The sequence below is a fragment of the Lissotriton vulgaris genome, unplaced genomic scaffold (assembly GCF_964263255.1).
Source record: "Lissotriton vulgaris unplaced genomic scaffold, aLisVul1.2 SCAFFOLD_324, whole genome shotgun sequence".
NCBI classification, from domain to species: Eukaryota; Metazoa; Chordata; class Amphibia; order Caudata; family Salamandridae; genus Lissotriton; species Lissotriton vulgaris.
The window spans coordinates 201,511-345,689 of NW_028246214.1; positions in this window are offsets into that span (position 1 = coordinate 201,511).

Consider the following 144,179-nt stretch of genomic DNA (forward strand, 5'->3'; position numbering starts at 1 on the left):
ACATTTGGAGACAGAAGGGGAGGGAAGTGATATATGAAAGAGGGAAGGGGTATAAAAGGAGACAGGGAAGGGGTATAGGAGGAGAAGACAGTGAAGGGAAGGGGTATAGAAGGAGACAGGGAAGTGAAGGGGTAATAAAGGAGACAGGGAAGAGGTATAGGAGGAAACAGGGAAGGGAATTGGTATAGGAGGCGACAGGGAAGGGAAGGGGTATAGAAGGAGACAGGGAGGGAAGGGGTATAGGAAGAGGCAGGGAAGGGGTATAGGAGCAGACACGGTGTAGGAGAAAACAGGGAAGGGTATAGGAGGAGATTGGGAAAGGAAGGAGATAGGTAAGAGAGGGGAGGTGTATTGGAGGAGGCAGGGAAGAGGTATAGGAGATAGGTAAGGGATGGGGTATAGTAGAAAAAGATAAGGGGTATGGGGAAAGAGAGGGGTATAGGAGGAAACAGGGACAGGAAGAAGGAAAGAGGAGGAAAGTGGGGGGTTGGAAGAGTATAGGCGGAGACAAGGAAAGGCAGGGAAGGGAAATGGAGGGAAGGGAAGGGAAGTGGAAAATGAAAAGAGGAAAAGGGCAAAGGAAAGGGGAAAAGGCAAAGAGAGAAGGAGAAAAAAGAGGGATGGGAAAGGGAAGAGGGAAGGGAGTGGAGGGTGGGATAAAGGAAAGGTAAAGGAAGTGAGAAGAGAAGGGAAGGGAAAAAGCAAGGGGGAAGGGATATAGGAGACAGGGAAGGAGTAATGGGTAGACAGGGAAAGGGTATGGCTAGGGAAGGGGTATAGATAAGGAAGGGAATGGAAGAGAAAAGTATAGGAGGTGACAGGGAAGGGAAGGGGTTTAGGAGGAGAAGGGGAAGGGAGGAAGGCAAGGAGTATAGGAGGAAAAAGTGAAGGGTATAGGTGGAGACAGGGGAGTGGTATGGGAGGAGACAGGGAAGGGATAGAGGAGACAGGGAAGGCAGGGGAATAGGAGGAGTCATGGAAGGGAAGGGGTATAGGAGAAGACAGGCAACGGGTATAGTTTTAGACAGGGAAGGGGTATAGGAGGAGACAGGGAAGGGAAGGGGTATAGGAGGGAACATAAGGGGTTTAGGAGTAGACAGGAAAGCAGTTTGGAGGATAGAGGGAATGAAAGGGAAGGGGTATGGGACACAGAGAAGGAAAGGGCAGGGGTACAGGAGGAGACAGGGAAGGGAAGAGAAGGGTATAGGAGTAGGCAGGGAAAAGAAGAGGAAGAATCAGAAAGGGGAAAGGGCAAAGCCGCAAAGGAAAGCGGAAAGGGCAAAGGAAAGGGGGAAGGGGGAAGGGGGAAGGGGAAAGGAAATGGGGAAGGAGAGGGGAAGGGAAAGGGAACGTGAGGGGATGGGAAGAGAAGGGAGAAGGGAAGAAGGGAAAGGGAGGGAAAGGGAGGGAAGGGGAGGGGTAAAGTCAGAGATAGGAAAGGGGTACAGTTGGAGACAGAAGGGGAGGGAAGAGATATATGAAAGAGGGAAGGGGTATAAAAGGAGACAGGGATGGGGTATAGAAGGAGAAGACAGTGAAGAGAAGGGGTATAGAAGGAGACAGGGAGGGAAGGGGTATAGGAAGAGGCAGGGAAGGGGTATAGGAGCAGACACGGTATAGGAGAAAACAGGGAAGGGTATAGGAGGAGATTGGGAAAGGAAGGAGATAGGTAAGAGAGGGGAGGTGTATTGGAGGAGGCAGGGAAGAGGTATAGGAGACAGGTAAGGGATGGGGTATAGTAGAAAAAGATAAGGGGTATGGGGAAAGAGAGGGGTATAGGAGGAAACAGGGACAGGAAGAAGGAAAGAGGAGGAAAGTGGGGGTTGGAAGGGTATAGGCGGAGACAAAGAAAGTTAGGGAAAGGAAATGGTCTCCTCCTATACACCTGCCTTCCCTGTCTCCTCCTCTACCCCTTTCCTTCACTGTCTCCTCCTATACCACTTCCCTGTCCCCTCCTATACCACTTCACTGTCTCTTATACCCCTTCCCTGTCTCACAGGCCTTCCCTCCCCTTCCTTGTCTCCTCCTATACCCCTCTCCTCTTCTCTTCTCTTCTCTTTTGTCTTCTCTTCCCGCCCCCTTTCCATTTACCTTTCCTTTCCTTCCCTTCACAAACACTCAACTTCCCTTCCCTTTACCCTCCGCTCCCATCCCCTTCCCATCTCCCTTTCCTTTCTCTTCCCTTTCCTTTGCCCTTCCCTCCTTTCCTTTGCCCTTTCCCCTTTTTCATATCGCCCTTCCCTTCATTTGCCTTCCCAGCCCTTCCTTTCCCTTTCCTTTTGTCCGCCTATACCCTTCCAACCAACTTTACCTCCTGTTCCTTCTTCCCTTCTCTTCCTTTCCCAGTCTCCTCCTATTACCCTTCAATTCCCTGTCTCCTCCTATACACCTTCCTTATCTCTGTCTATACCCTTTCCCTTCCCTGTCTCATCCTATACCCCACTCTTCCCTTCCCTGTTTCCTCATTCCCCTTCCTTTTTTTCTCCTATACTCCGTCCCTTCCCTGTCTCCTATTCCCCTGCCTTCCCTGTCTCTTCCTCTATCCCTTCCCTCTATCTCTTCCCACACCACTTCCCTGTCTCTACCTATACCCGTCCCTTTCTCCTCTTATACCCCTTCCCTTTCCCCTCCTATACCCCTTCACTTCCCTGTTTCCTCCTATACCCTTTTCTTCCATTCCCTTCCTTCCCTTCCCTGTCTATACCCCTTCCCTTCCCCTTCTCCTCCTATACCCCTTCCCTGTCTCCTCTTATACCCCTTCCCTCCCATGCTTCCTCCTATACCTATTTCCTTCCCTGTCTCCTATGCCTTTCCCACCCCTTACCTGTTTTGCCTTTCCCCTTCCCTTCTCTTCTCCCTTTACCTTTCCTTCAATGTATCCCTCCACCCCTTCCCTCTCCTCTTCCCTTTCCCCACCCCTTTTCCTTTCTCCTTCTCCCTTTGCTTTGCCCTTCCCCCATTTCCCCTTTTCATTTTCCCCTTCCCTGCCCTTCCCTATCCCCGCCTGCACCCTTGCAACCTCCACTTTCCCTCTCTTTCCTTCTTCCTTTCTCTTCCATGTCTCCTCATATTACCCTTCCTTTCCCTGTCTCCTCTCTTTTTCCCCATACTCATAATCTTTTTCCTCCGATACCCCATCCTTTCCCGGTCTCCTTTACCCCTTCCCTGCCTCCTACTATACCCCTTCCCTCTCTTACCTTACCACTATACCCCTTCCCTGCCTCCTCCAATACACCTCCCCTCTCTTACCTGTCTCCTCCTTTATCCCTACCCTTCCCAGTCTCCTCCTATACCCCTTCCCTTCCTTTCCCTGTCTACTCATATACCCCTTCCCTTCCCTGCGCCTTCCTATACCCCTTCCCTGTCTCCTCCTATACCCTTTCCCATCACTGTCTTCTTCTATACCCCTGTACTTCCCATCTCCTATACCCCTTCGCTTCACTGTCTCCTCCTATACCCCTTCCTTTCCCTGTCTCCTTTTATACCCCTTCCCTTCCCTTCTTTCCTTCTCCCTTCTTTTCTCTTCCCCTTCCTTTCCCTTTCCCCTCCCCTCTCCTTCCCCTTGCCCCTTCCCCCTTTCCTTTGACCTTTTGCTCTTTTCCTTTCCTTTTCTGCTACTCCTTCCTCTTCCCTTTCCTGCCTCCTCTTATACCCCTTCTCTTCCCTTCCCTGTCTCCTCCCATACCCATACCCTTTCCTTCCCTATCTCCTATACCACTTCCATTTCATATCCTATCTCCTCCTATTCCCCTGCCTTCCCTGTCTCCTCTATTCCTTTCCTTCCCTTCCCTGTCTCCTCCTATACCACTCCCCTGTCTCCACATACACCCTTCCCTTTCTCCTACTATACCCCTTCCCTTCCTCCCTTCCTCCCTTCCCTTTCTCCTCCTATACCCCTTTCCTTCCCTGTTTCCTCCTATACCTTCCCTTCCATTCCCTTCCCTTCCCTGTCTATACCCATTCCCTTCGCTGTCTCCCCATTACCCCTTCCCTGTATCCTCCTATATCCCTTCCCCCGTGCGTATCCCTTCCCTTCCTTTCCCTTCTCTTCTCACTTCCTTTACCTTTCCTTTCCTTTATCCAACCCTCCACTCCACTCCCCCCTTCCCCCTACCCTTTCCCCTCCCTCTTTTCTTTCTCCTTCTCTCTTTGCTCTTTCCCCTTTCCTTTGCCCTTTTCCTCTTTTCATTTTCCACTTCCCTTCCCTTTCCTCCATTTCCCTTCCCTGCCTTTCATTGTCTCTGCCTATACCCTTCCAACCCCCACTTTCCTCCTCTTTCCTTCTTCCATTCTCTTCCCTTCCCTGTTTCCTTCTATACAAATCTCTTTTTCCCCATACCCCTTATCTTTTTACTACTATACCCCATCCCTTTCCTGTCTCCTATACCCCTTCCCTGCCTCCTCCAATGCACCTCCCCTCTCTTACCTATCTCCCCCTGTATCCCTTCCTTTCCCAGTCCCCTCCTATACCCCTTCCCTGTTTTCTCCTATACCCTGTCTGCTCCTATATCCCTTCCCTGCCTCTTCCTATACCCCTTCCCTTCCTGTCTCCTTCTATACCCCTTCCCTTCCCTGTCTCCTCCTATACCAATTCCATTCCCTGTCTCCTATACCTCTTCCCTGTCTCCTTTATTACCCCTTCACTTCTCTGTCTCCTTATATCCCCTTTCCCTTCACTGTCTTCTCCTTCTATACCCCTTCCCTGTCTCCTTTTATACCCCTTCCCTCTTTCATATATCTCTTCCCTCCCCTTCTGTCTCCAACTGTAACCCTTTCCTATCTCTGACTTTACCCCTCCCCTTCCCTCCCTTTCCCTTCTTCCCCTCTCCCTTCTCTTCCCGTCCCCTCACGTTCCCTTTCCCTTCCCCTCTCCTTCCCCATTTCCTTTCCCCTTCCCCCTTTCCTTTGCCCTTTCCCCTTTCCTTTGCGCTTTTGCCCTTCTCCCTTTCTGATTCTTCCTCTTCCCTTCCCTGCCTACTCCTTTACCCTTCTCTTCCCTTCACTGTCTCCTCCTGTACCCCTGCCCTTTCCTTCTCTGTGTCCCATACCCCTTCCCTTTCATTCCCTGTATCCTCCAAACTGCTTTCCTGTCTACTCCTAAACCCCTTATGTTCCCTCCTATACCCCTTCCATTCCCTGTCTTCTCCTATACCCCTTCCCTGTCTACAACTATACCCGTTGCCTGTCTTCTCCTATACCCCTTCCCTTCCATGACTCCTCCTATTCCCCTGCCTTCCCTGTCTCCTCTATCCCTTCCCTGTCTCCTCCCATACCACTCCCCTGTCTCCACCTATACCCTTCACTTTCTCCTCCTATACTCCTTGCCTTCCTCCCTTTCCCTTCTCCTCCTAAACCCCTTCCCTTCCCTGTTTCCTCCTATACTTTTCCCTTCCATTCCCTTCCTTATCTATACCCCTTCCCTATCCATACCCTTTCCCTGTCTACCCATTACTCCTTCCCTGTCTCCTATATCCCTTCCCCCTTGCTTTTTCCCTTCCCTTCCCTTCTCTTCTCACTTCCTTTACCTTTCCTTTATCCCACTCTCCACTCCCTCCCCCCTTCCCTTTCCCCTCCCTCTTTTTTTTCTCCTTCTCTCTTTGCCTTTTCCCCTTTCCTTTGCCCTTTTCCTCTTTTTATTTTCCACATCCCTTCCCTTCCCTCCATTTCCTTTCCCTGCCTTTCCTTGTCTCCGCCTATACCCTTCCAACCCCCACTTTCCTCCTCTTTCCTTCTTCCTGTCCCTGTTTCCTCCTATACCCCTTTCTTTCCCCATACCCCTTATCTTTTTCTACTATACCCCATCCCTTGCCTGTCTCCTATACCTCTTCCCTGCCTCCTCCAATACACCTCCCCTCTCTTACCTATCTCCTTCCTTTCCCAATCTCCTCCTATACCCTTCCCTGTTTTCTCCTATACCGTGTCTGCTCGTATACCCCTTCCCTGCCTCTTCCTATACCCCTTCCCTCCCTGTCTCCTTCTATACCTCTTCTCTTCACTGTCTTCTCCTTCTATACCCCTTCCCTGTCTCCTTTTATACCCCTTCCCTCTTTCATATATCTCTTCCCTCCCCTTCTGTCTCCAACTGTACCCCTTTCCTATCTCTGACTTTACCCCTCCCCTTCCCTCCTTTTCCCTCCCTTTCCCTTCTTCCCTTCTTCCCTTCTCCCTTCTCTTCCCGTCCCCTCACGTTCCCTTTCCCTTCCCCTCTCCTTCCCCATTTCCTTTCCCCTTTCCCCTTCCCCCTTTCCTTTGCCCTTTACCCTTTCCTTTGCGGCTTTGCCCTTTTCCCTTTCTGATTCTTCCTCTTCCCTTCCCTGCCTACTCCTATACCCTTCTCTTCCCTTCCCTGTCTCCTCCTGTACCCCTGCCTTTTCCTTCTCTGTGTCCCATACCCCTTCCCTTTCATTCCCTCTATCCTCCAAACTGCTTTCCTGTCTACTCCTAAACCCCTTATGTTCCCTCCTATACCCCTTCCCTTCCCTGTCTCCTCCTATACCCCTTCCCTGTCTAAAACTATACCTGTTGCCTGTCTTCTCCTATACCCCTTCCCTTCCATGACTCCTCCTATTCCCCTGCCTTCCCTGTCTCCTCTATCCCTTCCCTGTCTCCTCCCATACCACTCCCCTGTCTCCACCTATACCCTTCACTTTCTCCTCCTATACTCCTTGCCTTCCTCCCTTCCCCTTCTCCTCCTAAACCCCTTCCCTTCCCTGTTTCCTCCTATACTTTTCTCTTCCATTCCCTTCCTTATCTATACCCCTTCCCTAGCCATACCCTTTCCCTGTCTACCCATTACTCCTTCCCTGTCTCCTATATCCCTTCCCCCTTGCTTTTTTCCTTCCCTTCTCTTCTCACTTCCTTTACCTTTCCTTTATCCCACCCTCCACTCCCTTCCCCCTTCCCTTTCCCATCCCTCTTTTTTTCTCCTTCTCTCTTTGCCTTTTCCCCTTTCCTTTGCCCTTTTCCTCTTTTCATTTTCCACTTCCCTTCCCTTCCCTCCATTTCCCTTCCCTGCCTTTCCTTGTCTCCGCCTATACTCTTCCAACCCCCACTTTCCTCCTCTTTCCTTCTTCCTGTCCCTGTTTCCTCCTATACCCCTCTCTTTCCCCATACCCCTTATCTTTTTCTACTATACCCCATCCCTTACCTGTCTCCTATACCTCTTCCCTGCCTCCTCAAATACACCTCCCCTCTCTTACCTATCTCCTTCCTTTCCCAATCTCCTCCTATACCTTCCATGTTTTCTCCTATACTATGTCTGCTCCTATACCCCTTCCCTGCCTCTTCCTATACCCCTTCCCTCCCTGTCTCCTTCTATACCCCTTCCCTTCCCTGTGGCCTCCTATACCAATTCCCTTCCCTGTTTCCTCCTATACCTCTTCCCTGTCTCCTTTATTACCCCTTCACTTCCCTGTCTCCTTCTATACCCCTTCCCTTCACTGTCTTCTCCTCCTATACCCCTTCCCTGTCTCCTTTTATACCCCTTCCCTCTTTCATATATCACTTCCCTCCCCTTCTGTCTCCAAATGTACCCCTTTCCTATCTCCGACGTTACCCCTTGCCTTCCCTTTCTAACCTTCTCCCTTCTCTTCCCTTCCCCTCACGTTCCCTTTTCCTTGCCCTCTACTTCCCCATTTCCTTTCCCCTTCCCCTTTACTTTGCCCTTTCCCCTTTCCTTCGCCCTTTTGCCCTTTTCCCTTTCTGCTTCTCCTTCCTCTTCACTTCCCTGCCTACTCCTATACCCCTTCTCTTCCCTTCCCTGTCTCCTCCTGTACCCCTTCACTTTTCTTCCCTGTGTCCTATACCCCTTCCCTTTCATTCCCTGTCTTCTCCAAACCGCTTTCCTGTCATCTCCTAAACCCCTTCTGTCCACTCCTATACCCCTTCCCTTCCCTGTCTACTCCTATACCCCTTCCCTGTCTCCTCCTATACCCGTTCCCTGTCTTCTCCTATACCCCTGCCTTCCCTGTCTCCTCTATCCCTTCCCTTTCTCCTCCCATGCTACTCCCCTGTCTCCACCTATACCCTTCACTTTCTCCTCCTAAACCCCTTCCCTTCCCTGTTTCCCCCTATACTTTCCACTTCCATTCCCTTCCTTATCTATACCCCTTCCCTGTCTATACCCCTTCCCCGTCTCCCTATTACCCCTTCCCTGTCTCCTCCTATACCCCTTCCCCCTTGCTTTTTCCCTTACCTTCTCTTCTCACTTCCTTTACCTTACCTTTCCTTTATCCCACCCTCCACTCCCTTCCCTTTCCCCTCCCTCTTTTCTTTCTCCTTCTCTCTTTGCCCGTTCCCCTTTCCTTTGCCCTTTTCCTCTCTTCATTTTCCACTTCCCTTCCCTCCATTTCCCTTCCCTGCCTTTCCTTGTCTCTGCCTATACCCTTCCAACCCCCACTTTCCTCCCCTTGTCATTCTTCCTTTCTCTTCCCTTCCCTGTTTCCTTCTATACCCATCTTTTTCCCCATACCTCTTATCTTTTCCAACTATACCCCATCCCTTACCTGTCTCCTATACCCCTTCCCTGCCTCCTCCAATACACCTCCCCTCTCTTACCTATCTCCTCCTGTATCCCTTCCTTTCCCAGTCTCCTCCTATACCCCTTCCCTGTTTTCTCCTATACCGTGTCTGCTCCTATACCCCTTCTCTGTCCCTTCCTATACCCCTTCCCTCCCTGTCTACTTCAATACCCCTTCCCTTCCTCCTCCTATACCCATTCCCTTCCCTGTCTCCTCCTATACCTCTTCCCTGTCTCCTTTATTACCCCTTCACTTCCCTGTCTCCTTCTATACCCCTTTCCTTCACTGTCGTCTCCTCCTTTACCCCTTCCCTGTCTCCTTTTATACCCCTTCCCTCTTTCATATATCTCTTCCCTCCCCTTCTGTCTCCAACTGTACCCCTTTCCTATCTCCGACTTTACCCCTCGCCTCCCCTTCTTCCCTTCTCCCTTCTCTTCCCTTCCCCTCACGTTGCCTTTCCCTTCCCCTCTCCTTCGCCATTTCCTTTCCCCTTCCCCCTTTCTTTTGCCCTTTCCCCTTTCCGTTGCCCTTTTGCCCTTTTCCCTTTCTGCTTCTCCTTCCTTTCCCTTCCCTGCCTACTCCTATACTCCTTTCCTTCCCTTCCCTGTCTTCTCCTGTACCCCTGCTCTTTTCTTCCCTGTGTCCTATACCCCTTCCCTTTCATTCCCTTTTTCCTCCAAACCGCTTTCCTGTCTACTCCTAAACCCCTTCTGTGCCCTCCTATACCCCTTCCCTTCCCTGTCTCCTCCTATACCCCTTCACTGTCTCCTATAGCAGTTCCCTGTCTTCTCCTATCCCCTCTCCCTTCCATGTCTCCTCCTATTCCCCTGCCTTCCATGTCTCCTCTATCCCTTCCCTGTCTCCTCCCATACCACTCCCGTCTCCACCTATACCCTTCACTTCCTCCTCCTATACCCCTTCCCTTCCTCCCTTCCTCCTCCTAAACGCCTTCCCTTCCCTGTCTCATACGCCTTTCCTCCCCTTACCTGTCTCCTCCTATACCCCTCCCCCTTCCTTTTTCCCTTCCCCCTTCCCTTCTCCCTTCTTTTACCTTTCCTTCCCTTCATCCCCCACCCCTCCACTTCCCTTCCCTTTCCCCTCCCCTTTTTCTTTCTCCTTATCCCTTTGCTTTACCCATTTCCCTTTCCTTTGCCATTTCCCCTTTTCATTTTCTCCTTCTCTTCCTTTCCTTGCCCTTCCCTGTCTCTGCCTATATCTTTCCAGCCCACCCTTTCCCTCTCTTTCCTTCTTCCTTTTTCTTCCCTTCCCTACCTCCCCATGTTACCCTTCCCTTCCCTGTCTTCTTCTATATCCTTCTCTTTTCCCCATACCCCTTATCTTTTTCCTCCTATACCCCATTCCTTCCCTGTCTCATATACCCCTTCCCTGCCTCCTCCTATACCCCTTCCCTCTCTTAACTGTCTCCTATGCCCCTTCCCTGCCTCCTGTCCTCTCTTACCTGTCTCATTTATCCCTTCCCAGTCTCCTCCTATACCCCTTCCCTGTTTTCTCTATACCCCTTCCCTTCCATTCCCTACCCGCTCCTATATCCCTTCCCTGTCTCCTTCTATACCCCTTCACTTCCCTGTCTCCTTCTATACCCCTTCCCTTCACTGTTTCCTCATCCTATACCCCTTCCCTGTATCCAACTATACCCCTTCCCTGTCCTACTTTACCCATCCTCTTCCATTCTTCCCCCTTCCCTTCTTCCCTTCTCCCTTCCTCCTTCCCTTTCATACTCCGTCTGTTCCCTTTCCTCCCCCTTTTCCTTTCCTTCCCCTTTCCCCTTTTCCCTTCCTTTCCCTGTCTCCTCCTATACCTCTTCCCTGTCTCCTCCTGTCCCCTTTCCCTTCCCTGCATCTTCCTATACCCCTTCTCTTCACTGTCTCCCCATACCTCTGCCCTTTCCTTCCCTGTCTCCTATATCCCTTCCCTTCCCTGTCTACTATACCTCTTCCATGTCTCCTCCTATACCCCTGCCTTTCCTGTCTCCTCCTCTACCCCTATGCTTCCCTGTCTCCTATTCCCCTTCCCATCTCCTTCTATACCCCATTCACTTCCCCGTCTCCTTCTATACCCCTTCCCTTCGCTGTCTCCTCTTATACCCCTTCCTTTCCGTCTCCTTTTAAACCCCTCCCCTTCTTCCCTTCTCCCTTCTTTTCCCTTCCCCTCCCCTCTCCTTCCCCATTCCCCTCCCCTCTCCTTCCCCATTTCCTTTCCCCTTCCCCCTTTCCTTCGCCTTTCCCCTTTCCTTTGCCCTTTTCCTTTTCTGCTTCTCCTTCCTCTTCCCTTCCTCCTCTTATACCCCTTCTCTTCCCTCCCCTGTCTTCTCCTATACCCCTGCCCGTTCTTTCCATGTGTCCTGTACCCCTTCCCTTTCTTTCCCTGTCTCCTCCTATACCCCTTCCCTTCCCTATCTCCACCTATACCCCTGCCCTTCCCTTCCATGTCTCCTCCTATACCCCTTCCCTTCCCTGTCTCATATGCCTTTCCTCCCCTTACCTGTCTCCTCCTATACCCCCTTCCCTTCTCCCTTCCTTTACCTTTCCTTCCCTTCATCCCTCCCGTCCCCTCCACCCCCTCCCCTATCCCCTTCACTTTCCCCTCCCCCTTTCTTTTCTCATCCTCTCTGTGCTGTGCCCTTTCCCCTTTCCTTTGCTCGTTTCCCCTTTTTATTTTCCCCTTCTCTTCATTTCCTTTCCTTGCCCTCCCCTGTCTCTGCCTATATCCTAACAACCCCCACGTTCCCTCTCTTTCCTTCTTCCTTGCTCTTCCCTTCCCTGTCTCCTCATATTACCTTTCCCTTCCCTGTCTCCTTCTATATCCTTCTCTTTTTCCCATACCCCTTCTCTTTTTCCCCCTATACCCCATTCCTTCCCTGTCTCCTATACCCATTCCCTGCCTCCTCCTATACCCCTTCCCTCCCTTACCTGTCTCCTCTGCCCCTTCCCTGCCTCCCCAAATACACATCCCCTCTCTTACCTGTCTCCTCCTTTAACCCTTCCCAGTCTCCTCCTATACCCCTTCCCTGTTTTCTCCTATACCCCTTCCCTTTCATTCCTTACCCTGACTGCTCCTATACCCCTTACCTTCCCTACCTCTTCATGTACCCCTCCCCTGTCTCCTCCTTTACCCCTCCCTTCCCTGTCTCCTCCTATACCCCTTCACTGTCTCCTATAGCAGTTCGCTGTCTTCTCCTATCCCCTCTCCCTTCCATGTCTCCTCCTATTCCCCTGCCTTCCATGTCTCCTCTATCCCTTCCCTGTCTCCTCCCATACCACTCCCGTCTCCACCTATACCCTTCACTTTCTCCTCCTATACCCCTTCCCTTCCTCCCTTCCTCCTCCTAAACGCCTTCCCTTCCCTGTCTCATACGCCTTTCCTCCCCTTACCTGTCTCATCCTATACCCCTCCCCCTTCCTTTTTCCCTTCCCCCTTCCCTTCTCCCTTCTTTTACCTTTCCTTCCCTTCATCCCCCACCCCTCCACTTCCCTTCCCTTTTCCCTCCCCTTTTTCTTTCTCCTTATCCCTTTGCTTTACCCATTTCCCTTTCCTTTGCCCTTTCCCCTTTTCATTTTCTCCTTCTCTTCCTTTCCTTGCCCTTCCCTGTCTCTGCCTATATCTTTCCAGCCCCCACTTTCCCTCTCTTTCCTTCTTCCTTTTTCTTCCCTTCCCTACCTATCCATGTTACCCTTCCCTTCCCTGTCTTCTTCTATATCCTTCTCTTTTCCCCATACCCCTTATCTTTTTCCTCCTATACCCTATTCCTTCCCTGTCTCATATACCCCTTCCCTGCCTCCTCCTATACCCCTTCCCTCTCTTAACTGTCTCCTATGCCCCTTCCCTGCCTCCTCCCCTCTCTTACCTGTCTCATTTATCCCTTCCCAGTCTCCTCCTATACCCCTTCCCTGTTTTCTCTATACCCCTTCCCTTCCATTCCCTACCCGCTCCTATATCCCTTCCCTGTCTCCTTCTATACCCCTTCACTTCCCTGTCTCCTTCTATACCCCTTCCCTTCACTGTTTCCTCATCCTATACCCCTTCCCTGTCTCCAACTATACCCCTTCCCTGTCCTACTTTACCCATCCTCTTCCATTCTTCCCCCTTCCCTTCTTCCCTTCTCCCTTCCTCCTTCCCTTTCGTACTCCGTCTGTTCCCTTTCCTCCCCCTTTTCCTTTCCTTCCCCTTTCCCCTTTTCCCTTCCTTTCCCTGTCTCCTCCTATACCTCTTCCCTGTCTCCTCCTGCCCCCTTTCCCTTCCCTGCATCTTCCTATACCCCTTCTCTTCACTGTCTCCCCATACCTCTGCCCTTTCCTTCCCTGTCTCCTATATCCCTTCCCTTCCCTGTCTACTATACCTCTTCCATGTCTCCTCCTATACCCCTGCCTTTCCTGTCTCCCCCTCTACCCCTATGCTTCCCTGTCTCCTATTCCCCTTCCCATCTCCTTCTATACCCCATTCACTTCCCCGTCTCCTTCTATACCCCTTCCCTTCGCTGTCTCCTCTTATACCCCTTCCTTTCCGTCTCCTTTTATACCCCTCCCCTTCTTCCCTTCTCCCTTCTTTTCCCTTCCCCTTCCCCTCCCCTCCCCTCTCCTTCCCCATTCCCCTCCCCTCTCCTTCCCCATTTCCTTTCCCCTTCCCCCTTTCCTTCGCCTTTCCCCTTTCCTTTGCCCTTTTCCTTTTCTGCTTCTCCTTCCTCTTCCCTTCCTCCTCTTATACCCCTTCTCTTCCCTCCCCTGTCTTCTCCTATACCCCTGCCCGTTCTTTCCATGTGTCCTGTACCCCTTCCCTTTCTTTCCCTGTCTCCTCCTATACCCCTTCCCTTCCCTATCTCCACCTATACCCCTGCCCTTCCCTTCCATGTCTCCTCCTATACCCCTTCCCTTCCCTGTCTCATATGCCTTTCCTCCCCTTACCTGTCTCCTCCTATACCCCCTTCCCTTCTCCCTTCCTTTACCTTTCCTTCCCTTCATCCCTCCCCTCCCCTCCACCCCCTCCCCTATCCCCTTCACTTTCCCCTCCCCCTTTCTTTTCTCATCCTCTCTGTGCTGTGCCCTTTCCCCTTTCCTTTGCTCGTTTCCCCTTTTTATTTTCCCCTTCTCTTCATTTCCTTTCCTTGCCCTCCCCTGTCTCTGCCTATATCCTAACAACCCCCACGTTCCCTCTCTTTCCTTCTTCCTTGCTCTTCCCTTCCCTGTCTCCTCATAGTACCTTTCCCTTCCCTGTCTCCTTCTATATCCTTCTCTTTTTCCCATAACCCTTCTCTTTTTCCCCCTATACCCCATTCCTTCCCTGTCTCCTATACCCATTCCCTGCCTCCTCCTATACCCCTTCCCTCCCTTACCTGTCTCCTCTGCCCCTTCCCTGCCTCCCCCAATACACATCCCCTCTCTTACCTGTCTCCTCCTTTAACCCTTCCCAGTCTCCTCCTATACCCCTTCCCTGTTTTCTCCGATACCCCTTCCCTTTCATTCCTTACCCTGACTGCTCCTATACCCCTTACCTTCCCTACCTCTTCATGTACCCCTCCCCTGTCTCCTCCTTTACCACTCCCTTCCCTGTCTCCTATGCCCCCCTTCCCTTCCATCTCCTTCTATACCCTTCACTTCCCTGCCCCCTTTCCTGTCTCTACCTATACCCTTCCAATCCCCACTTTCCCTCCCTTTCCTTCTTCCCTTCTCTTCCCTCTCTCCTCCTATTACCCTTTCCCTTTTCTTCCCTGACTCCTCCTATCCCCCTCTCGTCCCTTCCCTATCTCCTCCTATATCCCTCTCCCCTTTTCCCTATGCCCTTTCACTTTTTCCTCCTAAACCCGTCCTCCCCATCTCCTATACCCCTTTTATGCCTCCTCCTATACCCATCCCCTGTCTCCTCCTATATCACTCTCTTCCCTTCCCTTTCCCCATCCCCTTTTTCCTTCTAAACCCGTCTTTCCGTCTCCTTTACCCCTTCCCTGCCTCCTCCTATGCTTCTCCCCTTCCCTGTCTCCTTCTGTATCTCTTCCCTTCCAAGTCTCCTTCTAATCATCTTCCCCTATACCCCTACCGTGTGATCTCCTATACCCATTCCCTTCCCTGTCTCCTCCTATACCCCTTCCCTGCCTTTTCCTATACCTCTTCCCTTCCCTGTCTCCCATGCCCCTTCCCTGCCTCCTCCTATACTCCTTCCCTTAACTGTCTCCTCCTGTACCCCTTCCCTTCCCTGTCTAATCCTATACCCCTTCTCTGTTTCCTTCTATACTCCCACCCTTCACTGTCTCCTTTTATACCCCTTATATTCCCTGTCTCCTCCTATATCCCTTCCCACCTCTTTTGTCTCCTCCTATACACCTTCCTTGTCTCATACTTTACCTCTCCATTCCCTTCTCCCCTCCCTCTTATATTCCATTCCATATTTCCTTAACCTTTCTCCTCCCCTTTCTGTACCCCTTTTTTCCCTCCCCCTTTCCTCCTTCCCATTTCCTTTCCCCTTCTCCCTTTCCTTTGCGCTTTTGCCCTTTCCCTTCCCTGCCCTTCCCTGTCTCCGCCTTTACCCTTCCAACCCCAACTTTCCATCCCTTTTCTTCTTCCCCTCCTTTCCTTTTTCTTTCCTTTCAGTCCATTCCCTTCCTTTCCCTGTCCTCTGTCCTATCCCCTTCCAACACCTCCTATCCTAATCCCTTTACTTCCAGTTTCTCTCCTTTCCTAACCTTCCCCTTCCCTCCCCTTTCCTATGCTTCCGCTTCTCTTTCTTTCCCCTCCCCGTTTCACTTCCTCTTCCCTTTTTCCCCTTTCCCCCTCCCCTTCCCTTCCTGTCCCTCCTCTTCTCTTTTCTTGCTTTCCTTCCCTTCTTTTTCCATTCTTTCTCTCTCCTCCTATACCCTTCCTTTCTATCTTCTTACCTATCTCTATCTTCAGTCCTATACCCTTCTAACTCCACCCATCCCCTTCTACTGTCCTGTGCCCTTCCCTGTCTCTCTCTCTATATATATATATATATCATTTTTTTAATCAACCTAAAACCCTAAGATAACCCATACCACCCCAATACCCATACCCCCTTAAATTGCTAAAATACCCTTACCACCCCAATACCCAGCATAAATTACCTATAGCACTCCAAAACCCATACCGAACCCCTAAATTACCCTTGACACTCCAAAACCCATACCCCCTGAACTTTAAAATAACCCCAGGCACCCCAAAACTCATAGCTACACTGAACCCTAAAATTACCCTTAGCACCTCAAAACCCATACCCACCCTAAAACCTAAAATGTTCCTTGGCACCCCAAAACCCATACCCACCCTGAACCCTAAAATTACCATTTGCACCCCAAAACCAATACCTAAAATGACCCTTGGCACCCCGAAACTCATACCTCCCATAACCCAAAAAGTACCCTTAGCACCCCAAAACCAATACCTACAATTAACCCTAAAATTACCTTTGGCACCCCAAAACCCACACCCACCGTGAGCCCTAAAATTTTCAGTGGCACCCTAAAACCCATACCCAACCGTAACCCTAGAATTACCCTTGGCACCCCAAAACCCACACCCAACCTGAACCCCAAAATGACCCTTGGCACCCCAAAACCCATACACTTTCTCAACCCTAAAATGACCCTTAGCACCCCAAAATTCATACCTACCATGAACCCTAAAACTATCCATAGCACCCCAAAACCCATACCCACCCTGAACCCTAAAATTACCCTTCGCACCCCAAAACCCATACCCCCATAACCCCAAAAATAATCTTGGCACACCCTACCTACAATGCACCCTTAAATTACACTTAGCAGACCAAAACCCATACCCAAACTGAAACCAAAAATTACCCTTGGCACGCCAAAACCCATAACCACCCTGAACCCTAAAATTACCCTTTGCACCCCAAAACCAATACCTAAAATTACCGGTGGCAGCCAACAAACCATACCCTCCATAACCCCAAAAATAACCTTGTAACCTTGGCACCCCAAAACCCATACCTACAAGGAACCCTAAAATTACCCTTAGCACCCTAAAACCCATACTCACTCTGAACCCTAAAACTACCTTTGGCTCCCCAAAACCCCTATCTACCCTGAACTTTAAAATTACCCTTGGTACCCCAAAACCCATACCGACCCCAAGCCCTAAAATTACCCTTGGGACCCCCAAACCAACACCCAACCTGAACCCTTAAATTATCCTCGACACCCCAAAACCCACACCCACGCTGAAACCTAAAATTACCCTTGGCACCCCAAAAACCATACCCACCCTAAGCCCTAAAATTACCATTGGCACCCTATAACCCATACCCACCCTGAACCCTAAGGTTACCCGTGGCACCCCAAAACCCACACCCACCCAGAACCCTACAATTACCCTTGGCACCCCAAAACCCATACACACCCTGAACCCTAAAATTACCATTGACACCCAAAAACACATACCCATGCTCAACCCTAAAATGACCCTTAGCACCCCAAAACCCAAACCCACCCTGAACCCTAAAATTAACCTTGGAACCCCAAACCCCATACCCACCCTGAACCCTAAAATTACCCATAGCACCCCAAAACCCATACTTGATCTGAACCCTAAAACTACCCCTGACTCCCCAAAACCCACGCCCACCACGAAGACTAAAATTACTATTGGTTCACCAAAACCCATCCCATACTGAAAACTAAGATTACCCTTGGCACCCCAAAACCCACACTGAACCCTAAAATCACCTGTTACCCCAAAACTCATACCCACCCTGAGCCCTAAAATTACCCTTGACACCCTAAAACCCATACCCACCCTGAAACCTAAGGTTACCTATGACACCCCAAAACCCACACCCGCCCTAAACCCCAAAATTACCCTTGGCACACCAAAACCCATACCCACCCTGAACCCCAAAATTACCCTTGGCACCCCAAAACCCATACCCAGGCTCAACCCTAAAATTACCTTTAGCACCCCAAAACCCATACCGACCCTGAACCCTAAAATTACTATTGGCGCCCCAAAACCCATACCTACAATAAACACAAAAATTAGCCTTAGCAACCCAAAACCAATACTCACTCTGAACCCTAAAACTACACTTGGCTCCCCAAAACCCATATCAACCCTGAGCCCTAAAATTACCCTTGGCACCCCAAAACCCACACCCACCGGAGCCCTAAAATTACCATTGGCACCCTAAAACCCATACTCAACCTGAACCCTAGAATTACCCTTAGCACCCCAAAACCCATACACACCCTGGACCCTAAAATTACCATTAACACCCAAAAACACATACCCATGCTCAACCCTAAAATGACCCTTAGCACCCCAAAACCCAAACCCACCCTGAACCCTAAAATTAACCTTGGAACCCCAAACCCCATACCCACCCTGAACCCTAAAATTACCCATAGCACCCAAAAACCCATACTTAATCTGAACCCTAAAACTACCCCTGACTCCCCAAAACCCACGCCCACCGCGAAGACTAAAATTACTATTGGTTCACCAAAACCCATCCCATACTGAAAACTAAAATTACCCTTGGCACCCCAAAACCCACACTGAACCCTAAAATCACCTGTTACCCCAAAACCCATACCCACCCTGAGCCCTAAAATTACCCTTGACACCCTAAAACCCATACCCACCCTGAAACCTAAGGTTACCTATGGCACCCCAAAACCCACACCCGCCCTAAACCCCAAAATTACCCGTGGCACCCCAAAACCCATACCCACCCTGAACCCCAAAATTACCCTTGGCACCCCAAAACCCATACCCAGGCTCAACCCTAAAATTACCTTTAGCACCCCAAAACCCATACCCACCCTGAACCCTAAAATTACTATTGGCGCCCCAAAACCCATACCTACAATAAACCCAAAAATTATCCTTAGCAACCCAAAACCAATACTCACTCTGAACCCTAAAACTACACTTGGCTCCCCAAAACCCATATCAACCCTGAGCCCTAAAATTACCCTTGGCACCCGAAAACCCACACCCACCGGAGCCCTAAAATTACCATTGGCACCCTAAAACCCATACTCAACCTGAACCCTAGAATTACCCTTAGCACCCCAAAACCCACTCCACTCTGAACCCCAAAATTTTCCTTGGCACCCCAAAACCCTTTCCCACCCTGAACCCCATAATTACCCTTGGCACCCCAAAACCCATACCCAGTCTCAAACCTAAAACTACCCCTAGCACCCCAAAATTCATACCTACCCTGAACCCTAAAATTACCCTTAGCACCCCAACACCCATACCCACTGTGAACCCTAAAACTACCCTTAGCTCATCAAAACCCATACCCACCTTGAACTTTAAAATGAACCTTGGTACCCCAAAAGCCATACCCACCCTGACTCCTAAGGTTACTCTTGTCACCCCAAAACCCACATCCACCTTGAACCCCAAAATTACCCTTGGCACCCCAAAACCCATACCCCGGCTCAACCCTAAAATGACCCTTAGCAACCCAAACCCATACCCACCATGAACCCTAAAATTAACCTTGGCACCCCAAACCCATACCCACCCTGAACCCTAAAATTACTCTTGGCACCCCAAAACCCATACCCACCCTGAACCCTAAAATTACCCTTAGCACCCCTAAACCTATACTCTGAACCCTACAACGACCCTTGACTCCCCAAAACCCAAGCCCACCCTGAATCCTAAAATCACCCATGGCACCCCAAAACCCATTCCGAACTTTAAAATGACCCTTGGTACCCCTAAACCCATACCCACCCTGAGCCCTAAAATTACCCTTGCTACCTCAAAACCCACCCTGAACCCTCAAATTATCCTCAACACCCTAAAACCCATACCCACCCTGAACCCTAAGGTTACCCTTGGCACCCCTAAACCCACACCCGCCCTGAACCCCAAAATTACCCTTAGCACCCCAAAACCCATACCCACCCTGAACACTACTGTTACCCTTGGCACCCCTAAACCCACACCCGCCCGGAACCCCAAAATTACCCTTGGCACCCCAAAACCCATACCCACCCTGAACCCCAAAATTGCCCTTGCACTACAAAACCCATACCCAGGCTCAACCCTAAAATGACCCTTAGTACCCCAAAACCCATACCCACCCTGAACCCTAAAATTAACCTTGGCAGCCCAAAATCTATACCCACCCTGAACCCTAAGGTTACCCTTGGCACCCCTAAACCCACACCCGCCCTGAACCCCAAAATTACCCTTGGCACCCCTAAACCCATACCCACCCTGAACCCCAAAATTACCCTTGCACTACAAAACCCATACCCAGGCCCAACCCTAAAATGATCCTTAGCACCTCAAAACCCATACTCACTCTGAACCCTAAAACTACCCTTGGCTCCCAAAAACCGATGTCTACCCTGAACTCTAAAGTTACCCTTGGCTCAGCCAAAACCCATCCCATACTGAACCCTAAAATTGCCCTTAGCGCTCCAAAACCCACACCCCCCGAACCCTTAAATTATCCTTGGCACCCCAAAACCCACATCCATCCTGAACCCTAAAATTACCCTTAGCACCCCAAAACCCATACCCATCCTGAGCCCTAAAATGACGATTGGCACGCTATAACCCATACCCACCCTGAACCCTAGAACTACCCCTGGCACCCCCAAACCCACACCCACCCTGAACCCCAAAATTTCCCTTGGCACCCCAAAACTCATACCCACCCTGAACCCCAAAATGACCTTTAGCACCCCAAAACCCATACCTACCCTGAACCCTAAAATTACCCTTAGCACCCCGAATCCCATACCCACCCTGAACCCTAAAATTACTTTTAGCACCCCAAAAAACACCCCCAAAAAAACCTTGGCACCCCATACCAAATGTACCCTAAAATTACCCTTAGCACCCCAAAACCCATACCCACCCTGAAACCTAAAATTATCCTTGGCGCGCCAAAACCCATAACTACCCTGAAGCTTAAAATTACCCTTTGCACCCCAATACCAATACCTAAAATTATCTGTGGCACCCCAAAACCCATATCCCCATACCCCAAAAATAACCTTGACACCCCAAAACCCATACCTACAATGAACCCGAAAATTAAAGTATCTCAACACCCCAAAACCCACACCCACCCTGGACCCTACAATTACCCATAGCACCCCAAAACCCATAACCCCACAAAACCTTGGCACCCCATACCTACAATGTACCCTAAAATGACCCTTAGCACCCCAAAACCCATACCCACCCTGAAACCTAAAATTACCCCTGGCACCCCAAAACCCATTACTACCCTGAACCCTAAAATGACCCTTTGGACCCCAAAACCAATACCTAAAATTACCCGTGGCACCCCAAAACCTATATCCCCCATACCCCAAAAATAACCTTGACACCCCTAAACCCATACCTACAAAGAACCTTGAAATTACCATTGGCATACTAAACCCTTACCTACCCTGAACCCTAAGATTACCCTTGCACCCCAAAATCAACACCCACCCTGAACCCCAAAATTACCCTTGGCACCCCAAAATTCATACCCACCCTGAACCCCAAAATTACCCTTGACACCCCATAACCCATACCCAGGCTCAACCCTAAAATGACCCTTAGCACCCCAAAACCCATACCCACACTGAACCCTAAAATTAACGTTGGCACCCCAAAACCCATACCCACCCCAAACCCTAAAAGTACCCTTAGCACCCAAAAACCCAAACTCACTCTGAACCCTAAAACTACCCTTGGCTCCCCAAAACCCATGCCCACCCTGAACTCCAAAATTTCCCTTGGCTCGCCAAAACCAATCCCATACTGAACCCTAAAATTACCCTTGGCACCCCAAAACCCACACACACCCTGAACCTTAAATTCAACCTTGTCACCCAAAACCAAATACCCACCCTGAACACTAAAAAAAACACGTGGCACCCCAAAACCCATACCTACCCTGAACCCTAAAATTACCCTTGGCATCCCAAAACCCACACCCACCCTGGACCTTAAAATAACCTTTTACAGTCCAAAACCCATACCCACCCTGAACCCCAAAATTATCCTTCGCACCATAGAGACCCACACCTCCCCTAACCCAAAAACTTCCCTTGGCGCACATAAACCCATACCTACTTGATCCCTAAAATTACCCTTTGCACCCCAAAACCCATACCCACACTGAACCCTAAAATTACACTTGTCACTCCAAAATCCATACCCACCATCAAATCTCAAATTACCCTTTGCACCCCAAAACGCATACATAAAATTACCATTAGCACCCCATTCATGTTATAAATATTATATTTAGATGCAAATGGATGTTTATATTCCTTGCAATGCGTTTGTTTAATATGTATGAAAAATATGTTTAATAAAAAATTTGAACACTAAAAAATGAATGTCTTGTTAAACTTTTCTTGTTAAAGGGTTGGATGTTTTGTGTTTTTCATGCTCAGTTCAGTCTGCTGTATCTTTGAGCTAGCGGAAATGGAAGAGAAGGAAAAGTAGAATTAGAGATGGGAGGGAAGGGGAAATGAGGGAAGGTCAGGGCGGGGGAACACGAGATAGTGAAGGTGGGCAGGAGAGAGGGCGGAAGGGAAGGTATAAAAAGGGGGAAAAGAGTTGGGGGGAGGAGAGCGCGAATAAAGGTAAAGAAAGGGTGGGGAAGGAGACAGGCGATGGAGGGGAAGGGGTAAGGTATCTTCTCCCGTTTACTATCCCCTGCATCCCTTCTCTCCTGCTCTTCTCTCCTATCGGCTCTCCTCACCTTCCCTCATTTTTCTTCCTGCCCTTTTTCTTTCTACTCTATCCCTTCCATATCTTTTCTCCTTGCCTACCTCCTTTGCTTCCCTATCACTCCTCTCCTCTGCCCTTCCCTTCCTTTCCCTTCCCATTGTTTCATTTTCCTTCCCTAACTTCTTTCCTTTTCTGTCTTTTCTCTCCCCTACTGTTCCCTTCCCCTAACTTCCATTACCTCCCTCGACTATCTCTCCTCTACTCGAGCCTTCCCTCAAATACCCTCCCCTCCCCTTTCACTCCCTCTTCCCTAGCTCTTCTTTTCTCTGCCCTTCCCTCCCCTTCCCCATCTTCTCATACCGCCTTTTCCTTTCACTTCTCTTTTTACCATTTCTTTCCTCTCCAAACTCTTTCCGTCCCCACCCTCCTCATTCTCCCATTCCCCTCCATTCCCTATCTCTCCACTCTCCCCTTCACTTCCTTCCCTATCTATTCTCTCCCCGTCCCGCCTGATACAACCCTTTCCTTGCTTTCCTTTCCCTTCCCATTAGTTTCATTATCTCTTCTATCCCCTCCGCTTCTCTTTCCCTTCCCTTTCTTTTCTTCTTTCCCTTCCTTTCTTTGCCAATGTCTTTCCCCATCTACCCTTTCCAGGCTTTTTAGCTATCGTTCCACCCTTTCCTCTTCTCTTCCCTTCCCTCCCCTTCCCATCTGTACACTCTTCTTTCTCCCAAACCTCTACTTCTCCGCCACTCCCTGTCCTCTCCTCTTCTCTCCCCCCTCTCCTTTCCTCTCCTCCTTTCTCCTCTTCTCTGTTCTCCTCTCTTTTCCTTTACTCTTCCCTTCCATTCCTTTCCCCTTCATTTCTCTTCCTTACTTCCCTAACTCTTCCTTTCCCTTTCCTAGTTGCTCTCTCCCCTTTACCTCCCTTCCCTATCTCTCCACACTTCTCATCTCCTCAGCGTCTCTTCCTCTTTACATACACTTTTCTTGACGTTCCACCCTCCCCTCACCTTCTTTCCCTTTCCCAGTCACTTAATTATTTCGCTACCTCTCCTCTCCCCTCCTACATTTACTTCCCTTTTATAATATCCTTCCCTACCCTTCCCTGTCTCTCCCCCAAACCTCTCCCTCCATTCCTTTCATTCTTCCCTATCACCTCTAGTATTACCCTATTATCCTCAATTCCATTCTCTTCCTTTCCCATTTCTCCACTTTCCTGCCTTGCCTTCTCCTCCCATCCGCTCTCCTCACCTTTCCTTGCCTTTAACTCCCCTCTCCCGTTCTCTTCTAGTTCCTCTGTTTCCCTTCCTATATTCTCCCCTTCCTTCCCTTGCCTTTTCTCATCTCCCCTTCCATCTCCTCCCCATCTCTTCTCTCCCTTTTCTTTTCCTCCTCATGCCTTCTCTCCCCTTTGTCTCTTCTAATCCCTTCCCTCTTCCCATTCCTTTCCCTCTCTTTTTTCTCCTCACTTCCATCCTTAATTTCTCTCCCCCTGTTCCCCTCCACTCCCAACTTTTCTACCTATTCCTTCCATTGTATCTCCTTCCCTCTTCTCCTCCCCTTCCTGCCTTCACTTCCCATTTCCCTTACACTCCTTGCCCTTAGCTTTTTCTACTTTCCTGTCTAACCCTCCCTTCCCCTCCCTCTCTACTTCTATTCCCTTCCCTCTTCCCTTCAATTCCCCTTGGTTCTCTTCCTTACTTATCTAGCTCTCCTCCCCCCTTTCCTTTCACTTCCCCTACCTTCCTTCCCTATTTTAGCTCTCCCTTTCACTTACCTTACCTATCTCTCCACTCTTCTCTTCTCATATCCACTCTCCTCAGCTTTCCCCTTTCCATACACTTTCGGGAAAGTGCATGGAAAGGGGAAAGCTGAGGAGAGTGGATATGAGAAGTGAAGAGTGGAGAGATAGGTAAGGTAAGTGAAAGGGAGAGCTAAAATAGGGAAGGAAGTTAGGGGAAGTGAAAGGAAAGAGGGAGGAGAGCTAGATAAGTAAGGAAGAGAACCAAAGGGAATTGAAGGGAAGAGGGAAGGGAATAGAAGTAGAGAGGGAGGGGAAGGGAGGGTTAGACGGGAAAGTAGAAAAAGCTAAGGGAAAGGAGTGTAAGGGAAATGGGAAGTGAAGGCAGGAAGGGGAGGAGAAGAGGGAAGGAGATACAATGGAAAGAATAGGTAGAAAAGTTGGGAGTGGAGGGGAACAAGGGGGAGAGAAATTAAGGATGGAAGTGAGGAGAAAAAAGAGAGGGAAAGGAATGGGAAGAGGGAAGGGATTAGAAGAGACAAAGGGGAGAGAAGGCATGAGGAGGAAAAGAAAACGGAGAGAAGAGATGGGGAGGAGATGGAAGGGGAGATGAGAAAAGGCAAGGGAAGGAAGGGGAGAAGATAGGAAGGGAAACAGAGGAACTAGAAGAGAACGGAAGAGGGGAGTTAAAGGCAAGGAAAGGTGAGGAGAGCGGATGGGAGGAGAAGGCAAGGCAGGAAAGTGGAGAAATGGGAAAGGAAGAGAATGACATTGAGGATAATAGGGTAATACTAGAGGTGATAGGGAAGAATGAAAGGAATGGAGGGAGAGGTTTGGGGGAGAGACAGGGAAGGGTAGGGAAGGATATTATAAAAGGGAAGTAAATGTAGGAGGGGAGAGGAGAGGTAGCGAAATAATTAAGTGACTGGGAAAGGGAAAGAAGGTGAGGGGAGGGTGGAACGTCATGAAAAGTGTATGTAAAGAGGAAGAGACGCTGAGGAGATGAGAAGTGTGGAGAGATCTGGAAGGGAGGTAAAGGGGAGAGAGCAACTAGGAAAGGGAAAGGAAGAGTTAGGGAAGTAAGGAAGAGAAATGAAGGGGAAAGGAATGGAAGGGAAGAGTAAAGGAAAAGAGAGAGGAGAACAGAGAAGAGGAGAGGAGAAAGGAGGAGAGGAAAGGAGAGGGGGAGAGAAGAGGAGAGGACAGGGAGTGGCGGAGAAGGAAAGGTTTGGGAGAAAGAGGAGTGTACAGATGGGAAGGGGAGGGAAGGGAAGAGAAGAGGAAAGGGTGGAACGATAGCTAAAAAGCCTGGAAAGGGTAGATGGGGAAAGACATTGGCAAAGAAAGGAAGGGAAAGAAGAAAAGAAAGGGAAGGGAAAGAGAAGCGGAAGGGGATAGAAGAGATAATGAAACTAATGGGAAGGGAAAGGAAAGCAAGGAAAGGGTTGTATCAGGCGGGACGGGGAGAGAATAGATAGGGAAGGAAGTGAAGGGGAGAGTGGAGAGATAGGGAATGGAGGGGAATGGGAGAATGAGGAGGGTGGGGACGGAAAGAGTTTGGAGAGGAAAGAAATGGTAAAAAAGAAAAGTGAAGTGAAAGGAAAAGGAGGTATGAGAAGATGGGGAAGGGGAGGGAAGGGCAGAGAAAAGAAGAGATAGGTAAGAGGGAGTGAAAGGGGAGGGGAGGGTACTTGAGGGAAGGCTCGAGTAGAGGAGAGATAGTCGAGGGAGGTAATGGAAGTTAGGGGAAGGGAACAGTAGGGGAGAGAAAAGACAGAAAAGGAAAGAAGTTAGGGAAGGAAAATGAAACAATGGGAAGGGAAAGGAAGGGAAGGGCAGAGGAGAGGAGTGATGGGGAAGCAAAGGAGGAAGGCAAGGGTAGGGAGGAAAGATATGGAAGGGATAGAGTAGAAAGAAAAAGGGCAGGAAGAAAAATGAGGGAAGGTGAGGAGAGCCGATAGGAGAGAAGAGCAGGAGAGAAGGGATGCAGGGGAAAGTAAACGGGAGAAGATAGGAGACATAGCTAAGGGGATAGAGAAGGCAAGGGAGGGAAGGAGAGATATGGGGACGCGAACAGGAAAGATAGAGAAGAGAAGAAAAGGGGATAGTGGACGGAAAGGTTAGGAGAGCAGATGGGAGAGGAGAGGCAATGAGGGAAATAGATAAAAGGGAAGAGGAAAGGAAAGGAGAGGATACATAAGCAGTGGAAGAGAAGGAAAGGGTTAGAAGGGAGAGGAGCTATATGGAAGGGACAGGAAAGGGAAGGGAAGAGGGATGGAAAGGAATGTGAAGCGTAGGGGAGACAAGGAAATGGAAGATGCAGGGAGGGTATAGGGATTAAGAAATGGGGAGTGAGGTGAAGGAAAGGGGAGAGTTGAGACAGCGAAGGTACGTGATGGGAAAGAGAGCGGAGGAAGGGTAGAGAATGGGATATGATACAAAAATTGGGGTAGCAAGGAAGGAAAGGGGAATGGTGGGAAGGCGAGGGGAGAAAAGGGAAGGGCAAAGAAAAGCAGAGACAGAAGGAAGGGAAAGGACATGGGAGGGAATGGAAAGGGAAGGTTAAGGGAGAGATATCGAAGGGAGGGGTAGGGGGATGAAAGGGAAGGGATAGAAAAGCAAAGAATGTTTGGGAAAGGGAGAGGAGAGCAAGGTAAAGGCATAAAGGGAATGGGAGAGGAGAGATAGGGAAGGAAGGAACAGAAGGGAAGGAGGGAGGAAGTGAGGGGAGAGATAAGCTAGAGAAGGGTAGGGGAAGGGTAAAGGAAATGAATGGAGGGGAGAGGGGAGGGGAGGAGAGATGGGAAGGACAGAAGGGAAGGAGAGGCAAGAGAAGATAAGCCAAGAGATAGGGAATGGAGAGGCCGGGGGGGAAAGGGACGGGTAAGGAAAGGATATGGAACAGGGGAAGGGATGGAAATTGAAGGTGAGGAGAGGAAAAGAGAGATAGGCAAGAGGCCTAAAGAAGAGACAAGCAATATGTAAGGAAGAAAGTGAGGGGAAGGTAAGAAGGGGAGGGAATGGTAGAGGAAGGAGAGATAAAGAAGTAATGGAGAGATAGGGAAGGGAATGAAATGGAAGGGGAGATGGAAATGGATGGAAGTAAGAGGAAAGGCAATGAAAGGGAGGGTTAAGAGGAAGGGGAGGGAGAGTGGAGGAGAGAGGGAGAAGAAAGGGAAGGGAATTGAAGGGAAATGGAAAGGGAAGTGAAGCAAATGGAGGAGAAGCGAAGGAGATGAAGAGGATGGAAGGGGAAAGGATAAAAGAGAAAGGGTAGGAAGGAAGGCGAGTGGAGGGGAGAGGAAGGAAGGGGAAGAAAGGTAAGGGAGAGGCGATGCAGAGAAGGAAGGGGAAGGACATTTGAAGGGAAATTATGAGAAGGAAAAGAGAACAGAAGGGGCTAGAAGAAATTGGAAAGGAAGGGGAGATGAGAGGAGAGTTAGGGAAGGGAAGTGAAGTGAAGAGGAGATAGTCAAGGGAAGCGATGAGAAATAGCAAAGGGATATAGAGGAAAAGGAATGAAAGGGAAGAAAGGAGACGGGAGGGAAGGGGAACGGTTATAAGAGATAGGGTAGAGTGGAAGGGAAGGGCATTGGATGGGAGGCGGGGACAGGAGAGGAAAGGGTAGAAGAATGAAGGGTAGAGGAGAAGAAATATAGAGAAGGAAGGGGGAGGGAGGGAGGGAGGGAAAGGAAGGAAGAGGGACGGAGGGCTCCCCTTCCTTTTCGGAGCCTGCTCAGCCCCCGCAGCTTCGGCCTCTCCCTGCCCCGAGCTGCAGCCGCCCGCAGTGGTACTCCCCGTCCGGTGTCCCCGAGTGTAATGCTGCAGCTGCCTGGTTACCAGCCTCTTATACCAAGAACACGTCACAATGGAGGCTTTTCAGCGTGTCATCATACATCACTGCTGTGTGGGTGATACCATGTGTTTCAGTTCAACAGGGGGAGCAGGCAAGGCACGGTTATTGTGCATTTTATTGAGATAATTTAACTTTTTTGTCACAAAATGATCCTGTGATTAACCTGAATAAGATCCAATCCTACCCGATATACTTCCCCAACAGTGGTCTCTCCTTTTCTCTCCGCTGCCGTGACGGCCTCCCCCCTGCATTTACTCTGCGCCTCGTGACATCGCATTGGAGCGCCTGTTAGGTCATAAGCGTTCCTTTCACAGGATTCTGCTTCTAGTGCCGCTGGGAAGGCACGCGCCTTTCAAGCGTATGTCAAACGTGGTTGTTTTTAGTCTTCGTTTAAAATCAATTACATTTTAATTGTACGTCTTATTCTCACAACTTGCTTGCATGGCGCCCTTTCCTTACATTGTACAAGTTAAATGATTTTTACTGGGACATATCCGCATCTCTGTCCAGTTTCTCCCCTAGTCCAGTAAACCGCGTTATACCTTTTAAGAAATGTTTGTATTGATATAAATACAAACGTACTTGTTCTCATACGGTGAATATTATAGTGAACAGAAGGGGCCAGACTTTGAGTCTCGCCTCAGGAGACCTGTAGTTCGGACCCTGTGCAATGCTGGCCGCTCGGTCAGGTCGTCCTTAGTGCGTCCGTAGATGCGGTTTATGTGGGTCTAATTGTTAACAATTGAAAACTGCTCCTCGTCTCCTGCAGGAAGCACAGTCCGCGTCTTTGCTGAAGGACGAATGTGTAAAGTCTCTGATTGAAAAGTACTGGCCCAGCTCTTTACAACCTGTGCCGGAAGGAGGCGCTAATGTCTCATATATACGCATGGTTGGAATAAACGTGAACATTTTGCCACCTCGAACACCAGGAGATAAGACCAGGGTATGACTGACATGTCTGGAGTGCGCGTGAAAGAGGAATGATTAGGGTGACCAACTGGCATGGGTGCATATTAGGATGGTGGGTGTGAACATTCAGGACATCGGGTTAAAATTCAGTACAAAAATTCAGGACAGAAGGTCAAAATTCATGTACAGGCAAATCAGAGGAGGTCGCGCAATAGTTAGTATATGAATAAGTAAATTAACAACCAAAATAACTACAAGTCAAAAAAATTCATATTAGGTTGAGAAGATCGTGCACTTCATGGTTTATCAGTATGCACGCAGTTTTGAGCAACTGCAGTTCTTTTTGTGGGAATTCATTTGATCATAATCTATTTATATAATTCTTTTCTCTCTATTCTTTAAAATCATATTTTATTTTATTTTCATATTTCCCTATTCCATATTCACATTAATTTTTTTGTTCCTTTTTTCATTTGATCATCCTCTTGTCCTTCCTTTATGTTTAATCTGTTTTATAGCCCATACTCAGTTTCTTAGTTCGTTTTCTCACTCCATTTGTGTCATACGTTTTTTTGATTTAGCCTTTTTAATAATTTATCTTTCTGTTCCCGCTTTTGCCAACTTCTGCATCCTTTGGGCCCCCTCCCCACGGCTGCATCACGGTGATTATTCTTGTTTTGATTATTAGGTTCTTATCCTGTCTTGTGCTGACCTGGGAGCCAAGTTAGGATGGGTGATGAAACTCTTTTATCTGACGCAGTCCATTTATATAATTTCCATCGCCACTAGAACATGGGTAACGTTGGGGACACGTGTGTTGTGGCTCCCTTGCACTGCTAGTAGCATGACACTGTACTGCGTGGTATGACTGGGCCATGAAAAGTATATTTTCTTGTTAGGTTTCGACCTGGCCGTAGCACTGCGAAGCAGGGCTACGCCCAGGCGAAAGCTATTGTTTACATTATGGGGGACTTGAATCCGCCCCTTCTTCCATTGGCTAGCTCCATAAATGGAGGCTAGCCATTGGAAGAGATTGGCCGTCAATCACGTTTTCCAGTGAAAACGCGATTCGGGGGCGTTTCTGGGTCTTTTTTTAAGCCCCGCCCCTTGTTGCCGTGTGTCCCGGGCCGCGCTGTGATTGGCTGCAGGCCCGGGACACCCCCCTGACGTAATTTCCCGGGCCGCGCTGTGATTGGCTGCCCGCCCGGGACACCCCCGTGACGTCAGCCAATCACAGCACGGCCCGGGCCTGACTTGTTAGGTCTCGCTATTCGATGCGCACGCATCGAGCTTGCGAGGATATAGGGCTTTAAACAAACTTTAACTAACTGGGCGATTTGGTGCTGTGCCCGTGGCTTTTAGGTCAATGCGCAAGCGCATTGACCTAAAATGCGCGTGCACATCACCAAATCGCCGTCTGTTCCCTCAGACGCACTCCAGGCCCCTGCTGCTTTCACACCCTCTCCCCGCTCCGCCCCCTCCCCTGCCCGCCGTGTCGCATTTCTCCTCCCCCCTCCCCTTCTCTGCCTTCCCTCCGTCTTGTTTTTTTTTTTACCCGCTCCGCACCCTCCCCTGCCCGCCGTGTCGCATTTTTTTTCTTTCAAATGCTTCCACCCAGTTTGCGATCCTGTACACATTCATCCCCATTGTTTCCAGTTGTTAGACGACGTGAAACATTGGCAATAAACGGACGGATATTTTGCTGGCAGTAACGTATCTTCAGGCTGACTGGATTAGCATCGATATTTGAAGACAGCTTGCTTGTAGCTAAAAGGCAGGTCAGTGCAACAGGATTACATTGCCTTAGACACGGGTGTGGTATCTGACTTGGGAGCAGACATAGTGGGGAGGTACATACCAGCTCACACTGAAGCAAGAAACACAGGCGAACTCGCACAGTTATTTGAAAAGTGTTCCTAATGAAATAAAGCAGTCTCAATCACTGGTAATTCCTTGGCATGCCTACTCAATGGGTGGCAGTGTACTGCACTGAGATATAATACCAACTCCTCAGCAACTGTAGATTATTATATAAATGCCTTCCCTCATTCTCCGTTCCCTCATTCTTGTTCCCCTTCTCACCGCTACTCGAGGGGCACCCCCGGCTGCCCACAGAGCTGTCGATGCCACTTCCATGTCTTCTTTACCCTCCCTCCCCTCCCTTCCAGCGGAGCCAGGGACAACCTGCGACCAGCACCCTAGAGTATGGTCAGAGCTGTGTGTCTCAGCTTATGAAGTGGACTAGGCCGTGTCCTGCCTGCTGCATGTCAGATTACTTTGTTGAGAGGTATTTTGTTGTAATTGCGAATATCTACAGTTTATTACCCACGATGGGACCCTTACTGGAAAACATTTCAATTCTGGCGCTGTTACATTTTAAACACATTCGGTTTACAGTTGTAAACATCATTGTGGGGTTAGCTCTTGTGAATTCGGACATGTCTCTCCCAAGAAGCCAGGGAGTGTAACAGGCTCTTCTTGACCCAGGGCCTGTGTGGCGATGTAAGGTGGTTGACTCAGGCCTGGGTGCAGGAAAGGTTCGTGGACGCTGTGCTTGTTCGCAATCCATACAACAGTTTCCTTTAAATGTACTTTTTATGTCATTAAGTCTGGCTACAGACGGCTTTAAATCTTTCAAAAACAAATTCAAACAACTCTAACAAAACATACAATGTTGAGCAGTACAGAGAGCCAGTGGGGTGTAGGTTAGCCCTTTTTCATCTATCGGTTACTGAGTGTTTTTAGGTCTCGCTATTCGATGTGCACCATCACCTCCACATCCACCATGACATCCACCGCCACATCCACCACCACATCCACCACCACTACATCCACCACCACATCCACTACAACCACCACCCCATCCACCACTACCACCACCACCGTATCCACCACCACCACCGCATCCACCACATCCACCGCATCCACCACCACCACATCCACCGCATCCACCACCACATCCACCATCACCACCACATCCACCATCACATCCACCACAACATCCACCACCACATTCACATCCACATCCACCATGACATCCACCACCACATCCACCACCACCACCACATCCACCGCATCCACCACCACATCCACCACCACATCCACCACTTCCACTGCATCCACCACCACCACATGTGCTTCCCACGTACGCGCAGCGGACGGGCGCAGCGGGCGCGCCTAAGGCAAGCCCGTCTGCGCCCGTCCGCGACCGACCGGGACTAGGGGCCACAGATCCTACCTGTCCCCTGGTCTACTCTTCAGCCCAACTTACTGCACACCTGGCTCCCTTCCCTCTCCCCTCCCCTCTGTTACATCGCCTCGACTCTTTCGGTATTCTTGTCCCCCACCCACCTTGTCCGCCTCTTCTCACTCCTCCTCTCACTCTCTGCCCAACTTCTTCCTCTTCTTCCTCCTCCGCCCTCCCGCCTGTTTCTTGTCCCCCATCCACTCCTCCTGCTGCTACTGCTTGCCTGCTCAACACTCATTCGGCAGTCAGACATCAGACCGAACTCTTTAACCTCTTGAGCACCGAATCCCCTGACTATCTATTTCTCACTGAAACCTGGTTTTCTACTGATTCCCTCCCGGATCTCCTGGCCATTCTTCCTGACACCTACTATGCCCTTGGGGCGGATCGCCCGGCTGGGAAGGCTGGGGGTGGCGTGGCGATGATCATTCGCTCCAACCTGAAATTTCAGCTTCTTGACCATCCACCAATACCCAATGTGGATTACTTGGTGGCCCGTTCCCTTAATCTCCCTAATCCCCTCACTGTCGTCCTCATGTACCGTCCTCCCCAATCCATGCCCCTATTTGTTTCCACCTTGCAGGACCTCCTGGCCACTCTGGCGGTCAACCATTCATCGGTCATCTTACTTGGCGATTTCAACTACTGGCCAGGTGACCCCAGAGAAGATTCTTTTTCCAAAGACTTTTCTGCTACCCTCCAGTGTCTGAATTTTTTACCTCACATTCTGGCTCCCACCCATGTCAAGGGTCATACCCTTGACCAGATCTGGTCACTGCGCCGCGACATCTCACCCCCTCTTTTACTTCCCTGTATTTGGTCTGATCATTTCACTATCTCTTTTTCTATTTTTTCTGCACTTGCTGTCAAATTACCCTTATCCAAAAATGTACTAGCTCGTAGCTGGAACCAAACGGATCTTATTTATTTATTTATTTATTTAATTTATATGGCGCGTTATAACCACCGGGGTCTCTAAGCGCTGTTTGTCCAGATTTACATGGTGAGATGTTATATTCACTAGAATCTTAACATACTCTCATCTTCTCTGGCCTCTTCAATGCCAGACCTTACTGGCCTCTCCTTAGACTCGCAGACAGAAGCCATTAGCACCTGGCTTTCCTCCTCCTGTGATCAGGTTGCCCCTCTCAAAAAGGTAAAATCTGTCCGCCCCTACGACGCACACAAATGGTTCACCAAGGAGCTTAAAGATCTTAAACTCGATCTCAGGCGTTCGGAACGTCACTGGAGACGTAATTACTGCCCCATCCTCCGTGCCAAGTATAAACTCCTTCTTACTGATTACAAAAAAGCGATCTTGGCGGCCAAAACTAACTACTTCACTGAGAGAGTTGCTCTCTCTGTTAATAAACCTCTAGAAATTTTTTCCCTGGTTCATCATGTCGCCACCTCTGATCGCACCAGCACCAGTCTTGTCCCTACCCAGTCCCTCTGCCTCTCACTTAATGATTATTTTATTGACAAGATCGCCAATATAAAGGCAAATATTCCCTTGGCACAACATACTGGTGTTCCCTGTTCCCTTCCTCTGCCTTCCTCGTCAATGGATCATTTTTCTCCTATTTCTATAGATTGCTTTCTCAATCTGCTTTCTAAAGTCAAATCCGGCTCGCCAGCGGACTGTGCCCCGGCACGGATCCTTAAAGTTCTTTTCACCAACTGTCCCGCCTCTCCTCTTGCTCTTCTTAATGCCTCCTTGACTTTGGGTTCTGTTCCTTCCTCTTTTAAAAACGCAAGGGTTCTTCCCATTCTTAAGAAACCCGGCCTAGATCCTTCTCTCCCCTCTAACTTCCGGCCTATTTCTCTTCTCCCCTACTTGGGGAAGATCCTTGAAAGCCATGTCACCTCTTGCCTGTCCTCTTATGTCGAGGAGAACCACCTCTTGGCCTCCCATCAGGCAGGCTTTCGACCAGGACACTCTACGGAGACAGTTATCATCGCCGTCCTGGACGAACTCAAGGGGAAAGCGGACACCAATCTTCCCCAAGCCTTGGTTGTCCTCGACCTGTCCGCTGCGTTTGACACGGTCGACCATGCCATCCTTCTCGACCGTGTCAGCGCAGCGGGCATCTGTGGCGTAGCCTTTTCTTGGCTGGCGTCCTTTCTTTCGGGCAGGTCCCAAGCGGTTCATCTCTCGAGTTTCTCCGCTCCCCCTCTTCCAGTCACCTGTGGGGTCCCTCAAGGCTCTTCCCTCTCCCCTCTTCTTTTTAACCTCTATATCCACCCTCTTATTATTTCCCTTCGCGAGCTGGGGGTCTCTGTGTACAATTACGCAGATGACCTCCAGCTCGTCTTTGATCTTTCTTCTCCCTCGATTTCTCTTCCTAAATTCTGCTCCACTTTAGTTTTTATTTCTGATTGGATGAGCACCAATCATTTAAAGCTCAATCCTGACAAAACAGAGCTTGTCCTCACGGGTGGTCCCTCCAACCCCTGGTCCTCGATTCACTGGCCCCCCTCTTTTGGCTCCCCCCCTTCTCCGGTCCCCTCTGTTCGGACCTTGGGCATTAAGGTCAGCCATGACCTTACCATGCATGCCCAAGTCAGCTCCGTGGTATCCTCCTGTTTTTTGTCCCTTCGTCTCATCCGGAAGATCTCCCGGTATTTCTCAGCGGACGCCCTTAAAACCATAGTCCTGGCCCTTATCACCTCTCGCCTTAACTATGGGAATGGTCTGTACGTAGGCATTCCTGCTTATGAAATCCGTCGCCTACAGGCCATCCAAAACCAGGCTGCCCGTCTCATCCTCCGCCTTCCCAAATCATCCCATATCACGCCTGCACTTAAGTCCCTCCATTGGCTCCCCGTGCACCTCAGATCATTTTTCAAATTGGCCTGTTTGGCCTTTCGGGCCTATACACACTCAGCCCCCCTCTTCATTAGTTCTTTGATTACTCCTTACACTCCCACCCGTACTCTTCGTTCCTCTTCTCTCTCCCTCCTGCATGTCCCCCGTTTTCGTAAATCTAGAACGGGGGGCACTCGCTTCTCGGTTCTGGCCCCCCGTTCTGGAATACCCTTCCTCTCTTTATTCGTTCTATTCCCAACTATGCTCACTTCCGTAAAGCTTTGAAAACATTTCTGTTCTCCCAGGCATTCCCCTGTTAAACTCCCTTGGTCTCCTCCTTAGAGTCTAGTTTGGTCTCAGCGCCAGGAAGCCGCTTGGCCGCAGTGTGCTTTATTAAGTTTCTTTTTCATTTCATTTCATTTCATTTCATCCACCACCACCACCACATCCACCACCACATCCACCACCTCATCCACCACCACCACATCCACCACACCCACCACCATCACTTCCACCACCACATCCACCACCACTTTCACCACATCCACAGCCACCACATCCACCACCACCACATCCACCACATCACCACCACATCCACCATCACCACCACATCCAACCTTCACATCTACCACCACCACATCCACCATCACATCCACCATCACCTCCACATCCACCATGACATCCACCGCCACATCCACCACCACATCCACCACCACCACATCCACCACCACATCCACCACCACCCATCCACCACCACTGCATGCACCACCACCATCACACCCACCACCACTACATCCACCACCACATCCACTACAACCACCACCCCATCCACCACTACCACCACCACCATATCCACCACCACCACCGCATCCACCACCACCACATCCACCGCATCCACCACCACATCCACCACCACATCCACCATCACCACCACATCCACCATCACATCCACCACAACATCCACCACCACATCCACATCCACCATGACATCCACCACCACCACCACATCCACCGCATCCACCACCACATCCACCACTTCCACTGCATCCACCACCACCACATCCACCACCACCACCACATCCACCACCGCATCCACCACCACATCCACCACCACATCCACCACCTCATCCACCACCTCATCCACCACCACCACATCCACCACACCCACCACCATCACTTCCACCACCACATCCACCACCACTTTCACCACATCCACAACCACCACATCCACCACCACCACATCCACCACATCACCACCACATACACCATCACCACCACATCCACCATCACATCCACCACCACCACATCCACCATGACCTCCACATCCACCATGACATCCACCGCCACATCCACCACCACATCCACCACCACCGCATCCACCACCACCGCATGCACCACCACCACCACACCCACCACCTCTACATCCACCACCACATCCACTACAACCACCACCCCATCCACCACTAACACCACCACCGTATCCACCACCACCACCGCATCCACCACATCCACCGCATCCACCACCACCACCACATCCACCATCACATCCACCACAACATCCACCACCACATCCACATCCACCATCACATCCACATCCACCATGACATCCACCACCACATCCACCACCACCACCACATCCACCGCATCCACCACCACATCCACCACCACATCCACCACTTCCACTGCATCCACCACCACCACATCCACCACCACATCCACCACCGCATCCACCACCACATCCACCACCACATCCACCACCTCCTCCACCACCTCATCCACCACCACCACATCCACCACACCCACCACCATCACTACCACCACCACATCCACCACCACTTTCACCACATACACAACCACCGCATCCACCACCACCACATCCACCACATCACCACCACATCACAACCACATCCACAATCACCACCACATCCACCATCACACCCACCACCATCACATCCACCATCACCTCCACATCCACCATGACATCCACCATCCACTACAACCACCACCCCATCCACCACTACCACCACCACCGTATCCACCACCACCACCGCATCCACCACATCCACCGCATCCACCACCACCACATCCACCGCATCCACCACCACATCCACCACCACATCCACCATCACCACCACATCCACCATCACATCCACCACAACATCCACCACCACATCCACATCCACCATGACATCCACCACCACCACCACATCCACCGCATCCACCACCACATCCACCACCACATCCACCACTTCCACTGCATCCACCACCACCACATCCACCACCACCACCACATCCACCACCGCATTCACCACCACATCCACCACCACATCCACCACCTCATCCACCACCTCATCCACCACCACCACATCCACCACACCCACCACCATCACTTCCACCACCACATCCACCACCACTTTCACCACATCCACAACCACCACATCCACCACCACCACATCCACCACATCACCACCACATACACCATCACCACCACATCCACCATCACATCCACCACCACCACATCCACCATCACCTCCACATCCACCATGACATCCACCGCCACATCCACCACCACATCCACCACCACCGCATCCACCACCACCGCATGCACCACCACACCCACCACCTATACATCCACCACCACATCCACTACAACCACCACCCCATCCACCACTAACACCACCACCGTATCCACCACCACCACCGCATCCACCACATCCACCGCATCCACCACCACCACATCCACCATCACCACCACATCCACCATCACATCCACCACAACATCCACCACCACATCCACATCCACCATCACATCCACATCCACCATGACATCCACCACCACATCCACCACCACCACCACATCCACCGCATCCACCACCACATCCACCACCACATCCACCACTTCCACTGCATCCACCACCACCACATCCACCACCACCACCACATCCACCACCGCATCCACCACCACATCCACCACCACATCCACCACCTCCTCCACCACCTCATCCACCACCACCACATCCACCACACCCACCACCATCACTTCCACCACCACATCCACCACCACTTTCACCACATACACAACCACTGCATCCACCACCACCACATCCACCACATCACCACCACATCACAACCACATCCACCATCACCACCACATCCACCATCACATCCACCACCATCACTTCCACATCCACCATGACATCCACCGCCACATCCACCACCACATCCACCACCACCACATCCACCACCACATCCACCACCACCGCATCCACCACCACCGCATGCACCACCACCACCACACCCACCACCACTACATCCGCCACCACATCCACTACAACCACCACCCCATCCACCACTACCACCACCACTGCATCCACCGCATCCACCATCCACCATCACAACCACCATCACATCCACCACCACCATCACATCCACCACCACCACATCCACCATCACCTCCACATCCACCATGAAATCCACCGCCACATCCACCACCACATCCACCACCACCACATCCACCACCACCACTACATCCACCACCACTACATCCACCACCACTACATCCACCACCACCGCATCCACCACCACCGCATCCACCACCACCACCACCACCACCACATCCACCACCACCACCACATCCACCACCACATCCACCACCACATCCACCACATCCACCACCACATCCACCACCACCACATCCACCACCACCACATCCACCACCACCACATCCACCACCACATCCACCACCACATCCACCACCTCATCCACCACCACACCCACCACCATCACTTCCACCACCATCACTTCCACCACCACATCCACCACCACTTTCACGACATCCACAACCGCCACATCCACCACATCACCACCACATCCACCACCTCCACCACGACCAACACCACCAACACATCCACCACCACATCCACCCCCACATCCACCACCATCACCACCACATCCACCATCTCCACCACCACCATATCCCCCAGATCCACCACCACCACATCTATATGTGTGTGGCTCTGTGTGTTTGTAGGTGCAAATGCAATGTTCTTGGATTTTCGTCACAATAACATACACTGAACATAATCTTCACAAAAGTTATTTACAAACGTTTAAGCTATTGCCATTATAAATTACAATAGCTTTTATTTAAGTATTAATTATTTACAAAATTAAAAGCCATTGTTATTTGTAATATCAATACATCTAAGTCACGTGAATACAACACACATTGCATTACAAATGCTATAGGTGTCACATTTGCAAAAGTTAAAACTATTGACATTGTAACTGACAAAGCTATTAATTTTGCTACTTTCAAAACCAACACATAAATTAAAAAAGTGTCATTTACAATACCAATAGCTCAAACTTTCCTAATGCGAGACCTATTGCATTTCCAATGCTTGTTTTTACTATTGTGTCGGGGAGAAAAAAATAACTATAGGACAGTATGTCCTTCTTGTCCTGCTGTCGTGCATTGCGTAAACTTTATGTGTCTCTATTAGCTTACTCCGGTGTCATTTGGTTCTGACCTCTAATTGATTTAAATCTCGTAATCTATGTGATAAATTAGTTAGTCCTCCTGAATACTCGCAGAAAAGAAGCATCTAATAGCCCCAGTTCAGCTGGGAGTAGACGTACCTCTGAGTGGCAAGCAGCGGGCAGGTTAAGGGCTGCAAGCTTCCAACAAGCCCATCCGTCACAATCACTGTCAGCTATGTGATGAATGGAAGGTGTGGCAGCCGCCATTCCCAGCCAGGGCCAGGCAGAGACAGGCACTCCTGGTACGGCTGTCACTCTTTGTCATTCCGTGCCAGCTGAGTCCCACAGCTGCCATCAGCGACGGCCACGCAGGGCATAAAACATACAGTGTGAACAATGACAGCGGCAGCGCAGAGTTTATTGACGGCATTATTAATTAGTCTAATGACGCCGAGGGCCGCTACGAAAAACACGAGCATTTGATTTCTGCATGCTTTCATTGCTCTATGCGCAGCGCCAACTTTCGATCAAAGCAACATTTTTTTCCAGTCCTGCTTTGTCACCCTGTTTGTACTAATTTACATTTGAAACAGGGATGCGCTGCTAATTCGTGTTTGGAATTGAGTCGTCTTTATTTTCAGAGAGAGTCATTTTTCACGTCGCGGCGGCCCGGCAGCTGATAGGCATAATCTCGTATTGCAGCCGCAAATTAAAAGCAGGTTTATGGCCACATGCTACTTGGCTCTCTGGGGGCGCGCGGCGTGCGGCCCGGGAGCTGTTCATTTACTTTGCCCTCCTCCCTCCCTCCGCCCCCTTTGGATGATGGAGTTAGAAACAATTGCATCATTTAATTTACTATTGCAACGAGGATATGGCTCATTGGCCCCTCGTTGTTTTGAAGATGGATTTAATTAACCTCCAATGAATCATGCCAGTAAGCGTGGCAGCTTCGGCATGGGATGAGATACGCCAAGAACCAGCGAAGGGGAGCGTAATCAGTACAAAACCCGGTTCAAACAAGAAGTCGTCTTTGTGTACTAATAAACATTTTCAAATTGTTTTTAGAGGCAAGCATGACACGCTTGGGAGTGATAAAAAAAGGTACATATAAACACTTGTCAAGATCAGAGTGGGAGCAATTGCTTCAATAGAACGCACTCCCATGACACATTAAACCTTGTTCTATACAGCTAAATCTACTGGAATGTTTTGCTGAGCAAAGATAGCGCACAACTATGAGGATCTGTGTTACCAAGCCCTGCAGGGGAGGACCTTTTGCAGGCGGCCATCTTGTTCTCCAGCTGGCTGGGCGCTTTAAATGATGTCACCGCCTCGTCCTTCAACAAGCACTGGCGTTGCCAATAGGTTTCGCATTTGGAAAGTTGGAGCTATTGGTTTTGTAAATGACATTTTATATTTATATATCGTTATTGGCATTGTTAATAACAATATATAAATATACAATGTCATTTACAAAGCCAATAGCTCCAACTTTCCAATGCGAAACCTATTGGCAACGCCAGTGCTTGTTTTTATTATTGTTAGGTCTGATTATCCAAGGCCTTTTGATTTTATAAAATTATATTTATTATAGTCTCAATTATAGGGCCTTTCAGTCAGCCTTTCTCGCCCATTGGTCTCTTGTTATGTCATTCATATAGTCTTCTGTCCACTACAACATACAACATGAGGTAATGGTTCAGCCCACTTCAGCCACTGGCTAAGTTATCGATGAATGACAGCATTCTGCTCTTTCACAGGGAGTACATGCACAGACAAAGTAGTTATCCTCAGTGCCAGGGACTACTTTGAGTGCATTTTAAAACCAAAATGTTTTTTCCTTTTAGGCAATTTTTTAAATTTGTTTTGGCCTGGCTGCTCCCTTATCAATAAAGTTTTAGAGAGGCCATGAGAAAACAAAATAAGCATTGAAAAAGCCAAAAGACTGGCAGCCTACTCCAGATCTGTTGACTTGCCCAAAGCTTTTTTATTTTGTTGTTGTTTATTGTGTTCACAGCACACATGCATTACATTTAAATGTTAATGATATTTAAACACACTTTTTAAGTGACAACCCCAGTTCCAGTTCTGGATGCCTGACATCAAAGACTTGTCACAGGGGTTCAAGATGGTGGAATTCGAACAGCTTGATAACGCTTCCTTCAAAGCCCTTATGTGTACAGTAAAGTAGGGCTCCCCCGATGATCCGATTAAACCAGATCTGATACATAAAGCTGAGGAGATTCTTATCCCCATCTTTGTGACCCTAACTAACCTTTCTTTGTCCACTGCGGTGGTGCGCGCTGGGAAGAAACTTGCTAAAGTCATCCAGCTTTAATAAAAATCTATTCTAGTCCCTTCCTTCCTGATAGCGATCGACCCATTTCTCTCCTTCCCTTTCTGTGGACAGTGGTAGAGAAATATCTGAACAGTCTCCTGGTGGATTTCTTAGCTCGCCCGTGCACCACTATGGTCAGCCTAAACTGGTGACTTTGTCCCGGCTGGACGTGACCAGATATCCTCAATGGTGCTTTTTGCTTCTTGCTGTTATTTTCTACTATGCATTTTACATTTTAATATCACCGAGTCTACTAATTGGATATTTGTTGTTTTTGTTCAGAGCTAATTTTCTAAACTGGTAAGGGATCATTTGGCGTTATCACCATTTTACTGTAAGTAGTGTTGCACAAATACTTTTAACATTGCCTCTAAAGTTAGACCTGACTACTCTGTGCCAAGCTGCCAGAGGTTGAGCATAGGTTAATTTAGTGTAGCCTACTTCTCACGTGACTAGAATTGTTGTTCCTGCTTGACCAAGGCCCATGCCCCTGTCATCCAGTAGCCCAATTTCTAACAATGGTGATCAGCGGTGAGATTAGGTGTTTGTGCGGTGCCATTCGGTGATTTGGTATACACTACCATTCCACACCTAGGACCAATTTCAATTTCAAATTCTCCCCGATTGGCATTTTTGATTTCCCAAATTATCTCTCTACATATTGGATCTTAAAACCACACCTGCAAGCACACTTCTGATTCTAAAGGTTGGGGACCAAATCAACGAAGGCTATTTTATTTGTAAAGTTGGGCTGACCCCTCAAAAGTACTGCCAAATGCCCATTTGCCTGAAAATACTTTGAAGTACTGGCAGTGGCTCACCATTAATTGCCAACTGTTGGAGGCTCTGAGAGACACATAAACCAGTATGACTACTGTGAAGAATCAGCAGGTGTCATCAGAGCAGGTCCTTCCTAACACATTCCACCAAGTCATAATCGCTGACAATCTTGAGAGCGATCTACCAATAGCTCTGGTTCTCTTTGAGTGTGGGAGGGGGGGTGATCTCAGGTTCTCTGAAAGTAGCTGTGAGCCCTTCCATGCCTGTAAATGGTTTGTTAGGCAATGATATGGAGCACACTATCTAGAGGGGAGTAGAGCTCCGGTCTCACTTGGAGATTTTGGGATTGCCTGAATGGGTCTGTATGATCACACGGCCTATGCCTGCCTGTGAAGGGAGTCAAGGGTGTCTGCAGCCTAAAACAATGGCCCAGACTACTGCCATGAAAGAGAGAGGTAGGGTGTGAAAAACCAGCCCCTGAATTCCCCATGGTCGAGGTTGACGGGGCACCTGAGGAGGAGGCCCGAAACAACTGGGGAGCACATTGACACCCTTTGTGACATGTCTGAGCTTGTTGGTTGGCAAGTTGAGGGTGGGCCCACCAGTTCTGCAAGATGCAGAGAGACTGTCCCACTCTTGAGGGAGCAAGCCCAAGCCCAGGCAGAAGGTGACACCTCTGGAGATCACCTGATCTATTTTGAGAATAACCTCCTATATGGCGAGCCTAAGGGTCCTGGTTCTGGGTAAGCCCACATGCTGTGGTCCCCCAGTGTTCCAGGACCTTCGTACTAGGTTTGGCTCATCATATAGCTCTGGCAGGACACCTAGGGCAAGACAAAACCTTCACCAGGCTTTCTGCACACTTTTATTATCCCTTGATGAAGACGGCCTCAGCTGAATACTGTACGTCCTGCCCAACCAGCCAGGCCAGTGGGAAGTCAGGGAAAAAGCACAAAGGTCCCCTGAGTCCACTACCTGTTGTTGAAACTCCCTTTGAAAGGGTAGGCATCAACATTATTGGACCCTTGGACCTTAGACCCCAAGACATACTTTAACAACAGGTTTGTGCTCGTTTTGGTGGAAAATACCACCACTAGCCAGAGGTCATCTCTCTGAGGTCCGTGACTGTACCTGTGTTGGCCAGAACCCTGATGAGTGGCTAGAACTCCGATAGGGATTTTTACCTGTGTGGGGTTCCCTAGGGAGGTAGTGTCTGACTGAGGTACTGCCTTCATGTCAGTGTAAATGCAGTCCAAGTGGGATGAGTGTGCTATACCCTATCAGCTCCAAATCAATGGTCTTGTGGAGAGATTCAACAAGACCTTGAAAGACATGATAATGGGCCTTCCTGAGCCCATGAGGCATGAGTGGGACATCCTCCATCTATGCCTTGTCTTTTCCTACAGGGAGGTGCCACAGAAACAATTAGTTATTGGCCCCTTTGAACTCCTCTATGACCCCCCTCTTAGGGTATGTATGAGCTTTGTAAGGGAGGGGTGGGAGCAAGCTCCCAGGAAACCTCCCCAGGATGTGGTCATCTACATGCTGGCCCTCTGCAACCAAATGCACTGCTTCTGGAAAATGTAAAACGTAACCTTGAGGCCAGTCAAAAGGTTAAGATGCTCTTGTCAAGAGGTTATAATGCTCTAGTATGACCAGCCGGCCAGAGTCCAGAGCTCCCCAGGATTGCTGGGCGGGCCCATATGATGTGAAAGAGCAAAAAGAGAAGTCTCCTACCTGGTAGATCTTCAAACCCTAGGAACCCTTTAAGCGTGCTCCACATGAATCGCCTTCAGCCACAGTTTGATAGGTATGAAGTGGGCATGCTCCTGGTGAAAGATGAAGGTGTGGAAGAGGAGAGCGGGCCTCTCCCTGACCTCCTCTTTCCAGGAGCACCATGGGTCAGTGGAAGGTGTTCTTCTCTCTTCTACCCTGGCCCCAGAGCATGAGAATGACTGCTATCAGTTATTGGGGCAGTTTACCTCTCTTTTCTCCCTCACACCGGGACTCACACACACACACACACACACACATGTGCGTCCATGATCTGAATGCTGGGGACACCCTACCTGTAAAGATCAACATGTGCAGATTGTCAGACAGAGTGCGAGTCAGCATCAAGGAGGTCTCCAAGATGCTGGTGTTAGGGGTGATTGAGCCCTCCAACAGTCCCTGGTCCAGCCCTGTGGTGCTAGTATCAACGGCTGCCCCACTGGGTGCAACCCCTGAACGTAGGTTCTGCATGAAGTACAGGGGTCTCAATTAAGTCACCAGGACTGATGCATACCCCATCCCCTCAGCTGATGAGTTCATTGACAGGCTGGACACTGCCAAATTCCTCAGTACTTTTGATTTGGCATCAGGGTGCTGGCAAGTTGTTCTGACTGAAGGAGCAAAAGAGAGGTCATAACTCTCAACCTTAGAGGGTCACTTCCAATTTCGGGTGATGCCCTTTGGCCTGTAGAATGCCCTGCCACCTTCAAGAGATTGGCTAGCAGCATCCTAGCTGGAAAGGAGGTCTTCTGTGCCACTGATCTGGACGACTTTACGATCTATATCTCCAACTAGGAGGAGCACTTGCAACATCTCCAGGAGGGTGATTCAGGCTGTGCAACAGGCAGGCCTGACTATCAAGGTCAGTAAGTGCGAGATAGGGTAGGGTCTATCTGGTGTGTCTGGGCCACCACTGAACGGGGGCAAGGTCATCCTCTCCAAACCAAGATTGGGACTATCATGACCTGGCAACCACCTAAAACACAGACTGAGGTGATTACCTTCCTAGGCCTCACAGGATACTACAAAAGAATGATTTTTTTAACAGAGTTTTATATAGCGCAAACTTGACCTGAATCGGGTATCAGAGCGCTTTACGTAGCACCAGTTGCATTACATGAGGACACATTCATTTTTGTTAGGCACGAGGAGATTAAGTGATTTGTCCAGAATCACAGGATGTTCAGCTTCATTGCCGAGACTCGAACCAAGTTCCCCAAATTTGAGGCCGACCGCCCTAGCCGTTGGACCAACTCCTCTCTCCTAAATTTGTTAAGGGATAAGGCACCATTGTTGCTCTGGTAACAGAGGTGACATTGAAGAAACAGCTCAGATTGGCGATCTGGGCACGGGCCTGTCATGAAGACTTGAATACCGTCAAGGAGGCCATGTGTACAGCACCTGTACTCAAGGTTCCTGACTTCTCCAAGGAATTAATCGTGCAGACGGATGCTTCAGAGAATGGCATAGGAATGGTCTTAGCACAGTTGAAGGAAGAGGGCCCATACCAACTGGTAGTATTTGTAAGAAGCTAACTCTGTATCTAGTATGCCAAAGTAAGGTATACACAGAGTCCAATAGATCCCCAAAGGTAGGCAGAGGTAAATATAGATAATACCTTACTCTCTATTTGTAGTAGTGTGGGCGAGCAGTAAGGCTTTATAGAGGGTAGTGTTAAGCATTTATTGTAGGTTGTATGTTTGAACAACGAGTTCCCCAACCACGATTTCCCTTACAACGAGGTCATAACCACGACCCAGTCGAAACCACAATTTTTTTCCCACACATTCATTTACCACAATCTTTCATGGTAAAGGAATGCATGGTATAAAAAAATGTTTTCCAACTAGTAAGCCGATCCCCCCCACTCCTTAAATACCAATTCCACCCACCCTAAAAATAAGCACAATCACCCACACACAATCCATGCCTGCACGTACTGCAATCGTGACACGTGATGCTACATTGCCGGTGTATGCTAGTGCATCGCCTGTCACTAGGTCGACCTATCACAGCATCACCTCCCCCACTTCCTTGTGTCTGATTAGTTATCTGGAGCTTCAACTGTTTGGAGCGCACATTATGAAGTTCATGGTATGATGTTAAAGTTCGATCATGTAGAATGCTAGCCTGCCATCTAGTGGTCGTTTTCTTTTTCATGTATCTTGATCACAGAATGAGCGCTTATTTATTATCAGCATGAGGGCAGAATCATCTATTGTGATTAAGAACTTTGAGTTGGGGTGAACTGAAAATCACAAATAATGGATTGAAAGTGCAGTGAGTTCACACTATTGCAGCTCTTTAAGTTGTACTACACGTGTAAACAAATGTGTCAGTGTTGTGTGTAGTTTAAGATCAGGGCATATAACGTCTGTTATGGAATTTGTGGTGTGAGAATGATGAATGCACTCAGATGCGCAACTAGAGTGTAATTTCGGCGGGGGGCTAATTCCTCTTTAAACTGTGCTTGTGTGTGTGGGGCGTGGCCAAGATGGCGGAGTGAGCGGACGTGTGTTTCCACTGCTCCCGCCGGCGGCCGTTTTCAGCACAGGTTCTGGCGCACCCTGGTCCACGGTGTTGGGCTGAGGACTGCCGGAACCGAGTACACAGCGGAACGGGTCTAGGGAGCTCGGCGGACGCGAGGCGCTCCATGCATCAGGCAGCCTAGAGCCCCGAGAGCGCGAGGCGCCCATCCCCCGCAGGGCCGAAAGTGAGGCCAGCTCCCGCGTCAGTGTGCAGGCGAGCGGAGGACCCCTGTCCCGGCGGCCGTGGTGTCGTCTGCAGCACACGCCTTGGGCGATCGCCGGAGTGCGGAGCGGAGACCTGCGGCAACGGTGGAGGCGGACGCACGAGAGGAGGCATCGCCACGGAGGTCCCGGGTACGGCGGAGCCATCAGGAGGCGCCGGGAGGCCCAGAGACCGGAGGGGACGGGCGGCGGAAGTAAGGCCTGGAGCATGACACATGAACGGAGGCTCCGTGAGTCCGGGATCAGTGTGGCAGTGGCCGCCCTGGGAAGAGAGGGGCGCCTTCGACGGGCAGGTCGGCCCGGCGGTGTGGGTGACGCCTCGACAGAGACGAGCGAGGCCTAGGCCCTGCTGGCTTGGGGAGGACTGCGACGCAGTGCAGTGCCTAGCTGTGTGAGGTCGGAGGCACCAGTGGGGCTGTTGGACATTTAGCGGCTGGGGGCTGCGCTCCCCGTTCTGGAGGACTGAGGTCGAGCGATCACTGGCATAGGGGCTCTACAGCGGTGAGGAGGACCCCGCAGACAGCGCATAGAGCAGCGGCCAGACAGCCAGGGGACAGGTGTGGCCTACCAGGAGTGAGCGGAGGTGGCTGGTTGTTGCGGGGCCCGCCAGGGCCCAAGAAGACGGTCGAACCCGAGTGCAGGCAAGCCAGAGGGAGGGGCCCGCGCTAAGTTTGGCGGACAGGGTGCATTGGCCCCGCGGAGATCCGGAGTCGCATTGCAGGCACGGTGAGAAGGAGGTCCTGACGGACTTGCTGAAGAACGCGGGACCGCCAGGTGGATCGATTACCGGGGCTGCATGATGTCTATGGGCAGGCCCCCCCGGGGCAAAACTGTGAAGGAGCTGTTCGCGAAAACGACACAGTGGTCCCGACCCCGAAGAAGATGGAACAAAACACCGATTGCGGGTCGGAGCCCATCACAAAGGCCTTTCTGGAATCCCTTTTTGCGTCCCTGCGGGACGATATTCAGACCTTTAAGACAGAATTTACCAGCGAAATCAGAGAAGTGCGGCGTGAGATGGACGGCATAGGGGAAAGGGTTGCAGACCTGGAGACTAAAAGCGACGATAAAGACACTGAACTCGCGGCCCAACAGCAAGAAATCATCCGTCTGCACGACCAGCAGGTGGACCTTCATCTCCACTTGGAAGACCTGGAGAACCGCTCCAGACGCCATAACATTCGCATTCGCAACGTGGCCACGTCCGAGGCCACCCAAGACGCGTTTCGCTATGCTAGAGAACTTTTCAACCACGTGCTAGGGCGGCCATTAGACTCACCCCTCCAACTAGACAGTGCACATAGGACGGGCCGCCCCGTGCGGCGACGGCGCCACCCCCGGACATACTGGTTTGTGTCCAAGACTACCGCACCAAAGAAGAGATACTACAGAGGGCACGTCAGAAACACCCGATCGCATTTCAGGGCACGTCGCCGCTGCTGTACCAAGATTTGGCGGCCCTCACGCTGCACAAACGCCGTCTTTTCAAACCCGTCACATCGTATCTCCAACAGAACAATATCCCATACAGTTGGGGTCACCCCTTCCATCTCATCTTCAGACTGGAGAACAAACAGTATCAGCTCCGGTCGGTCTCGGAGGCCTGCACTCTGTTAGGAATAGAAACACCCGAGGAAGGCACCGAGGCCTCGGGAACCACACCCGAGACGGAGGCGCGCAGGCCCCAGTGGAGCCAGGAGCGGCGGCGGAAACGAGTGAAGAAACCTCCGGCGACGGAGATTGCAGCGGGTCAACGCGCCGTAGTGGATGCGGTGGCCACGGATGGCGGTACTGGCCCCACAGGGTGAAGAGCCTGCCGAGACCTGGTGATCTGGTTGCCCGTTTTGGCCACATGGCCGTCGGTGGGAGAGTGCTTCCGGACAGACTAGTAAGACTACCCTGTGCTGGTTTTTTCCTTTTCATCTCTAGATGAGGGACTATGACAGTTTGCAGTTCTGGGGGGGGGGAATGGGTGTGGTAGGGAATTTGGTCCATGGTTCGACTGTCAGTAGGGTGGGTTCTGGCGCCGGGGTTTTGGAGTTAGTGGGCTGGGACAGACTCAGGGACACCAGACTTAGATCTCCCGGGGAGGCATGCGGGGCAGGTCGAGGTTTTGCACCTCTAGATGATGATGGATAATCTAGTTATCCTAACGCTGAATGTGCGCGGCCTGAACAACCTTGTCAAGCGCAAAGCGATCTTGCTCCAGTTGGAACAGTTTCAGGCGGACATATGCCTCTTGCAGGAAACGCACCTTCTGGCCAGGGATTGTCACCGGCTGAGGTCTTGTAAATTTCCCCACCAGTTCTTTTCCTCGTGCCCTGACAAGAAGGCGGGAGTTGCGATCCTGGTGGCACAAAAGTTTAGGGGCAAGGTGTTGGGGAAATTGGCTGAAACCAAGGGGCGACTGTTCGTATGCAGGTTTGCACTGGGGGACAGGACTCTTACGATTGGCTCGATATATGGGCCCAACGAAGGCCAAGAACAGTTCCTACACAGAGCGCTCACTGATGTCACTGACACGACTGACCATCACTTAGTTTTGGGCGGGGGATTAAATCTGGTTTTTGACAACATACTGGACAGGTCTTGTCAACACACTACACAGGTGGGGGCGCTTACAGAAGCAGGCAAAGCTAGATTACAGGATCTAGGGTTGGTGGATCTATGGCGTACGCTTCATCCTGGGGAGAGGGATTACACATACTTTTCGGCTGCCCACAAAACATATGCGCGTCTCGACTACCTGCTTGTTTCCACTGCCACTCAAGCGCTTGTCACTAGAGCCGACATAGGTACTGCTTCCCTTTCTGACCACGCTCCAGTCACGGCCTCCCTTTCCATGCCAGCTGCCCAACGCTCGCGTAGGGTTTGGCGCCTCCGAGATTCATTGCTGCAGAGGAAGGTGGTGGTCACTCAAATCCAGAGCGTGATCACTGACTACCTCTCCCATAATAGCAACGGTGACACCACTCTGTCTAGACAGTGGGCTGCGCTGAAAGCTGTTCTTAGGGGTGAATTTATATCTATCTCGACAGCAGAAAATGTGGAACGACAATCCAAGAGGGATGAGCTCATACGGCAGACCAGGGAACTGGAACAGATACACAGGAGAACAGGGGCTCCGAGAATATGGAGGCAATTAAAAATTGCCCGCCAACAACTCGCAGCCTTCGATCTAGATAGAGCAGAATATGCAGCCTTATGACTGCGCCACGCCTATTACACGGGCGGGGACAGATGTGGGCGCTTGCTGGCGAACAAGCTCCGCGAGGTCACGCAGCGCAGGGAGGTTCGTGAGATAAGAGGGATCGATGGCATCACAGTGAACGGAGACCAAGCCATAGCTGAGGCTTTCAGTGCATTCTATGCGGAATTGTATGCGGCCGACCCCTCAAACCCGGAGGCGGAGACAGATTTCCTAGCGCCTCTCCCCCTGCCGACGTTGACGCAGAATCAGATCGATTGCTTAGACAGAGACATCCGACCGGAAGAGGTGATTTCTGCGATCTCCCGGCTCAAACTAGGCAAGGCTCCGGGTTCGGATGGCTTCCCGGCGAGCTTTTATAAAACATTTTGTGGCCAGGTGGCCCCGCTACTCGTCCGACTCTTTACCTCCTTCGCGGAGGAGGGAGCGATCCAGAGAGACCTACTGGAGGCGTCCATCGCGGTGATACCTAAACCGGGTAAGGATCCCGCCGAGTGCGGAGCATATAGTCCTATTTCCCTCTTAAATGTCGATCTTAAGATTTATACAGGGATCCTCGCCTCTCGCTCTCGGACCATACATGGGGGACTGATCGACCCGGATCAGTCTGGGTTTATTCCAGAACAGCAGACCTCAGACAACACTAAAAGAGCTTTCCACCTTCTAGAAAAGGCCGCTCCAGCAGAGGGTGAATTTATGATGCTGGCCATCGATGCCGAAAAGGCATTTGATAGGGTGCATTGGCCTTATCTGGAAAGGATGCTGCTGAAGGCCGGTATAGGGCCCACATTCCGAACTAGAGTGTTTAACTGCTACAAATTTCCTTCAGCTGCAGTCCGAGTCAATGGCTGCACGTCTCCCCGGTTTGAAATCGAGCGAGGCACTAGGCAGGGCTGCCCACTATCCCCCCTATTGTTCGCCCTTTTGTATGGAGCCTCTCGCGCACCTTCTACGGTCCGACCCGAAAGTGCAGGGAATCAAGTTCGGGGGCGACGTTCACACCATAAGCCTGTACGCTGACGATGTGCTGATATCGCTCGCTAACCCCCGGAGTTCTCTCCCGGTGTGAATTGCAGGCCTCGAGTGATTCGGCCAAGTCTCAGGCTTCAAAGTCAACATGTCTAAATCAGTGGCCCTCGACTTGTCACTAGAAACCACCACAGGTGCCTATTTACAGGCGTAGTTCCCCATGCCGTGGACGACAGACGCGGTCCCATATCTTGGGATACAACTGGCACCTTCCCTTCAGACCTCCGTAGAACTCAACTATTCCAACCTGCGACAGAAAATCAGACGCGATTTGGGACAATGGAAGTATTATCCGCTGTCCTGGTTGGGTAGGGTGGCAGCTGTTAAGATGACGGTTCTTCCCCAAATACTATACCTCTTTCGCACGATTCCCCTTGCGCCCACACGAGGCTGGATAAAACTGATGCAGTCGGAACTGTCGCAGTTCATATGGAATGGGAGAAAACCCCGCCTGAAGCGAAGGATCGCCATGCTGGCACTAGAACAAGGCGGGATTGGGATGCCAGACTTGGCAACGTATTTTCAAGCTTCCCAGCTCCACTTCCTAGTGGAATGGGTTAGATGGGAATCTGGGAAACATTGGCTGTTTCAAGACCAGGCCGTCGCTGGACGGACTCTGCAGGAAATCCCCTTTATGCGACGGGAACACAGGCCTCCCAATCTCTATGCGTCCCTCATCATGCGGGTACCTCTGGAGATCTGGGACCGAGTGGGGGATAGCCAAGAACTCACCACCCTCCCTTCTCCCCTCACCCCCATCATCGGGAACCCAGACTTCCACCCGGGGATGGACGAGACATCTTTTGCGCGCTGGAAGCCTGCGGGTTGTTGCGCACTCCATCATGTCTATGGCCCAGAAGGTGTCATTCCCTTCCAGCGATTTCAGCAGGAATTAGGCCTACCAGAAACTGAGAGGCTTCGCTACCTTCAGGTCAGGCACTGGGCGCTTAACACCGCAGTAAGGTCCGCGGCGGACAGACGCTTGACAAAATTCGAGTATTGGCTGATCTCCCGCACTAATGATAAACAACTGATTTCAGACCTCTATAAAATGCTCATGCAAAAACACAGATACACCTACAACGCAGGCAGGGTGCGCTGGGAGCGGGAGCTGGGGAGAGCCCTAACTCACAAGGAGTGGGAGGGAGTCTACTATAGAGCGCGGCACTCGGCCTACCATATGGTACTTACAGACACCCTTACGAAGGTCACGTCCTACTGGTATTACACCCCCGAACACCTGTATGAAATGGATAGTGGACAGGATCCCCGGTGTTGGCGCGGCTGTGGTCAGGTTGGCACGTTAGTTCACGTACTCTGGGACTGTCCATTTTTACAAGAATACTGGAGCCAGATCTTAGCGGACGTAGACACACATTTCGAAACAGATATTCCCCGCTTTCCCGCCTATGTAATCCTAGGGTTGCCTAATGCACTGACTTACCCATTGTGATCGCGGAGGGGTCGTCTGATAGCGATCGCGTTGGGGTCAGCGGTACAGAATATAGTGGCGCTTTGGCGATCAAAACATATCCCCACATATCAGGGCTGGCTTCACCGCCTCTGGATGGTTCTGGGCATGGAGAAACTATCACTATCTAGGGCAGGGGAGGGGGCACGCTATGCCGAGCTGTGGAGGCCATTCCTATCCTTGCTGGCTTCTGAGTTTACGGAGGTGACTTGTCCTAAGTATCTCCGACTGTTGAGGCTGACGGACACCGAAACAGACAAAAATACACTGCTTCGACACTGAAGGTTGCGAGGGACCAGCGGCGGGAGTAAAGGTGGACCATGGACCAAAGGGGGCGGGATTGGGGGAGTTGGAAGGGGTGGGGTTACATGGGGGAAGGGGTTGTCGGGGTCTGGGTAGGGTTGGGATTGTTTAGGGGGGGTCTTCCTTCTTTTTGTTGATTAAGGGCGTCCGAGGGACGATGTCTAGGGGTGGCTGTTAGGCCATAGGGCAAAAGGAAGGTGCTCGAAGAGAGACTGTTGGACATAAAGCTTCCTTAGCTCGGATAACATGTCTTCATGTCTCCAAATGGCAGAGGACGCAATGGGGTCCCCGGGATGCTTTCCAGCCTCACAGTGTTTATGACGCGGCCGGCCCAGGTTGGGTTGTAGGCGGCTTGCTGTGTATAAGACTGCTTCCTCATGACATGGCCGATGGCTTGTACCTTCCTTAACATTGCTCGGTGGGTCGGCCCTCGGACTAATCTGCAATTCTTATATGGCATTACTGTTTGCTAACTTTTGTAAAATCAATAAAAACATTTAATACTAAACTGTGCTTGTGTAATAGGTGATAATTGATACGCTGACTCATGGAGCCAAATACGAACGTCTGATTTGTTGCATGTCAGCCAGGCAGCAGAGTTTAGGCCAGACGCGAAAAATGACATTGTTGAAGAATGCACCGGAGTGACATTTCAGACCTGCATTCGCTTCTATGGCAGAGTCAGGAAGGACATGCTAGTCCTACAAAGGAGCACACCCGACCTACGAAAAACCTAGACAGAATCAGCCTTAACCACGCACATGCATGGTTAAGGCTGAGTCGTTGTTCGGGCAAGTCGTTATTCAGCTTGCGTGACTCCGGATCTCGTTGTTCCGGAGTCGTTGTTCAGGATATTCCCCTTTATCGTACACACTCAGGCAAGAGATGATTTCACACACTCAAAAACTGAACTCTGACCAATTTGTTTTGTAAAAATATTATTTAGTTTTATTTTATTTCAAGAACCAAGCCAGGCTTGGTGCAGGTAAGTGGAATAATACTTTGCAGGAATGACATAGTTGAATGCAGTTGTATGTAATTGATATGGATCCAGATAGGTTAATTAGTCAGAAACAATTGAAATTACTTTGCAGTTACTGTCTGAATACTTACTAGATTACTTTTTCCACTCAGCGGAATATGCCTAGATGTCACACTGGATACTTATACAAAGAATTAGTAGCTGCACATTTCTTTCATGTCTCACATTTAAGAACTACAAACCAACATCAATTGGAGTTTGTAAGGTATACTTTGTTCATACCTATTTTATTTCATTATTTTTTAAATGTTTCTGTATTGTTTCAACTAAGAAAAAACACTATACATACATATTTACAATTTGTACAAAACAACAAATATATTCTACAACATTAAACAATATATAGAGATAGAATTCATCACATAGAGACAATTTCATCAACAGACATCAATTATTGTGGGGTGCCCTATCTTGACACCAAGTTCATTTACAATCCATAACAACTTAATGCAAGGGAAAAAGTAAAAAATACTCTAAGCAACAAATCGCTCTATAAGACCACACATGAATTAATTAGTCTAAAGGACTTCCAAGTCAATTGCTTCTCAAAAAAAAAATAGATGTCACACTGGGACATTTCCTAAATAAAAGGTAAGTAAAGCAGTTTTTGTGAGTACACAGTTTCTTAAGGTTTCATTCAATTTTCCAGCTCCACATTTAAAACATTTTTCACAGAAAAGCAGTCAATGCAATCCTATAGGGGAGGAAATTAACGCATCGGTTTACAGGTAAGTACTTAGGTTTGGGAGTTGGTTTTCTGGGGTTAGAACAAGGGTCCCCCCCCAAGGGTCAAGGATGCACTCCTAGAGCACCCTCAGCCGGCACCAGGGTGGCCGGGTGCAGAGTGCTGATGCCCAATGTTATCCAACGAAGGATATCGGGCACCTAGCTTGGCAGTTCTGGTTGGACTGTTACCATGAGGAACAAGGTGAAGATAGATTTTAATATGGTACTTTGTTTGCTTTAAGTTGGCAGGGTTTGCCCAGACATGGGTCCGTTGCTCACTTTGCCACTGGATTCAAGCTAGCCTAGCTGATGAGGAGTGTTACCCCAAATTGGCCCCAGGATGCTTGTTTCCAGTCCAGGGAAGACCTGGCTTGGCAGTTTGGGCTGGACTGTTCCCACAAGGAACACAGTCAAGACTGATTTGCATATGCTGGGTCTTAACTGGGGTGACGAAGTGAGCTAAAGAACGATGATGGATTCAACCTAGATTTGTGGCAGGGGTGAGTGTCTAAAAAGTTTCAGCGCTCCGTCTATGATCTCCTGGTGTTTGCCTTGTTTGCCATAAGTTAGCAGGATATGCCCAGACGTGGTTCCCTTGCTCATTTTGCACCCAGATTCAAGCTGCCCTGGCTGATGAAGGGTGTTACCTCAAAACTGGACCCAGGATGAGTGTTTCCCGTCCAAGGAAGATCTGGCTCTGCAGTTTGGGCTGGACTGTTCCTATGGGGAACAGCGTCAAGACTGATTTGCATATGGCAAAAAAGAGGGACTTCCCTGGCACCTAAATACAGCTGGGCCTGGGGAACCTGACCAATCCATGCCCCTCTGGTGCAGCAATCAACACCCATGCATTCCCATATTTTGAAAGGCTTGCTGAAGTAGCATACTAGAAGGATTATCCATGGGGTACCCTGTCAGGCTATGGATGATAGCTGCAGTGGATATCACCAGCCCTTCTCTAGAGACAGTGGGGACTTTACCCTGTCTTGTGCCAGTGGCTTAAAACCAATTCCATCTTGAGTTCACCTGCAATCATACTCCTGAATGCCAAGTTTGTCCACTTCAATCATCAACCAATCAAACTTACTTTATTCGATTAAAACAAAGTTAATCAAAAAAGTACAAGTATACATCACAGATAAAAAAGTTACAGATTGAAACTGGAAAGAAGCAGTTCATAAATGTCAGTCAATACACAATGTCCTCGTTTTAAAACACATGCATAAAAAGGAGGAAGCAGTATTACAGGTCAAAGGATCAGACACCATACGTAAAAAATGCAAGGCCAGGCGACATTGTCTAAAATTGTGCGAACGTAAAAGCGCAATTAAAAACCTTTTCCTTTGTTCACAATAAAATTTACAGAAGAAGGAAATGTGCAAATCAGATTGTTGTGAAGTGTCATCACATGGGCAACACAGGAGTTCTTTCGGGGAGAAGATACCAGCAGGATGGCCCAACATGCAGGTAATAAAGTTAAACCGAAATCTTAACAGAGTAAATCCCACCTGTGCCGTGGGATTGTTACAAATTCCAAATAGGAAGATCAATCTGCAATGGATCTTCAATATATTCTTTGACTGTAGATTTATTACGGTTGACAGTCAATGTCCCATCTTTAGCAGTGGTTATAAAGCGGGCCTTTATTGTTTTTTTAGAGACAGAGGCACATTTTCTGGGTATACAAATAAGCTTCCTAGATCAGGAGTATATAAAGTATCTTTCACATACTTTAACCATAAAATATTATCCCTATGCTCGAAGGATAAGCAATCCCGTATTATTTGTTGCGTTAGTTAAACTGTGTCTCTACACCATACTGAGTGCCATAAAAGAATAGGTGCAACATTTATCCAATCAGTTATGTAAGGGATACCTAATTCTTCATGTAGATTAAAATTAGAACAACCAATTGGGAGACTCATCATTGATTTCCAAAACAAATCCTCTGTTGTTTGTATCCTCTTTACTGTAACATGGCCCCACACCCCTGCACCATACGTAGCTACTGTCCTAGATTTTGCCCCATAAACCTTTCTTAAAATATCTAAGTTCCTCGTTTCCAGCTTATTTGAAAATTAGCGTATTGCATTTGCACTTTTCTCCAACAAGACCCCACGATTCTTTACCATATTCCTCTAAGAGGCCTTAGAATCAAAAGTGACTCCTAGATATGAGAAGAACTCTGTTTGTGTCACTTTACGTTTTGAGATAAAAAAAGAAGGAGGTTAGCTCAGCTTTGGCCCTGTAATTAAAACAAATGACCTAGATTCATTTGTCTGGAGATCAAGGCCTTTCATAAATTCCACATAGGTATTTAACAATTTTTGCAGGGATTTTGTTGTTCGTGCAATTAAAACTGCATCATCTGCATATAATAAAATTGGGATATCCAACTTTCCAATTCTTGGCACATCTATATTTGAATCTAACAATTTAGACTCTCTCCCGTTTGAATAAGCGAGAATAAAAAAGGGGCGAGAACGCACTCTTGGCGAACTCCTCTTGTTACAGGAAACCCCCTAGTACATTCTCCCTGTGGCCAATACCTGACACATGCTTCAGCTCTTGAATACAGTTGTCTAATGAAATTGATCACTGCCTGATCTACCCTCATTTCCCTCATAATTCTCCAGAGCTGTGGGTGAGACACACAATCAAAAGCCGTGCTAAGATCCATAAAGGCTAGACATAAATTGCCCTGCTTTGCGTGGGTATACTTTGCTATGAGCAGACTCAAATTCAGGCATTGATCTTGAGTGCCTCTCCCTTTTCTGAAACCGTATTGTACTGGTATCAAAATCTTATTAGTCAAAGCCCACGTCTCCAGTCGATTCAATAGCACTCTCCCGATCAATTTTACTGTACTATCTAAGAGAGAAATAGGTATATAGTTCCTAGGGTCTTGCTTCTCTCCTTTTTTCAAAATTGGTACTAAAATGGCTTTGAACCAAGAGGCGGGAGGTCCCTCTCTTGCTATAGAATTAAACATATTAGTAAGCAGAGGACTCCATAAGTCAGGGCAATCTGTAAAAAAGTCTACTGGAGCGCCATCAAAACCCTGTGCATTATTACTTGTACATTGCTCCATTGCCAAGCATACTTTCCCTATATCATTAGTAAGAATAGTGCTAGAGGGTGGGACCAGTTCTACAGCCATTAGCTCAGTGTTTACAGGTGGGGCATAAAAAATATTACTAAAGTGCGCCACCCAAGAGTCCTCGTCCACATGCGTATCCAAATTCGGCTCAGAGTTTGATTTTAAAAATGGGGCGTTAATCGTTAACCAAAAATCCCTTTCATTATTTGTGATGGATGCAACCAATAATTTATCCCAAGTTTCCTCTTTCAATGTCTTTAACCTGTTCTTCCTCGCCACCGTATAAGTTAAGCGGGCCTATTTTACAAGTTGGGGATTCTTAGGTACGGTCTTAAGTAATCAATGTAGGTTAAAAAGTGCTTTAGTGCAATCACGATCGAACCACTTCGGTCCCTTAGGTTTGCATTTCCATTTTTAGGGAGATTCCTTTTTAGTTCTCGCGAATTAGTTTCAAAAGCCTTAGTGATGGACCCTGGGTCCTGATTTGAGTCAAGACATATTTCTATTTCTTTCATTGAGTTTGAAACTACATGAGGAATAACAGCAGTCTTATCAATATTCCCCCACTTCAATGTTATTCCATTCTTTTTCGCTATATAGGGTTTCAGATGTAAAAAAGTGGAGCCAAAAATACCCGGCCAGTTCACATGCCAGGTTATAGCTGCATGATCACTGAAGACCAGGAATCCAACTTTCCTTTTGTTGAGCTTTTCACCCAGTCTAGCTGAGGCTATTATAAAATTAATTGAGGAACAACATGTAGAGGAGCAAAAGGTATTTAGTGGAAGACCTGTTGATTCAGATCGTGGGTTCATGATCTCCAAATCTTTTAGAAAAATGCATTTCCCATGTTAGCGCTGGGATGCCTCCGGGTAACCATGCGCTTTATAAATCTGGTTACATTACATTACATTACATAAGCGTCATGGGAAAAATGCATATTTGATTCCCCATCTTCTACAAAGCCACAAATTGGGGTTAACGCCAATTGATATAAGTTAAAGACTCCTATCCAAAGCACCATTGGTTCCTTCATGCTTAGCCCTATTATCTTATTCATATATTCCTCCACTATTGCAACAACTTTAAACATTTCACTTCCAAATGAGTTATTATAAAAATTAATCAATAATTTAGTGTTGCCATCAGACCCTTTAAGGCAGAGGTCTTCAAACTTTTGGATGCCAAGAACCCCCCTGTCAACATTTTGAGGCGTAAGGACCCCCTCCTGACAAAAATTTCTAAACCTGTAGGCAGGGCTACTAGAATTATGAAGCAGGTGATGCCCAATTTACGCGACAGGCTTGACTAAATTGTGTGGGAAGAAAATGTAAGTGATGTTATGTGATGCAGCGTATTTTGGGATAGCATTGCTTCATTATTTTGACGTTTTTTACACACAGTAACACTGAGGAAAGATTTCACTCCATCAGTACTCGTTTATAACCAAAATAAAGCAGTTAACATCAGAAATATTTCTAGCCAATCTTTGAGAAGGGCCTTCCACTCTGCAGGAATATGTGCTGCCAGATTAGAAGCTCACCTGGCCCTGGCCAGGAGAAGCAGGAGTCCCTTTAAAACCTGGCGGTTTTGTGCAGAGTAAAGCAGTTTACCTATGCAGCTTTCCTCTCACCCCCTCCCTTCCATCCCTCTCTCACTTTGCAGGCCATTTTCTTTCACCCCTTTTTACAACATCTGAACTCTCCTCATTCAACCTCTCACTTCACCTTTAATCATCTCTTGCCATTTTGTCTTTTCACTGCCCTCATCTCGAACAGTCTCTCACATTTATCTCATGGCCTCTCTTGTCCCGTCACCTCCCGTGCCCCTCAGCACTTCTCGTTCACCTCGTCTCTCCATTGAAATTTTTGTCTATTTGTATCTTAGACCTCTCGAGTACCCCATTCAATTTTCACATCTCCCCTTTGTTCTAACAGAAGCCCTCACCTTTGACTCACACTCACTTCTTGCGTGTCCACACTTCTCTTTGGCAAATCACATTTCTCCTCATCCCTGTTCTCTGCAATCGAATTCTCTCACTCCCTTGCTGTCCTCTCTCATCCTCTCAACTCTCCTCACCAAGCACACAGGTCGGACCCGTATGCTCCTCTCTGCCTGTGCCACTCTGCTTTTTGTTCCTAATTCAAGAAGGCATGAGTTGTCTGTCTCGCTGTTTTGGTGCAGGCCGCGCAGTTATGGAACTTGCACCCTCCTTTGCTTCGCTCCACCAAGAATCTATTATCCTTTAGGAAGATATAAAAACCTTTCTCTATGCTCTGTAGGTTACCCAATTTGGCTGGTTCACTTTCTCCTTCTGTGTGTTTCTCATTTGCCTACATGCAGCAGATGATTATTAGCCCCAGGACATCTTTTGGTAACAGTAGCGCACAACAAATGTAAATAATAATAATAGCCACAAGCAGGGAAGTCACTAGTCCAGAAATTCGGAGGGGACTAATACTTCCAGCCAGGGCTGGTCCTAACACTGGTTGCACACGGTGCAACAGTCTTTTTTGGTGCCCCACCCCACGTTTCCTCCTTCTCCATGAATTCCTTCGCTGCCACTCACCAACAATGCACCTCATCTCTCTATAGCACCTTTCTGACAAACATTTAATTTTCCTATAGCGCTACTCATAGTTTACTCACTCTCATTTCTGTGACCTGCATGGTACACGTTCTTTGTAGCAGGCACATTAACCCTCTGCACACTGTGTGGGTGACGAGTGCCCATGTGAATGCACGGTGAGCGATGCAAAAGTGCGAGAGTAGGTTACGAGGAGTGACTGCAGGGTGAGTGAGGTGGCATATGAATTTGGGTGCGGATGCAAGTTCAGAATGGGATGAATGAATGTATGATTACTGATGGGCTTGTTTGAGTGAGTTGCATATTGAGCAGTGAGGGGGTCAGGTGAGTGAAGTGTCACATGAGTGCAGGATGAGTAGTGTACTCATGTGACTGCAGGGTGAGGTATAGGGTGAACAGCGCAAGTGCATTGTGAGTGCAGTGTGATCACTGTGAGTGCAGGGTGAGCGGGTGAATGGTGTGAGTGCATGGTGATCAGTGTGAGTGCATTGTGATCACTGGGAGTGCAGGGTGAATGGTGTGAGTGCATGGTGATCAGTGTGAGTGCAGGGCGATATTGAGGAGTGAGTTGTCTGAAGGTAGGGTGCATTCCTAGACACTTGAAGTAACATGTTATTGACGGCGGGGTAGGGTTTAACCACATCAGTGCTCATGACGAGCTCAGCTCGCCATGAGGCACAGTGGCGCCGTGCTCATGACGAGCTGAGCTTGTCATAACAGCTGCGGAAAGCCCACGCGGGGATAATTCCCCTGCTGTGCTGGGCTTTCCATTAACCGGGCGTGGTCATGACGAGCTCAGCTCGTCATGAGCACTGCGCCACCGTGCAGCGTGAAGAGCCAAGCTTGTCACAAGCACCGCGGCTCTGTGCGTGGCCCCCCTCCCCCCGCACCGCGGGGGAATTAGCCCCGCGGCGAAGGGGTTAAGATCTAAGTTAAACTACTGCGGCATTAATCGGGGATCGAGGGTGGAGGAAATAAATAATGTGCTGATCCTGCAACACACTTACAGTCCTATGGTTAGGGTTGGCAGCAGATTATTTTGATGGCCAAGTCGGTACAAAAAGAAGCAGTCACCTAAAGTTGTATTTTCAGCACTTATGTGCATACTTCGAACAGCAAATATAAATAGAAAGCGCTTTTAATTGTGTTCTAGGGCTGCCTCAATGATCCATAACTGACAAAGAGAAAAAAGACAGAAAATTCACATAACTAATGCATACATACTTTTGTATTTAAAAGTCTATTTAGTGTCAAGAGGAGGTCTTTGCAGGCTCTTTAAACACAACAGGCAGGCATTTTTCTTTTGGCAACCCTACTTTATATTCCTTTTCATTAAATGCATTCTCACACTACAGCAGTAATTGTAAAATACAAATGTAAGGAACTGGCACAGTGAGGGCCCAGGGGGTACTCAAACCAGGAAAAAAACTAAGCCTCTGTAACCAGTTTACAATGGCATGTAAATATGCAAATGGTCTTTAAAGACCTGTGAAAAATTCGGGCCTGCCAGAGATGACTCCAGACACTGCCCAGCCAAGCCCACAGCAGATCGAGTTGCACTGCAGCAGCAGCCGGGCTGAGAGACACGACGAAGGAGGAGGGGGGCTGAAGCCTTTGGGCCTGGACAGAAGTATGACTGTGAAGGCGCGACCCCCTTTGCATCGCTCCACGGCCCCCCTGGGGGTCGCGCCCCACAGTTTGAAGACCCCTGCTTTAAGGTGTAACATATTATACAAGCATTGGCATAGCCAGTAGGTCTCGCTTTTGGGACCTTCTAAGTATTTAATTATGCAGCACAATATCCTTGGTGCAACAACATCAACTGTTGCACGGCTAAACACGTATACGGTCACAAAGGTGAGATCTATTGGCTATGCCAATGCTTGTTATTTTTTGTTCTTGGGGGAAACCGGGCTAGTGCCAGGAGGGTCAAGGGGGAGTGGTAAGGAGTTGAGGAGTGAATGCCAGGAGGGACAAGGGTGACTGTCAGGCCATGGGGGTGAAGGGTGAGTGCCAGGGAGGCGAAGAGTGAGTGCCAGGGAGATGAGAAGTAAGAGTCAGGAGGGTCAAGGGTGAGTGCCAGGGAGGGGAAGGGTGAGTGCCGAGAAGGGGAAGTATGAGTGCCAGGGGTGAGGGGTAGCTGCCAGGCCAGAGGGGTGAAAGGCTAGTGCCACGGAGGTGAAGGTTGAGTGCCAGGTCAGGGGGATGAAGGGTGAGTGCCAGTGAGATGAAGGTTGAGTGTCATGGAGGTGAGATGTAAGAGTCAGGAGAGTCAAAGGTGAGTGCCAGGGAAGGGAAGGGTGAGTGCAAGGGGTGAAGGGTAGTTGCTAGGCTAGGGGGAGGAAAGGCTACTGCCATGGAGGTGAAGAGTGAGTGCCAAGGGGGCGAGTAGTGAATGCCAGGAGGGATATGGATGAGTGTCAGGGAGGTGAAGGATATGTGCCAGGGAGGGGAATTATGAGCACCAGGAGGGTCGAGGGTGGGTGTCGGGGAGGCGACAGTTGAGTGTCACAGAGAGTCAATGCTGGGTGCCAGAGAGGGAGAAGGGTGAGTGCCAGGTGCGAGGAGTGACTGCCATGCCTAAGGGGTGAAGGGTGAGTGCAAGGGAGGTGAGGGGTGAGTGACAGACTGCAAACAGTAGTGAGCTGGGGTCTAGAAGGAGGTGCGGAGATCATCACCCGGTGTGTGCCAGGCTAGACGCACCAGTGCCATGTGGATCAGAGAAAATGCATGGAGTGGTATGGTTGACAGGAGACGTGCAGGCTGCTTAAATATTGTAGAGATTGGATTGTCAAGCACTAGGAAACAAAAGTGAATGAATAAAACTAGAAACGCGAACACTTTCACAGCGAACGCGGCTGTGAAAGTGAAACTAATTGCGATCGCGTGAAAGTGAAACTGATCGTGCTACCTGGCTGAGAGGAGGCTGATAGGCAGTGAGTGGCTGGGGGTGTGTGTGTGTGTGGTTGTGTGTGTGGTTTTGTGTGTGGTTGTGTGTGTGGTTGTGTGTTGTGTGTGTGGTTGTGTGTGTGTGTGGTTGTGTGTGTGTAGTTGTGTGTCTCTGTGGTTGTGTGTGTTTCGGTGTGTGTGTTTGGGTGTGTGTGTGTGTGGTTATGTGTGTGTAGTTGTGTGTGTGGTTGTGGTTATGGTTGTGTGTGTGGTTGTGGTTGGTTTTGTGTGTGTGGTTGTGTGTGTGGTTGTGTATATGTGTGGTTGTGTGTGTGTGTGGTTGTGTGTGTGTGTGTGTGTGTGGTTGTGTGTGGTTGTGGTTGTGTGTGTGGTTTTGTGTGTGTGTCAGTGTCGTTGTGGGTGTGTGTGCATAGAAGTGTGGTTGTGTGTGTGGTTGTGGTTGTAGTTGTGTGTGTGGTTGTGTTTGTGGTTGTGTGTGTGGTTGTGTGTGTGTGTGGTTGTGTGTGGTGTTGTGTGTGGTTGTGTGTGTGGTTGTGTGTGTGTGTGGTTGTGTGTGTTTGGTTGTGTGGTTGTGTGTGTGTGGTTGTGTGAGTGTTTGTGTGTGTGTGTGTGGTTGTGTATGTGGTATGTGGTTTTGTGGTTGTGTGTGGTTGTATGTGTAGAAGTGTGGTTGTGTGTGTGGTTGTGTGTTTGGTTGTGGTTGTGTGTGGTTGTGTGTGTGGTTGTGTGCGTGGTTGTGGTTGTGTGTATGTGTGGTTGTGTGTGTGTGGTTGTGTGTGGTTGTGTGTGTGTGTGGTTGTGTGTGTGGTTGTGTGTGGTTGTGTATGGTTGTGCGGTTGTGTGTGGTGTTCTGGTTGCATGTGTGGTTGTGTGTGTGGTTGTGTGTTCGGTGGTGTGTGGTTGGTTGTGTGTGTGGTTGTGTGTTTGTGGTTATGTGTGTGGTTGTGGTTGTGTGTGTGGTTGTGTGTGTGTGTGGTTGTGTGTGGTGGTGTGTGTGTGGTTGTGTGTGTATGTGGTTGTGTGTGTGGTTGTGTGTGTGTGTGGTTGTGTGTGTATGTGGTTGTGTGTGTGTGTGTGGTTGGGTGTGTGTGGTTGTGTGTGTATGTGGTTGTGTGTGTGGTTGTGTATTTGGTTGTGGTTATGTGTGTTTGTGGTTGTGTGTGTGTTTGTGTGCGTGGTTGTGGTTGTGTGTGTATGTGGTTGTGGTTGTGTGTGTGTTTGTGTGTTTGTGTGAGTGTGGTTGTGTGTGGTTCTGTGTATGGTTGTGTGTTTGGTTGTGGTTGTGTGGTTGTGGTTGTGTGTGTGTGGTTGTGTGTGTGGTTGTGTGTGTGGTTGTATGTGGTTGTGTATGGTGTTCTGGTTGCATGTGTGTTTGTGTGTGTGGTTGTGTGTTCGGTTGTGTGTGTGGTTGGTTGTGTGTGTGGTTGTGTGTGTGTGGTTGTGTGTGTGTGTGTGGTTGTGTGTGTGTGTGTGGTTGTGTGTGTGTGGTTGTGTGTGTATGTAGTTGTGTGTGTGGTTGTGGTTGTGTGTGTGTGGTTGTGTGTGTGTGTGGTTGTGTGTGGTTGTGTGTGTATGTGGTTGTGTGTGTCTGGTTGTGTGTGTGTGGTTGTGTGTGTGTGGCTGTGTGGTTGTGTGTTTGGTTGTGTGTGTGTGTGTGTGGTTAGGTGTGTGGTTGTGTGCGTGGTTGTGTGTGTATGTGGTTGTGTGTGTGGTTGTGGTTGTGTGTGCGGTTGTGTGTGTTTGTGTGTGTGGTTGTGTGTGGTTGTGTGTTTGGTTGTGGTTGTGTGTGGTTGTGTGCATTGTTGTGGTTGTGTGCATGGTTGTGGTTGTGTGTATGTGTGGTTGTGTGTGGTTTTGTGTGTGGTTGTGTGTGTGTGTGGTTGTGTAGGTATGGTTGTGTGTGTGTGGTTGTGTGTGTGTGTGGTTGTGTGTGGTGTGTGTGGTGTTGTGTGTGGTTGTGTGTGTGGTTGTGTGTGTGTGGTTGTGTGTGTGGTTGTAGGTGTGTGGTTGTGTGTGTGTAGTTGTGTGTGTGGTTGTGTGTGTGTGGTTGTGTGTGGTTGTGTGTGTGTGGTTGTGTGTGTGTGGTTGTGTGTGTGGTTGTGTGTGTGAGTGGTTGTGTGTGTTTGTGTGGTTGTGGTTGTGTGTGTGGTCGTGTGCGTGGTTGTATGTGTGTGTGTGGTTGTGTGTGTGTGTGGTTTGTGTGTGGTTGTGTGAGTGTGGTTGTGTGTGTGTGCTTGTGAGTGTGGTTGTGTGTGTGGTTGTGTGTGTGTGTGCTTGTGTGTGTGCTTGTGTGTGTGCGTTTGTGTGTGTGTGTGTGTGGTTGTGTATGGTTGTGCGGTTGTGTGTGGTGTTGTGGTTGCGTGTGTGGTTGTGTGTGTGTGGTTGTGTGTGTGGTTGTGATTGTGTGTGTGGTTGTGTGTGTGGTTGTGTGTGTGTGGTTGTGTGTGTGTGGTTGTGTGTGTGTGTGTGTGTGGTTGTGGTTGGTAGTGTGTGTGTGGTTGTGGTTGGGGGTTTGGTTGTGGTTGTGTGTGTGTGTGGTTGTGTGTGTGGGGGTGTGTGTGTGTGTGAGTACAAATACTTTACACATTGCCTCTTTAGTTTAGCCTGACTGCTCTGTGTCGAGCTATTCTAGGATGAGCACAGGTAAACTTAGTGTGTACTACACTTACCTGACTAGGATCGTGGGTCCCTACTTGGACAGGGTGCAAACAACTGCCAAGTAGAGACCCAATTTTTAACAGTAAGAAAGCAGATCCCCATAAAGAACAAGTTACTTACCTTCGGTAACAATATATCTGTAAGAAACATAGGTTAGTTATGGATTCCATACCTTCAAATTACCCCCAGGCATCAGACTGGATCTGGAAAGTTTTTTGTCAGCATTACCCCTGCACGTCGAAAGATGGCGTCGGTCGGCTCCGCGTTCGTCGTTGGAGTCATGGTCGCCGGGATGATATCAGGGTAGCTACATAGAGGCAGCCCTCGCGCACTGACGTCAGTTCTGTACAAGACTTTCCATGCCAGAAGCGCAGACCCATGCAAGACACTGACCACTGTTGCACAAAACTAGGGCCCTGAAAGGAAGTCCTTAACCCTAAAAGTCAGTTTGCAGAACGGGGAGGATGGGTGGGGCGGTAAGGAATCTATAACTAACCTATGTTTCTTACAGATATATTACTACCGAAGGTAAGTAACTTGCTCAGCTGAAAGAAACAGTTAGTTATAGATTCCTTACCTTAGAATAGATACCCCAGCAATACCAACCCGGGAGGTGGGTCTGCACCCTAAGTTCACACCAGGAAGTCCTGGAGAACAGAACAGCCAAATAAGCCCTCTCTGCGGACTTGGCTGTCCAGGCATTAGTGTCTTGTGAATGTGTGCAGTGATTCCCACGTAGCTGCCTGACATGAAGAACCAGGTTTTAGAACCCAACAGCGCCAGGGAAAATGCCCGATGTCTTCGAGTTCCCCTGCCTTGGCAAACAGAGACACGGGACACTTCTTGATGACGTCAAAGACCAAATTTATTGGCTGCAACCAGGAACAGAGGTCTACGAAGCACAACACGGGTGGTTCGCTAGAGACTGCACAAATTCATAGAGTGGAGCATCGTCTTTTATGCTAAAAATCACATTCCTGGCTAGCATCGGTTACATACAAACTGACCAATTGGAGGGTGACATTTCAAACATATCGCATGACGACAATCCCACTTTCTGTTGTCCAGCCCACCAGAAGTGACCAAGCAAAATTCAACATTCCTGCTCGAGCAGGCCGGACGGACACATCATAAAGAACTCAACCCATATCAGTAATTAAGCCATAAAGGAAGGAACAGAAGCATATGACAAGCAAGATAGAAGGGTGTGTGCATGTACCATAAACTCAGCAATGTCCTGCTCTTTGATCTCTATCTGACCAGCTGCTTAACAAGGAACTGGCTCAACGAGGTCAGCCTCGGGCAAGGGAGTCAGTTCGTTCAGGTCACTCAGAAGTCAGCTAAAGGTGTACGTGTCCCAAAGACTCGTTCGGCCGCAGTCATCGGCCTATGTGAGGGCAACTACACAAAATGGCTGCCGTACACAAAATGGAACCCGAGGGTTCAGACGAAATTTATGAATACGTAGTGTTCTCATTGATCGATTATTACGAAAACACTCGTACATACCGCACTCGTCATTTGCGGTCCGCTGACACCAAAATCGTCTATATCCGACGACCTTTATTGAACAGGTTCAGAATCTAAGGAACCACAGAACCACAGACCCTCCTTTTGCCCTTACATAGGCGACAAACCCAAACCCATGTCAGTCTGAATCCAGGTCTATATTCATCAGATCATCAAGATGTTGCTGTAGCATCATCGTAGTACTTAGCAACTCTCTCTGGACAGGTCTCCTCGCACACGAAGTAGCACAAAGGCCACATATAGCAGGAGCACACTGTATGCAAAGACAGAACAGGAAAAGGATAGCTAAGATCATCCTAATGACCATAAGAATCTTCCATCCCCACGTGGATAACAATCCCCAAAACCATCCCATCAACGACCAATCTCCCTCGTCTATATGTACAGACTCGGAGATCTTATGTAGTCTGGAAATGGCCTGGAAAACTGTCGGAGCGTTGTCTGGAATGAAAACGCAGCAGCTCGATTGAATCAATTTACACACCCCACCTCTATCTGCAAGTATGACATCTAGCGCAACTCTGTTCTGAAGAGTCATAAGTCGATCCGACTGGAGCTCAGCAGTCAAGTTACTAAGGGCACCAGCAGTTTCGACTATGGTGGACTCAACCACTCTCGTCAATTGTCGAATGTTCCTGCTATTAGCCATAGGTCCCCAGAACGGCAGAAAACCCTTAAAGAAATCTCCCAATTCTTGTCCTGCAGTATCTTCCTTACTGAAGACACCTCTAGCAACTCTCGTCTTATGGTAATCTGCTGCAGCTGTAAATGTGGGAGGCAACAGGAACGAAACAAAACATGTGCCTGAAAAGTCAGGGGGCAACCATGTGTACGCTTTATCGTAACAGATGAAATAGGTACCCTTAGCTGCTAGGAACGCTGGGGAAGTCTGAGACGCAAAAACAGAAGTCTCAGTGCAAACGCTCTTCCCTAACTGAGCTCTCGGATTCTTGCCATTACCTTGCAGACAATAATGACCCTGATGGGGCACTATCCAAATCGGAGGGGATTTCTTTGCTCGCTGGTTAACATTCAGACTAACTCCGTATCCAGTAACGTTCCAACCAATGTATGCTTGTGTCTCATCTCTCGGGATAGTCTCATACGAACTAATTCCCCTAATCATGTCGACTATACCCTTGACCAAAGCACTAGTCTTTGGACTATCTTTCACGGAACGTTGGGGATAGACTCCATGAGCATAAATGAACATCGTTCTATATGCCCAAATAGAAAGATTGTAGCTAAAAGGCAAAACCAGGTAAGGAATACCTTTATTGGTAGTATGGGGCATAAGGCCACACACCCAACAATTTGTCGTGTTCATTACTAGCTGGTGTTGATACAGGAGTTGACCAAAGGAATTATTAGCAAATTCCAATCTTCTAACAATTTCATGTTCGGGCAGAGGGTGAAAAGAATGCGAAGAAACAGTAGGAGGAGGCATAGGTTGCATAGTGGGCATGAACGTCACTTGAAAAGAGAATGTCACATATCCAATTAAAAATATCATTAAGCTAAGCAATATAAGCAAACACAATATTAAAAAACGTTTTCTGCTCATTAATTTACATATTTTGCTCTTAAAGCTTATTCTTTCAACAGGTCTCTCCATCTCGAAAAACTCCATCCTCTCTAATTGCTGCTTGCGGCGGTAGGGTGTTCTGTGCTAAGGAACGCGTCTGTCAGTCCAGGGCAACTCCCTTAGACCAACCAGAACCGTCAACCTAACGTCTTCGGCTTGCACTCCAAAGACTTGACACCGCGACCCTACAGCTGAACCCGGATGGCGGTTCGAAAAACAAAAATCAAAATAGTTCCTCGGAGGAGAGCTAACCTTAAAAATATCAGTAAAAGAAAGAATCTCAGTGCTTTATTAGTCCAGCGACTCTCGGTCGCAAATTATAACGCTCTTTGCCAGGCAATGTCTGTTCACGGAATAATAACTCAGGTTTAACAGTGTTCATACTATTCAACGGAGGCACAGTTTCTTGAAGAAGATCGTCACTTTCTTGCTCAGTGTTCGTTCCAATCAAACGGGCATCGCTGAAAGGCAGAAAACGAGGCACGCTCTCAGTTTCAGATTCAGGAAGTCCTTTCTGGACCCACCGGTCGTACGGCAGAGGCAAAGGAGCCCTCTTACAATGTACGCCGTGGATCCAGTTCTTTGTACCGTGCACTCGTACTGCAGAACGGGTGGACAACAGAACTAAATACGGGCCGTTCCAGCGTGGCTGATCGTTCTTGGTCCGCTGGAAATTCTTCACCAGCACCCAGGTGCCAGGTTCAATGGCGTGTCCTGGATCTTCAGAAGCTTGTGGCAGTGAATCATGAACCTGTTGATGCAAAACACGCAATTTAGCCGTCAATTCATACAGGTAGTCAAGCAACACAGGATGTTCTATCTCACTAAACTTTGTCGGCCGCGGCACTCCCCAAACATTTGCCGGGCGACCAAACACTACCTCGTATGGACTAAGACCCATTTGTGAATGCACAGTCATTCTAGTGGACAGAAGAGTTAATGGCAAAGCATCTGGCCATTGTAAACCAGAGCTCGCTTGAATCTTAGCTAATTTCAACTTAAGAGTGCCATTATAGCACTCGACTAAACCAGCTGATTGGGGATGATTTGCAGCGTGGAACTTCTGCTTGATACCTAATCCATCACATACTCTCTTCATCACTTGACCTACAAATTCACTCCCATTGTCACTCCAGATCATTCTCGGCAAACCAAACCTAGGGAAGAATTCCTTAATAAGGACTTTCGCTGGGGACAAGGCAGTATTATCTTTCAAAGGGTAGGCTTCCACCCATCTAGAAAAAGAGCAAACAACCACTAAGACGTATTTCAGGTTGTTGCACCTCTCCATGTGGATGAAATCTAGCTGCAAAGCCTCAAACGGATACGTTGGAGGAGCAAAATAACCAGCTGGAGTTGGAATTCCCTTACCAGGATTGTACATCAAACACACCATACAATTCTTAACCAGATTCTCCACACACTTAGGAATACCAGCATTCTGCCATACTGGAGCTAACAACTTGCAAATCCCTTTTACACTGATATGTGCCAATCCATGAGCCATCGTAACCACTGGAAGTACATACGCATCGGGTAACAACCATCTCTGATGCTCTGACAACTCAATCCAACAACCATTCAAATCCAATTAACCTTGCTTTCTCTCCATTCATTCAACTCTTTCTCTGTAGCTTCAGCTTGGATGGATTTCACACTCTCAAGCGTATCTTCACACATACTCCTATCCGGAACCAATCTCGCCGGACCCGCAACATACATTCGACTCATCACATTTCTCGCAGTTTCTTTTGCGACTTCATCTGCAAACGCATTACCACGACCAACATCATCCGTAACTTTCTTATGCGCACTGCATTTCACAATCGCGACTTGCAACGGCAAAGTAAGAGATTCAAGAGGTTCATTTACCAATTGACCATGCTGAATCTTAGTTCCATGCGAAGTCAGGAACCCACGCTCTTTCCACAAACGTCCAAAACTATGAGCCACACCAAACGCGTACTGGCTATCGGTATACACAGTCACTCGCTTTCCTTTCGACAACACACACGCTCTCGTTAATGCAATCAACTCTGCTGCTTGCGCTGAATTATGTGGGATATGTGCAGCTTCAACAATTGTATGCAAAGTCGTAACAGCATATGCCGCAGTCGTATCACCATTCGGAAGCTTAAAGCACGAACCATCAACCTATAAGGTACCATCACACTCTGGAAGAGGAGTATCCCTAAGATCTATCCTCCCATTTGTTTCTTCCTCTGTCCTAAGGAAGCAATCATGCTGTTCAATAACATCTGTCTCTACTGAAATCGGCAACAACGTAGCTGTATTCAAAGTGTTGCATCTCTTTATATGTATGTGACTCGCTAACAGTGTCAATTCATAACCCGATAACCGAGCACTAGTTAAGTGCTGTGTCTTGGTACGATTCAACAAGGTATCCACTGCATGTGGAACCATCACAATTAGTGTATAGTCCATAACCAAACCAGCAGACTGTCGAATCGAAACAGCCGCTGCTGCTGTAGCTCTCAAACAACTCGGCAACGCTCTAGCTACGGGATCCAAAGTCGACGAAAAATAAGCACATGGACGTTGCTTATCTCCAAATTGCTGAGTCAAAACCGACAATGCACATCCCTCTCTCTCGTGGACATATAATGTAAAAGGCTTACTGTAGTCGGGAGTACCCAAGACAGGAGCCGAACACAACGCATCGCGCAATTCTGAAAAGCTCTTATGACATTCGACAGTCCAAGGAATAGGATTTGGAGTATCCTTAACAGTAAGAGCTATCAAAGGCTTCGCAAGCAATGAAAAATTAGGGATCCACTGTCTACAGTATGACGTACTACCTAGGAAAGCACGTACTTCTCTCTGTGTCGTAGGCACACTCATTTTCGCAATCGCTTGAATTCTTTCTGGGGTCAGTTTCCTTCCCTCCTTCGATAAGAGGTGACCTAAGTAGGTAACTTCTTGTCAACAATATTGCAACTTTGATAGAGAAACCTTATGATGGAAATCAGATAAATGACGTAACAACGACAAAGTAGCCTCTCTACAGATCTCTTCATTGTCAGCAGCAACTAACAGATCGTCAACATACTGAATAAGAGCAGCACCATCAGGTAAAACAAGCAAATCAAGTTGTGTTTTCAAAGCCTGACTATAGATCGATGGATTTTCACAATAGTCTTGAGGAGCGTGCTTAAACCGGAAACTTTGTCCTCCTAAAGAGAAGCCAAAGATATCCCTACTCTCCACGGCAATCGGGATGCTGAAGAAAGCATTCTTCAAGTCAATCACCGAAAACCACATGGCTGTAGCCGGGATCAAAGTCAGTAAAGTGGTGATATCCGGCACAACAGGAAATTGCGGAACAACGATCTTATTCACCTCGCGGAGATCGATCACAAACCTATATACAGGAGGCTGTGAAGAATCCGTTCTTTTCAGAACAGGCAAAACCAGACTATTGCACACATTACCTCTCGTTTCCTCAATCACAACTTTCACAATCAGATCATAGATGATCTCCAAAAGTGCTCTTTCACCATCACTGGAAATTCGATATTGCGGAATACTTGGCAATCTAGCATTCGCTTTCAACGTCACAACATATGGCGGAATCTCTAGGAGACCCACATCATTAGGACCAGTAGCCCAAAGAGAATCAGGGAGAGAAGACAATTCAGGTGGAAGTCGATCTTTAGATAAATACATCGGAGAGATCACTCTCTTACCCAATGTAAGATGTACTCCTGAAGGAGAACAATGTAGCGTTGCATACAATCTCTTCAACAAGTCCAATCCCAACAAGTTCTCACCACAACCTGTCGTTAGAATGAGGGGTGCTTCGAATTCACAAGGTCCAACAGAATAGACAACGGACTAGAAATCGGATTCGTAACCGGGGCGCCAGAAAAACCTACTGAAACATTCGTTAAGCCATACAAAGGTGCGCCAGGGAGTTTAGAGTGCATAATAGAACTCTTCGCAGCACCAGTATCCAACAGAAAAGGCTCTGACACACCTGATGCAATCTCTTCAACATAAGGTCCACTCTGATCTACTGGAACTGAAACAACTCCCTCTCTTTGTCTATGGCTGTCCTAGCAATCATTAGCATCCACATTCTCACCTTCAACATAGTAATCGTCCGCATAGTACTGTGCCATCCTACCAGACGCACCATTCTGCTGATCAAAGCTATTCCTACGGGAAAACGCTGTTGAGAAGACTCGAACCTTTGTGAGTTTCTCTGATATTGCTGAGGTTGCTGATAATCGCACTGATTATTACGGGGCAGATAAGCTTGCTGTAGAAGAACTTTAGTCTTCAATTCCTTAGTCTTCCTATCCGCTTTCTCTATCTCATCCTTATTTCTATTCTCATAGTACTGGGCAGTAGCCAAAATCTGCGCTGACGTAGAAACAGCCCTAGCACTCTCAGAATCCTTCAACTTATTACACAAGTCGGGAAGCAAATTATGCACAAACTTGTCAACGAACAACCGTTGACCACCTTCTGTACTCATGTCCTGACCACTATGGTCAGTAAACGTCTCTTCGAATCTAGTGAAAAAGTCAGACACAGTCTCGTCTTTCTTCTGCTTACACGCAGACAACTTGTCCCAATTAACACGCATAGCAGGCATCAAAGTCTTCATATAATCATAATCCTACCAGGGAGATCAGTAATCACATCCTCTGGTTTAGCACCACCTACTTGTCTATTATCTGCGGCTCTAAGATTATTCCATGTATCACCTAATTCCTGTGCATGATCCGTATGACGAATCAATCCCCATATAGGCTGTGGAACAACATTCCCAAAGAACATGTCTATATCGGCTAGATTCATAATACATGAATCCGCACTTTGAGATAATTCCTTATAGTACCCTGCAGGATTTTTACGTGGATCAGGCAAAGTCTGCTTAAGGGCTAAAACTTCAGCACGCTTCCATGGAACATGTACCCAAACTTGCTGAAAATGTGGCGGAATAATTGGAACAGCATTTGCATCACCAGGTCTTCAAACTGGAAGAACCTCTCGCATCGGATATTGTCGCGCCTTTCTCCTAACCAAAGAATCAGGCTCAAACAGTCGCTGAGAAGGAGACTCACTCCTAAACGACAACAACGTCGCAACTGCTTTCTCAACCCCAAGACCCACAACAGTCCCTTTCGCAAACTCAGAACGTATACGGTACAACTCAGACGGAGTTTGTCCTACATCACCATCTTCCCATTGTTCGCGAAGGAAAGAACACATCATATCGAAAACATATCTTTGTTTCGGTGCTTCCCATTGACGAAAAACATCCATAACACACTCGAGATCATAGTGCAAAGGATACGTAACCCATTTACGCGCTAAGTGATCTAACACTGTCCGTTCATCAGGACCAGGCAATTGGCTACGCAATTGCTTACGCTCTACAACAGGATACATACCCAATGAACCCAAAAGAGGAGAGAAGAGACCAGCAACAAAATCAGTCATTCTCTGTCGAGCAGAAGGAGAAGTTGACAAAAGAACAGGAGACAAAGCAGAATGAGAAGAAACCAAAGTCGGAACAGTAACAGGGGGAGTAAACAAGACAGGCGTAGGAGTAGCAGACGAAGAAGGTAGCAAAGTCGGCGGCCCTTGAGAAGGCTGCGCCAAAGGAATAGGAGCCAACGGAAGAGGAGCTGGCTGTTGAAGAACCACAGGAGGCAAAACAACCGGAGGTTGCACAACTATAGCTTGTGGAGGTGCTGTAGCACTCTGCACATAAGGGGGTGGCGAACTCAATAGGTGCTACATTAAAGGATCTTTCGCAAGATCTTTCTTCTCTTCTTGCTGTTGAGGTGGCAAAGCTGGATAGCACTTGTCCACCGCTAACTTACGTTGCCTAATTATCTGTTCGCTTTCTTGTTCTTCTTCATTATCCCTAAACTGTATAGCAGCTTGCACCATTGACATACCACGTTCTCGTTTATTTCGTTTCGCTAACTTAATTTCTTTCTGTTTGGCTTCCTTTCGCCATAAGCGGAAAGAGTCAAACATCGCCGGCCGGGCTTTCTTCTTGAACAGTTTAACTTCGAGATTATCTAAAATCTCTGTTTCAAAGCTACCATAACGGGGCCACTGTAGGACACCGTCTTTCCTGGTATATTTGATCCATACTTCATTATACGTGATAGGACCCACTCCATTTTTTATATAGAGTTCATAGGTCGGAGTTCCAATCGGAGGAACCGGACACGAATCCTCCAATCGGGAATCCCTAATACAGCCGCAACAAAATATCTTTCCAAGTCTGCTAAGACCAGGCATCTTCGCTCACTAGTCTAGCTTCAAACTTCAAGGGAATATCAAAAACGATAGTCTCGTGAATACACGAGTCCCTCGGCTTTGGGGCCTGCAGGTACCAAATCAAAGAATCCCGAAAGGATACCAAAACAAAACTAAAGACTGGGAGACGCTCCACTCATACTTAACTGAAATGTCGATGGCGTCACCAGAAGACCCGTCTATCGTCTCACTCTACAAATCATCTAATGGCTCCAAGACAGGGCGACAGTCAGGGCAGCAGTCCTTCGTAGCCGTCGGAAAACGGGGAACCTCGCAGCAAAGACTTTCGGACCACGACGACATACAGGGGTCGATGAAGTGGCAGGCCTTCCTCCAGAATTTTCACACGAAGCTCCTCACGATCTTCAGGCTTGGACCGGTACCGCTGAAGTCGCCCCACGTTGGGCCCCAACTGAAGAACCGGGCGGCGCCAGGGAAAATGCCCGATGTCTTCGAGTTCCCCTGCCTTGGCAAACAGAGACACGGGACACTTCTTGATGACGTCAAAGACCAAATTTATTGGCTGCAACCAGGAACAGAGGTCTACGAAGCACAACACGGGTGGTTCGCTAGAGACTGCACAAATTCATAGAGCGGAGCATCGTCTTTTATGCTAAAAATCACATTCCTGGCTAGCATCGGTTACATACAAACTGACCAATTGGAGGGTGACATTTCAAACATATCGCATGACGACAATCCCACTTTCTGTTGTCCAGCCCACCAGAAATGACCAAGCAAAATTGCACATTCCTGCTCGAACAGGCCAGACGGACCCATCATAAAGACCTCAACCCATATCAGTAATTAAGCCATAAAGGAAGGAACAGAAGCAGATGACAAGCAAGATAGAAGGGTGTGTGCATGTACCATAAACTCAGCAATGTCCTGCTCTTTGATCTCTATCTGACCAGCTGCTTAACAAGGAACTGGCTCAACGAGGTCAGCCTCAGGCAAGGGAGTCAGTTCGTTCAGGTCACTCAGAAGTCAGCTAAAGGTGTACGTGTCCCAAAGACTTGTTCGGCCGCAGTCATCGGCCTATGTGAGGGCAACCACACAAAATGGCTGCCGTACACAAAATGGAACCCGAGGATTCAGACGAAATCTATGAATACGTAGTGTTCTCATTGATCGATTATTACAAAAACACTCGTACATACCGCACTCGTCCTTTGCGGTCCGCTGACACCAAAATCGTCTATATCCGACGACCTTTATTGAACAGGTTCAGAATCTACGGAACCACAGAACCTCAGACAGAAGTCATTAAGTGGGACTCCACGTTACAAAGCAGTGGTAGCTGGATGTATGACGTTACAACGCGTACCGTCACAACGCGTGCTGTTACAACGCGTCTTTTACAACGCAAGTCGTGACAACGACTTGCGTTGGGGGCACGGATCGAGAATAGTATAATTTACTATTCTAACACCAGTCTACGTGGACACTAGGGAAGGTGTTGGAATAGTAAATATAATATTCTTAATCCTGTAGCGCCCTCCAGCGCAAGTTGTGGTTACGACTTGCGTTGTAAAGGACGCATCGTGACAGCACTGCGTTGAAACATCCGCAATGTAAAGGATGTTTCCCGTGGTAGCTGCCATCGCCCTGGTGGAATGGGTGCTCAATCCCACTGGAGGCTCCTTCTTTGCCAAAGAATAACAAGCTTTAATGCACAAAAAGACCCATCTAGAAATGGTCAGTTTGTGCACGGCCTGACCTTTTTTGGTGCCCACATAGCCAACAAAGAGCTAGTGATGCACTCGGAATTGTTTTGTGCGATCCAAGTAAAAGGAAAGCGCACGCTTTGGATCCAGATGGTGGAGCCTCACTTCTTCTTTGGAAGGATGCCGAGGGGGAAAGAAGGTGGGCAAAGTGATGGTCTGTCCAATATGGAAAGGAGTAACCACTTTGGGAAGGAAGGACGAGTCCGAAGGACAACTTTTTCCGGATGACCAGTCAGAAAAGGAGGCTTAGAAGAAAGTGCTTGGAGCTCACTCACCCTGCGGGCAGAGGTGATGGCCAACAGAAAGGCGGTTTTTAAGGTCAGAAGCCTGAGAGGCCAGTTATGTAGCGGCTCAAAGGGAGCTCACATAAGATATGTAAGAACCAAGTTCAAGTCCCACTGGGGCATTACGAAGGGAACAGGAGGAAAAAGATGAGTAAAGCCTTTAAGGAAGCAATTTACAACAAGGGACTTGAAAAGAGAAGGCTGATCAGGAAGCCTAAGAAAAGCTGAAATGGCTGAGAGGTAGCCCTCTAGAGTGCCCAGAGCAGAGCCCTGCTGGGCCAAAGAAAGGAGGAACAAAAGAACCTCCGAAAGAGGGGCGGAATGGGGGATCCACAGCCTTTGCTGTGGAGAGGAGAGGGCGGAAACGGATGCACAATCATCTGGGAGAGCGAGACACAGCTGGTGAGACTGAATAGAGGCTACAAAGAACTGCAACTCACAACAACTATCTTTATACTTTACATTTCCCACGTCATCTTCAGTGATAAACACCAACGCTACCTCAACCAAAGATTTGCCAACATTGTAACAATTGGGTAGAGCTACACTACAGTGGGGGACAACCACGGAGCCCGCGCATCGTCACTTACCTGAGGGTGAAGATTGAGACCACAGTGAATAGTGAGCAAGGACCCTAAGCAGTGGCTACTGCAGTTCGAAGCGTCCAAGGCACCAGAGGGCGACAAACTACAGGTATGGGAGGCATAATGTCCGTTGGCATGATGGGAGGAACTGCTTCCCCAGATACCACTGTGCTCCTGCTGGAACTGTGTTCAGGATTTAAGGCCCTAAACAAAAGGCTTGACGCCCTAGACAGACAGTTTGGCGGGCTGGGTGAGTGGATTGATCGCCACAAAACCCGCCTGGACACAACGGAAGGGCGTATATCGGATCTGGAAGATGGAGCAGCCCAAACTACTAAGCGCGTGGAGCACCTTGACCGTATAATGAAGACAGTCGCAGTCAAGAACGAGGATTTGGAAGCCAGGAGCCGCCGCAATAACGTGTTCATCATGGGAATTCCTGAATCCACCAACACAGGGAGGTTACACCAGTTTGTTGAGGGCCTGCTGACCGACTTGTTCGGGTCTGAACAATTTGCAAGCACATTTGTAGTTGAACAAGCGCACAGAACATTGGGGCCCAGGCCAAGTCTTGGGTGCCCACCAAGACCTATATTGGCAAGACTGCTAAACTTCAAAGACAGAGACATGGCGCTACGCCTCTGATGTAAATATATAATTTACCGTCTTAATTTCTATGCAGGTAAGTACTTAATCAATAATAACTCAAATCGGAAAGAAAAAGACAGAGTCCGTGGTGTTAGAGTTCTTAGGGGTTTTATTCCTTAAAAAGGAATGGTCAAGACCTGGATATCATGTTCTTCCCACCACAGGGGTGGAAGAAGGGATAGAGCACAGTTTTATTGACAATACATAGCTTATATACTTAATTTACACCATAGAAAGCAATATAGTAGGCGTAACAGCTGAGAGAAGACAAGATAACAGTATCCACGTGTTACTAGTACGTAATCAGAAGGCGTGGACTAGGCGTGAACTAGAGGTGTGTGCTAGAAACGTCACAGGTAGGTGTCACAAGGGGGTGGCACTAAACAGAAATGTTGCAATGTCAGCAGAAATCGGAAGCTTGGATGCGCGCGCAGCTGCATGAAGTGTGATTGACGTGAAACTGGAGGGTGCAGGGGGCTTGACATTTCCACTGATGGAAAGAGACAGAAGTCTGGCATGTCAGATCAACTTGTACTTCTATCATATCTGATATCTGATGTTTGGGAACCATATTATCTGGACGGAAAAGGTCTCTGGGGCAGAAGCTATTCTATACTGACTGTGAGTGCGTGTATAAGCGCCTGGGTGTCTGCATGAGAAGCGTGGGGGCATGGGCCTTTCATGGGAGCATGGTAACAGAGGCTATGAATTACTTGCACGGAGACAGGTCGGCCCTTTGCTCTGCAGCTGAGGGGGATGTTTACTGGAACTAGTAGGCAGGAATGTATTTTCGAGGAGCGGAACAGATAATTCGAAGGTTGTAGTCAGTCTTGGCAGGCAGCAGGCTGAGCTGAGCGCGGTGGGCCGCGCTGGAAGTAAGTCAGAGTTCACGGGTACAGGGGCAGCCTGGGCTGAGGCTTTCAGAGTCAGAAGCCAGAAAAATGGCTCGATGGCAGAAATACAGGGCCTATTTTGCCAGAGCTGAAAACGTGTAAGGTACACTACAAAAAGACGTTGGCATAGCATACTTAGGAACGGACTATTTAACCCATTCAGGGTGGGTCTGAAAGAGGACATGTTAACGTTGGACGCAAATGTATTTGCGTCTTCATAGCAGGCGCAGGAGGGAAGTTACATGCACTTTAAGCTGGTATATGGAGACGGTGGGGTACACGCTAGGGAACACAACTTGACCATAGAATTTATATTTCCTCATTCCCTCCTTGTTCCCTACGGACCCTTCATGATATATCGATCCTCATGAATCGATCAGTTTGTTCTTGTAACATCATTTGCTCTTCTTTCTTTCTTTTACGTCTTGAAAGGAAACTGGAATGTTCAATACATGAAGTGGCACACAGTCCACAAATCGCTGGCCCACACTGTAAGCACAGGCAGCAACTGAATACTAGGACTAGGCCAATGCCTAGGAAGGATAGGATCTTCCATCCCCAAGCTGTTAACGTTGTCCAGAACCAACCGGACCAAGTCCAGGTGCCTGGATTCTGATGTATCTGATTTGCAATTTTATGGAGACGTGTAATAGCTTGATATACAGATCGTGCGTTTTGTGGAATGAAAACACAGCAACTTGACCCGATGACCTTACAGGCTCCGCCTCTATCTGCCAAGATGACGTCAATAACAAGACGATTCTGAAGAACAACAACCCGCATGGCGGACTGCTCTTCGGTTAAGTTACCTAGGGCGGAGGCAGTTTCATTCACTACTGCTTCAAGTGTTCTAGTTAATCTGCGTATTAATTTACTATTTTGGACAGGGCCTAAAAAGAAAAAGAATCCTTTATTAAAATCGGTGTACTGTTCCCATGCCGTTTCTGTGTAGTCGACAAGGGAGATATCTCTTCTGAGTCTATTCTTTACTAGATTTGGATTTCTGTGATAATCAGGAGGAGCTAGAAAAACAGGTGGCAGAAGGAATGCAATGTAACAGGTACCATCCCAATCTGGAGGTAAACGTATGTATGCGGTATGACCACAAACAAAATAGGAATGACGGATAGCTTTAAAGGACGATTTACCATGATCACTGAATTCGACCACAGTAGTACATTTACTATGACCTAAGTGTACTGAACCTTTCTTCCTGACACATAATTCACCAGTAACTGGTAATACTGACATAGCGGGCAGAACTGGTGCAGCTTCAGATTCAACAGTAAGAATCATAAGGTTAATTGTGTAATTACCTAGTCCATATACTTCATTTTCTAGATTAGTTCCTATTCTAGTGGGGAGTCCCTCCTTATCAGGGGAACAGACGTCGAGCAGGACCAAGTTCAAGTTTCCCCAAACCCAGCCCCCATCGAAAACAGCAATATCAGGATCTAAGGAATTAATTATTTTAAACCATGCACCACAGGAGCCATTGTGAGTGAACGGATACGGAAAGAGGGGCAGAGCTCCCTTGTAATTCTGGTAAGGAGGGAGTCGGCCACATATCCAGCAGTTTGTAGCATTATTCGTCTGATGGGAATGATGTAGCATACTAATGAAAGTGTTGTTGCGCAGCGCAAGTCTGTAAGAAAGTTCATGTGGAGATAACTCGCTAAAAGAATGTTCAGCAGATACATTGTAAGCAGATTGTTCACGCTTGAAAATAGGGTAATAGATAGGGAGAAGTATGCTTGCAACAATAATTAGAAGACTTAGAAAAAACATGATTAATAATGTCACTATACAGTGACTACGCAGTGATTTGCAGTATGTACGTTTCTTGAATTGTCTCTCTCTCTCTCTATCTCGATCTAGGGGATACATGTCAGAAACTATTTAACCGATTCACCTAGGGGAGGACTTAAACAATTAAACTGTCTGACTTGCTAGATCGGAGCTTTGATCTGTACTCTTCTTGTGGAGTTTTCTCTCGTTCGGAAACTTTAAAGTCACTAGTTTTGATACAGTCTTTGGTGGGGGTGGACGAGCCTGGGTCTGGTTTCAGTTCATTGCATTTTTTAATATGGCTCGTGTGGACCCACCCCTTTCTGCCTTCCAGTTTCACTGCGGTCCTCGTTGTAAGAAGGACGGTCTTTGGCTCCTTCCAGCGGGGCTCCAGCGGACTTTTCCTGTCAAAATTTCGTACTAAAACTGTGTCACCAGGACGGACATCGTGTGGCTTTACATCAGTGTTGTCGGGGAAAGCTGCGGCAACCTGTGAACGACATGATTGGAGTGCAGACATCAAGGAGGCAAGGTAATCTGTCAACATATTGCAATCAACATCAGTAATTTTCTTAGGAATGGGCATCCCCCACATATTCGGTGGTCTACCAAAGACCACTTCGTACGGGGATAGTCCTGATCTCGAGTGGGCAACCATCCTCATATAGAACAGTGCCACTGGCAGGGCGACTATCCAGTCGACCCCTTTCTCTTGACATATTTTAGCAAGGCGTGTCTTTAGTGTCTGATTATGCCTTTCTACAAGGCCTGCGGCTTCGGGATGTCGGACACAATGGAATTTCCACTGGTATCCTAGCAATAGGGAAACCTGCTTCATTAATTCGGATGAGAATGGCTGACCGTTATCTGAGTATACGACACGAGGCATGCCGTACCGTGGGAAGAATTCACGAACCAACTGCCTGGCAGTGGTCGGAGCAGTGTAATCTGGGACTGGGTATGCTTCGGTCCAACGGGACAGTGCACAAACAATTACGAGGACATATTTGAATCCTCGACAACGGTCCATCTGGATATAATCCATCTGGAGGACTTCAAAAGGGTGATCGGGAAGATGAAATCCACCTTGCTCTACAGGGACGCTTTTACCTGGATTGAACTGACAACAGATCATGCAAGTACGCACTTTCTGTTTTGCTGCTGCTCGTAAGTGTTTATTGCTCCAAAGATTTTGTAAACTGTCTAACATCGCTTTTTCTCCTAGGTGTGCTGGACTATGTGCTGTATTGATCATGACTTGAACCATAGAATCAGGGAGAAACCATGTGGATTTTCCCTTCGTCATCCAACCTTGATCTGTCTGGATCCCTCCTAGTTCAGTCCATTTCTTTATTTCATCTGGAGTAGCATGTGCCTGAATGTCGATTACATCTAGTGTGGGATCCCTGACTGTCATACAATTTGTCGGTCCTATTGTCTTTGTCACATCCGTTGTCTGAGTGTGAGTCAGTGCTGTATGTTTTGCTGTCTGGTCTGCCAGGTCGTTACCCTGGGAAACAGAATCTGTAACTTTAGTATGTGCTTTACACTTCATGACGGATATGCCTGAAGGCAGATGTATTGCTTCTAACAGTGCTTGAATGAGGGGACCGTGTTGGATCTTGGTACCATGAGAGGTCAGAATACCTCGTTCTTGCCATAACATTCCGAAGTCGTGTACAACTCCGAACGCATAACGGGAATCAGTATATATATTAACATTTCTGTTCTTGGCTAGAATACAGGCTCGGGTCAGAGCAATAGGCTCTGCCGCTTGAGCGGACAGTGTGTCAATACGATGTGTTTATTTTACTTTGGTTTCAGTGGTCACTGCATATGCGGCCACTAATTCTCCTGTACTTGTTCGCATACATGAACCATCCACATAAAGTGTCAGGTCTGGATTTGTCAGTGGAACATCTGTTAAGTCTCGTCGGGGCTTTGTTACTGCATTAATGATTTCTATACAATCATGCGGGGCTGGATCTGTCATAATTGTAGGTAACAGTGTTGCGGGGTTCAGAATGCTGCAGCGTCTGATTTCAATGTGTGGCTGGAATAGCGTCAATTCATAACCTGTCAGTCGTGCTATAGTCAAGTGTTGAGTCTGGGTTCTGTTTAACAGAACCTCTACAGAATGTGGAACTTGTACTGTTAACTGATGTCCTAAAACAATTGAATCGCTCTGTCTGATTGCTAATGCTGTTGCTGCTACTGACTTTAAGCACGCAGGGAGTGTCTGGGCTACTGAATCCAATGTACTTGAAAAATAAGCGCAAGGCTTATGTGAACCTGCTTGATCTTGAGTGAGGACAGACAATGCTGTACCATCACGTTCTGTAACAAAAAGTGTAAACGGTTTGCTGTAACATGGTGTCGCTAAAACTGGTGCTTGACATAATGCTTTCTTTAGTTCCTCAAAGGCTTGTGTATGTTCCTGAGTCCAAGGGAGGACAGTCGAAGTCGCTGCCTCCTGTGCGTTAACTGGATGAGTGGTTTAGCTAGAAATGCATATTGAGGAATCCATTGTCTGCAGTACGAGGTGAGGCCTATAAAGGCCCGCACTTCCTTTTGTGTCTGGGGTCGTGGCATATTTACAATTAACTGAATGCGATCGGGAGTGAGCTGTCTCCCCACTTTGATGATGTAAATATATAATTTACCGTCTTAATTTCTATGCAGGTAAGTACTTAATCAATAATAACTCAAATCGGAAAGAAAAAGACAGAGTCCGTGGTGTTAGAGTTCTTAGGGGTTTTATTCCTTAAAAAGGAATGGTCAAGACCTGGATATCATGTTCTTCCCACCACAGGGGTGGAAGAAGGGATAGAGCACAGTTTTATTGACAATACATAGCTTATATACTTAATTTACACCATAGAAAGCAATATAGTAGGCGTAACAGCTGAGAGAAGACAAGATAACAGTATCCACGTGTTACTAGTACGTAATCAGAAGGCGTGGACTAGGCGTGAACTAGAGGTGTGTGCTAGAAACGTCACAGGTAGGTGTCACAAGGGGGTGGCACTAAACAGAAATGTTGCAATGTCAGCAGAAATCGGAAGCTTGGATGCGCGCGCAGCTGCATGACGTGTGATTGACGTGAAACTGGAGGGTGCAGGGGGCTTGACATTTCCACTGACGGAAAGAGACAGAAGTCTGGCATGTCAGATCAACTTGTACTTCTATCATATCTGATATCTGATGTTTGGGAACCATATTATCTGGACGGAAAAGGTCTCTGGGGCAGAAGCTATTCTATACTGACTGTGAGTGCGTGTATAAGCGCCTGGGTGTCTGCATGAGAAGCGTGGGGGCATGGGCCTTTCATGGGAGCATGGTAACAGAGGCTATGAATTACTTGCACGGAGACAGGTCGGCCCTTTGCTCTGCAGCTGAGGGGGATGTTTACTGGAACTAGTAGGCAGGAATGTATTTTCGAGGAGCGGAACAGATAATTCGAAGGTTGTAGTCAGTCTTGGCAGGCAGCAGGCTGAGCTGAGCGCGGTGGGCCGCGCTGGAAGTAAGTCAGAGTTCACGGGTACAGGGGCAGCCTGGGCTGAGGCTTTCAGAGTCAGAAGCCAGAAAAATGGCTCGATGGCAGAAATACAGGGCCTATTTTGCCAGAGCTGAAAACGTGTAAGGTACACTACAAAAAGACGTTGGCATAGCATACTTAGGAACGGACTATTTAACCCATTCAGGGTGGGTCTGAAAGAGGACATGTTAACGTTGGACGCAAATGTATTTGCGTCTTCATAGCAGGCGCAGGAGGGAAGTTACATGCACTTTAAGCTGGTATATGGAGACGGTGGGGTACACGCTAGGGAACACAACTTGACCATAGAATTTATATTTCCTCATTCCCTCCTTGTTCCCTACGGACCCTTCATGATATATCGATCCTCATGAATCGATCAGTTTGTTCTTGTAACATCATTTGCTCTTCTTTCTTTCTTTTACGTCTTGAAAGGAAACTGGAATGTTCAATACATGAAGTGGCACACAGTCCACAAATCGCTGGCCCACACTGTAAGCACAGGCAGCAACTGAATACTAGGACTAGGCCAATGCCTAGGAAGGATAGGATCTTCCATCCCCAAGCTGTTAACGTTGTCCAGAACCAACCGGACCAAGTCCAGGTGCCTGGATTCTGATGTATCTGATTTGCAATTTTATGGAGACGTGTAATAGCTTGATATACAGATGGTGCGTTTTGTGGAATGAAAACACAGCAACTTGACCCGATGACCTTACAGGCTCCGCCTCTATCTGCCAAGATGACGTCAATAACAAGACGATTCTGAAGAACAACAACCCGCATGGCGGACTGCTCTTCGGTTAAGTTACCTAGGGCGGAGGCAGTTTCATTCACTACTGCTTCAAGTGTTCTAGTTAATCTGCGTATTAATTTACTATTTTGGACAGGGCCTAAAAAGAAAAAGAATCCTTTATTAAAATCGGTGTACTGTTCCCATGCCGTTTCTGTGTAGTCGACAAGGGAGATATCTCTTCTGAGTCTATTCTTTACTAGATTTGGATTTCTGTGATAATCAGGAGGAGCTAGAAAAACAGGTGGCAGAAGGAATGCAATGTAACAGGTACCATCCCAATCTGGAGGTAAACGTATGTATGCGGTATGACCACAAACAAAATAGGAATGACGGATAGCTTTAAAGGACGATTTACCATGATCACTGAATTCGACCACAGTAGTACATTTACTATGACCTAAGTGTACTGAACCTTTCTTCCTGACACATAATTCACCAGTAACTGGTAATACTGACATAGCGGGCAGAACTGGTGCAGCTTCAGATTCAACAGTAAGAATCATAAGGTTAATTGTGTAATTACCTAGTCCATATACTTCATTTTCTAGATTAGTTCCTATTCTAGTGGGGAGTCCCTCCTTATCAGGGGAACAGACGTCGAGCAGGACCAAGTTCAAGTTTCCCCAAACCCAGCCCCCATCGAAAACAGCAATATCAGGATCTAAGGAATTAATTATTTTAAACCATGCACCACAGGAGCCATTGTGAGTGAACGGATACGGAAAGAGGGGCAGAGCTCCCTTGTAATTCTGGTAAGGAGGGAGTCGGCCACATATCCAGCAGTTTGTAGCATTATTCGTCTGATGGGAATGATGTAGCATACTAATGAAAGTGTTGTTGCGCAGCGCAAGTCTGTAAGAAAGTTCATGTGGAGATAACTCGCTAAAAGAATGTTCAGCAGATACATTGTAAGCAGATTGTTCACGCTTGAAAATAGGGTAATAGATAGGGAGAAGTATGCTTGCAACAATAATTAGAAGACTTAGAAAAAACATGATTAATAATGTCACTATACAGTGACTACGCAGTGATTTGCAGTATGTACGTTTCTTGAATTGTCTCTCTCTCTCTCTATCTCGATCTAGGGGATACATGTCAGAAACTATTTTACCGATTCACCTAGGGGAGGACTTAAACAATTAAACTGTCTGACTTGCTAGATCGGAGCTTTGATCTGTACTCTTCTTGTGGAGTTTTCTCTCGTTCGGAAACTTTAAAGTCACTAGTTTTGATACAGTCTTTGGTGGGGGTGGACGAGCCTGGGTCTGGTTTCAGTTCATTGCATTTTTTAATATGGCTCGTGTGGACCCACCCCTTTCTGCCTTCCAGTTTCACTGCGGTCCTCGTTGTAAGAAGGACGGTCTTTGGCTCCTTCCAGCGGGGCTCCAGCGGACTTTTCCTGTCGAAATTTCGTACTAAAACTGTGTCACCAGGACGGACATCGTGTGGCTTTACATCAGTGTTGTCGGGGAAAGCTGCGGCAACCTGTGAACGACATGAATGGAGTGCAGACATCAAGGAGGCAAGGTAATCTGTCAACATATTGCAATCAACATCAGTAATTTTCTTAGGAATGGGCATCCCCCACATATTCGGTGGTCTACCAAAGACCACTTCGTACGGGGATAGTCCTGATCTCGAGTGGGCAACCATCCTCATATAGAACAGTGCCACTGGCAGGGCGACTATCCAGTCGACCCCTTTCTCTTGACATATTTTAGCAAGGCGTGTCTTTAGTGTCTGATTATGCCTTTCTACAAGGCCTGCGGCTTCGGGATGTCGGACACAATGGAATTTCCACTGGTACCCTAGCAATAGGGAAACCTGCTTCATTAATTCGGATGAGAATGGCTGACCGTTATCTGAGTATACGACACGAGGCATGCCGTACCGTGGGAAGAATTCACGAACCAACTGCCTGGCAGTGGTCGGAGCAGTGTAATCTGGGACTGGGTATGCTTCGGTCCAACGGGACAGTGCACAAACAATTACGAGGACATATTTGAATCCTCGACAACGGTCCATCTGGATATAATCCATCTGGAGGACTTCAAAAGGGTGATCGGGAAGATGAAATCCACCTTGCTCTACAGGGACGCTTTTACCTGGATTGAACTGACAACAGATCATGCAAGTACGCACTTTCTGTTTTGCTGCTGCTCGTAAGTGTTTATTGCTCCAAAGATTTTGTAAACTGTCTAACATCGCTTTTTCTCCTAGGTGTGCTGGACTATGTGCTGTATTGATCATGACTTGAACCATAGAATCAGGGAGAAACCATGTGGATTTTCCCTTCGTCATCCAACCTTGATCTGTCTGGATCCCTCCTAGTTCAGTCCATTTCTTTATTTCATCTGGAGTAGCATGTGCCTGAATGTCGATTACATCTAGTGTGGGATCCCTGACTGTCATACAATTTGTCGGTCCTATTGTCTTTGTCACATCCGTTGTCTGAGTGTGAGTCAGTGCTGTATGTTTTGCTGTCTGGTCTGCCAGGTCGTTACCCTGGGAAACAGAATCTGTAACTTTAGTATGTGCTTTACACTTCATGACGGATATGCCTGAAGGCAGATGTATTGCTTCTAACAGTGCTTGAATGAGGGGACCGTGTTGGATCTTGGTACCATGAGAGGTCAGAATACCTCGTTCTTGCCATAACATTCCGAAGTCGTGTACAACTCCGAACGCATAACGGGAATCAGTATATATATTAACATTTCTGTTCTTGGCTAGAATACAGGCTCGGGTCAGAGCAATAGGCTCTGCCGCTTGAGCGGACAGTGTGTCAATACGATGTGTTTATTTTACTTCGGTTTCAGTGGTCACTGCATATGCGGCCACTAATTCTCCTGTACTTGTTCGCATACATGAACCATCCACATAAAGTGTCAGGTCTGGATTTGTCAGTGGAACATCTGTTAAGTCTCGTCGGGGCTTTGTTACTGCATTAATGATTTCTATACAATCATGCGGGGCTGGATCTGTCATAATTGTAGGTAACAGTGTTGCGGGGTTCAGAATGCTGCAGCGTCTGATTTCAATGTGTGGCTGGAATAGCGTCAATTCATAACCTGTCAGTCGTGCTATAGTCAAGTGTTGAGTCTGGGTTCTGTTTAACAGAACCTCTACAGAATGTGGAACTTGTACTGTTAACTGATGTCCTAAAACAATTGAATCGCTCTGTCTGATTGCTAATGCTGTTGCTGCTACTGACTTTAAGCACGCAGGGAGTGTCTGGGCTACTGAATCCAATGTACTTGAAAAATAAGCGCAAGGCTTATGTGAACCTGCTTGATCTTGAGTGAGGACAGACAATGCTGTACCATCACGTTCTGTAACAAAAAGTGTAAACGGTTTGCTGTAACATGGTGTCGCTAAAACTGGTGCTTGACATAATGCTTTCTTTAGTTCCTCAAAGGCTTGTGTATGTTCCTGAGTCCAAGGGAGGACAGTCGAAGTCGCTGCCTCCTGTGCGTTAACTGGATGAGTGGTTTAGCTAGAAATGCATATTGAGGAATCCATTGTCTGCAGTACGAGGTGAGGCCTATAAAGGCCCGCACTTCCTTTTGTGTCTGGGGTCGTGGCATATTTACAATTAACTGAATGCGATCGGGAGTGAGCTGTCTCCCCACTTTGATGATGTAAATATATAATTTACCGTCTTAATTTCTATGCAGGTAAGTACTTAATCAATAATAACTCAAATCGGAAAGAAAAAGACAGAGTCCGTGGTGTTAGAGTTCTTAGGGGTTTTATTCCTTAAAAAGGAATGGTCAAGACCTGGATATCATGTTCTTCCCACCACAGGGGTGGAAGAAGGGATAGAGCACAGTTTTATTGACAATACATAGCTTATATACTTAATTTACACCATAGAAAGCAATATAGTAGGCGTAACAGCTGAGAGAAGACAAGATAACAGTATCCACGTGTTACTAGTACGTAATCAGAAGGCGTGGACTAGGCGTGAACTAGAGGTGTGTGCTAGAAACGTCACAGGTAGGTGTCACAAGGGGGTGGCACTAAACAGAAATGTTGCAATGTCAGCAGAAATCGGAAGCTTGGATGCGCGCGCAGCTGCATGACGTGTGATTGACGTGAAACTGGAGGGTGCAGGGGGCTTGACATTTCCACTGACGGAAAGAGACAGAAGTCTGGCATGTCAGATCAACTTGTACTTCTATCATATCTGATATCTGATGTTTGGGAACCATATTATCTGGACGGAAAAGGTCTCTGGGGCAGAAGCTATTCTATACTGACTGTGAGTGCGTGTATAAGCGCCTGGGTGTCTGCATGAGAAGCGTGGGGGCATGGGCCTTTCATGGGAGCATGGTAACAGAGGCTATGAATTACTTGCACGGAGACAGGTCGGCCCTTTGCTCTGCAGCTGAGGGGGATGTTTACTGGAACTAGTAGGCAGGAATGTATTTTCGAGGAGCGGAACAGATAATTCGAAGGTTGTAGTCAGTCTTGGCAGGCAGCAGGCTGAGCTGAGCGCGGTGGGCCGCGCTGGAAGTAAGTCAGAGTTCACAGGTACAGGGGCAGCCTGGGCTGAGTCTTTCAGAGTCAGAAGCCAGAAAAATGGCTCGATGGCAGAAATTCAGGGCCTATTTTGCCAGAGCTGAAAACGTGTAAGGTACACTACAAAAAGACGTTGGCATAGCATACTTAGGAACGGACTATTTAACCCATTCAGGGTGGGTCTGAAAGAGGACATGTTAACGTTGGACGCAAATGTATTTGCGTCTTCATAGCAGGCGCAGGAGGGAAGTTACATGCACTTTAAGCTGGTATATGGAGACGGTGGGGTACACGCTAGGGAACACAACTTGACCATAGAATTTATATTTCCTCATTCCCTCCTTGTTCCCTACGGACCCTTCATGATATATCGATCCTCATGAATCGATCAGTTTGTTCTTGTAACATCATTTGCTCTTCTTTCTTTCTTTTACGTCTTGAAAGGAAACTGGAATGTTCAATACATGAAGTGGCACACAGTCCACAAATCGCTGGCCCACACTGTAAGCACAGGCAGCAACTGAATACTAGGACTAGGCCAATGCCTAGGAAGGATAGGATCTTCCATCCCCAAGCTGTTAACGTTGTCCAGAACCAACCGGACCAAGTCCAGGTGCCTGGATTCTGATGTATCTGATTTGCAATTTTATGGAGACGTGTAATAGCTTGATATACAGATGGTGCGTTTTGTGGAATGAAAACACAGCAACTTGACCCGATGACCTTACAGGCTCCGCCTCTATCTGCCAAGATGACGTCAATAACAAGACGATTCTGAAGAACAACAACCCGCATGGCGGACTGCTCTTCGGTTAAGTTACCTAGGGCGGAGGCAGTTTCATTCACTACTGCTTCAAGTGTTCTAGTTAATCTGCGTATTAATTTACTATTTTGGACAGGGCCTAAAAAGAAAAAGAATCCTTTATTAAAATCGGTGTACTGTTCCCATGCCGTTTCTGTGTAGTCGACAAGGGAGATATCTCTTCTGAGTCTATTCTTTACTAGATTTGGATTTCTGTGATAATCAGGAGGAGCTAGAAAAACAGGTGGCAGAAGGAATGCAATGTAACAGGTACCATCCCAATCTGGAGGTAAACGTATGTATGCGGTATGACCACAAACAAAATAGGAATGACGGATAGCTTTAAAGGACGATTTACCATGATCACTGAATTCGACCACAGTAGTACATTTACTATGACCTAAGTGTACTGAACCTTTCTTCCTGACACATAATTCACCAGTGACTGGTAATACTGACATAGCGGGCAGAACTGGTGCAGCTTCAGATTCAACAGTAAGAATCATAAGGTTAATTGTGTAATTACCTAGTCCATATACTTCATTTTCTAGATTAGTTCCTATTCTAGTGGGGAGTCCCTCCTTATCAGGGGAACAGACGTCGAGCAGGACCAAGTTCAAGTTTCCCCAAACCCAGCCCCCATCGAAAACAGCAATATCAGGATCTAAGGAATTAATTATTTTAAACCATGCACCACAGGACCCATTGTGAGTGAACGGATACGGAAAGAGGGGCAGAGCTCCCTTGTAATTCTGGTAAGGAGGGAGTCGGCCACATATCCAGCAGTTTGTAGCATTATTCGTCTGATGGGAATGATGTAGCATACTAATGAAAGTGTTGTTGCGCAGCGCAAGTCTGTAAGAAAGTTCATGTGGAGGTAACTCGCTAAAAGAATGTTCAGCAGATACATTGTAAGCAGATTGTTCACGCTTGAAAATAGGGTAATAGATAGGGAGAAGTATGCTTGCAACAATAATTAGAAGACTTAGAAAAAACATGATTAATAATGTCACTATACAGTGACTACGCAGTGATTTGCAGTATGTACGTTTCTTGAATTGTCTCTCTCTCTCTCTATCTCGATCTAGGGGATACATGTCAGAAACTATTTAACCGATTCACCTAGGGGAGGACTTAAACAATTAAACTGTCTGACTTGCTAGATCGGAGCTTTGATCTGTACTCTTCTTGTGGAGTTTTCTCTTGTTCGGAAACTTTAAAGTCACTAGTTTTGATACAGTCTTTGGTGGGGGTGGACGAGCCTGGGTCTGGTTTCAGTTCATTGCATTTTTTAATATGGCTCGTGTGGACCCACCCCTTTCTGCCTTCCAGTTTCACTGCGGTCCTCGTTGTAAGAAGGACGGTCTTTGGCTCCTTCCAGCGGGGCTCCAGCGGACTTTTCCTGTCGAAATTTCGTACTAAAACTGTGTCACCAGGACGGACATCGTGTGGCTTTACATCAGTGTTGTCGGGGAAAGCTGCGGCAACCTGTGAACGACATGATTGGAGTGCAGACATCAAGGAGGCAAGGTAATCTGTCAACATATTGCAATCAACATCAGTAATTTTCTTAGGAATGGGCATCCCCCACATATTCGGTGGTCTACCAAAGACCACTTCGTACGGGGATAGTCCTGATCTCGAGTGGGCAACCATCCTCATATAGAACAGTGCCACTGGCAGGGCGACTATCCAGTCGACCCCTTTCTCTTGACATATTTTAGCAAGGCGTGTCTTTAGTGTCTGATTATGCCTTTCTACAAGGCCTGCGGCTTCGGGATGTCGGACACAATGGAATTTCCACTGGTATCCTAGCAATAGGGAAACCTGCTTCATTAATTCGGATGAGAATGGCTGACCGTTATCTGAGTATACGACACGAGGCATGCCGTACCGTGGGAAGAATTCACGAACCAACTGCCTGGCAGTGGTCGGAGCAGTGTAATCTGGGACTGGGTATGCTTCGGTCCAACGGGACAGTGCACAAACAATTACGAGGACATATTTGAATCCTCGACAACGGTCCATCTGGATATAATCCATCTGGAGGACTTCAAAAGGGTGATCGGGAAGATGAAATCCACCTTGCTCTACAGGGACGCTTTTACCTGGATTGAACTGACAACAGATCATGCAAGTACGCACTTTCTGTTTTGCTGCTGCTCGTAAGTGTTTATTGCTCCAAAGATTTTGTAAACTGTCTAACATCGCTTTTTCTCCTAGGTGTGCTGGACTATGTGCTGTATTGATCATGACTTGAACCATAGAATCAGGGAGAAACCATGTGGATTTTCCCTTCGTCATCCAACCTTGATCTGTCTGGATCCCTCCTAGTTCAGTCCATTTCTTTATTTCATCTGGAGTAGCATGTGCCTGAATGTCGATTACATCTAGTGTGGGATCCCTGACTGTCATACAATTTGTCGGTCCTATTGTCTTTGTCACATCCGTTGTCTGAGTGTGAGTCAGTGCTGTATGTTTTGCTGTCTGGTCTGCCAGGTCGTTACCCTGGGAAACAGAATCTGTAACTTTAGTATGTGCTTTACACTTCATGACGGATATGCCTGAAGGCAGATGTATTGCTTCTAACAGTGCTTGAATGAGGGGACCGTGTTGGATCTTGGTACCATGAGAGGTCAGAAAACCTCGTTCTTGCCATAACATTCCGAAGTCGTGTACAACTCCGAACGCATAACGGGAATCAGTATATATATTAACATTTCTGTTCTTGGCTAGAATACAGGCTCGGGTCAGAGCAATAAGCTCTGCCGCTTGAGCGGACAGTGTGTCAATACGATGTGTTTCTTTTACTTCGGTTTCAGTGGTCACTGCATATGCGGCCACTAATTCTCCTGTACTTGTTCGCATACATGAACCATCCACATAAAGTGTCAGGTCTGGATTTGTCAGTGGAACATCTGTTAAGTCTCGTCGGGGCTTTGTTACTGCATTAATGATTTCTATACAATCATGCGGGGCTGGATCTGTCATAATTGTAGGTAACAGTGTTGCGGGGTTCAGAATGCTGCAGCGTCTGATTTCAATGTGTGGCTGGAATAGCGTCAATTCATAACCTGTCAGTCGTGCTATAGTCAAGTGTTGAGTCTGGGTTCTGTTTAACAGAACCTCTACAGAATGTGGAACTTGTACTGTTAACTGATGTCCTAAAACAATTGAATCGCTCTGTCTGATTGCTAATGCTGTTGCTGCTACTGACTTTAAGCACGCAGGGAGTGTCTGGGCTACTGAATCCAATGTACTTGAAAAATAAGCGCAAGGCTTATGTGAACCTGCTTGATCTTGAGTGAGGACAGACAATGCTGTACCATCACGTTCTGTAACAAAAAGTGTAAACGGTTTGCTGTAACATGGTGTCGCTAAAACTGGTGCTTGACATAATGCTTTCTTTAGTTCCTCAAAGGCTTGTGTATGTTCCTGAGTCCAAGGGAGGACAGTCGAAGTCGCTGCCTCCTGTGTCGTTAACTGGATGAGTGGTTTAGCTAGAAATGCATATTGAGGAATCCATTGTCTGCAGTACGAGGTGAGGCCTATAAAGGCCCGCACTTCCTTTTGTGTCTGGGGTCGTGGCATATTTACAATTAACTGAATGCGATCGGGAGTGAGCTGTCTCCCCACTTTGGACAGCAAGTGACCCAAGTACACAACTTGCTGAACACAGAATTGTAGCTTCGAAGGAGACACCTTGTGTCCCTTGTCGGCCAGAAAATGTAAGACTGTCAGTGATGCTTGTTCGCATTCGGGCTCACTTCGTGCGGTGATCAGCAGATCATCGACGTATTGCAGTAAAGCAGTGTTAACTGGCATTTGAATACAATCTAGTTGTCTTTTCAGTGCTTGACTATAGATGCTGGGGCTTTCTGTGAATCCTTGAGGTGCGCGGGAAAATTTGAAACTTCGTCCATTTAAACTGAATCCGAAGAGATATTGGCTCTCTGGATCAATAGGTACACTAAAGAAGGCGTTCTTGAGATCAATTACAGTAAAGAAGGTTGCTTCTGAATCAATAGCAGTCAATAAGGAAGAGATATCGGGGACCACAGGGTACTGTGGTACAATACATTTATTCAGCTCTCTTAGATCAATCACCAGCCGATATACTGGCGGTGCATTGGGATCAGTACGTTTAAGAATTGGAATGATGGGTGAATTACAGATATTGGAGTCGGTCTCTACGACCACTCCTTGGGCTATGAGCTCTTCAATGATTTCCAGTAAAGCCACTACAGCATCGGGTGGTAACTTGTATTGTCTGATTCGTGGTAGAACTACTCCTGTCTTGAGTGTAACACGGTATGGTGTGATATGCATACAACCTACATCAGTTGGGCCTGTTGCCCACAAGTGATCTGGTACATTTTTTAATCTGACATCGAATTCTCGTAAGACATAATGGCCCTTGAAATCCCGCAGAAAGAGTCTAACCCCCTCCGGGGAACAGCAGATTATGGCTCCTAGAGCCTTCAATGTTTTAATTCCTAACAGATTTTCTGGGCATGATTTCGTAAGTAACAAGTCTGTAACTCGTGATAATGGACCCAAAGCCAGGGAGACTGGTTCAGATACTTCATTTACAATGGGCTGTCCTGAAAAACCAAGGGAAACATTTTGTGAGCCTGAGAGGGGTGCCCCTGGGACTTCATTATGACTAATTGTTGTGCGGCTTGCCCCTGTGTCAATTAAAAACTTTCTATCTTTTCCCAATACTTGACTGTGTACATAAGGACCCTCTTGATCTACAGGAATTTCAATAAGAGGCAAGCCAAACTCCCTCTCTAGGCTGTTTCATGTGTATCGTTGATACTCTGGATAAGCAGATTGGGCATACTGGTACATCTGTTGGGAAACTTGTTGAGTCGAAGCGGTGGGCTGTGGTACCGCTACTGTCTGTGCTGTATGAGATGAAGCATGCATAGGCTGTGTGTTTTGCATAGGTTGTACATTCTGTGAGGTCTGTTGCTGGGCCTGATCTTGTCTTGGTGGATGCGGTCTTTCTTTAGTTTTACCTGTTGCTATGTTATGTTTCAGAACTGGACATTCATGTACGTAGTGACCTGGCTGCTTACAATAGTTGCATGTCCCTTTAGCGGGAGCTGCAGAATGATTTGTCTGGGTCGTACCCTTTCTGTTTCCGTCGGTATGGACCGACTGGGCTACTAACATTTTCATTTTCGTGTCTTTCATACGTTTCTGTTCCTGATCTTGTTCTTCTCTAATTCTATTCTGATGGTATTGTAACATTTGTAACATCTGGGATGGCGTATTTGCTTGCCATGTACTCTCAACCTTGTATACACGATTCTTGACTGCTAACAGGGAATTCTCAACTAACTTGGATACAAAAAGATGCGGGTACGACTCGCTACTTGGTTTAAGACCACTATTAATAATAAAACATTTCTCGAATCTTGAATAAAAGTCACTAGTATCTTCGTCGGGTTTCTGTTTACATGCTGATATTGCATCCCAGTCTTCTTTTCTAGTTGTCAATAATCTTGGCAGAACCTGTACTATCAAACCTGGTAATGCTTTAGTTTTCTCCCCAAGGCCTACCCCTGGGACACGTTTGTTCTCTTCATCTTCTATTTCTGCCCATGCAATCTTTTTCTCTCCCACCTCCCATTCCTTTTCTTTTAATTTCTCGTAGATGCCCGTGGGCAGCAGTACCTTTAACATTTTCATGATATCTTCGTATGTGTAATCCCCCATCAGTAACATGTCTTTAAGTTCTCTGTGAAAACCTGCAGGGTCTTTATCATGGCAGGGTACTAGTTTCTTCATTTCTAACAGTTCTAACTTAGTCAGTGGCGTGTGTACATACACGCGTTTCAAGGTATGATCCTCACCCATAACTGGGTGTACTTCTCGTAAGGGGTTCTGACTTTCAATGCCACTCAGGCGTTCCATATGATACATTTTTCTTTCTGGGTGCGGGGCGGGAACATATTCGGAGCTTACAAAAGTGTTATATCTATGTCGTTGTTCTAGAATTATTTGTATTAACTTGGTACTTAGACCTCTCCATCTATCCATGAGTAGTGCTTCTAATATTTCGGGTAAGGGGCCTGGATCAGAATGTTGGTTTCTGTATTTCGTGAGGAGGTGCTGAATCATGTATACACCTGCTAATTTCTGCTCGTCTGGGGAAAGGTTCAGAAATGTCTGTGCTACCGTGTCATCATTATATATGTCGGGATTTTCAGACCATAATATGGCTGACCGAGCTAGTTCTTGTTCATCCATAGAATAGAGTACATGGTACCCCATTCTCTCTCAGAGTCTTTTATCAGTTTCCTGGAACTGATGTTCAGAAGAATTCGGGTTGGTTAAGGCAGAGAGAAAAACCCTCTTGCTTTCTGGACGAATACCTTTCCTAAGGTAAGTTCCCTTACCTACATACGCTATAGTATCTGTAGTCTTTTCTGATTCTTCAGGTCCTTCTTCCTCCTCGGAGGAAGCCTTTTCTTTTTCTTCTTTGTGTATATCTATCACTGCTTTTCTAATTTTCTTGTACATACTGGCTATGCAGGTCCCCTTGTCGTGTTTTCCTTCAGATATATTTTGACCCCACTTGTTTAGTGCATCTAACTCGCTCTGATCTGTCTCAGGCCTGTCTCGTTCTCTTATTAGGCAATTTATGAAAAAACGTAGTATCTGTGCTTGAACGTCAACTTTCTGACGCTCCATGGCATCCTTAATACTGTCAGGGTCTTTCCCAGTCTGAACAAACTCATATATTCTATCTAGGCGTTCCTTCATTCCTGCATAGCACAGCAGGAAATCAGTAGCAGATCTTAACCGTAGTGATGCCATCATCATTATATCGTCTTTGCCGGGTACTGGATCATATCTGCAAACTGAAAGGTTTTCTTTGAATATGTCAAGGCGGGGTGACTTGAACGTAAAAGGATTCCGCAAATCCCCGAGCTGTAACCTGCGTGTTAATGGCGGGGTGTGAAGACCCCCGGTCGCACCCCCTGAGGCGGAAGCTTGGGCATTATCTCTCTGTGGAGTCTGTACCTGAACTTGAATTTTTCTTTTAGTAGGATCAGGTAGAAGTGGTTTTGGTAGATCAACTTTAGGTACGGGAAGTGGTGGAGGTGGTGGAACAGGAGGATTCTGTTGTGGTACTGACGGAATATGATCTTGGGGCGGGTTACCACCCCCGTCCCTGTCGTTAGGCAGGGCGCGGACAGGCAGATTGGTGTAAGCGGGTGCTACATCCTTTAGATAGGAATTCAGGAATATGTCTTTAGTGGTCCTATGAGTTACTTTAGTTGGAACCAATGGTGGCGGCAGATTTTTCGGTATTTCTGAAATGGCCTCAGGCGAACCCTCGGCCGCGAGATACATACCGTTTACGAGGTTATTTCGTGCGCGGTCTACTTGCTCTGATTTTACTCGGATCCCCTCGGTAACTAACTCGTTTTCTTGGGCCTTGTCTGATTCTTTAAGTCTGTCTTCTCTACGTAGTGCTTTTTCAGCACGCTTATGTGATTCCTTACGCCAAAACTCTATGGCGTCTTTCTGAGATTGTCTGGCTTTCTTTTTCCATAGTGCTTCTTCTACCTTCATGATGCACTCGGCATCCCATGTTCCGGTAACAGGCCATCTGTGTCTTTCGTCTAGATGCTTAGTATAGTCAGCCCATAAATCTAGATACAATATGGCATCTAAGCCATGCTTGTGGTACATAAAATTTCCTGGAGTGTCCCTAGGGGGGATAGGAATTGCTTCCTCTAGTATCCCTTTCCTAGTTCCTATCTGCTTTAACTTGTTGAAAAACGGCATCTTGTTTACTTAATACTGAATGCTCAACCCTAACTACTTAATACTGAATACAGCTAGTTATACAAGAACACAATAATGCACATTAAAAAACGGTCACATTCATACCACGACATTAATCACATGAAAAGACATTTTGAAACATATATGACTACCCCCTATATTGGATGTACTGCTAAACAGCACAGATACACTGCTAAAACAGCGCAGAAACTTGAATAACGGATGTACTTCTAAACAGTACAGATACACTGTCTAAAACAGCGCAGAAACTTGAATAACGGATGTACTGCTAAACAGTACAGATACACTGTCTAAAAACAGTGCAGACCGGACTTGTGTACCCAAACCCGTCTAGATACGTCCCAGCAATGGTACTCACCGGGAAGCACGGAAACTGAAGGCCTCGGAAAACTCGACTGGACTGGACTCGACTCGGCACGTGGATACTTCGGAAAACTTCGGAAAACTTCGGAAAACTTCGGAAAACGGGTGGGCCTCTTGACACCTCGGACCTTGCTTCTTTCGGCTAGGCTCTGGCCGGGATCCTCCGCACTCCTCACCGCCTCGTCTGGGTACTGATCGCAGTCTTCGTCACCTCCGTGGGCCAGAGGGAGATGCAGGAAATCCTGCCGGTACGCGTAGTTTTCCTTCTAACTGATGGCAGGGGACAGAGCTTGCAACGCACCAACCGGCGCGTGAGGTGGGGGAGGGGTCCCTGTTCGGGCGCCAAAATGATGTAAATATATAATTTACCGTCTTAATTTCTATGCAGGTAAGTACTTAATCAATAATAACTCAAATCGGAAAGAAAAAGACAGAGTCCGTGGTGTTAGAGTTCTTAGGGGTTTTATTCCTTAAAAAGGAATGGTCAAGACCTGGATATCATGTTCTTCCCACCACAGGGGTGGAAGAAGGGATAGAGCACAGTTTTATTGACAATACATAGCTTATATACTTAATTTACACCATAGAAAGCAATATAGTAGGCGTAACAGCTGAGAGAAGACAAGATAACAGTATCCACGTGTTACTAGTACGTAATCAGAAGGCGTGGACTAGGCGTGAACTAGAGGTGTGTGCTAGAAACGTCACAGGTAGGTGTCACAAGGGGGTGGCACTAAACAGAAATGTTGCAATGTCAGCAGAAATCGGAAGCTTGGATGCGCGCGCAGCTGCATGACGTGTGATTGACGTGAAACTGGAGGGTGCAGGGGGCTTGACATTTCCACTGACGGAAAGAGACAGAAGTCTGGCATGTCAGATCAACTTGTACTTCTATCATATCTGATATCTGATGTTTGGGAACCATATTATCTGGACGGAAAAGGTCTCTGGGGCAGAAGCTATTCTATACTGACTGTGAGTGCGTGTATAAGCGCCTGGGTGTCTGCATTAGAAGCGTGGGGGCATGGGCCTTTCATGGGAGCATGGTAACAGAGGCTATGAATTACTTGCACGGAGACAGGTCGGCCCTTTGCTCTGCAGCTGAGGGGGATGTTTACTGGAACTAGTAGGCAGGAATGTATTTTCGAGGAGCGGAACAGATAATTCGAAGGTTGTAGTCAGTCTTGGCAGGCAGCAGGCTGAGCTGAGCGCGGTGGGCCGCGCTGGAAGTAAGTCAGAGTTCACGGGTACAGGGGCAGCCTGGGCTGAGGCTTTCAGAGTCAGAAGCCAGAAAAATGGCTCGATGGCAGAAATTCAGGGCCTATTTTGCCAGAGCTGAAAACGTGTAAGGTACACTACAAAAAGACGTTGGCATAGCATACTTAGGAACGGACTATTTAACCCATTCAGGGTGGGTCTGAAAGAGGACATGTTAACGTTGGACGCAAATGTATTTGCGTCTTCATAGCAGGCGCAGGAGGGAAGTTACATGCACTTTAAGCTGGTATATGGAGACGGTGGGGTACACGCTAGGGAACACAACTTGACCATAGAATTTATATTTCCTCACCTCGCCAGAGAAGCTGAAACTCTGTTCTGGCAGGGATCAAATGTCTCCATATATCCGGACGTCACTGCATTGGTGCAGGACGCCAGGCGCAAGTTTGCAGGGGCAAGTTTGCAGGAGCGAAGGCTGCAGTGCAGAAGCTAGGCCTTCGCTGTGGGATGCTATGTCCTGCAAGACTCTAAGGGCCCGATGTAGGTCGGTCGGTAACGGCCAAAAATCGGTATTTTCGGCCGTTACAGATCGGTAAATAGGCGAATGGTATGTAGGGGGTATTATTTTACTGAATCGGTAAAATTACCGATTCGGTAATTTTACCGATTCGGTAAAATAAGAAATCGGTAAATTTACCGATTCGGAGCCACCCATATGTAGGTGGGACTCTTCAGAGTCCCAGGAGCCTTAACGAATCGGTATTTTACCATCAAATCCAATTTGATGGTAAAATACCGATTCCGGTGTGCATGCACATGTGTGCATGCACACCTATGCCATGTGACAGGCAGACCTGCCCTTAGGGCAGGCATGCCTGCCACATGGCACCCGTGCCTGTTTTGGTGATGACAGAGGGTGTCAAAGTGACACCCCCTGCACTCTTGTGTAAATCGGTATTTACCGATTCGGTAAATACCAAATCGGTAATGCCCATTCATTCCTATGGGCTTCAAAGCCCATAGGAATGAATGGGCATTACCGATTCGGTATTTACCGAATCGGTAAATACTGAATTCATCCGATTCGGTATTCCAGCACATCTGGAATACCTACATGTCGGACCCATAGATTTACCGATTTTCAATTACCGAATCGGTAAAATTCTGTAATTTAAAATCGGTAAATCTTTTCTACCTACATCTAGCCCTAAAAGTAGATGTGAATGGGAAGACGAAAATATTCAATAATCCTGAATATGTCCAGATCTTCTGCAAGCAGCATGCGGGGGCAGGCGATTTACATGGTGGCACCTCCACAGGAGGAGCATCAAAGGGAGCCCAATCGGGCACGAGTGCAGACCTGTTCACAGCTAGTTGATTTGTCCTTTTGGAAGAATGGAGCTGTGTGAACTGTCTGTTGATATTGCCTTAACTGAAGATAAGTGGCGTGGGGTTGTGGAGAGGGGGGCCAGCCTGAGTATACAGAGAAGAATGCGTAGTGGGACTAATGTTACAGAATAGCGCTAGTGCGCGGGGTGCCCATGTGGCGTTGCCACTACCTCAGTGGGCTCACAATGGTATTGAAATGGGAAAGTTTGCCATGTTAGCGTTGTATTAATCAACATTTAATCCTTGGGAACATAGGGAAGCACCTGGTGGGCAGCCACTAGGTGGGGGTGGGGTAGGGGGCAGAGGTATAGAAAAGTTTAAAATATGCAGTCACACCAGTTCAGTTGACAGTGATATGCGTTACCCACATCCTACAGAGAAGACATAGTATGCTTTACTATTCACAATGGCACATTAGGTAGAAATATACCATAGCACGAAAGTCGCCCTACTGACATGGAACGTACGAGGCATTAACAATCAAAAGTAATGTTGACTAGTACTTCAATATGAGCGTCAACAATACGCAAGCATCGTTTATCAACAAGAAACACACTTATCACCTTCTTCTCTACATAAGTTTGCATCTGCCTGGGGTCCCCACAGGTTCTTTTAAAACTATACCACATGTGCTCGAGGAGTAGTGCTACTGGTTAACAAACGATTGTCCTTTGTACATACTGCAACGTTTATAGACCCAGGAGGACATTTTCTTCTGGTAATAAGGGTCCTGGCAGGGCACAAGGTCTTGCTGGCCAATATATAATCCCCAAATACAGATGATCCAGCCTTCTATGAACAGCTCCACTCGCAATTAGACACTCTAGAAGCCGATTATATTCTCTTGGGAGGGGATTTGAATATTCTGCTGGAGCCCAGATTGGACAGTCCTGCTGAGTCCCCGGTAAGCAAGCCCCGGTCCCACATGGTATTAACAGAAATTTTTAACAATTGGGAATTGAAGGACACATGGCGACACCTTAACCCTCAGAGCACTGAATATACTCATTATGCACAACAATATTACACATGGACAAGACTAGATTACTGGCTGTTATTGCGACCGGTGCTTCCATGGGTTCAAACAGTAGTAAATTGCCCCGCACCCTATCAGACCACTCCCCAGTACTCCTGTCAGTTAAGTACCGGCTGAGGGAAGGTTCGAGAGGCATTGAAGGTTCCCTACCATAGCGTTGAGAGACACGGTCCTTAGAGAGGAACTGCGTACAGCAATAGTGAATTACTTTGCACTGAATACGGGGTCGGTCTCCACGCAGAGTGCTCTATGGGAGGCCTTTAAAGCATGTATCAGAGGGGTATGCATGTCCACACAGACGGCGGTGCTAAGGGACCTGAAACGCAGTTTAGCTAGATTAGAGGAAGAACTAGCCAAACTAGGTAGAGAGAACATGGCAAGACAGCCCCGAGATAACACACCTTATATAAACCGCAGGACAGAATTATTGGCAGAATATACTGAAGCGATAAATTCCCATGCTTGCACGGCTGCTCCGGCCACATTATAAGCAGACCTATATTACCAAGCTGCAAGAGCCAGACGGAGGGATGGCTTTGGGAACGGCTGCCATTTAGCAGACATTATTGCAATACTACATGGATCTTTACACTATAAAGGCAGCAACTAGTGCAGATGGGATTAAGGAATACTTAAGCAAGATAGCTATGGTTTGGCTCCCTAATGAGCACAGGCAATTCTTAAGTGAACCATTCTCAACCAATGAGATAGAACAGGCTATTGAGGCTAGGGCTGGATCCAAGGCCCCGGGCCTTGATGGGTTCTCTGGTGCCTCCTACAAAGCATATAAGAGGCTGTTGGCCTCCTACTTACTAGAGGTTTATGCAGAAGCCTTAGAGAAAGGAATACTTCCACCCTCGTTTAAAGAGGCAGTCCTGATATTGTTGCCTAAACCTGGAAAAGATCCTGAAAAGTGTGCTCATATCGGCCGCTCTCTTTGCTCAATTTTGAGTATAAAATGTAAGCAAAAATGCTGCCGACTAGGTTGTCCCTACTTATGGAGCAACTTATAGCACCAGCGCAAACCGGATTTATAAGGCAGATCCACAGCTCTAAACTTAAGGAACTTTTTTTCTGTGGTTAACACAATAAATCTGGCTACCCCTGCAGTAGCTGCATTTTTAGATGCGGTGAAGGTGTTCCACTCGGTGGAGTGGCCCTTCTTACATGCTATATTGGCTAATATGGGCGTTCCGAAGGGCTTTGAACACTTGATTAAACTACTGTACACTGCACCGACCACCCGTATTCGATTCATTGGCATGATAACAGAACCTTTTCTCATAACTAGAGACACCATGCAGGGATGCCCTTTATCTCCATTACTTTTTATAATTACAATGGACCCGCTCATACGGTACTGCCAGAAGGATCACTAACAGAGGGCTCCAGTTAAAACATGGGGCGGTACTAGTGACCTTATATACGGATGATGTGGTGCTGTATGTTCGCACACCAGAGGTTAACCTCCAGCCGCTGCTAGGGGAAATAGAAGATTTCGGAGCCCTATCCAGCCTTCACACTAATTGGGACAAATCCGAAGTGTTTTCATTGACACTTGGGGGTAGACACCTTAGGCGACTTGTTCCCTGGTGGGCACGTGTTCTCCCGGACAGAAGACCCCTGCTTCTTGACAGCCACTTTCATGGAGTGGTGTGGCTCACTGGTTAGAGGTGGCAGACCCGGGAGCAGAGGACGGCCCGGGACCAGGGTTCAATTCCCGACGCGGCAGGGTCATGGACCAGGGTCAGCGGACTCGATAATTCTCACCTCGGTGCCTACTCTAACCAGAGATCACACTTGGCAACTCTGGGCATTAGCTTGCCTCATCTCCGCAACGGCCCCCCACATACGCCGGGGATGCCTGGTTTCACCTTGGAGATACCCAGTATCACAGGGAAAGCCAGGACGGGTTCCCCAGCGGTCTATTGCGCAGAGATACTCCTTCGGGAGTCGATTCTAGCGCGTTAGAAACCCGCAAATTAAATGGATCAGTTTGTACTGGCCCGTAAACAAAACACACTTAGGAATGTAAACCCAACCTACCCTACTGAGCCTGAAGAGTTTGAGCCGCTTACATCAGTCATTAAAGATAGCGGGGAGCATGTTGCTTCTTGTATATATAAGGCATGTCTCACCTTGATGCTACAGTCTCACCTTGATGCCACAGCATGACACTAAAGTTAGGAGGATTTCGTTCTACCGTGCGGGACCATACTTACCGAATGGGGTGCCTCTCATTTGGGGCATTCATAGACCACTGATGCTACTATACATCGGGGTTCTATACGGATTCGTCTACAGTCTCTCTTATTCTAATTGTTTTAAGACTGTTTCCGTTCCTTAGTGTGCTACAGACGGGCCCTAAGAATACACAGACAACTATTGACACGCAGTGTGCCTTCTAGATACTTATCTTTGGTCTCGTAGACCTTACGAGACACATTCCTCCCAAGTGTCGTAAAGCACTATTTTTTCCTTGGACGCTTGACAGTGCAATCCTTTCCAAAGATTTTCTTTTCTCTTCCACAAAAGGTTAAGAAGAATTAGTACTCTACTTATATGCCCATTTGAGACCGCGTTCAAGCCTTAAAGATCTCGTATACACAACGAAACGTGTGTAAGCTGTCTGCACCAATGTGACTACAACATTTCAATGATATTTGAAGCTTTATGGAAATTTGTATAAATGGACAATATTTCAATTGGATTGTTTAACTTTTGGACCATATAAGACCGTGGACATAGTTGTATTTTTCTATTCAATTGTTTTGAAATTAAAATTAACTGACAATAGAGGCAGTCTCCTAAACAATTTTTCTGTGCTCTATATTGTATATTACCAAAGTTAGGGACGCCTGGTCGACTGACATAGGGCAGCCACTCACCGACAAGATATGGGAAGGATGCTGTAATCATATACACAAGCTTATTCATTTCAAGATACTTAGACGGGCTTACGTTACACCACAGCAGATGACCCACATAAAAAGTGCTAAGTTAATGCATTGCCCTAAGTGCAACGCGTTAGCAGCCTCTTTCATACACATGACTTGGACATGTAATATAATAAACACCTATTGGCAAGACGAATTTAGCATAATGCAGCAGATGACTGGGCTATAACTGACCCCCTCCCAGTAATTGGCGCTGATGGGTTATGTGGACACGCTGCCCAAAAGTAATTGCAGATTCACAGCAGTGGCACTGATTCTAGCGAAGCGCAAAATAGCTATACGCTGGGGTAGCAGACAGAAACCAACAATTAAAGGGTGGCTCAAGAGCATGTCATATTGCAACATTATGAGTGAGCTACATGCTGAGCTACAACCACCCACATGTCGCCCAAAGGACGTATGGCAGCCTTTACGAGAAAACCTTCGACAGCAGGAGGAAGGAGACACACGACCTAGCCAGGGGAGACAGCTTCTAGAATGAAGTTCATAAATAATGTGGTATAATTACAGGAATTATACAAGGAGATAGTGCCAAAGGAATGAGCTAGGGCTAACGGCTAAAAATAAGGCATACAGGAGGTAAAGGAGGGAACAACTTATGCAAAGTGTATTTGATAAAAGCTACAATAGCGGCACAATGATTTACATATGTGTTAAATAAATAATGATGGAGGATTGGTGAAATGATGTAACTACATATCAATGTATCCTATGTTTTTCGTGTACTGTCAAAATGATAAATAAAGTTATAAAAAAAATTGGTATTCTCCGAGTGATTTGTAGCAGCATTGCATGGGCATCAAACAGAATATAGTATTGAAGATGTGAGACCTCAATTGAGTATATAAAAGTGACAAACTTCTCATTAAAATTTAGATTTTTTGTGTGGATTAAATTAAATATTCAATCATTTTTGTATTTGTTTGAGGAATGTTTGTTTCTGTATTTTGTGTATTGTTTTGCAGTTCAAATCATCACAATTGCTTATCAAAATGATTCTGTTCTGTTTGTGGCACTAAGGGATCACTTACTACAACATGGGATGATATCAAAATGACCACAAAATATAGGGAATGGAGGCTCTACTTGATTTCTCGTCCGCCTTTGACCTTGCTTGCCGACCTTCCCTCCTTAAAGACTACTTGTCCTTGATATTCGAGGAACTATCCTGAAAGAGAGTGCATGTACTCTTGCTGTCAAGATGCTTCCCTTATTATTTCCCACTTTATCAGCTGGTGAACTACAACGATCTGCCATTGCCCCCTTCCTGCTCAATATCTACCTAAGACCACTACCAGAGCTCCTATGCGCCTTCAATTTTTACTGCTATATTTATGCAGATGACACTTCAGTCATTTTAAAGATATTTTAGCCCATCTTCATTCATGTACCATGGGGAAATGTTTTCAGGCCACTGACTGTGGATGTTTGCTAACCATTTTAAAGGCAACACGCGAAAAGATTCTTGTATATGGCAATTGGAAAAACCATCACCATTTGGCTTCAGGAGCTGACCCAACCATTGTACTCTTCTGAAATTAGTAATTTAGGGATGACCATGTGCTCTAAATTATTCCTTTAACCACAAGTCAATCAAGTTGCCAAATCAAGCTTCTACATGATTAAATGTCTTTGAAGTTTTTCCCCATACCTTAGGTTCTAGCAAAAGATCCAGACTGTGGTCGCTCTTGTACTACTGCCCTTTCAGTCTGCTAATGGACTCTATCTAGTAACACTCCCTATTACAGCTGAGGAAGCTAGAAAGAAATCTGAAAGCCATAGCAATACAACTCCTTATCCTACCTATGCAGGCTACATCACACCTGTTTTCCTCCTACACTACCTCCCAGTAGTGTGAAAGATCATGTTCAAAGTATTGAGCACAACTCACAGAGCAGTACATGGAGTGGAACTACTATTCTTACACCAAAAACTACACTCAGATCACAAAATAATTTCTCTTCACCCAAGGCTTCCCCCATTATTGATGGCACCTTCATTCAGAAAGAGTCCACACAATGAAATCTACTTCTCTGTCCAGACAACCAACTCTGGAATTTAATGCCTTTCAGAAAAGAGATTACTGATAATTACCTTCATTCCCAGAAAGCATTAATCACTTTGGGCCAGATGTAGGTAATCTCAATTTACCTATTCTTAAATACCAAATTTTACCGATTCGGTATTTAAGAATAGGTAAATGGGATGTAGATACATTTTCAGGAAAAATTACCAAATTGGTAAGATTCGGTAATAGGCCCATAGGAATGAATGGCAATTACCGACTCGGTAAATACCGATTCGGTAAAATGAGGGAAACATTCAAGGGTGCCAGGGTGTCACTTTGACACCCTGTTGCACCCCTGAATCGTGCTTGTGTGCAGATGTGGCACACATACATGCCCTAAGGGCATGTATGTCTGCCACATGGCACAGTTGAAAATGCACAGATTTGCATTTTCAAAGGTATTCCTTATTTACCACCAACTTATAGATAGTGGTAAATAACGAATCCTAAAATGGGAAAATCACTCATTTGAGTACTCCCTACATTGCAAATTCGGTAATTTAGTGAGTCGGTATTTTAAGGAATCAGTAATTCACCGATTCCTTAAAATATCGAATCGGTAAATTACCTAATTTGCAATTTAGGCTACCTACATCCCAAATGCCCAATACCGGTCAGTAACGGCCAAAATTCGGTAATTTCGGCCGTTACCGACCGGTATTGGGCCACCTACATCTGGCCCTTTGTAGTACTACAAGTACAAACTAATAGCTTTGATGCTTACTGACTAGTATTTTGATTCGCGCACAAGCAACTCTTTATTCTCCCCAACACCTCCAAAAGAGAGCCCAGTATGTGATAAACATCAATAATCAAGCATTTCACAGCCTTGAAAAAGGCATTAAGTAACTGTGGGCCAAAAATCCGTTCCGCTCGCGGAATTTCGGCAATTTCGCGATCCGCAAATCTCGCGAAATTGCCGAAAAATCCGCAAATCCGCTCGCGGGCGGATTTTTTTTTGGGCCCACAGGAAGCACGTACAGTTAAGGCAGGTGCTCGAGTTGAAGCTAACTTTGTAACCATTTTAGAATGGCACCGGCAAGCTGCCAGAGTTGAAGTTGCTTACTTGCAAGTTGCAACTTCAACTCTGGCAGCTTACCAGCGCCATTCTAAAATGGTTACAAAGTTAGCTTCAACTCTGGCACCTGCTTTAACTCTGAAAGTGCTTCCTGTGGGCCAAAAATTAAACCTCAACAGGAAGCACTTACAGATATAAATAAAGCAGGTGCCAGAGTTGAAGCTCAAATTCAGTAACGTTTTAATCAACCCAAAACATTAGTGAGCATGGTCGAGGCTGGGCAAGTGTGCTTTAACCCCATATCTGCAGTCGAAAATTAGCTGTAATACTCGAGGGAGGTCTTTGAATCCCTGAGTTTCTCGAGCTCAACCCCTGTGTAGTTCCTGTGACCAAGAGGCTGCTTTCTCCTCACCTGCTGCCCTGCTCGCTCTCTGACCCTTTATACTCAAGAGGCATGTTGACACGCATAGAAGCCCCGCTCGTTTGGCCCCGCACCACACACAAGCGGTACCAAACTTCTCCCCGCCCTTTCCCAACTATGATGGACAGCTCACTCAAGGAACCTCAGCGCCTTTTGGCGCGGTGGCAAAGTTACCGGCACACATGGTCAGTGGAGACAAATCTTCTGGCCCTTTACGCAGCTGCAGTGTAGGAAAAGCACTTTACATTTACCCAACGAGGTAGCACTTACTGGATTAGCCAGTAAAAGTACTCCAGTTGAGTAGAGGTATTGCACAAAATGATGGCATCTTTGTGGATAACTATGCAGGGCAGGATTCATTCTGGCATGAGGCTCCTGTCACAAAAATTAAACCTCAACAGGAAGCACTTACAGATATAGCAGGTGCCCGAGTTGAAGCTCAATTTCAGTAACGTTTTAATCAGCCCAAAACATTAGTGAGCACGGTCGAGGCTGGGCAAGTGAGCTTTAACCCCATATCTGCAGTCGAAAATTAGCTGTAATACTCGAGGGAGGTCTTTCAATCTCTGAGTTTCTCGAGCGCAAACCCCGTGTAGTTCCTGTGATCAGGAGGCTGCTTTCTCCTCACCTGCTGCCCTGCTCGCTCTCTGACCCTGTATACACAAGAGGCATATTGACACGCATAGAAGCCTCGTTCGTTTGGCCCCGCACCACACACAAGCGGTATCAAACATCTTCCCGCCCTTTCCCAACTATGATGGACAGCTCACTCAAGGGACCTCAGCGCGTTTTGGTGCGGTGGCAAAGTTACAGGCACACATGGTCAGTGGAGACAAATCTTCTGGCCCTTTACGCAGCTGCAGTGTAGGAAAAGCACTATACATTTACCCAACGAGGTAGCACTTACTGATTATCCAGTAGAAAGTACTCCAGTTGAGTAGAGTGCAAATCGCAAAAAAATCTGTGACTTCTCGGGAAAATCAGCGAATTCGCGGATTGTTTTGCGGTTTCGCACGAATTTGCAGACCGCAGATCTGCAAAATTTGACACTGTACAAATGTTCCTATAAAATGTCAGTAAGGCTAATCTTAAAGGAAATAAGAACTAACAATAGTTTGACAATAAGTAGAGTTAGGATTATATGTGGGGTTGGAATTAGGCTAGGTGTTACAACCAATTTTTCATCACTGTTGGAAATGTCCATATTTTGTGTTGCATTACCCCAGATTGTTGCCTTCTTTTGATGAACAGACATTTCGACCTGGCAAAATACACTTTTTGCCAGGCCTAAATCCTCCTTTTTGATATTTATAAGTCACCCCTAAGTTAGGCCCTAAATGCCTAAAGGACAATGTGCTTGGTATTTAAAAAGTAGGAAATTTCTATTTAAGGTTTTAAATGTGACAGCAGTAAAAGACCCCCAAAGTAGCTTTTCACGGTAGCACATAGAGGAACATGGACTTACAATATAACAACTTATAATGCTTAATTTTGGTTTGGGAGCAGCTAGAAAATTCATTCAAGGCTCGTTTTCATGGTAATTTAAAATCCAATTTAAGAATAACCAGATGTTATATTGCTATTGTAGAAATTACACTTTTAGAAAGTTGTCATATATCTACCCTAGCCAAAAAGACCTTTCTGAAGTGTCCAGTGTCACCTAATTGTTGAATGGCTCTTCTGCAGTGAGATGTGGATTGCTCCTAGACTGTGGAGAAAAGGTTTGAGTGTGGAGAGGTGTTTTCCATCTTCAGCAGGATGGCCTGGACGGCAATGCCAAGCCCCTTCCTACTCTTCAAAGGGGGCCTACCATGTCACTTGCAGATGTAGCTCACATCTAGGCCTGTTTCCCTTTGTCTTGGGCTCCAAACCCAGTGAGAGGGGTAGCTGCCCCAGACTGGCTTGGAGTGACCACAAGGGAGGTTTAAACCATTACCATAGTCACAAGTCTGGGTGGGCATGGGGAGCTCTGACCAGGAGAAGAATGCTTCCGCTGTGTTGTATTTAGGTAGAGAGAAGCACTGTGGGATAGCTTACAGTAAAACACACTGGCAGTGCTGCAAAAGTGGGTAGCACCACCGCCCCCGGGTTCTTTTATCCCATTGGGTTGGAGAGGGGCACGAAGATTCCCCACCCACAGTCTAGCACTGGCCATAAATGTGGAAACCCTGGTACCCTCCACAGAACATTACTGGACTTGTAGGGAATCAGAAAAAGGACTGCCCTTCTGTCTGAATAACCCGAAGGTAGGCTGGACGTGCATGCCTTGAACCTAGGACCCGGGAAGTGACTCCAAGGGTCATTTTGCTGACCTCTTGTTTGGGATACAGGGACACATCAAGCTACAAGAGGCCTTTTTCTGCATTCCTTGCTGACCAGTTCCAACTGGACCTGCCCAGGACCCTGCTGCTGGCCTCTGCTGGAGTGAATCTTGACCTCTAAGTGCTGGCCCCCAAGGTCACACCCTTTGCTGGTGTCAAAGTGTATTCCTCTTTAAGTTTCTTGAAAGCTGGGTCTGCCAACTTTTGCTCTGTGAACTGATGGGGGACTGGTACCAACCTGCCAAGGTGATCTGATGAAGGTGCATTGCCACTGTGCCAAAGATTCAGGTTGCTCCCGCTACGTTCTTCTCAGCAGCAGACAATATGATCCAGAGGGAGTGCCTTTTAAAAACCTGGAGCAGCACTATTCTTATTGATCCACACAGTAACAGATAAGTGAATTATCCACCTCTAAAACAAGTTTGTTTCACATCTACAATTTTCCTATTGTTTTCCGTTTCAGTACTACAAAAAGAATTATCATTTTGAGGTAAATATATACAGCTGGGCATTTGGGAGTGGACTACTGAACTTTGTAAAAGTCTTTGAGATCTGCTGTATCTTATTATTAGTCATGCAAGTTTCAAGACAAAAGAGTATAGAATATTGTTCTGCTAACATTGACATCAGTCCTTCTCAGAATTCATACCACATTGCAAGGCAAATGTACCCGAGAAACCAAGCAACATCAAATGGGGAAAATAATGTGTTTGTTAAGTCAAGAACTTAATAGCTTCACAGTAATTACTACATAGGTTCTATAAAAGAGAGTGTTACTATACGAACTGAACAAAGACACCACTTGCTTCTTGAAGTATTATAGAGGTCCCCTAATAAGCTAAGTTAGCCTATTTAACAGCCTACAGTGTTTCTAGTAGAAAAACATAACACAATACATATTACCACAACTCTACATCTTTACATTACAATAAGAGTATTGCATGTTTTCAGATTACCTACATAATATTCCTTGCCTACGCATTGTTACTTTGAAAAAAGAAAACACAACTAAAAAATAAGTAATCACACTCCTGTTTAAGGCATGTGGTTGACAACCTTGTAACCGTAGATATGTATTAGCAGCAAAGTGTGCACATGCCTTATTTCAGAAAACTGCAAAGACAAACAATTGGCTTTTACTTCATAAACTCAGAGAGAGAAACCACATAACAATCAGGAAGATACCTCTGAGTGCCCATTTGAGAATCTCAGTAACACTTTAGTTTGTTTACATTAGGTTTAGATGAGCACCAGATACTTGCTTGCTTGTAACACAGCATCGAGAGATTTTCACAAGTCCTATGCCTTGGAAAAATAGAAATGCTGTCACTCGATCTGTAAAACTAGTCTTCTAGATTTCCAAGATTTAGAGAATTATTTTCAACCCTTGACCCGGTCACTCCACTACCGCACGGCCCCCGTGTGCCCGGATTCTGCTGCCGCTGCCTGCTTGGCCCTCTTGCTGCCGCCTCTCGTTAGGGCCCCTGCTCTCCAGGCTTGCCCTCGCTCTCCAGGCTTGCCCAGGCTTGCCCCGATCACCAGGCTTGCCCAGGATTGCCCTCGCTCTCCCCCGCTCCGCCTTCCCGCTCTTTACCCCCTCTGCTCCCCGCCGCTGCTCTCCTGCGGCCCGCCCCCTCTCCTGTCTCCCACTCTCGCCTCCCAGCTGCTCCTCCCTCCCACTTCGCCATAAATGGCGAGGACCGCGAGTATGCGCAGCGGGCGCGCCGAAGGCGTGCCAAAGGCAAGCCCGTCTACGCCCGTCCACGCCTGGACCGCACCCAGCGTCAGAACCCCTGGACCCCGCCAGAGCCAGCCTACCCGACTGAGCTACGACACCGCCACCCTCCAAGCTCTCAACACCGGCCGACATCCAGCCTGCTACCAAGCCACCCCGAAACGCACCCAGGGAGCCTTCACCTGCTACGCTTGCTACTTCACCTGCACTCGGTCCTGCACTGCGCGCCAGCCAAAACAGCCGCCAACAACAACCACCTCAAGTGCATCCTGCTCAACACCCGCTCCATCCACAGGCACACTGTCGAACTATGGGACCTCCTGGACAAAACGGCACCAGACGTCGCCTTCTTCACAGAAACCTGGATGAATGCCTCCTCAGCCCCCGACATCGCCATTGCCATCCCGGAGGGCTACAAGATCATCCGGAGGGACCGCGTCAACCAGACCGGAGGAGGCATCACCATCGCCCACAGAAACACTATCCGCATCACGACCAACACCGACGACACCCTCGCCACCGCAGAGCACCTGCACTTCCAGATTCACACCGACCCCAAGACCACCCGCAGAGGAACCCTCATCTACAGACCCCCGGGACCACGCTCACACTTCAGCGAGGCCATCGCAGACTTCATCAGCCCGCTCGCCCTCGCCTCCCACGACTACATCCTCCTAGGAGACCTCAACTTCCACCCAGAGAACGACCAGGACAACAACACCACCGCCCTACTAGACAACCTCGCCAACCTCAGATTCAAGCAACTGGTCAACACCCCCACCCATTACGCCGGCCACACGCTCGACCCTGTCTTCTCCTCCAGCAACCACATCTCCTTCAGCCACACCAACGAGCTCCACTGGACCGACCACAGCTGCGTTCACTTTAACTTCAGGAAAACAACGACCCACCACCGCCCTCAACAAACCCCCCAAAGATGCTGGAGCAAGATCACCACCAACCAACTCACCACCTCCTTGCGCCTAAACCCTCCCACCGACACCACGGACCCCAACGAAGGAGCCCGCAACCTCACACAGTGGATCACCGACTGCGCCGACACCCTTGCTCCACTGAAAAACCCTCCCAGCAACCTCAACAGCAAGAAAGCCGCGTGGTTCACCAACGATCTCAAAGACTCCAAGAAATCCTGCCGTGACCTCGAGAAAGCCTGGCCCCACAACATGTCAACGGATAACATGACAGCCCTCAAGAACGCCACCCGCAAACACCACCAGCTGATCCGCACCACCAAAAGGTCATCCTTCAGAGAACGACTGGACAACAACACCCACAACAGCAAGGAACTCTTCAACTTCGTGAAAGAGCTCTCCAACCCCAACGCCAGCGACAACGACATCACGCCTTCTCAAGACTTCTGCAACTCTCTGGCCACCTTTTTTCATGGTAAGATCGTCGACATACACGACAGCTTCGGCGCTCAGAACACATACCCCACCACCGAACCTACATCCCCCACCACCACCATGTGCGCCTGGCCAGGCAAGTTAACGCCGTTACCTCCTCCTGCTTCAACACACTCCGCATGCTCCGTAAGATCTTCCGCTGGATCCCCACTGGAACCAGGAAAACAGTCACCCAGGCCCTCGTTCACCTGCCGTCTGGACTACGGGAACGCCCTCTACGATGGGACCACCGCCAAACTACAGAAAAGACTCCAGCGCATCCAGAACGCCTCAGCATGACTCGTCTTGGACATTCCCCGACACAGCCACATCTCCGCCCACCTGAGGAACCTGCACTGGCTCCCCGTCAGCAAAAGGATCACGTTCAGACTCCTCACCCACGCACACAAGGCTCTCCACGACTTGGGCCCCGAATAGCTCAACAACCGCCTCACGTTCTACACGCCAACCCGCCAGTTCCGCTCCGCCAGCCTCGCACTCGCCACCGTCCCACGGATCCGCAGAAACACCACCGGAGGTAGATCCTTCTCCTACCTGGCAGACCTAGACCTGGAACACCCTCCCCATCCACCTACGACTCACCCAGGACCATCTCTCCTTCAGGAAGCAACTCAAGACCTGGCTTTTCGAGTGGTAGCAGCCCCCCCCCCCCCCCCAGCGCCTTGAGACCCTAGCGGGTGAGTAGCGCGCTTTATAAATACTCTTGATTGATTGATTGATTGATTGAACCAGCGGAATAGGATAATATTATGTAAACCTGAAAGCGAACCAGGTTATACTAATGTGTAGTTCACCAATGAAGTAAAGGCTGTTAGCATGCAAATCCCCAGCCACACCCCTCTTGAGTAATTGTTACATTTACACTCTACATCTAATGCAACCCCTGTCGCTCATACACTGACTACCTTTCCGCCAATCTCCGAGGATGTGCTACGTGCACTCTGCTGTAAGATTAAATCTGGCTCCCCGGCTGACCCTATGAAGCCTGACCAGTTGATAAGACTTCTCCCTGTGCTATTAACACCTTTGAGCAAGGTGATTAACATGTCCTTGTCAATGGCCAAGGTTCCTAGGTCATAGAAGCAGGCCAGGGAGATGCCACTATTAAAGAAGCCCACCCTTGATCCAACAAAACCAGAGAACTTTCACCCTATCCCCCTACTTCCTTGGTCCACAATTTCTCTGAAGCCTATGTCAACTCTATCTTGTCAGGTTACTTGGAGGAAAATAACATACTGGACTCCTCCCAGTGTGGGCTTCGTCCGGGTCTGAGCACAGAGTCTGCCCTCCTAGCTGCGATCGAACAACTAAGAGCAGCACTGGATGAGGGACGTACTTTGGCACTAATCCTATTAGATCTTATTGCCTCATTTTGATACGGTCTCTCACCAGATTTTGATACAGAGGTTGAAGGAGGCTGGCATAATGGGTTGCACCCTGGATTGGTTTATCTCCTTTCTTTCGGAGAGGTCCTTTCTGGTGTCAGCCCCTCCCTTCGCCTCCAGACCCCATTCTATCAAACAAGGAGTGCCGCAGGGCTCGGCGTTGAGTCCAACACTTTTCAACCTGTATGTTCAGCCCCTAGCTGAGGCAGCCAAGAGGAGAGGGCTGACTATAGTGTCAAACGCCGATGACACACAACTAGTTGTCGCCCTCTCCAATGACTGTCTGAATGACGCTGCAAAATTCCTGAGTGGTCTAGTGGACGTCGCAGGGTGGATGATGGCCAACTGTCTCCAGCTCAATGCCAGCAAGTCTGAGGTTCTGCTGGTTGGGAAAGACCGGGAGCTGTGGAGTTAACAGTGGTGGCCCTCCACCATGGGCCCGCACCCACCCCTAAACAGGTGGTGAAGAACCTTGGGGTCTGGGTGGACTCGGCCTTGAGTTTTCAAACCTAGACTAAGAAGGTACGGGCGTCATGTTTTGGCATTCTGCGCGGGCTTAAACCCCTGCTGGGGTTCTTTGACGCATCCATCCGACAGATGATTGTCCAGGCATCCGTGCTGTCGAGATTGAACTATGCCAGCTCGCTATATTTGGGGGCCAACAAGACAGAGATTGCGAGACTGCAGAGAGTCCAAAATGTGGCCGCCAGAACTCTTCTAGGCCTGTCTCACCGCTGTTCCACCTCCACTGCCATTCGTCAGCTTCACTGGCTGCCAGTGGCAAAACAGGTGCAGTTTAAGTCTCTGTTTTGCTTTTAGGATTTCCCCAGCTCCTGGGATTCTGGCTGACCTGCTCTCCGCCTATGCCCCTTCCCGTCACCTTTGTTTAGCAGGTCTACACTTCACAGTTGTTTCTCAGGTTAGGAAGGCCCACGCCGGTGGACGCTCCTTTCGCATTCTATCTGCTAAGTTGTGGAATGACCTGCCTGTTTATATCCGGAGTATGGACAATTACTTGACATTCCGGAAGGCCCTGAAAACTTATCTTTTCCCAGCCCTCTAGGTGTGGTCGTCTCTCTGGCTTTTTCCTTCTGCTGTTTTGATGGATTCTTTGCTGCTAGCTGCCTTCTTTGCTCGTAGCACTGGTCGCTCCTTTGCTGGGGCAGCTGTTGCGCTTTATAAATCAGCCTAACCTAACCTTTACTTATGTATCAACGTCGTTTTCGACCAAATGAACAAGTTACTTACCTTCGGTAACGATATATCTGTAAGAAACAGTAGTTAGTATTAGATTCCTTACCTTAGAATATCCCCAGGCGTCAGTCTGGATCCGGAAACTTTTGCGTAGCAGTACCCCTGCGCATCGGTAGGCGTCGTCTGCAGGCGTCCCCTGCGGCTCCGCGTCCGTCGTCGGCGTCATGCGCCGTGATGATGTCGCTGGAGTATATAGACGCCGCCTCCGCGCGCTGACGTCAGTTCTTTGTACACAGCTTTTCCGCGCCAGAACACGCAGAGCCATGTAAAAAAACAACGCTGGTGCCATTTGAAACTAGGGCCCTGAAAGGGATACTCCTGGACGCTGTGGAGGTTGTTGCTGGACCCTGTGCCTTTGGGTCTGTCTCTCTACTCGGGCTCACCTGTGTTGCCGCTGCCTCTCGCCGCACCCGCTCCGCGGGTGCCGCTTCGCGGCGTGAAGGAGGAGGGAGACGCGAAGCGAGGTGAAAGTGCTGGGAGGCGCCTGGAAGGACCAGCAGATCGGCGCTCAGCAGGGACTCGGAAGACCAGGAGTCCCTGCTTCCCCAGCTGCACAGGCGGACGCGCCCACATTCAGACACGCCCCCGCCTGACCAGGTGAAAGGGGGCGTGTTCCCTCATTCTAGCGGGATACTCCTGGACGCTGTGGAGGTTGTTGCTGGACCCTGTGCCTTTGGGTCTGTCTCTCTACTCGGGCTCACCTGTGTTGCCGCTGCCTCTCGCCGCACCCGCTCCGCGGGTGCCGCTTCGCGGCGTGAAGGAGGAGGGAGACGCGAAGCGAGGTGAAAGTGCTGGGAGGCGCCTGGAAGGACCAGCAGATCGGCGCTCAGCAGGGACTCGGAAGACCAGGAGTCCCTGCTTCCCCAGCTGCACAGGCGGACGCGCCCACATTCAGACACGCCCCCGCCTGACCAGGTGAAAGGGCGCGTGTTCCCTCATTCTAGCGGGATACTCCTGGACGCTGTGGAGGTTGTTGCTGGACCCTGTGCCTTTGGGTCTGTCTCTCTACTCGGGCTCACCTGTGTTGCCGCTGCCTCTCGCCGCACCCGCTCCGCGGGTGCCGCTTCGTGGCGTGAAGGAGGAGGGAGACGCGAAGCGAGGTGAAAGTGCTGGGAGGCGCCTGGAAGGACCAGCAGATCGGCGCCTGGAAGGACCAGCAGATCGGCGCTCAGCAGGGACTCAGAAGACCAGGAGTCCCTGCTTCCCCAGCTGCACAGGCGGACGCGCCCACATTCAGACACGCCCCCGCCTGCAATGCCCTTACATATTGAACAGCTCGACGCTTGGCGGGACGCCGAGCGAAGCCCAAGCAAAGGGCGGGCAGTCTGTGGCAGTCAGGGGCTGACAAGGCTGGGCTGGGCCACGTCCCTTTCTCTCCTACCAGCCGTGAGGACATACGCCCGGTGCCTGTCCCCGCTCCGTTGCTCAAACCATGTCTACCCGTTCAGGAAAGCCTCTCAGGAGCGAAGCTGAAAGAGGATCAAATGCCGCAAGTCCTGTCATAGGAACAATGGACCGTTTTATCACCAGGGTAGCGGCGGTGATTGAAAAGGAGATCGCTATGTCTGAGCGGCGTCTATCTGAAGTTTACCTCCCCTCAAGACGCTCATCCTTGGGGGCAGTCGCCCAGTCGCTCACACCAGCCATCGTCCGGGTTCAAACAGGTACCCCTCCTAGTGTGGTCAACGTTCCCTCAGACCCCCCCCAGTTGATTGGTATAGAGCAAAATATAGATAGGCTGGAAAATCTGGCCGCTCTTCTACCTATAGTTACATTGGAAAACGGTGGCCCTAGTAACTTGTCCACATCATTACCACCTATTCCCACAAGTGATGTCACCAGAGATCCTGAGTCCCCGAAATTGCTTCCATCCCCCACAGTTATATCAGATGGGAAGTTAGTTGGGGCTCCACCTAACACCGAAAATCCTGACATTAGGCAGGAGTTTCTGCCCATAGGTAAAAAGCCGCGCAAACGTAAAAAGGGTAGGCTAGTGAGACAGGCCGCCCTTTACCAAAGAGTAAGGAAGTCTCCTGTATCTAGTACGAGATCTACAAGGGGTGTCCCTATGTTGAACGAAACCGACAAAGAAGGGGATGTTCTGATCGCTCCCAAGGGGCCACACACAGCCAAGGTCTCAAAGCCACCTGACTTAGTAGCAGTTGAAAATATTCTGGAGAAGGTATATACCCTCTTGAAACCGTTACTAGCACAAGTCAAGGGTTTAGGGGAGAGGATTGACAAACTAGAGCAGTCAACCCACGACGGCTTTCACTCTCTCAAAACAACAATTAAGCAAACAACTAGAGTGATTGAAAATAAGGATTTGGGTGCAAAGGGGAATGAACAAACAGCTCAGAGAGGCCCTAAGTCCCTAACATCTCAAAACAAAGCCGTTCCTAATAGTCCAGTAATCCCAACTCCTAAATCTCCTTCCCATCCCAAAGCAGGCTCAAGTCAAAAGGGACCATCAACACATATAGAGCCTGATAAAAATAAGCCCAAGCCTCCTCCACAAAAGCAGCAACAGATAACTGGTGGTAAAAAGGAAGTCCAACAAAAACCAGAGGGGAGTAGCAAACCGAGTGGCTTAACAACAGGGAAAGCCCCTAGGCCTGTAACCCAACATTCTGCCCCATCTACCTCCCCACCGGCACCCAGTAATATAGCACGACGGATCCCCCCGATTAACCTCCCACCAGACTGTCAACCTTTTGTTGCTGTCATGGTTAATGTGCCCCCCCTAAAGGAAGGCCAGTTGGAAAACCATCAATCACTCAAGAACAAGTGTATCCACTGGCTGAAGGCAAATAAGCCAATCCCCCTGGGTGTGGACGGCATTATTTTAAGTGTCCGCAGAGTGGGATGGGTAGGGCAAGGGAAAAAAATGCAGGAGGGGGATTGTGTAATTATAAATTTCCAAGACCCCAGAGTAGTACCATCCATTTGTACTCCTATTAAAAATATGGGGGCCCCGGGGGTTAAACTGGTAGATATTTCGTATTTTTACCCTAGACACCTTGTTAGCCCAAATGGAGGAAGTGTAAGTTCCCCCATTTTTGGTCCAAACTGGGCTGGGGTTGTAGGGGGCAATAGGGAGAACCAAATGTGGGCAATAGGCCCCTGCTGACTGGAAACAGTGAGCAGAGAAGACCCAGTAGGAGCACCATCCAACCAAACAAATCTTGCAAGTGGGTTGGGAGACTCGATGGCCATTCCACAGGATCCCTGTTCTCCTCGGATATTTAGGAGGAGTTCTATGGATAGGGGCATTCAGCCTCCCAGCGACCCTCCAGCTGTGACGGACCTAGCCTTTAAGGTTTTCAGCTGGAATGTCGCAGGGATTGCAGGAAAACTGGCTCTTCTGGATTTTACTGCATGGGTTGATGAGCACTCCTTGTGTCTCTTCCAGGAAACATGGAGCTTGGTCCCGGTCCATAGAGTGGGATTTTCCTCCTATTCCTCCACTGCGCGAGTCTCGGAATCTGGGAGAGGGCGACCTTCAGGCGGCCTTCTCATCTGGGTCGCGGCTTCTCTAAACTGCAGAGTAGTGGAATCTCCCACAGGTTCCCCGGACATACAAAATATCACCCTTATAGATCAAAGGGGAAGAATTGTTTTAAACGTCTATAATGTGTATGCCCGGGGTACAAAGGGTGGGAGAAAGTCTCCAGTAATAGCTCTCCTCGAGACCCTGCTAAACAACACCCCATATAAGACACGCACTTTGGTTGCAGGTGATATGAACTGCACGTTCGAACCCTTGGGCTCAGACGTTTCCCTCGACCAAGATGAGGAGGATGCTAGGCGGGGGATCCCGGCACTGGACATCCCACCGATTAAAAGGTGGACAGAGGTGGCGCTCCAGATATACTCCCTGAGTCTTGAATTTAACCTAAGGGCAGTGAACGGGAGAAATTCCTCGGATAGGGGGGGGTGCCCATACCTACAATAGACCAGGGCACACCTCTAGGCTGGATTATATTCTAATAGATGTGTGCTTATGGCCTTATGTAAGGGACATGCAGGTGGTCCCTTCGACAGAAAGTGATCACAACTCACTCTCTCTAAAAATGGAACAGTGGTGGCAACCCTTAAGGAGGGCCAGCATTAACCTGGCACCCGTACCACCAGATGAATCGGAAGTCTCCCCATGTGGTAGAAGAATAAAATGGGCGAAACTGGTTTTATCCGAGGAAAAGGTTGGGGAAATCCAATCCCATTTAAACCATGCGATAACATCCCTCGGAACGTCCCTAGAAGGGGTGGGTAAAGCGAGTGGGTTTTTTGTCTCCCTGATTGAAGCCTTAACCAACGTGTTTACCCTGTATCCCAAAAAGTCGGGCAATAAAGAAACTAAAAAACCAACTGACGGTTGGTACACCCAAGCATGTAGGGGCCACAAGGCAAAGTTAGTTGAGGCGATTAAATCCAAATCCCAAAGCATGGTCCAGGAAGCAAGGAAGGCCTATAAAAAGTCCCTCAATTTGGCTAAAAGGGAGTGGGAAGACAAATATTGGGAAGACCTACTACAGGCTAGTAAAATTAGGGATTCAGGGGCATTTTGGAATCTCATAAGTAAACGGAGTAAATCCGATGAAGCCATGAGACCCTGCAACATCCCGCCTCAAAGCTGGGTAAAACACTTTGGGTCCCTATACCTCCCTCCAGATGGGGAACTGTCCGTGGGAAGGGACCTCGCATTAGTAATCGGACCTCATGCCTATGACCTCTTCACTCCATTAGAGATCGAGGGGGTTATAGGCTGGGTAGCACCGCGCAAGGCACCGGGCCCGGATGGCCTTCCGGGTGACCTCATGAGGGCTTACCCAGCGGAATGGGGAAGGATCATAGCAGCTCTCCTAAATGATATTATGAGGGGAGGAGTAGTGCCAGAATCCTGGAAAGGGGCGGTGGTGGTCCCGATTTACAAAAAAGGGTGTAGGGAGACCCCGGGCAACTATCGCCCCATAAGTCTGATAGACTCCACCCAAAAGATAGCTGGTAAAGCTATCCTTGGTAGGATTCTCCATTGGGTGGAGGAAAATAAAATCCTATCAGACTTTCAGGCAGGTTTCCGGGCTGGTATGGGGACAATAGAGCAGGTGTTTAGGCTGTCCCTTTTGGGGTGGAAGGTGGTGGAACTAGGCAAGGGTAGTCTTTACTTAGCCTTTATAGACTTGAAGACTGCCTTTGACCTAGTCCCCCGGGAAGAGCTTTGGAGGGTGCTTCATGAGTTGGGATTACCACCTTACATCTTGTCCCTTCTCATAAGCCTTCATGCCCACACCTTTGCACAGGTCCGCTGGGGAAAAAACGGAGAGCTCACTGAAAAGATACCAGTGTCCAGGGGCGTAAGGCAGGGCTGCGTCTTGGCGCCCACCCTATTCTCACTATATCTGAATGGGGTGGTAAAACATCTACAACAAGAACCAGCCGACGCCCCCTGTCTTGGAGGTGTCCGCATCCCAACCCTGCTTTTTGCGGATGACACGCTCCTGATCTCGAAGACCCCACAAGGCCTGCAGAAATTACTAACACGATTCCAGGAGTTCTGTGTTGCAAAAGGGTTAATAATAAACGTGGACAAAACGAAATACTTAGTTGTAAATCCACCTAAAAAATTGGGCCGCCCACCTACACTTAATTCTATCCCCCTAGAGAAAGTAGCCGAATTCGACTACCTTGGTATCCGGATTACGGATAGGATGACTTGGGCAAACCATATTGACAAAATGGTTCTTAATCATAGGAGAGTAGGAGGGGCTCTCATGAGGGAATATAGGGCCTCAACTAGGAGTTCACTTACCCCAGTACTCGACATCTACAAGGCCAAAGTAGCGACATCAGCCTTGTATGGGGCAGAACTGTGGGGCCACTGCCGAGTGGATGCCCTAGTGACAGCGGAGAGTAAGCTTTTAAAATCCTTCATCTCTGTTCCACTGAGCACACCATCAGTTCCAGTGTGGTTTGACACGGGATGTAAAAACATCAAAGACCAGGCCCAGCTTCGACCGCTCCTGTTGTGGGCACGGATTTGGAGGAGCGAAGAATTAAAATCCTATGCTGATGCCCTGGGAGATATAATGAGCCAGGGAGGTTGGGCTAAGATAAGATGGTTAAGTGACACCAAAAAACTTTTGGAGAATATTGGCTTAGGAGATTGCTGGTCATCTCGTTCAGCCCCCCCAAAAGAAGTTGTCAAGGCGCTTTATTGGAAATGGACTGCGGAGCGTCTAATTACAAACTCTAACCACTGCAGGTCCACTGCGGCCTTTTTACAAATTAAAGACACTGTGGCCTTTGAACCCTACCTGGACTTAATCACTCTCCCCCTTGACCGAGCTCTCTATTTTAAATTTAGAGTTGGTTCCCTCCCGCTAGGTGCTCTGGTATCGAAATGGTCAGTAGCGGCCCGTACTTCTCCCAACTGTGCATGTTGCCCGAGTAAGGTTGAGTCCATTGCGCATATATTATTTGAATGCCCGGATTACGCAAGGCCTAGGAGTCTCTGGCTGAAACCACTCTGCCAAAATATGGGCACACGTAGTCATTTAGTAGCCTTGCGTATCCTAAGCACGGACACTTCCCCCCCTATTGTGCGTGGAACAGCTAAATTTTTAAAGCAGTTTTGGCTTATTCGATGTAAGAGATTGTCAGTAGCTGTTTAATTCTCTTTTTAGTTAATTTATCAATGGTCTTTTATGTCCTTTTATCTCTTTTAATACTTTATACTGACTCTTGTGGCAATGTTTTATTTTTTTGTACATTATACTGATTGTATTATAAATGTGCTTATAAGATATCTTGCATATCGAATAAAAGCTTATGACTGACTGACTGATGACCTTAACCCTAGGTATCAGTTCGCAGAACGGGGAGGATGGGTGGGGCGGTAAGGAATCTAATACTAACTACTGTTTCTTACAGATATATCGTTACCGAAGGTAAGTAACTTGTTCATCTGAAAGAAACAGGTTAGTATTAGATTCCTTACCTTAGAATAGATACCCCAGCAATACCAACCCCGGTGGTGGGTCTGCGAACCAATACAAACTTACACCAGAAAGTCCTGGAGGACAGAACGGCCAAAGAAGCCATCCCTCCGGACTTGACTGTCCAGGCAGTAGTGCCTCGCAAAAGTGTGCAGCGAGGCCCACGTAGCCGCCTGGCAAATGTCCTGCAAGGGGACTCCCCGGCCCAGGGCAGTAGTAGCTGCTGTGGCCCGAGTGGAATGGGCCCTCAGCCCAACAGGAGGCTCCTTCCGAGCCAAAGAGTAGCACGCCTTGATGCACAGAACGACCCACCGAGAGATGGTCCGTTTGTGCACCACCCGTCCCTTCTTCGCACCCACGTAGCCAACAAACAGTTGGTCATCCACCCGGAACTTGCGTGTGCGATCCATATAAAATGAAAGCGCACGTTTTGGGTCCAGACGATGGAGCCGCTCTTCATCCTTTGAAGCATGCGGAGGCGGGAAGAAGGAGGGTAAGGTGATGGACTGCCCGATGTGAAAAGCAGAGACTACTTTGGGCAGGAAAGAAGGTCTAGTTCTCAGAACCACCTTGTCTGGATGAATGGACATGAAAGGAGGTTTGACAGAAAGAGCCTGGAGCTCACTCACTCTCCTGGCAGAGGTGATGGCAACCAGGAAGGCCGTCTTTAAAGTCAGGAGACGGAGAGGACAGGAATGAAGTGGCTCAAAGGGAGCACACATCAAGAAGGTTTGAACCAGGTTCAAGTCCCACTGAGGCATCACAAACGGAACAGGTGGATACATGTGTGTGATGCCCTTCAAGAATCTTGTTACAATAGGGGACTTGAACAAAGAAGGTTGATCAGGCAGCCTCAGAAAGGCCAAAAGGGCAGAAAGGTAGCCCTTGATAGTGCCCAGAGCAGAGCCCTGCTGGGCAAGAGAGAGAAGAAAGAGAAGAACCTCGGAAAGAGGGGCAGAAAGAGGGTCCACAGCCTTTGCTGTGCACCATGCCACAAATCTGTTCCACCGGCAGGCGTATACCGACTTAGTGGAGGGACGCCTGGCTGCCAGAATCACATCACAGACTTCAGGAGGCAAGTCAAATGGCCTCAACTGCCGCCGCCCAATCTCCACGCATGGAGGTGGAGACTGGACAGGTTCGGGTGGAGGACCGTCCCCTGCTGCTGCGACAGAAGGTCCTCCTGAAGGGGCAGGCGGATAGGGGGGACCGACTGACATGCTGAGTAGCTCGGGATACCAGTACCTTCGAGCCCAGTCCGGAGCCACAAGGATGACCTGGGCCCGGTCGCGCCTGATCTTCTTCAGCACTCTGGGCAGAAGTGGTATAGGAGGAAAGGCGTATAACAGACCGCAACTCCACTCGCGCCGAAAGGCGTCGCCGTGCGAGTGCCGTCTTGGAAACTCCAACGCGCAGAACTGATGACATTGCGCGTTCTCTTCTGTGGCGAATAGATCTAACCAAGGCTCTCCCCATTGCAGAAAGAGACCTTGCACCACGTCCAAGTTCAGACGCCATTCGTGATCCATCGAGCACCGACGGCTGAGTTCGTCCGCCCTGGCGTTCAGAGAACCTGCCAGGTGTTGAACCATCAGAGTCACGCCCTGATGTTCCAGCCACTGCCAGAGGCGCAGAGCCTCTTGGCAAAGGGTCCACGACCCCACCCCGCCCTGTTTGTTGCAGTACCACATGGCGGTGGTGTTGTCCGTGAACACCTGGACTACACTCCCGCTGACAAAGGGGAGGAATGCTTTCAGCGCTAGACGAATCGCCCGCAACTCCAACAGGTTGATATGGAGCCGGGACTCCGCCGGAGACCAGATGCCTCTGATCTCTGCCTCTCCCAAGTGGCCTCCCCAGCTCTGGAGGGACGCGTCCGTCACAACAACATGCTCCGGTTGGGAAAGGGAGAGGGATCTGCCTCTGACCCAATCGCGGTCCGTAAGCCACCACTGCAGTTGTCTCGCAGTGCCCTCCGAGATCAAGACATGGTCGGACAAGTTGCCCTGATGCTGGGCCCACTGAAACTTCAGGTCCCACTGCAGAGCCCGCATCCGCCACCGGGCGTGATGCACCAGAAGGATGCAGGAAGCCATCAGCCCCAGCAGCCGCAGCGTCAACCTGACCGAAACCCGGAATAACGGCTGAAAGATGGGAATCAAAGCCTGTATATCCTGGACTCGCCGTTCCGGAGGATAAACCCGAAACTGCGCCGAGTCGAGAACCGCTCTGATGAAAAGGAGCTTTTGAGAGGGACACAGGTGTGATTTCGGCACATTGATGGAGAACCCCAGCTGGTGCAGGAGGTCTGCCGTCATCTGAAGGTGGTGGACGACTGTCTGGGGCGAGTCCGCCTTCAACAACCAATCGTCTAGGTAGGGGAAGACTGAAACCCCTAACCTGCGCAGATGGGCTGCGACCACCGCCATCACCTTTGTGAACACCCGTGGGGCGCTGGTAAGGCCGAAGGGGAGCACGATAAACTGAAAGTGCTTGTGGCCTACCGTGAACTGCAGGTAACGCCGGTGGGCCGGCAGGACGGGGATGTGAAAATACGCATCCTGCAAGTCCAACGCTACCATCCAGTCTTGTGGGTCTAGAGCAGCCAAGACCTGAGCCAAAGTCAACATCTTGAACTTCTCCTTCCGGAGGAAGCCGTTGACGTTACGTAGATCCAAGATAGGATGTAGGCCCCCTTTGTCCTTCTTGGGCACCAGAAAGTAGTGGGAGTAGCAAGCACGTCCTACTTCTGGCCCAGGAACGCGCTCGATGGCCCCCTTGGCCAAGAGGGTCGTAACTTCCTCCTGCAGAAGCTTCAAGTGGTCCCCCGACACACGGTGGTTCTGCGGTGGCATGGCTGGAGGATTAGTCTCGAAGGGGAGGGAGTAGCCCCTTCGGACGATCTGCAGCACCCACCTGTCCGAAGTGATGGTGCACCAGTGGGAGTGGTGATGGCGAACCCTGCCACCCACCGGCGTCACATGGGCCTGAAAGCACGGACTAGGAGGGCTTTGAGGCGGATGCTGCGGGGGGAGGTGTGGTCTGACCTCGCCGTTGTCCCCGACCGCCTCCACGGCGGTTTCCACGGCCGCCACTGCATTGATAACTTTGTTGCGGCACGTGGCTGGCAGCACGTGTGGGACCGCCCCTTCCTTGGCCACGAAAGGAGCGAAACGCTGGCGCTGGGTCGAAAGACCCAAGGACTTGGCCGTGACCCTGGAGTCCTTGAAGCGCTCCAGCGCGTGGTCCGCTTTGTCGCCAAACAGGCGACTGCCATCAAACGGCATGTCCATCAATGTATTCTGGAAATCAGCCGAAAAGTTGGCGGATCTCAGCCAGGCGTGGCGACGAATCGCCACTGTCGTAGACATCGCTCTGCCCAGCGAGTCGGTCGTATCAAGACCACACCTGATGGAGTACCTTGCTGCGTCTCGGCCTTCAATCATAGCTTTGCCGAGTTTTTCCCGTACCTCCGGAGGGCATTCTGGCAGCAAGTCTGCGACCGTATCCCACAGAGAGTGGGTGTAGCGGCCCAAGAGGCACGCGGTGTTGCAAGACCGCAGTCCCAGACTCAGGGACGAGAAGACCTTCTTTCCATACTGGTCGTACCTCTTGGATTCCCGGTCGGGCGGGGCCGACGGGAATGCGGTCTGGGAAGTCGAGGCCTGGATCACCAGACTCTCAGGGGTGGGATGGGTGGACAGGAACTTGGGGTCACCCGTACACGGACAATGGCGTCTGGCCACGTTCCTATCAACAGGCGAACCTGAAGCGGGCCTGGACCACGTGCCCAGAAGAACGTCAGTCAAGGCCTCGTTGAACGGCAGCAGTGGCTCCTGTGGGCATGACTGAGGATATTAGTCCTCACGGCCGCGACGGGGAGCTCAAGGTGTAAGGCCTTGGCAGCCTTCATCAACACCACTGAATAAGCTGCCCCCTCCTCCGAAGCCACGGTAGGAGGCAAGACAAAGCCAGGGTTAGGGGATTCATCTAGCCCACTGGCGTCACCCAAGTCACCCGTCCAGTCCACATTGTACTGACATTCGTGTGTCAGAGGGTCCTCAGACCCCTCCCAATCCTCTCCGTAATCTACATCCTCACCATACTCGGAATCAACAATGTCGACTGGCTCCCCGGGGTCCACAGGCCCCATCGGCGTCGGACTCGGCGTCGGGCGAAGCCGGTCCGACTCCACGTCCGGAGTCGGAGAGGGTATGGGGGCGGCGCCGCCCGGGGACGGCGTCGGGGGCAACCCCGATGGGATCGGCGCCGGAGAGGTCGGCTGGCCAGCCGGCGTCGATCCAGAAGGCCCCTGTGGCGCCGGGGCCGGAGCCGTCGGCGGCGCCGGGGCCGGAGCACCCGGCGGCATCGAGGCAGGAGCACCCGACCCGCTAGGGCCTCCGGAGGGGGCCACAGGGCCCGAAGGTGCCGTAGGCCCCGTCGGAGAAGACAGATTCCTCATGGCCATGAGGAACTCCTCTATCTCCTCAGGCGTCGTGCCTTGCCCAAGGACCGTAGGGTATGGAGCAGGCCGCGCCGGCGGCTCACGCGGAGCCGCAGGGGTGGGGCCACCCGAACCCCCGGCCGCATCGCGCGAGCGTCGGGGGGAGTCGGGGGTACGATGACAACGCCCCGACTTCTTGTGTTTCCTACCTGAGGAACCGGAGGAATGGTGACGACTTCCGGAGCGTTCGTGGCGGCTCCGCGACCGCTCCCTCGACCTCCGGCCGGACCGGGACCTCTCTCGACGCGGGGCCGACACCCGCAGCTCGAGCAGCTTGCGGGACCGCTCCCGCCTGGCTTTACTCGTCAGAGCTCGGCAATCGACACAGGCGTCCACGTCGTGGTCGGGGCCCAGGCATCGGAGGCAGAGTCGGTGATGGTCCGTGACCGACATCGTGCGATCGCAGTCATCACAATTCTTAAAACCAGGCATCCTACTGGCACCGTAAAGATAGATCAAAAGATCAAAAAACTTTGGTCAAAAAGAGACCGGAGTACTGCACTTCCCGGATCTGCGCTAACTGCCGCAGAAAAAAGAAGAACTGACGTCAGCGCACGGAGGCGGCGTCTATATACTCCAGCGACGTCATCACGGCGCACGACGCCGACGACGGACGCGGAGCCGCAGGGGACGCCTGCAGACGACGCCTACCGACGCGCAGGGGTACTGCTACGCAAACGTTTCCGGATCCAGACTGATGCCTGGGGATATTCTAAGGTAAGGAATCTAATACTAACCTGTTTCTTTCAGATGGGCTAGGCATAGTGTAGTCCCCCCTTTGACAGAGGGCAAACACCAGTCTGTTTTAGCAGAACATATTGTACTTGTAACTTTTAATGCAGAAGAACTTTGAAAAATGAAAGGCACTGTTGCATTATAAGAGCCTCCTCTCCATTGCAGGCTCTCAAGCATTCAAGTTAAATTGCTACCATACTGGGGTTTTTCATCCCACAAATACATTATTTAATTTCTGCTAGAGAACCAGAACACCTTATTTTCTGCAGCGCCTGAATCCCATCAGCTAATTAGTTCAGGGGCGAAAATTGTTTTGTGAAGGTCTGCAAAGCACCATGACTGTCCAAAGATGTTTGGCAGTTCAACTCCCAGATGATTCACCCAGTGGCGGCCGCCGCCTATCTAGGGTGGGGGAGCGGGGGTTGTGGTTGGGTAATAATACAAAATAACACTTGCTTGCTGCCCTGCTCCCGGCCGCCCGTTTCTTTTTTGACCCAGCCCGGATATGGGTGGGCCTCAGAGCACAGGCTCCACACCCAATCCAGACGCTGCTCTTACAGAAGGAAAGCCGTGCCAGGATTGGTCTGAGCGGCCTTGTTTGCCACTCAGACAGTGCCTTGGAGCCTGTGGCTTTTCTCCAACCTTGCTGAGCAACACAGCTGGGTTGGAGAAACATAAGTGTGCATGTCTAATTGCACACGGCATGGCCAGCCCGTCCCATACCCATTGCGCGGCTCAGAGAGCAATAAATAAAATGATAATAACATTGTGTTATTAGCATTTTATTTATGATCTGCTAGCTCTGGGCAGTGGGGCGACGCTTCTCTGCCATTATGGAGCGGCCACCCCAGGATTCACCCGGGTCCACGACTTATTCATACCAAAGCTGCAGTTGGCCCATTAAAATAGTTTCCAATTTGGTACTAGATATTTAAGAAACACATGCCAATGTCACCAGTCCTTCAGACCACAGGATTTAAATTCAATTTATAATACCTATTACCTTAGATTTTCTACATCAATTTTAGGCTTATTCCTCATTAGATAAAAGTGCCCGCCTTGTCATATGGAATATTATCACCCACCTCCTTCCTACATGAATCTTGAGGCTAGATTTAATAAAAAGTTGCCCACCTCAGTACAGCAAAAAAAGTTGCAGCTCTGTGTTGCGTCACCTAGAAAGAGACGAACTGCATCATATCTTCAAAGAAATAGTGCAATTCTACTTTCTCTATGTGCGGGTGCACTTTGTATTGCCTAGTGCTAACACGGGCATTTTGGCCCCATTCTGCAACAGTGTCTGGCTTGTGATCAGGATAGTTTGTTTGCACCGAAACTATCTTTTGAGGGCATTTCCTCTTTGATGGGTGCTGCACATTGCAGCGCAGATGCAAAGAGGAAATAACCAGGGAATTAAAGATATTAATGCTTGCTATGCTAGCACCAGGAAAGCACAGGATTGTAGGGCAAATCCATAAGCCTTTGTACATATGGGCTTGTGTCAAAATGTACCACTCATGGACCACCTCACTGAAGCAAAGTAATGCCAGGCAGCGCAATGCCCTGCGCTGCTTTCTTTTATTGTTATAAAGCAGCACAAACAGATACTTGCCTTTCTTTGTAAATACTAAAATGATTTTGCGTTGAATCTTTTTAAAAAAAGTAACACAAAACCTGTGCAAATATGGGCCTTAGTTTTTCTGAAGATAGTTGCCGATACCTCCTTGACGTCTAGGGTTTTAAACAAATAAACATTCGCAGATTGTTTTAACATCAGATATCAAATTTCAAAACGTTTTCAACGTTAATGTGACAAACTACAAGGATCTGCAGATGTCTCACAAAAACAGTACTGATGGTAGCACACCACAATGGACCCCTAACACCAAGCACCTTCAGACAGGGCAATGGTATGAAGAGGACAGGGAGGAACAAAGAATGGTCGGGAACCATAGGTTAAACGTGTACTAAAGCTAATCTTAGACACTAATAAAAGGATGAGAATCGACAAAGTACAGAGGTCAGAAGCATAATGGAATACACCCCTAATACGATTACTGAGAGCCCACCAGAATCCACAGAAATCGCTACAAGTAACCCCATCTCTGGGGCCAGTCACAAAAAAATCCCCAGACATAGGGATAAATGTTAACCGCTGGCCCAGCCGTCCTCTCTTATACCTTGAAAGGAACCGCTGTTACTCCAGTACCCTCAAGGTACAGTTAGATGAACGGCCTCCGTAGATTCTGACAGGCGTTCACCAAACTTTTATATATTTTTGTTTTTCAGAAACACAATCCCAAAGTGGGTGTTTGTATTTGAAAATAAATACTAATGACCCCCACTCCCTGGAGGTTTCCTCCTGGGTGTGGGGTCATGATTTGTTTTCTCCTGTTCTTCCTGATGGTAAAGGATAGAAATAAAGGACATTACACCGTCCCTAAATAGGATGGGCAGTGTAATGCCCTTCCTCTGAGAACCCCTACTTCATCTCACAGTTGGATGACGCTTTCCATCTACAGAGAAAAGGACAGCTCCATCAGTGGAAAGCTCAGGGCTCCATGTCCTTACATGAGGTGGACAAGCCAAGCGTTTGGCGGACAGGGTACTCCATTGCATTTGTGATGGAGTACCTTATCTGTCCAGCTCTGAATCACAAATTGTCACAGGTAAACCCTAGGATCCAAAGACACAGTCACCAATGACCCTTGTTGAACCCACATCCAAAGCATTAACCCAAATGTGTGCCAAGCAAAATATTCTTAGTCCAAGAAAAGAGAACACACTCTGCACCTCCACGAAAAAGGCTATCCAAAGTTGATGCCTGTCTAAACCAAACAGTTGTAGATTCCGGGGATGCTTGTTCTTCTTATTCCTTTAGCAGGCCGCACAGCCTCGCTGCTGATGTATGACGCCTGCCTCAGAATAGGTGTTCCCTAGGGCTGCAATGTTTTTGTCTTCCCCTCTGTCCTTCATGGGCAAATACACTGGGTGTTATGTTGTTTCTGCCTGACCCGAAGAAATAGCCCCTGAATTAGACCCGCTGCCTGACTCCTCAATCGTGATGAGCACAGCCCTGAGCTGGATGGACATTTGTGAATCTTAGGTCATTCTAGCCAAATAACCACTTTCACCCATTTAGCTGTTCATAAAATTCACAATCTTATTTTAAAGGAGATTTATTAATTTTGCACTAATATACTTGCAGTGTTTGCATTTCCTCTAAAGTAATATTGAACTTGAGAGAGGTATATACTTTATGCAGTTCTAGGATATTTCACCTTGGAAGTTTAATCGATGCCCATTCACAAGTAAAATACTTATCTATTTTTGTAATCATTTGTTTATGGGCTCCCTTTCTCCTACCACTCCTCTATACCACCATGTTTCATGGGTCACCTTCAGCGTGATCTCTGTTGGTGTTCTATAAGGATGAGCTATTCACAGAAGAAGCGGTGATCAGCTTCCGCAGCCTGACCCCATGTTGTAGCACATGTCCTCGTTTGTTTTCTATTTTTTTTCTATGAGAGTAGCCCTGATGCCTCTGTACTTGTTTACGGGTGGTACTTCTCACTCATACGCCTGCACCTCTCTTCCTTTTTTGTTTTCTCTACAAGCAATTGTTACAATGTGATGTGTAAATCCATGGCGCAGGGCAGGCAGATAAATGCCTGGCACCATGACATTGGCACCTGTAAGTCCACCTACCACTGCAGATTGTTCACATATTCAGCCTATTTTAAGCTACATCTCAGAATATGGTCATCATTAATATTGTAAGAAAAACGTTGACACAAAAAAGTATTAAAATCATGTAATTCAGGAAGTTCATCCATTGACCCGAATATATGGTTGATAATTGTCAATTGTTAACTTTTCCAAAAGGAAAAAAATAGCTACACGTACCTTTTTAGATTACATCATAAATAAATTCTCAATATCGTATATGAATACGAAACTATGACTACAATTGATTCAAATAGAAATATTTTCAAAACTCCACAATGTGGAATATGCTCAATTGTTATCAGTCATAAACAAAGGAATATGAATGATGTTTAATATACTGATTGTAACAAAACCCAAAGAGCGCCAAAACAAAATCAGGTGCGATTCAAAGTCTTTTTGAAAATTATTTTAAAACTCCCCTATTTAAGGAAATTCATAATATTTAGATAAATCATAGCAGTCCATATTAAAAATTTGGATTCAACCAGCTACCTCAGTATTGATAATAACTCAGAAAATTAATTCATTGGAGAATCTGACAATCTTAATTTAACTTCACCTTACTGGACAATGAACTTTCATGATATGCTTTATCTTTTAATCAGGTATAATACATTTTATTTAAGTGGTATACAGGAAATGCACTGGCTCATGTCATGGCTTGAACACTTTGATCCTCAGGAGTCAAAGCAACTACACCAAGAAATAAATATATATCAATTGGACACAACAGTGATGTTGAACTTTACATAAATGCTGTTTATTAAGAGTGATCCAACAAAATATATCTCACCAAAAATAAGGGGCACTACTTAGAATAAATAGTATGCACTAGCTCTGTAATCAACAAGTAGGTTTTCGCTCCCATATGCAATAGCTATGCAGTAGATCACCACTTTCTGGATGGATGTGCTAAATAGACTCGATTGGTTAATTAAAATGATCTAATGGTCGTGGCATGAAGTGGTCAAAAGATGACATATCCCAATTCTGAAGATGTCAAATGTAATGCAAGACTTTTCTAACAGTCATGATGGTGGCAGGGTAATTTTTGCTTAAAACAGTGTTGAAAAATGGAGCAGGTCAGGGCGTCACTGTTTGTTGTGATCTCATTATGGGTGTTATAAGACAATAGACTGCTTGACTGATGGCAACAGAAATAACAGCTCAACGATGTTGTGTCCTTCTAACATTAATGAGATAAGTTGGTTATACTTGCCCTCAAGGAAGCAATATGCATCTATCTAAGCAAGAAGGTGGCATCCTTTTCTGATACAGACCGACGAGAGAGATTAACTGGAGTGGTTACTTCCAGAAGTGACAGAGAACCCAGAAAATGAAAACAGAGGGAGACTTTTAAAAACGATCGGCAGTGTAATATGTCTGTTTAAGTGATTGGTCCAGAATCAATAAACAATTAGTAAATTCCTGACAGGGAATGGCATTGTCCAGTACTCATAAGCCCTTTTAACTGAAAATTAAAATGGCAGATAGCCCAAATAGCAACAACTTAAATGAAATGAAATTAAACTTCCACCTAAAAGACCAAGAGATGGTCACTTGGGTATTTGAACATGTTTTGGTGGATTTAAATGTATAAAGCATCCGTGCTTAGTCATCAATCAGCCTTCTGAAAACCCAGTAGACACCCCACATAAATGAAGGTCAAAGGAAAATAATGAAGGTGCCAACAAATTATTTTAGAATAAACCCAGAGGTTTGGTACATGTGTAAATATGAAGTGGTGTACTATCAGGAAAAGAAACAATGCCTCAGCTATCCACACTGGTTTTTAATGTTTATGTCTATCTTTTGCAGAGATATTGCAATAATCCCAATTGTCCTCTCCTAATTTGGGCAGCAAGTGTATCCCAGCTCTGCATTATGCAGATGGCACCATATTGTGTGATCACACAGTTGTGGGCTTACGACAATCAATTAATTGTAGACTTACTGTGCTAGAATTGCCATAGATTTTAATAGATACAAAGAAATAAAGATCTTCACATATGCGGCTTGTACTGACAAGAAGAAAAACGTGAGAAGATACGGTCCGGGTTTAGTCTTTGACAGATGGAGTCGATTCTACCGGGATGTATGAGGACACTACCTCACTCATGCTGATGATACTCCAGCCAACACATTTAGAGATACTTTCGCCCCAGTGGTGTCAGCTTTGTACCTTGAAAGAATGCCTCATCACATTGGTTCCTTTCAATGTCCTAGAATGCCCCCCTACCCCACACCCGGGCAGTTTTCTTCCATGTTGTGGGGAGTCATTCTAGTTTTTTTCCTGTCCCTTACCACCAGGTTTTTCCTAGCAGTGAGGGAAAAGAAAAACAAAATTCACCATGCCCCCTAATTAGGGCAATTGCTGTATTGTTTCTCCTCTAACAGCCCCTACTTCATTTGGACTGTCAGAGGAAGTATTCTGTTGACTGAGCCAATGTGACTATGTTAATGGATTACTTAAGGTCTATTCGTCTCTAAATAAGGGCACACAGACTTTGGCAGGGTACAACGTGAAGGATTCCCCTCCTTGCCAAACTCACAATCCTAATTATATCTAGGGGTATATTTTGATTCTAGATAACCCTGCGCCCAATGTCCCAAATCATGGGCAGACATTTTGTAGCAGTAGCGAATTCCCTGAGTAAGTTGAATCACGAATATGGTGAAAGTGCAATTATTCCCAGAGAAAAAGTGTAAACAGCTAAGGTGGTCCCCAGTCCTCAAATGAACACATAATTTTGAGTCCTATAAAATATAAATATATGGCCTCTTACTTAAAATAGCTGAACTAGCAAAGTGACGGAAGTATAGACCCCATACATAAAATAATTTAAAATATAATAGCACAATAATAGAACAATATCTAAAATATTTGTCAAGTTTCTAAAAAGAGAAATGCCATGCAGAAACATCCATCAGTCTAACTGCATAAGATATTTTGGGATTTTTTGAGTAAGTCATTACCCTAGAAGTCTCAGGTTCTACACAAATATCTTGGAATTACCAGATTTTGAATCCCATGTTTCTAAAGGTGGCAGTTAATGTGAATTCCAAACTGAACAACAATTCCCCAACATAATTATTATCTGTTAACAACTAGTCCAGAATTCTGCTCTCGGGGGTAATCACACTAATCATGTCAGGGAGTGCTTTCAATCGCAGCCATTGACTAGAAAGGTAGGGTCTCGTGGACACATTCCTGGTCAATGAGCCTTCAGGCCTGGGTTCTAATCTGGGAAAGGTAAGTGTATTTCAGATATATAACCATGCAGCTCTTTGTATTGTGCCTCATGTTCCATGGACTACTGCTATATTAAGAATGGTCAGTTTCATGCACTCCAATGCCTTGAACTCAGTATTACATAGCAAACAAAATATTAATTTTGACTATAATATATGCTCAATGGCAGCTGCGTTCACACATTAATCAAAGAAAAGTGTGACCATCCAGCAGTGTCTGCAATTTTTAAAAACTCTCATGTTATGTTATGTTATAGGTGTTTGTATAGCGCACGGCTGCCCCAGCCAAGGGGCGTCCCGGCGCTAGCTGTCTGTATCCAAAGGAGACTGCTGAAGATGTAGACTGTAGGTGACACAACATAACTAACAGAAGAGGTGAGTTTTTATGGCTTTTCTGAAGGATAGAAGATCCTTCATCTCACGAATCTGGGCTGGGAGTCCATTCCCAGAGCTTGGCCGCTAGGTATCTAAATGAGCGACCGCCCATTCGACTTAATTTAATGCGGGGAATAGTGGCCAGGTTCTGTCCCTCCGACCGTAAAGTGCGTCGAGGAACGTAGGATGAGAGGAGTGGACATAGCATGGGGGGGAAGCAAGTTTCAGAATTTTAAAAGCAAGGCATAAGGTTTTAAAATGGATCCTCTTTTCTACAGGGAGCCAATGTAGACTCTTGAGGGTAGTAGTGACAGATTTGTGACGCGGAAGACCTGTCAGAGCTGTTGCGGCAGCATTTTGAACTCGCTGTAGTCTGGCTTTCTCGGCTACGTTAGTTCCCAGCAGCAAGGAGCTAGCGTAGTCCAACCGCGAGAGAATTGCTGATTATACCACCAATTGGCGGGTATGGTGGTCAAAGTATTTTAAAATAGGCCGTAGGTTTCGTAAAATACCAAAACATGTGGCAGCCACTTTTTTAGTATGATGGGTAAAGTTCAAGGCAGAGTCCACCCATACTCCTAAGTTTTTTACCACATTTTTGGGCACAGGTGGTTGATCCAGAGTCTCAGGCCACCAATTATTTCCCCAGGCTGTTGTATCTTTACCTAGCAGCAGGACCTCTGTCTTGCAGGCATTGAGTTGGAGGTAGTTTGATGACATCCAGCTGGTGATATCTGCGAGAGTCTGTTTAAAATTCTGCACACTCAGGCCGCTCTCGTCTTTTAGTGCTACCACCAGCTGGGTATCATCGGCGTAGGACACCAGTGAGAGCCCGCACTTCCTGGCTACCTCTGCCAGAGAAAGGACATAAACGTTGAACAGGGTGGGGCTGAGGGCAGACCCCTGAGGTACTCCCTGTTCAACGGGACATTCCTTGGAGAGATACGGTGGAATAGAGACCCTAAAAGATCTATCTGACAGGAAAGCCTTGAACCAGCTAAGAGCCATCTAATCATTGCCTAGTTTCAAATTGCCTTTAAAAAGTGCAGATATAAGTAGCTGGTACCCTAATTGCTATGTTTACCCTAAATGGCTAAGGGTATGCCCAGATGTGGATCCCTTGCTCGCTGTGCCACTGAATTCAAGCCAGCCTGGCTGATTAGGGGGGATACCCTGAAACCAGTGCCAGGATGCTTGTTTCTGGCTGACGGAGGACTTAGCCTGGCAGTTTGGACTGGACTATTTCAATGGGGAGCAGGGTCAAGACTGCTTTGCATATGGCTGGCTCCAAACTGGGGTGGCATGGTGAACAAATGAACAATTGATTTACAACGGATCTCTTGCCTAGGTTTGAGAGTTTGAAATGTTTCAGCATTCAGTCCATGATCTTGTTGTGTTTGCTATGTTTGCCCTAAGTGGCCAAGGGTATGCCCAGACGTGGGTCCCATGCTTGCTGTGCCACTTAATTCAAGCTAGCCAGGCTGATGAGGCGTGATACCCCGAAACCGGTCCCAGGATACTTGTTTCTGGTCCAGGGAGTACCTAGCCTGGCAATTCGGGCGGGACTGTTCCCATGGGGAGCAGGGTCAAGACTGATTTACATATGGCTGGCCCTAAACTAGGGTGGCATGGTGAGCAAAAGAATGATGGATTTAACCCAGATCTCTTGACTGGTGGTGAGTGTTTGAAAATTTTCAGCACTCAGTCCATCATCTTGCGTTTGCTATGTTCGCCCCAAGTGGCCAATGGTATGTCCATGCGAGGGCCCCTTGCTTGCTGTGCTATTGGATTCAAGCTAGACTGGCTCATGAGGGGAGATACCCCGGAAACAGTCTCTGGAGGCTTGTTTCCAGTCCAGGGAGGACCTGACCTGGCAGTTCGGGCTGGACTATTCCCATGGGGATTGGGTCAAGACTGCTTTGCATATGGGTGATTTGTGTACCTCGCCTACTTTGGAGATGGGGAAAAATAATGGAAATAATATAGGGGCAAATTAATGATTTACTATTGATTTCAGTGACCTACTTGTTTTTTCAAACCAGTATATATACGTTTCAGCACTTCGTCCATCATCTTGTGTTTGCTACCTTAATAACATCAATACAAAACCTATGGTTGTGAATGGAACCCAGTCACTTGAGGTTCATAATATATTCTGGACGTATCTACTTTGTTTTTATTCTTATTGCTTTTCTTGGCTAGTACTTCGGGATGCTTTTGTAAATATTTTATGCTATTTGACTCACTTTAAGTGTCTTAGAATGGCAACAGTACTACACTGTATTTATGTACAACACTAGGAAATTAGGCAGCGTAGCAGTGGCAACAGAGTCGGATGCATAGCCCAGAGCCCTTACACCACTGGACTGCGGGTGCTAGTATCCTGCATCATCCGTCCCAGCCCAACCTCTCCTTGCAGTTGATTGGGGGCGATGGGGAGTGCTCGTGAGGAGCCGCAGAGGCCAGAGATGGGCAGTTGGGGCCACATTTCAGGAGCCACCTGTGGAGCGGTCGTACCTGGAACAAGCTCGGAGTCTGGTGCAGCTCAGGGAGGAATATAGGCTGCTTGTTCATCAGGAGGCAAGGAAACTTTATAGGGCACGGCAGAGTAGAATAGTGATGATTGCTCAGACCTTTGCGTGCTACCTCAGCGCTCTTTATACTTCCAGCCTCTCTGAGGAGGTGGTGGAGGGTATGCAAGGTTTTGTGAGTGACCTCCCAGTGCCTTTAACTGAGTAGGGAAGCTAGGGATTCTCTTGAGGTCGTGATCACAGAGAGAAAAATTCCTGAAGCCCTAGCCCAAATCGAAAGTGGGAAGGTCCTTGGTCCCACTGGCTTCCCCCCGCTGTTTTTCAAAAGTGTTAAGAGTAGGGTGATCAAGCCTTTGCATTCTCTGTACTGTGAGGCTCAGATGAGGTGCGAACTTCCCCAGGACCCTGGATTTTCTGCAAGCGCAGATAGTGTTGTTTCAAAATCCCAGGAAGCCCCCAGAGAATTGTGCCTTGTACAGGCCTATTCCTCTTCTAAATGTGGAAAGTAAACTTGCTAAAGTTTTGTTGAATTGCTTATCGCAGGTGATAGATGTCGTAGTGGCACATAATCCGGATTCATGCAGCATAGATCTATGCGTCACAATCTCTAGCGGCTCTTCGGCTGTCTGGCCAGGTGACTCCACATACAGAGGCTGGCACTTCTCTTTGCATTGGATGCTGAGAAGGCATTTGATTCCTGGGACTGGCTCTATCTGCAGGTTCTTCTTGACTGTATGGGCTTCGGCCCGTGTATCGGGCATGGGTGAGCCTCCTTCACCATGGGCCGACAGACAGGGTGTGGCTGAATGGCTTGCAGTCAGAGGAAAATAAATTGGGTAGGGGCACCTGACAGGGTTGCCCCTCTCTCTGTTGCTCTTTGCAGTGGCGATTGAGCTGCTGGCGAATTGGGTTCGGCGGGACATAGTGTTGCAGGATCTCCTCTGGGATGGTGACTGGGAGGATGTGATCTCCCTGTATGTGAACAATGTCCTGCTCTACCTAGCAAATGTGGATTGCTCCTTACCGAGTGTCATGGAGATCCTGCAAATCTTCAGTTTCTTCTTCAGCATAGCTATTAACTGGGGTAAGTCCAGAGCATACCCATTGTCCCGTTGGGCGCCTCAGGGCTACTGGTTCCAGCTGTTGGTATGGGCTGACCTTGGGTTCATTTACCTGGAAAATTACGTGACAGAAGACAATCTGTTTTATGATAAAAATACAGGACGGATATTGCAGGAACTTCCACAGGGATGTGGAACACTTGTGTCACCTCCCTCTGCCCCTGCTGGGCAGGGTAGCCTTGTATAAGATGATCTATCTTCTTTTATTTGGTGCAGAATTCATTTTTAGAGATCCCCGATCATTTCTTATAAAGGGTGGAGGCAGAGGTTAGGGAAATTTCATGGGATGGTGGTGCCTGAGGATCACTCTTAGAACACTGACGAGGAGTCAGTCGGAAGGGGGCATTGCCCTGCTGGATCTATAACTGTACTACTGGGCCGCTCACCTGCTGTTGGTCAATAACTGAACCTTTGCGCATCAGAGGGAGTCAGCCCTGATGGCCTACAGGTGGCCGCTGGAGACCCATGGGATCACACGGTGAATCTACGGGGCATGGACAGTAACCACCCTCCTGAAACTGACCGTCTTGGTGGTTTGAGCTTGTGACACACAGGCTGGAATGGGCGGGTTGTTTGACACTGGAGACACCGCTGTGGGACACGGGTACGATGGCGGGGCCGCAAAGGGTGTCGGGCCACCGGTGCTGATATATGATCGGCATCTTCAAAGTGGGTGATCTCTGGAGAGGCAAAGGGTGGCTGACGCTCATGGACGTTCAAATCCAGAATTAAATGCCTTTGGGGTGGACTGGGAAGGGGGGGGTCATTTTTATGATATCTACTGATTAGGTCCATCTTGACTCGGCAGATCCCCTGCCCTTACGATATAGAGGACAAAAGCCCATTGGAGTATCAGGCACTGGTCACCCGCTATGCAGGCATGCTATATTGCGCAGATGTATTCCACACTTCTCAGCAACAGCCAGGCCTGTTACAGAGGCTGCAACCCCCACTCAGAGGACAATGAGTGGGGGTATATTGTAAATGCCCCATGAAGGTTGCTATCCGGATGGGGTTCTGGCTCATTCATTTGAAGCTTCTACACCAGGCATACTATGCGCGTACTCAGCTCTGCGTTAAGGAGAATGAGTGACACGAACTGCTGCCCGAGGGGCTGTGGACAGTAAGAAACACTGCTCCATACACTCTGCCGTTTTTCCAGAGTGAGGGCCTTCTGGGATGGAATCCTCGACTTTCTGAACTGAGTGTTAACTGCCTTTAATCTGATTTCAGGCTGACTCTGTGACTTGCCGTTTCATATGTATCTGTGTGCTGCAGCAAGCTGGGGGTTTGGTTGCTCCATGTATCATTTTACATACTGTTTGCTTGTGAGAAAATACAATAAAAAGATTTTTTTAAACACTGGGAAATGTAGGTTTGTACTTTTTTAACACTCACATCTTTGTAAGCCACACATCTTCTGTTTGTGGATTTCACACCACCCACCTATCAGCTGACATAGAAATGCTTCACAGCATTATTACACAGTGAATATTTTACCCCAAACACATTGGCTAGGTACAACTTTCAAAAATGTTTCTTCCTTTAAAAAAGAAAGAGAAACCACTGTGTAATATATAATCAAATCCCTCCATTTCTATTCAACGGCACAGATGCGAGATGAAGCAGAGTTATTTTGTAAATTTGCCCCAGTTGTTAAAGGTATTTTGATGGGTATGGCCTCATTCTTTTCTTCTTGTAACATGTCCTCTTTTTGCACTTTTTCTTCTGGGGAATTTGGGAAATTCTGCTTTTCTCTAGACTTCTGCTCTTCTAGGCATATATCTTCTGTTTTTACTTCGTCGTTCAATATCTCTTCTTTGGGAAGTATAACTTGTTCCAAAGACTCTACCAACGCTTCTCTCAGTTCGTCATCAGAGTCTTCAAAATTTCTGAAGAAAAGAACAATGATAATCAAAGCAGTTAAAACTGAACTACTCTTACCAAAATACCAAAAATCCTTTGTAAAAGGATTTTGCAACCATTGTTTTAAAATATTATGTTATCAATTCGGTTATATATTTGAGATTTTGTAAGTTTAGTTTAAATAAGAAGGGGTCAAACTCTGTATTATTAAGGATGCTGTTGATTCCAATAGTTATATTACAATTCAATACCATAAAGAAAAAAAATAACATAACTTGATAGAACTGTACAGAACAATAGATTGACTGATAGTTCTATGTATGGTAATGCATGAATTTGTAAATGGGATTTTAGTATAACAAGTCACCGTCATAAAATATATAATTATCTTGATTGACTAGACTATTAACTTACATTAACAAAATATTACAAAATCAGCTTAACATAGGAGATAATGCGATGATATAGGTCAGAAGGAACATTGAATTTATTTTGAAAAATGTTTTCAGAATTAAGGCACCTCTCACAAGAGCTAGCTTTCATACAATCCCTCTCTCACTCCAAATTATACATGTTCAAATAAATTGGATGTTAAGGTTATCAGTGACAGAGGAAGGTTAACGCTAAGATAATATGCTCCATTTTCTAAAAAAAACTTGATAATATTTCAGTAATTTGTGTATAAAGATATATTTTGTAGTAGTAATGCTAATGTAAGAGCGAAGCATTGAACCAACTAGCACCAATCATAGCTAATGAGAATAATTAAAATCCATGATTATCTCAATTTCCAGAAAAACAAGTGGATTGGAGGATGGTAAGGTAAAGTACGCTGCAAAGGAAGATTCTTGCTACTGAAAAAGTATCAGCCGCAGTGCCGTCCTTTGGAAATGTTGTTATGAAAAATGTAGATTTTCCCGTGATAGCTGGCAGGAAATTCATTAATTCTTTCAAATTCCTATCATCTCATGTCACCTTTGGTGACATTTCTTTTGTGGTGAAAAGGTAGAATATGCTGGTCTTGTCAAAATAAGCAATGACAATTTACTACCTATTTGTGATTTTTTGCCTTAGCATAAAGGGCACCTGTTTCTGTGCTCATCTAAGCAGAATCTTAATAAAGGTTTTCTGTGAGACCAAAAATCAAACAAACAAAACAGGTGCTAGGCACAAAACTGAGCAAGTCTTCTCAAGAAACAGAAATTGCTAATGTCCATTCTGTTGCCTCACATGTACACATAGTAATTTTATGTGGTACATGACTTTAGGGCTTTCCCCACCAATTTTCTTTTTTAAAATGATATTCGAGTTGGTTATGTTATGCTCTCTTGGTATAGCGCAACAAATCATCCCTGAAGAAATATCTTGGCGCTTCTGCTGAAGTATAAGACTAGTGAAAAACTGACTAAAACAGACAGGTTTTTAGGAATTTTTTTAACGTACCCAGCTCTCTGCATAAGCAAATTGTTAGGGGAAGTTTATCGCAATAGAATGGGGCCTGGTAGGAAAAAGACCTCCGTCCAAATCTGGAGGTACACGTTTGTGGAATTTGAAGAAGGGCTTGTCTGTGGATCTCTGCCCTCGAGTCGTGTGATAATAACTGTTTCTAGTTTGTAGGTAGTACCATAGATGATGTAATTTGTTACGTCAATTAAAATGTGATCAGTGATGTCACCAATGATGTAATTTAACGTGTAATGAGTGAT